The sequence below is a fragment of the Notamacropus eugenii genome, chromosome 2 (genome assembly GCF_028372415.1).
Source record: "Notamacropus eugenii isolate mMacEug1 chromosome 2, mMacEug1.pri_v2, whole genome shotgun sequence".
In the NCBI taxonomy this organism is placed as follows: domain Eukaryota; kingdom Metazoa; phylum Chordata; class Mammalia; order Diprotodontia; family Macropodidae; genus Notamacropus; species Notamacropus eugenii.
This window is the reverse complement of record NC_092873.1, coordinates 249,531,718-249,675,896: the sequence shown is the minus strand read 5'-3', so window position 1 is coordinate 249,675,896 and position 144,179 is coordinate 249,531,718.

The following is a 144,179-nucleotide window of genomic DNA, read 5'->3' as shown; positions in this document are numbered from 1 at the left end:
GGAAATAGAACAGACGCAGATGAGTGATCACATTGTATAGTGGAAAATACATTGAATCTAGAGCGAGAAAGATCTAGGCTTCTATATAGACTTGGCTTTTACAGCTGGTGTGACCTTTGGCTAAGTCATTAAAACTCACTCTTGTCCTCTGTAAAATGAGGGTTTTGAACTAGATAAGAGTTTGGCAAACTATGCCCTGCAGGCCAAATCTAGGCTGTCGTTTTGTTGAAGTCTAGGAACAATATAGGTTTGGGATGCTTGTGACCCCAAAATACCAACTCGCTGGGTCCTGCTGAATGAATTTGACTCGACTTCTTTCAGCCAAAGTAAAACAGAATTTATTAAAGGTTCTCCATATTGAGTTGACTCTTAAGGAGCCTCAGCATTTTGTGACACTTCTGTTGACAAGTGGGCCAGATAGAATCTCACAGAATCTCAGCTAGACCGAGTCTGAGCCAGATTCAATCTGAGTGACTTCATGGAGGCGAGATGGAACTTAAATACACAAAGTCCAGGGGAAAGATCTGGAGGTGGTCTAGTAGTCTGGGAGGAGGGTCTAAGGAGGATCTTGATGAAACTGGGGTAACTAGTAATGTAATCAAGAGTGGGAAACAGCTGGAGGAAATTGGGAGTATCCCACAATGCAGGGCTTGGGTGGGAAACAAGTAGGGCAATCAAGAGGTAACAGACAATGGAGGGCCAGGCTAGGTTAAGGGTAACAGATTTAAGTATGAAAGGCCAGATTAAGTGGGAAGATTTAAGGGGAGTTCAGGGAGGTTCCCAGAGTCTGAACCCCCTTCTGATCTAGATGATCACTAAGGTATCTTCATGGTTAAATGACAGTGCTTTAATGTTCCCACATCAACTTGAAATATATTTTTCATTTGAGCTTTACCACAGCCATTTGAGGTAGATAATGTGCAAGTCAGTGTCAGAGACCAGATTCAAACTCAGATCTTTCTGACTTCAAGTCCAACCCTCTACTCACAATGTCAAGCAGCCTCTGAGTTCTGGAAATCTAAAAGAAAAGGCTGGATTAGGACTAACATAGAATGAGAGAGTTGGACAGAACCTCTGAAATTAAGTAATCTAGGGATCTTATTTTACAAATCAAGAAATCAAGGTCCAAAGAACATATTATTTCACATGTGCTTATTGACTGACTGACTAACTCACTGGCTGAAAAAGGCATGAACAAAGTAATATGTTCAAGAGTCTAGAGTAATTTAATGGCTAAACTGGGACTAGAACCCATGTTTTTTGATTCCTGGTCCAATAATACTCTTTCAACTAGCCACACTACTTGGAGCAGTTTAATGGCTCAGTGGATGGAGCACTGGGTCTGGAGAAAGGAAGACCTGAGTTAAAATCTGGCCTCAGACACTTCCTAGCTGTGTGACCCTGGGCAAGTCACCTAACCTTTTTTTACCTTAATCCACTAGAGAAGGAAATGGCAAATCACTCCAGTATCTTTGTCTAGAAAATGTGGCTCACAGGATCCTGAAGAGTTGGACATGATTGAACAGCTAGAACCTATGTCTTCTGACTACTGTTCCAATAGCAGTCCTTTAACTACCCCACATTACTTCTCAGTAGAGGCTTTAAAATTCAAAGGCAAAATAAAGGAAGAATTGTTTTAAAATTCAAAAACATTAATTCCTTTAAAAAAACCAAACCCTTTAGTAGAATTTCCCCATTGCCATAGTGTTTCCTTAATTTCTTCCATTTCCCTGCATGTCAAACTGAATTTTGACTTTGAAATACTTTCAATTTTTTAAATGAATTTCTGAAGATTTCACATTATACTCGTATGATGTTTGGGGAAAAAATTTTATTTTATTTTTTTTGGTGAATAGTTTTTAATTTTTTCCAATTACACATAAAGATCATTTTCAAGTCATTTTTTATAAGATTTTGAGTTCTAATTTTTTCTTCCTCTTTCTCTCTCACCCCCCTCCCAAATATGGCAAGCAATCTGATATAGGTTATAAACATGCAGTCATGTAAACATATTTCCACATTAGTCATGTTGTAAAAGAAGAAACAGAACAAAAGAGAAAAGCCACAAAAATAAAAAGAGTGAAAATCATATGCTTTGATCTGCATTCGTAATTCTTCCTCTGGATATGGATAGCATTTTCCATCATGAGTCTTTGGAAATTATCTTGGATCATTGTATTGCTGAGAAGAACTAAGTCAGTCATAGTTGGTCATTGCACAGTGTTGCTGTCACTATGTCCATTGTTTTTCTGGTTCTCATTTCACTCAGCAATAGTTCTTGTCAGTCATTCCAGGTTTTTCTGAAGTCTGCCTGCTCATCATTTCTTATAGTACAATAATATTCCATTACATTTATATACCACAACTTGTTCAACCATTCTCTAATTGAAGGGCTATTCCACATTCCTATTCCAAAAAATAGTTTATTTTTCCCTAAGTTTTTACACTACTTAGTGAAAGTCATGAGAGACAACTTTCACTTTAAACCACATGAGGCTTCTTTGAAAATGAATTTAGGTCTAGGACTGAGGCCACCACCTTCTGGTGGTATCCTCTTGATATAGAAACTCTCCATAAACAGAAGAAAATAGGATGAAGAGAAACACACAGAAATCACAACTGTGAATATGAATGGGAAAAAAATTCCACCCATAAAACTGAAGTAGATAGCAGAATAGATTAGAAACCAGAATCTAACATTATATTGTTGACAAGAAACACCTGTGAAACAGAATGGTGCACGTGTGCATGCGTGTGCACACACACACAGTTAAAATAAAGGACTGGAGCAGAACCTATTATGCTTCAACTGAAATTAAAAAAGGTAGAGGTAGCACTCTTGATATCAGAAAAAGCAAAAAATAAAAATAAAATGAAAAGAGAGAGTCAGGAAAATGACATTTTGCTAAAAGGTACTATAAAGAATTAAGTAAAAATTTTACAGTAAGTTTCTCTGATAAAGGCCTCATTTCTCAAAAGTATAGGCAACTGACTCAAATTTAAAAAAAAATATGAACCATTCCCCAACTGATAAATGGTCCAACATACAGTTTATAGATGAAGAAATCAAAGCTGTCTATAGTCATATAAACAAATGTTTTAAATCACTGTTGAGCTGAGAAATGAAAATTAAAACAACTCTAAGATACCACTTCATACCTGTCAGATTGGCTAATATGACAGAAAAAGACAATGACAAATGCTGGAGGCGATGTAGTAAACTAGGGACACTAATGCACCATTGGTGGAGTTGTGAATTGGTCAAATCATTCTAAGAAACAATTTGGAACTCTGCCCAAAGGGCTATAAAACTGTGTATACCTTTTGATCCAGCTATACCACTACTAGGTCTATATCCTGTAGAGATCAAAGAAAAAGGAAAAGGACCTATATGTACAAAAACCTTTAAAGCAACTCTTTTTGTGGTGGAAATGAATTAGAAATTGAAGTGATGTCTGTTAAGTGGGAAATAGCTAAACAAGCTGTGGTTTATGATTATGATGGAATATCATAAGAAATGATGAAGTAGGGTGGTTTCAGAAAAACCTGGGGAGGTCTATGTGAATTGATACAGAGTAAAGTGAGCAGATCAGGAGATCACTGTATACAGTAACAGCAATATTGTAATGAAGATTAACTCTGATAGATTTAGCTACTCTGTTCAATACAAAGATCCAAGAAAATTCTGAAGGTCTCATGATGAAAATTGCTATCTACCTCCAGAGAGAGAACTGGTGAACTCTGAGTGCAAATTGAAATATCATATTTTCACTTAAAAAAGAAAAGAAACTCCCTATATTGCCATTGAGTTCTGATATATATGGTCCAAAGATCTGTAGTCTCTTAAAGTCATGAGATTGCCTCCAAGACTGAATCAGGATCTCTATTTGATCACCTCTGATCAAAGAAACAAATAGCAGAAGAGGCAGACAGAGGTTCAGGCTCAAATTTACATAGTTGAGGCCTCCTGCTCTGGTCCATGTAAAGAGCAAAGGGCGCAAAAAGGAGAGTAATATGAGACAATCTCATAAAGTTAGTCTGGAGCCAGATTATGAAGGACTAAAAGTCTAATAGAGGAGTTTGTATTTTATCTTTGAGGTAGGAGGGGAACACTGAAATTTCTTGATCAGATTAGTGACATGGTCAGATCGGTGGCTTAGAAATGTCAGGTTAGTAGAAGTGTGGAGGATCAGTCAGAGTAAGGGAGACACAAGGCAGGGAAATCATTTAGGAGGCTGTTACAATAATCCAGATAAGAAAATCTTGAAATAGGGTAGTGGTCATATGAGTGAAGCAGTGGATGAAGCCTTTGATGAGACCCCTCCCTCCCAGAGAAGTTAACATTGTCCCTCCCCCATTACCGTGTAGTTAGCTTTTATGTATTTGTTTTGCATATTCTTTTACAGGTACAAGTTGTCTCTCCAGATAGAATGTAAACTCCTTGAGGTTAGGGACTACTTAAGTTTTGTCTTTGTATCCTTTGTACCTAGCACAGTGCCTAGGACATGCTGCTATTGATATTCAGTCATTTCAATTGTGTCTGACTCTTTGTGACCTCATACAGGGTTTTCTTGGCAAAGATACTGGAGTGGTTTGCTATTTCCTTCTCCAGCTCATTTTACTGGTGAGGAAACTGAGGCAAACAGGGTTCAGTGACTTGCCCAGGGTCACACAACTAATAAGTGTCTCACGCCATATTTGAACTCAGGTAGATAAATCTTCCTGACTCCAGGCCTGGCATTTAATCGACTGAACCACTTCAAAGCTAAATGTTTGTCGATTGATGGAAATATTATGGAAGTTGAAGCCATAAAACTTCACTACTGATTGGATGTGAGGGATGAGGAATTTGGGAGGAGTGCACTAGATGAACTCAAGGTTCCTTCTACTTCTAAATCTGGGCCAGAAAGAGGAACAAGACTGAACAGAGGCCTGCTAACCCTGGAAATGCTATGTAGCAAGTTGGCCATGGCAACTGGCATAGCACAATTGTGGAGAAATGGTCTGACTATTTGCCAGGCCATTTCATGTCTTCCCAAGCTCCCTCCAATCCTATGTTACTTTTTTCTACCCAGGTATCCATTTTTAATGTCAGAAAATTAGATTAAATGTATATAACTTCAGTGTAGGCAATAAAGCTGAAAACTCAACCATCTCTTTAGGGTTCATATTGCTCTGCAAGGATTTCACCAGAAGGCTGGGAAAAACATTTGCTGAGTAGAAGTCTGCAGTCTGTTATGCCTCATCCAGGCTGAGCCTTATTATCATGGGCAGTAAGTCTAACACAGCTCCTCTGTGCACTGAAACCAAACAGCAGGCACTTCCCACTGCTCTCCCCATGCGTTTTCAGCACAGAGGGACCAATTCCCTGCTTGTTTTAGTCTTAAGCAAAGGGACACAAGGTGGCAAGCAATTGGAGTCACTGGATATTGTGAGCCCAGGATGGAGCAATGAATTGGGTTCCGGGGGTTTTACTGAGGCTTTCTGTTTTAACAAAAGACATTTTCTGGGAATGTGGATGCATTTTTTTTTTTTGAGGGAAGGCAAGGCTGCCATTCAGTAGGATGTGACATTTTTATAAAAATCAATGGTTTAGAAACCAACCAGAAATGCAGTGTACCACTTCCCTTTCCATTTCTTCAAAAGCCTGCTGAGCTGGTTTCGAAAATTTTCCCACATGGCTGGTACGTCTGCAGAGAGAAAGATGACCTTGGGGCTGTCCCTGGAATAGCCAACGTCCTCCATCATTTAACATGCAGCAGAAATTCCAGACCTGTAATTTCTCAGTTGAATTTGTGTGACTCCTGAGAAATTGGGTTTTCCCCTTCTGTTACCGATGTTTGTTTTTGCCTTTCAAATGGGCAGATTTCAAAGCCTTTAATAAGCATGAATTCACTAATCCCGCAGACTTGTCAGTGAGGCAGAGGCAGAAGAACGGGCTGTACAGGGCCTTATTTATGGACTGAGTTGAAACTTGTTCTTAGTCTGGTGGGGGCTGGGAAGCTTTTATCTCTGAGAGCAGCAGCAGGAAAATGATGTTTTTACTTAACAGTGGAAAACATTTAAAAGAACCAGCCACTAAATATTGATGCCCAATCTAGGGAGAATGAGGTACATTCAACATTGAAGTCTAGCCAAAAAGAATAATAATAAATACCCCGGCATTTTCTCCTCCTTATTCTTTAAAGTCCTTAAAATATGAAAGGATTAGCTTCTAAAGTTACAGATAGAGGGGGAGAGGAAAAAAGAGAAGAATATAAAAAGAATTTAATGAAAGCTACTGCACTGGGCTGGCACTTAATTCTCTCTCACAATAACAAGAGGAAACCATAATGGAGATTGAACAGAGGAATCATTTACATAATAACTTTATAGCAACAGCTGTAATGAACAAATACAGGCGGATGAGTTAATTCTGTGAAACACTATCCTACAGAAGGGCTTGAAGGAAGAGGGAGAGAGAATAGGAAATGAGGAAAAGTCTGAGAATCTGAATTTTTTGTTTGTGTCCCAGATAGATTCTAAAATAGTTCAGTTTGTTATCACTGTGGTTTAACATATATGGAGCCATAAAGTAGGGTCATAGATTTAGTGCTGGGAAGGGCCTTGTAGGCCAGGAAGTAGTTTTACAGTTGAGGAACAGAGATCCAGAGTGAGGAAGTGATTTGCCCAAGGTCACTCGGGTAGCCAACCTGGGATTTGAACTGAGGTCCCCAATTCCATATCTGACTTACTTTCCGAAGTAGCACCCTACTACTTTAGGAGGAATCTGGTGAGATGAATACATTTAAAATCTTTTCAGACTTTTGATCCAATTGCCTTTGTGTGGAGTGAGCAGGATGTCGTAAAGTCAGGCACTATTTATCACTCAGGACATTCTTGGAGAATTGCTTGACCTATCAATACGCCAATATGGAATGGAGGCCTGAGAGTAATAACTGGCATTTACGTGGTACTTTAAGCTCCACAAAGCACAGTATGTGTGTTGTGTTAGTGGATCTTTCCAATAACCCTGTGAGGTAAGTGCTATTAGTGTCCTCATTTTACAGATGGGGAAACTGAGGCAGGGAGCGGTTAAGTGACTTGACTAGGGTGATATAGCTACTAAGTGTCTGAGTGGGATTTGAAGTCAGATATTCCTGATGCCAAGTCTGGCACTCTTATTCATTGTACCATCTAGCTAGCAGGAAATGCCCTGGCTAGGTGCAGATTTAGGAAGCAAGCCCAAGCAGATAAGGAGTAGCCTTAGGTTTCCATCACCATTTTGTCAGGAGGTAAGATGCTCTTGTATTTAATGGTTCTTACCAGTTTATCAGAAGCTGTATCAGACTCCTTTCAGCTAATTCCTACCCCCTCTGACAACCTGGACAAATCCTAGGCAAAGTTTTGATATAGTTAAAACCACGTTTTGATGCCTTCCCATTCTCTTTCCTAAAGACTGCTTGTTTGCTCTTAGGAGCAGCTCACAATCCAGATTTTTACCTTCATCCATATCCTAACTTACCTGTTCTGTGTCCCTGTAGTATGAAAACCCCTGAGGACTGAGACTGTCTTTTTTCTTTGTATCCCTAGCACCCAACACAATATTTGGCATGTAGCAGAAGCTTAATAAATGTTTGTTGCTTTCATAAATAGATGTATTCTGTTCCCTCAAGGACTTCTAGCTAATATTTCTCCTGCCTTTGGTGTCTTGGGATGAATTACTTTCCTTCTCCATGCCTCTGTTTCCCCATCTGTAAAATTAGTAGCAAGACTAGATGACCCCTGAGGTTCATGGAGCTCTAAATCTTGGGATACTATGAGAAAATCAGCTGTGTTAAGGTATTAATAAGAGGGCAGCATGCTAGATTTTATAGACTCTTTTCAATAGAGGGATTCACCTTAGAGTAAGGAAGACTCAGACACTTACCATGCACATAAGAATGGGCAAATCATTTACCCTCTCAGTGCCCCTGGTAATTCTACAGGACTCTAACTTTCAGACAGATAGTTGACCTATATAACTGAAGAAAATTATCATCACAGTAGTTTTCTACACTGAGGAAATAGATTCAATTTTTTTAAAGGGTGTTAATCATGTCATAATACTTTAATCACTGGTTCAGGTGAAAATGTAAAAGAAGATGGTAATAACCTTCAGATGCTTTACCCATCTCAGACAACGTATTTGCATTTTATGAGAGCCTTTAATGCTTTAATCCTAATGACTAATGTGCAAATTTCAGGCAGATATTTTTGGGTGGTGGTGAGGATGGTATGTTCTGGTGGAGAGAAAGGAAGAGATTTTTGGTCTTTCAAGTTATTCCCATTAGACCTTTGTTAGTTACTTTGTGTAGCTCTAGAGATTGAGGCTGACTGGGAAAATCTTGCCTCCCTATTGACTGCTAGTCAGAGCTAGAACAGGTGTCTTTAGGAGTTCTTTTAACATAAAAATGGGGCAGTTGGCTGAGGAACTGGGAACAAGAATCTGTTCATGTTTGGAAACTACGCCTTCTATGGGAACTGCCTCCAAATACAGTGATGGTAAGTGTCCCCATTTTGCAGAATTATCTTGCTGGTTTAGTAGAGTTTCCCCAGGGTCCCAAGAAATACTGCTAGATCAATTGTATGTTGCCTTTCCCCATTTTATTTGTAACGGTTCACTCTACCTGTGTGCGTTGTGAAATCATAATACTCTCTCATACATGCATACATGCATATGTAATATTCATCCATTATATATTAAAGACATAATATTTACTGAGTGCCTCAAGGTTTGCAAAGTACTTTGTATACATTATTTTATCTGATGTGCGACTATAGGTAAAGTAAAAAAACAGAAACACAAACACAAACAAACTACCACGCCATCGGTAAAAGGAGAACTTTGGACTAGATTGCCTCTGAGGGACCTTCCATCTCTATATCTAGGATTCTATTATCATTAAAACAACCCTGTAATGTAGGTGCTCTTATTGTCCTCATTTTACATGTAATGAAATTAAGATATCTTGAGAGTCTAAGTAACTTGTCTAGGTTCACACAGCAAATGAAGTGTCTGGTCCAGGATTTGAACCCATTTCTTCCATGACTCCAAGTCCAGAATTCTATTCACTAGGTCACTTACTAGTAACTCAGATATCAACAATTTCTCCAGGTTTTTCTTTAAGAAATCAGAGATGACCCTCTCGACTCATGGTTACACTGGTTCTTTACTACCTTTCTTAGTTCTCTCCTTTAGAGAAATGGATTGAGTGAAGCATCTTCCATGGTTGATTGTAAAGGGCTCCATGGCATGGCGTTGTTCTCTCTCTCATGGCTTATTCAGGCTTAATGGGGCGTGTCTGGAGAGGAACTTGATTGATACTGCTCCAAAGAGTTCACCATGGAACCAGTTCACCAGAGCTGGGTAAACCTCTTCCCTGGCCCTCCTGGTCAGGCAGATTGTTAGTGAACTGGATCCAATTGAACTCGGCAGGCCTGATGAAGCTCAGCAGGGGCTTTCTCGAGCTCACCCCTGAGAATATTGAAAAAGACCGAGCAAAGCTCAGCTCACTGTTGAGCTCGGGAGATGAATTCTCAGCTAATGACAAGCATCAGGGTAGCACACAGAGAAAACTGGGACAACTGGAGGGAGTGCAACCCTGCAGTAAGAAGAGAGTAGTTAATTTGTGATGCAGGAGACAACCTCCAGGAAAGCTTTTTGCACTTACAGATATCTTCAGGCAGGTGAATAGGCTTTAACTGTGGTTATACACTGAAGAGTAGGTGATGCTCATGTCATCTGGGGCAGAAGGATAAATTCTGTTATGGATTGCAAGGCTTTGGCAGGATTAAAAAAAAATCCTGGCTCCTTCTCCCTTTGTCACTTTCCTTCTGTGGCCACTAATAAGGGGCATCAGAGAGAGTGTGAGAAAATTCTCTGACAAATGTCTTACATTTTTCTTCCCTGGATTCAAAAGAATATTCCTGGGATCATAGATGTGGAATCAGAAGGGACCTTACAGGTCATCTGGTATAACTTCTTAATTTTATAGATGAGAAAACTGAGATCCAGATAGGTTAAGTAAAGGAAAGTGAGGCACAGAGAGGTTAAGTAATATACCCAAAGTCACACAAGCATTACATGACAGTGCTAGGTGCCTCAACTCCAAATACAACTCTCTGCCTACTTAGTAACACCCATTTTCACTTAAGAACTGTTCATTTTCCTTTAATGGAAGCCTTTTTGACAATAACTAATATCAAGAGACTATCACAAAGTACAGCCAAGATGGTGTAGAAAAGGCATAGACTGGCCTGAGCTCTCCCAAATTACCCTCCAACCAACTTTAAATATCACCTCAATGAATTCTGGAATGGCAGAACCCACAAAAGAATGAGCCCCAAGACACTTAAAAAGATTGCAATATAGGTCTCTCTCAGTTGAGTAAAAGAGAAGTGCAGCCCAGTGCAGGCTGTGTCTGGACAAGCCTGAAGGAGGCCCCTAGCACCAGCACAGGTCAGCAACTAAGGTTCCTGTGCAGCAGGCTAGCAGCATAGTGGGTCAGATCTGAGACCTCCAGTTCATTGCATAGCAGGTGGGCAGACAGGCCTGGAAGGCCTGGTGGCCCTGGCACAGCAGGTCAGTGGTCAAGCCCTTGGCCCCCAGCACAAGAAGCTTGGGAGAGTGCCTCCTGTACCCCAGGAACAGAGCTCAACTTTAAAAGTCATGAAATGGACAAGAAAACAAGAAAACAAACAAAAACCCTGACCATAGAAAGCTACTATGGCAAGAGGGAAGATCAAAATACAAACTCAGAAGTGGATCACAATGTTAAAACACCTATATGCAAAGCCTTAAAGAAAAAATATGAATTGGTCTTAGGCCCAAAAAGAACTCTTGGAACAGCTCAAAAGGGATTTTTCAAAATCAAATAAGAAAGATCAAAGGAAAAAAATGGAAAAAAAATGGGTTATGCAAGAGAATCATGAAGAAAGAGTCAACAGCTTGGTAAAGGATACACAAAAAACGGCAAAAGATATCCAAAAATTTGCTGAAGGAAACAACTCCTCAAAAAGTAGAATTGGCAAAATCTAAAAAGAAGTACAAAAGCTAACTGAAGGAAATAATTCCTTAAAAATTAGAATTAGGCAAATGGAAACTAATGACTCCATGACACATCAAGAATCAATCAAACAAACTCAGAAGAATGAAAAATAGAAGTGAATGTGAAATATCTCCTTGGATAAACAACTGACCTGGAAAATAGGTCCAGAAGACATCACTTAAGAATTACTGAAGTACCTGAAAGTCATGATCAAAAAAATTCTGGACATTCTCTTTCAAGAAATTATCAAGGAAAACTGCCCTAATATTCTAGAACCAAAGGGTAAAATGGTAATTGAAGGAATCTGCCAATCGCTTCATGAAAGAAATCCCCAAAGAAAAATTTCCAGGAGCCAAGTTCCAGAAGTCTCAGGTTAAGCAGAAAATACTTCAAGCAGCCAGAAAGAAACCATTCAAATATCATCAGTCAAGATTACATAGGATTTAGCAGCTTTCACATTGAAGACTTGGAGGGTGAGGAACATCATATTCCAGAAGCTTGGATTACAACCAAGACTCACCTACACAGCAAAATTGAGCTTAATCCTAGAGGCAAAAAATTGATATTTAATGAAATAGAGGGCTTTCAAGCATTCACTATGAAAAGACCTGAGCTAAACATAAAATTTGACTTTCAAATACAAGATTCAAGAGAAACAGAAACATAAGGGATTCAATAAGGTTACACTGTTTACATTCCAATATGGGAAGACAATACTTGTAACTCTTAAGAACTGTATCACTATTAGGGCAGTTAGGAGTATCCATAGAGAGGGGATGCAGATATGTTATCTTCAATGGGATGATATAAAAAATTAAGGGGTGAGAGAGTATTGCACTGGAAAAAAGGACAATGGAGACTGAATGGGGTAAATTATCTGACAATGAATAATACTATGTATTACTAGATTAATAATTGTGGTATTCATTCAGTTAAGTAGAACAGTGTTGGTTCTTTGAGTCAGGAAGACCTGAGTTCAAATCCTGCCTCAAACACTTACTTGTCTGTGACATTGGACAAATTATTTAACCTCTCTCTCATCTATTGTTTTTTTATTCTTAAAATGAGGATAATAATAGCACCTACTTCACAAAGAAATTACAAGGAAAAAATGAGATAATATTTGTAAATCATTTTGCTAACCTTGGTTTTTTTTGGTCATTTTAGTCACATTCGACTCTACATGACCCATTTGGGGTTTTTTTGGCAAATATGTTAGAGTGATTTGCCATTTCCTTCTCCAGCTCATTTTACATATGAGGAAACTCAGGTGAACAGGGTTATGTGACTTGCCCAAGGTTATACAACTAATAGATGTCTGAAACTAGATTTCTCCTCAGTCAATGAGTCTTTCTGATTCCAGGCCCAGTGCTGTGTTTCCTGGGCCACCTAGCTGCCCCCTTGTAAACCTGAAAGTCCTATATAAATGTGAGATATTGTTATTATTATATATTTTTAGAAACCTCAAGTAGATTCAGATACTAGTTTGGGTGATATGACTAGGAACCCATACGTTGCTCTCCTTAGCATTTCTCCATTTCTTTCATTGGTCCTCTCCAATGGAATCTTTTCTGTCTTTGAATAAGGATAGGACACTTGAGGTTGGGTGCCAATCTTGGTCTGGTTCTCTAGGAAAGATTTTAAGATATTGAGTCATACCACTAGAAACATTTGCTGAGTTGGGTTTCAGATCCAATCTTATAATTTTGCTGACTTGCTGAGAACTGTGGTTTTGAATAAGAATTTTGGTGACTGAGCTGTGAAACCTCATAAGTATTTAATGTGACCTGCTAGTTGTCTTTTATATTTGGATTTTGCAGTGGATAGAGTTGGGCAGCTACATGGTGCAATGGATAGAGTGCTGAGCCTGCAGTCAAGAAGACCAGAATTCAAATCTGGCTTGGGCATATCACTTAAACATGTTTACCTCAGTTTTCTCATTTGTAAAATGAGCTAGAGAAGGAAATGTCAAACCACTCCAGTATCTTTACCAAGAAAATCCCAAAAAGGGTCATGAAGTGGCCATGACTGAAAACAACTAAACAACAGTGGATAGAACACTAGACTTGGAGTCATGAAGACCTGAGTTCAAACGCAATCTCAGACACTTCCAGAATTATTTTGAAGATCAAATTAGATAATTGTAAAACACTTAACACAGTACCTGGAACATAGTACATACTATATAAATGTTAGTTATTATTTTTTTTTGCTAATTGTTGTCATATGACTTTCATATAGCTCTGCTTCTGTGAATACATCTAGTTTTTATTACCAACTCTCTTGTTAACTCACTATGTGACTGGTCAAGTTGAATTACATCCCTGGGCCTTAGTTCCTTCTTCTATAAAATTAGGAGATTAGAAGAGTTTTATTCAATTCGACAAATAGATCATAGATCACAGATCTTAGGTAGTAGAACACGAGTGCTAGAAAGGACCTTATGATCATCATGAAATACAACCCTTTCATTTGACAGAGGAGGAAAGTGAAGCAGAGAGAGAAAGTGGATTTATTTTCTTGAGTTCCTTCCATTTTCTGAAATAGTGTGAACACAAGTGACCAAATTCTTCCCAATATATAACCTAAGGTCCTCTTTTAACACTTTGTCTGTTACCCCAGAGAGCTGAAAACAGTTGTCCAGGCATTGTTCAGGCCCATCATCATCATCACTGTCATCATCACCATCATCATCATCCTCACTAACATTTATATTATGCTTTAAGATTTGCAAAATGCTTCACATATGTTATCTTGTTTTATCTCCACATTAACTCTGGGAGGTAGGTTCTATTAGTATAATTATTTTACAGATCAGGAAACTGAGGCCAAGAGAAGCTAAAAGATTTACCCAGAGTCATCACATAAGTAAGTGTCTGAGGCAGGTTTTGAACTCTCATCTTCCTAACTTCAAGTTCAACACTCTATCTACTGAGCCACTTAGCTTTGTCTACTATTTCTTCCCTATCCTACCTAAACCTGGTGCTAAGTATAAAGAACAAAAATGTTAAGTGATAGATTAAAAATATGATTTTAAAAATAAAGTAATTGCAAGTCAATCATAAAATTTCCAATTCCTTCTTTCCCTCCCTTCTTACCACTAGAAAGCAACCTCTCTTCTACCACTGCACATGTACAGGCATAATATTGAGCCCATGTGGTTGAATCTTCTGTTAATATAACCTTCTGTTTCCTGGTGTCATATAAATTTGGGCTTACTTTTGGATTTATTCCAGTTTTGGAGAGAAACTAACATAGATCATCACAGTCATTAGCAGCGAACAGTGAGGAAACCCACTTCTTCTCTTCCACGTTAACTGAAAATTTAGCCAGTTGTTTAAAGGTATGCTTTTGCTACAAGCGAAGGTTTCAGTTAATGTGAGTGTGAACAAATGTGTGGGTATGCAGGCATTTAACCAGAATTCTTACCACTGTCATCACTAAGCAAAGTCTATCTCCTTCCAGCAGCTGGAACGTCTGGTTAATATTTGAATCATTACCAAGGGCTTCACAGATGGCTTCTTCATTGCAGAAATCCTTGAAAAAAAAAGACTTCAGTATTCTGTTTTTAATGGGCCAAATTGCCTTAGTTAGACTATTGTATGCTGAGATATTTTAGACCTTTGTTCAAGGATAATGAGCCTGATTCTTCCAACCCAGTGGTGAGCATGGGTTTATAGAAACACTTGGGTTCCCCAATGCCTATTTACACAGTAGGGAGAGAATCACTTCCCACTCTGTACATATATAGCCTGGCATGTGCAGACACAAAAAGCAGAATGACTCAGAATATGTCAGTAGATGGAGCTAATATCCCTCCCTCCCCCCTCCCATAATTCTCTACTTCTCCTAGGTTGATTAAATTGGTCTCCTAGGTTGAAGGATAGAGTACACTACTAAAGTGATTTTCCTAAAGTATAAGCCTGACCATGTCACCCCCTACTCAATAAGCCCCAGTGGCTCCCTATTACCTCCAGGATCAAATAAAAATGTTCTTGTTGATATTTAAAGCCCTTTCCAATTTTCCCTCTTTCTATATTTCCAGTCTCCTTAAGAGTTGACTTGTTTTTCTGTACTGTATGATCCAGCAACACTGGCCCTCTTGCTGTTCCTCATTTATGACTCCATCTCCAAACTCCAAGAATTTTCACCAGTTGTTTCCCCTCTCCCTCATGCGTAGAATATTCTCCCTTTTTACATCCACTTCATTCCCTGCCCCCACCCTCATCCACTGGCATCCTTCAAAACTCATCTCAAACCCTGCCTTGTACAGGAGGCCTCTCTGATGCTAGAGACTTCCCTCTGAGATTATCTCTAATTAATCTTGTATATGTCTTGTTTATACTTCATTGTTTGTATATTGTCTCTCCATTACACAGTGAACTTCTCAAGTGCATGGTTTTTTGCTTTTCTTTGTATTACCAACATTTAACATAGTGCCTGGCACATGTTGTTCAGCAGTTTTTCATTTGGGTCCAATTCTTTGTGAACCCATTTTTGGAATTTCTTGACAAAGATACTGATTTGTCATTATTCTCCAGATAAAGAACTGAGGCAAATAAGGTTAAGTGACTATCCCAAGGTCTGTGTAAGTATAGTAGTAAGTAGTAGCATCTGTACTAAGTAGTAGTAGAGTAGTAGTCAGTCTCTGAAGGAAACTGAGGCTTTCTGACTCCAACCCCAGCACTCTATCCACTAAGGAATAGCTGGAGAAAAAAGTAAGGGGTAAGGAGATAAGTGTTATGTCTGAGGAACATTAAGAAGGCAAATAATAAAGGAAACAAGATTAGTTTGTCATAATTTGATCTCAATGAACCCATACTTGCTCCTAGTGATCACCATTTCCTTTCCTAATTGCTTTTGTTGTAATATAGTTGCCTGCTGTTGTGGAAAGGACTACAATCAGGGTCAGGGTCAAAACCAGACAGTTATAAGGTACATGCGTGTGTGTGTGTGTGTGTGTGTGTGTGTGTGTGTGTGTGTTTGATGTGTGGTAGGGAATGTACTATTTTAAGTCCAGGTCTGAGTTTCAGATTACGAGGATTCAACACTAGAAAGGAGATAAGGAATTGAGGTAGATAAGAGAGTAGGTTAGTTTGTTATACAGTCAAGGGTGAAAAGGTGCAATGCTAAGTTTAATCCCAATCATGTGCATGTCAGCTTCAGCACCTAGACTTTTCTCAAACTTCTGTCAGCTAGAGATTTCCCTGTGCCAATATTAGTTCATTTACTTTCATGGAATCTATGGGACAGAAGACAATTTACTGCTTTCATTCAGGCACTTGGCTCCTGGAAAACTGCCAAAGGGATGGAATTTGAGTGTTCCTCAGAGATTCAGAGGTATTATGGAGTTTTGTGCTTTTCAGTGTATGTGGGAGGGAGTGGGATGAGGTCAGTAAAAGGAGTACAGGATGACAGGAAATTAAGTTTCTGTTCAAGGAATGATTCTGCTAGTATCATGTGTTTGGCAGCTGGTGGATCACTGACCATGGTACTGAACCAGCTGAGCTCTCTGGGCTTTGATGCAAATAAACTGCAATGTGCTTTTTCTCTCCATGAGTTCCCCATTTCCCCCTTGAATTATCTACAAAGCCCAGATAAGGTTTCTAACTCCTTTCTGGTTATCATTAATGTTAGCTCTATCTCACTGTGCTTAGGAAGTTTCTTCATAATGGCAGTGTCATAACCTACCAAAGCAGAGGGCCAACATCCTGATGATCAGGTCAAGAACTATTGTGAGAGATAGGCAATCCTTGCCTAGGGGAGAGGGTAAGGGTCTGAATCAGTATCCCAAGCAAATTCCTCAAAGCCTGGTTGACACAAAGGTTTCATCAGATTGTCATAATCCAAGTAGTAGAGAAGAAAGCATTGCAGGATTAGGATAAGGCCAGGAGGTCAATCCCAGATCAGGAGATGAGGTATAGCTATTAGAGGCTGCTCAGCTATGTAACTTCTCAGCTCTTGCACCTTTTCTAGTGGTTGTATATTCCCTGAGCTCACCCTGAACTAATGTGTGGGCATGATCATAGGCTAAGTATGCCTTACCCTCTATTTATTTAGTTATGCCATTAAAGCTATGACCTGACAAGAATTTCTTCTTGATCCCTTCTTGGAAGGCTAAAGTCTAGGTTTTATAGCGTTGGAAAAGGCATCTATCAATTCCAGAGCAAGCACTTTATATGCTATCAGCCATGTTCTTCCCTAGCCTATGGCCCTGGCAGTGTATTTGCTGTTCATCCTTCGTTTTCGAAGAAGACCAAAGACATCATGGGGTGATGTTTTGACTTGCGCCTGAATTGCCCCCAAATGCATACTATATGCATTGTTCTTTGATGACCTTAAAGTGTAAAGTAAATATTAGCTATTATGCCAGCTTCATCAACATTATTATATGATATTACAAAGCTGTTCTTGGTCCTTCATTTTTAAAAAGGATCAATTATATCACAAATAGTAATGTCTTGATTTGCTGGTGAATTGGATTTCAATGAGGCAGAGATGACAAAGTCATCATCCTCACTCTCTCTTCCAGAGTCATCAAAGTCCAGTGATAAGACAAATATCAGGATGACTGGTGATTGTCCAGGAAGCAGTGGATGGCCTTGGCATCATCAATGTCAAACCAAGTTCTAAGTATTCCACAGAGCCTGCTTTAACTGCCTTTGTGGATGTTGAAACAAATTGTTCTCATTCACCCATTCCACTGGGAGAAGTCTTTCACCCACTTGGGAGAGACATCCTCCTAACTCAATGACAGGTTTGAAGCCTATTGCTTACCCTCAACTTGGTTTAACAATCTGCTGAGATGGTTTTTGATTAGAGTAAGGCTGTTGTTGTGCATGCTACAACTTCTTGGAGTCACAGTTGAGAGTTCGGTGACAGGTGGACACGAAAGGTGAATGAACAGCCTTGAAAAGGGCTTGGTGAGCTCTCACATCAGAGGTACTAGTTCTCCTAAAACACTCCATACACCTTGTAAGTCCACCAGGAACTGGAGGCAGTTCCATTGTGTTCATAAATTAAGAAGGTCCTAAAAATGTATTCTTTTAAAAAAGTTATTGATGAATTTTGTTATCTCTTTCATTGGTACCTACATCCATTATAATAGAGGTACAAGAAACAAAGAAAGCACAAGTAAAATTGTGAGGAAGTACAACGCAAGCTATAAAAAAAACCAACCAAACCCCAAGCTCCAAACCACCAAATACAGTTACAATATGTGTCTATTCATTATGTTTTGGACTGAACCTGTGATTTCATTGATATGGGGAATTTGCAATGAGGGAATTTCCTGTTATATCAGAGACTGACATCTATTATGCAACTTATAGTTTTAGTATGTTGCCTAGCGTGGTGATTTCCAAACTTTCTTCATTGTGCATTAATATTATTCTTATTATTCCCATTTTACAGATGAGAAAATTGAGATTGACAATAAAGAGAGGAAAAGAGACTGAGTGACTTATACAGGGTCACTGCTATGAAGCATCAGAAGACTTGAACCCAGGCATTCCTCAAGTCAACAAACATTTATTAAATGCCTATTCTGTGCTAGGCACTGTCTTATGTGCCAAGGATATCCCTCCAAAATAAAATAATAAAAAACAGTCCCTGTTCTAAAGAATTCAAAACCAGGACTATCCCTGAGACTACATTGCCTCTATAAAGGAGTCCTTGTGCAAGGGGTGTTCAGGGAAGCCCAGAACCTCTGGTGAGAGGGTTTGCCAAGCCCTTTTCAGGGCTGCTCATCCACCCTTGGTGTCTACTGGTCAACCAACTCTCAACTGTGACTCCAAGAAGCTGCAACATGGGCAGCAGCCAAACCCTGATAAAACCTTCACCTAGGCTAAACCAGGACTAAACCAGGAGGACAGTAACTGACAGGCCTTAAACCTGTTTAAATGGATGTCAACCCCAAGCATGTGAATACTTCCTGTATTGGAATGGGTGGATGAGAACAATTTGTTCCAGTGTCCATGGAGGCAGCTGAAGTAGGCTCCGTGGAGTGCTTAGAGCTTTGTTAGACATTGATGATGCCAAGATCATCCACTACATCCTAGCCATCACCAGTAATCCTGACTCTTGTTTTATCACTGGACTTTGATGACTCTGGAAGAGAGAGTGAGGCCACTGACTTTGCAACTCAACCTCACTTAAATCCAATTCAACTTCAAGTCAAGACATTACTACATATGATGCCATTGATCACCTTTGAAAACAAAGGACCACCACCATCAACTTTACAATATTATATAATAATGTCGATGAAGCTGACATAATAGGTAACATTTATATTACACTATAATGTTATCAACGAACTATACATATATCCATTTGATCCTCACAACAGTCCTGTGATGTGGGTATTATTATCCCCATTTTAGAGGTGAGGAAACTGAGGCTCAGAAATGTTAAATGATTTATACATGATTACAGGGTCATGGTCATACATCTTGTGTCAGAGGTGAGACTCAAACTCAAACCCTTCTGACCCTAAGTCCAAGACTTTTTCTTCTGTACCATGCTGCCTCTTGCCTCATAGATAAATATGCATTCCCTAACTCTACCTATTTGTATCTTGTATAAGATTTTACTCTGGTAGCTTGGGTTTTTTTAGTTCCTCCTGAGGCCCCAAAGCATCATAATTCTAGATTATTATTGATTTACAAAAGAAAAAGCCCTGGTACTGCCAGGACCCTGGATTGCTGCACTGTAATTATATTATGTTACATAATTGTTCTGTTGCAGGAATATTTATCCAATTCCATCACACTTGATTATTTCCTCCTATTGCCTTATAAATTGGATAAAGCTGTTATCAGTATTCACTCAGCCTTGGAAAATGGCCTGAGTTTTGCAGACCCTCACATTATATTTAAAAGAGAACTTAGGAGCATCTAAAAAGAGGAGCCTTCATGGCATTCATTGATTCCCTTTATAAAATTGTTCCTCTTGTGACCAAATTACCCCCAGGCACAAGTACCTAAGAATAATAATGAATGAAAATACATAAAACAGGAGCAACAGTGACTGACATATATTGGAATCAACAAAGCATCAACTGAAAGTGCCTGGGGGTCCAGCAGCCAAAGCCTCTGCTTATTCTTGGTAACCAACGAGTCCCACCAATCAGGGGCTTTGGTGGAAAGAGCTCAATTTTAGAATGAATTGAGCTACTGCTGCCTGCTAGAACTCCTTTATGGGAGTAGAGCACTTTAAAGATTACAGAGTATCTTACATACCTCATGTCTGATCTTCTAAGTCACCCATTCCTGGGCCTTCACCACAATGCCTCAACTGCCTTCTCCCATTGGTGAGCTCTTCCCAGAATCTCCATTTTGGGGAAGACCCAGACCAGCTATCCATCCCTCATTCTCTGGACTTTACCGCCACATCTGCAGCATACCTCCTCCCTACCCTTTTCAGATCCCTCTTTATAAGTTATTTATCCATTGGAATTTTAGCTCCTTGAAGGTATGGGTGGCTGTCTTTTTTTTTTTTCTATTTCTTGTATTTGTATCCCATAGTAAGTGTTTAATAAATGCATCTTGGTGGGATATACAATTGGGGGCAGTTGGATGGCACAATGGATAGAGTAATGGCCCTGGAGTCAGGCAGACCTGAGTTCAAATCCAGCCTCAGATACTAGTAAGTTGTAAGACTTAGCTAGTAAACTGTGTGACTCTGGGCAAGTCATTTAGGTCTGTTTGCCTCAGTTTCCTCAGCTATCCAATGACCTAGAGAAGAAAATGGCAAATCACTCCAGTATCTTTGCCAATAAAACCTCAAATCAAGTCACAAACAGTCAGATAAATCTGACTCAACAACAAATGCATGTTTCTTCCTTCCTTTCTATCTCTTTCCTTTTGTTCTTTTCTTCCTCCATCCTTCCCTCTCCCCCCTGCCCCATTGAGGATGCCAATATTCTTGTTGCCCTACGTGCCAAGGATACCCTCCCAAAACAAAACAATAAAAAACCGTCCCTGTCCTCAAAGAACTGAAAACCAAGACCATCCCTGAGACTACATTGCCTCTATAAAGGAATACTTGTGTAAGGGGTGTTCAGGTGCATGAAATATTAAAATTCCTATTTTACGCCTGAGGAAACGAATGGCTAGGGATGTTTAAGTGACTTAGTGATTTGCCAAGAAGACAACAGTTCGAAAATGGCCACTTTTCAATGGGGCAAGGTAGGGCCTAATATTTGGAATCAGAAGACCTGGATTCTAATCCTGGCTGTGTCACTACCTGTGTGCCCTTGAATGGAGTAGTTTCTCTCGATGTATCTCAGGTGTAAGATGAGGGTGTAAATGTCATCTCCAAGGTCCCTTACAAGCATTAATCTTGTGATGACATGAATCAAGCCTTAAGTTATCTGACACCAAGGCCATCATACATCTTTTTAGAGTCAGCATAGCACAGTGACCCAAGGTTTGGACTTGCTATGGGGGGACCTAGGTTCCAATACCTTCTCCATGGGTCTAGACAATTCATTTAACCTCTCTGAGCCTGTTTCCTAATCTCATAAATGGAAATGATGACAAAATAGCACTTATAGGGTTGTTATGAGGAGCAAAAGACATAATGTGTGTAAAATGGTCCATGAACCTTAGAGCGTTATATACGTGTGAGTAGTGGCCATGTGGTAGAAATAGAGTGGAACTCTCTTACTTGGTCTTGGTGATAAGCGATGTCTCTGATGGAGATCAAACGATTAGGGCTTTATGGACTATAGTGAATGTTTAGAACTGGACTTGGAAATGGAGAGCCAAACAGTGCAGTGAGGACTGGGGAAGGGTGGTGATCAACCACTTAATAAGTGCCCATCATGTGCCAGACTTGTTGCTAAATGCTTTACGGATATTATCTAATTTGATTCTTAAAGTAACCTAGAAGGAAGTAGCTATTATCAGCACATTTTATAGATGAAGAAACTGAGGCAAACAGAGTTGACATGACTTGCCTAGGATCCCATGGATTTGAACTCAGGTCTTCTGACTCCAGGTGATGGACTCTATCTACTGCACCACCTTGCTGCCTCTAAAAAGCAGCTTCCTAATGGAGCACAGCATATATCTGATGACTCTTTTGTAAAACTTGCCATGAAGGAAAACCCTACAAAGGGGACTATGCCCCTGTGCCAATGAATGGAGCTGTGACCTCACCCATGTGCATATGCCTTTCTTTGATGCAGATCACAGCCCATCCTTGCCTACCTGTCTTGGGTAACTCTGTCAGTATCTTCCCATGAACCCACCACCATGGCCTCCATCCAAGGAAATGGAGGCTTTCCTTGAGTTCTCTTGATGTTTTAAAGATGTTAGTGGAGTGTGTAGTTTATTCATTAGGACTCTTCCTTTTTGCTAACTGAAGAGCCCACCTTTTATTCCTTCTTCGCCTATTTCTCTGATGACATTCTTTGCATTCTCCTCCTGCTTATTCTTTATTTGTGCTTTGTTGTAACCTCCTCAAGCACTTTTTTGTTATCCTTTAGATTATCCTCAACCATGTCTACTTTCAGAGACCAACTCAGCCAAGTATGGAGAGGCTCATTATCAGTACACTGGCCTCTTGGTGAGCATTTCTTTGGCCATGTCCACCATGAAACTGATAGAAATTCAATGACTAGAAAACAAGAAAACATAACTTAAGTTTTAAGAGGCCTTACTGTCTACTTTAGTAAAAAGTTATTCTATTTCATAAATGAGCCAATGCACTTTTTTGGAGTGCCACTAACATTATATTAATAATATTAATAGTTTCTAAACTCACAATTAACTAATAATGAGCAGTTTCTAAACTAGTAACAATTCTTTAAGTTCCCCTTTGTTCAACTCATTACTTTCTCTTTATCCCATTTATCTTACTTTATAGTGAAATTTTATTCATTGCTTTTAAATGGGGATCATATTTATTTCCCTATCCTTGCCCTACTACCTCCTTCCCCTTAGCAACATTGTACTACATCTCCTTACCCCCACCCTCACCACCACCCATACATGCATACTTTGCTATCCATTCCAATTATAGGCCTTTGGATACCACAGCAGACATTCTCTGCACAGTCTGTTAAAGATACTAGTGCACTCTATCCTTCCCCTCTCCCAGCGTTTTTCAACATAAGCTTATTTGAAAGCAATTACTCAAGCAATACTACAAGGATTTTGACAAACATGTGAATACTTCAAGGCTACCAATCTTCTATGACAGGAAGAGACAGGTGGAGAACAAAAGACCTGGCAGTATTAGATTTCATTCTTCCTTCTTTTAAGTTTAATTTATCAAAGAGCTAACCTGACTAGGCCAGAGTCACTTCAGCCAAAGCAGGGTACACAAGACAGAGGAGTTCATCTTTTTTCTGTAGATGATTGCCTTTAGAAGGACTTGTGTTGTGATCAGCCCTGACTAATATGAATTTTCTTAAAAATGGGAATCCTGCTATGTATTTTGGCCTGTAATGATTGCTACCAGGGAGCCTGTGTCTGATGAGTTCTGTGTTTGGGAATTCTGAGCTGCAGTGCCTCTAAAGCAGATTGGGTATCTGTACTGTCTGGCACCAGTGTGGTGAATTGCTGGGGGCCACCATGCTGCCTAAAGAGGGACAAACCAAGCCAGGTGAGAAATGACTAGCAGTGGAATTGGGCCTCTAATGTGGGCTGGCAGAGATAGGGAGAAGAGAGAAGGAAGGAGGGGAGAGAAAGAGAGATAGGGAGAGACAGAGAGAGAGAGAAGAGAGATAGACAGAAAGACAGAGAGACAGAGAGAGAGAGAGACACAGAGACACAGAGACAGAGAGAGATGCAGAAAGACAAAGGGAGAGATAGAGAGAGACAGAGAGACAGGGAGACAGAGACAGAGATGAAGAGACAGAGGCAAAGGGATATAGAAAGCTGAGGCAGAGACAAAAAGATAACAACAGAGAGAGAATGGAGGAATCTGCTGGGTATCTTTAGCATCTCTGTTAATGCCTAGGTAGATCTTTGGTTAGTGGGTCTTCCCTTTTGTACACAGTTGGCCTTAGGCACATGAAGCAGAAATAATACATAGGGAATGATAAGTCTGTGCCTTGATGCAAGTTCAGGACATGCTCCATTGTGTATCCTTTATTTTTCTGCATGCTGATTTTTGTTGATGAATTCATGCTATTTCTCTGAGTTTAAATTTTTCTAAAGGAAAGATTAATTCCTCAAGTTCTCTTACCATTTAAAATTTCTGCAAAAATTCCTGGCAGCAAATGCTACTCCCAGTGAGTGATTTTGTGGTAAATTGACATCCATACTAAGAAATGGAAAAGGAGAGATACCACATGCAAAATTTATGTACCCAAATGAGATTTGTTGAAGGATTTTACTTATAGCCAATGGAGGCCTTGGAAATGCTGCAGACAGGAGATGAAGCAAATCTCCAGATTCGCTTCAGACCATCAGGAGTGTATGTTTGTCGGGGAGTGGTTGGTGGGAAAGGAAGGGTATAGTGATTCCAAAGAAGGCTTCCCAGGTTTCCCTCTTTGTATAATTAAGGTCCCATCTCTGACATGTGTTATTTGTAATTGCTGGGAAAACAAAGTGCTACGTATTGCCTCTCTTTCTAGGTAAATACTTTAGAGTGATTATCAATAATAACTGTTGGCTGTTTCCCTTCCAGTCTGAAGTCTTTCTTTTTCTTGGGCTCATTAAAGGGGCCATGCCCTGGCTACTTCTTAAACAGGCCTGTTCAATGAATGGGCGTTGCCTCACCCTAAGTGAGTGCCTGCAAAGACCTTGGCTTAAAGGGCCCAAGGTCTCCCAGTGCATCCTGGGTCATCTCCAGTCATCCTGATAAATATCTGGTCACCGGATTCAGATGACTCTGGAGGAAAAGTAAGTCTGGTGACCTACACAGCCCTCCCTCACTCAAAACAAAGTCAAGTGCAAATCATGTCATCACTTCTCTGATGGCATGGTCTTCTTCACCAACGAAAGAGGAACACAAATACTTTGAGATCTTTAAATATTATATTTGACCATTGGGGTGAAAAGGGAGAAAGAAAAAGTGGGGAGAGTCTGATAGATTCTGTAGCTGACTTTGGATCTCCTCTCATAGAGACAAGGAGTTGTTCTTATAGCCTTGTCTGCATTCTGAGAAACTATCCCAGGGTGCCAGAACTGATTTTTCATGTAGGCAGAACACCATTAACTCATAATAATCTTCATGATAAAAAGAGAATTTCATTGTTTGTTGATGGCCTGAATTTCTGATTCAAATCTAAATTCTCTGGAGTTTATTGACTCTAAGGCATGCTACATGTGTAGCAAGCAAGCTAATATTCATTCAGGAATCTTTGCTCAGTCCTGGACAAAAGGTGGCTGGCTGTCTTACACATAGGAGATGGACCAGCATCTTGGTTCAATGTCCCAGGCTAGAACAGGTCCTAACACAATTGGGTCTTCTTGGGGGAGGTGATTAAACAAGAATTCTCTTATTCAGTCCCAAATTCTCTCTTCTTGTCTCTCTTCTATTCCAACACTTCCAATTTGTGCTGTTTATCTACATGGAGCTATAGAGGGTATTCAAAACAAACCAATAAACACAGACCACTGCAAGCCGTCTGGGAATTGGATAAGAATTAACTTATGGATAGCTGTTCAGGATACTTGCCTGGAAATTGCCTCCCAACAGGACAAAACAGGTGTCTTAAACAGAAGGCGAAATAAAGTCAAACAGTCAAAAAGTATTTATTAAACCCTTACTCCCTGCCAGGAATTGTGCCAAGAATACAAATATAAAAGAAAGGAAATTCCTTCTTTCAAGGAGCTCATTGGAGAAAATAACACATAACAGAACACTGAAAGGCTGGTGGTGGTGGTGATGGGGGTAGTTTCTGGGGGAGGGCTACAGGACTCTTGCAGAAAGACCTTGCAGAAGGTAGGCCTTGAGATGGGACTTGGAGGAAGCCAGAAATCCTTTGGAGACAAAGAAGAAGAAAGTTCTAGGCACAGGGGACAGTCAATGAAAATGCCTGTAGTCAAGAGATAGAGCATATTGTTTGGGGTACTGGAGGAAGGAGGCTAGTAAGTTCATGAAGGGGAATAAGGTATAAGAAACTGAACAAATAGGAAGGGGTCAAGATATGAAGGGCTTTAAAAGCCAAGCAGAAAATTTTATATTTGACCCTGGAAAAAAATTGGAAGCCATTGGAATTTATTGTATGGGAACTGACATGTAAAAACCTTCACTGTAGGAAAATAATTTTGTTAGCTGAATGGAGGATGAATTAGAGCAGGGCTTCTAAAACTTTTTCCACTTATGACCTTTGGCATTGCATGGCTTGAGGGCATGAGCAGAGCAAAGTGCTCATGCTTTGTGTTCAGAACCAAAGCTGAATAAAGCTGCATGCAACACGGGTCAAGTGTTGCCAGAAATACCTTGGATTCATTATGCATTTAATTTTGAATTAATTTTTGGTTGTTGTGTGTTTAGAAACCTTTTACTGTTGCCAAATTTTTTGCCACCGTATATGGGGTTGCAACCTACAGTATAAGAAGCACTGGACCTGAGTAGAGAGACCTGAGGCACAGGGACCAACCAGAAGGCTGTTGCAGTATTCTAGCTATGAAGGGATGAGCATCCGTACTAGCATGGTAGCAGTACCAGAGGAGATTCTACATACAATATATGTTCAGTGATCGATTCTTTGACAAAATATTTGATTGCTCTTATGTAGATCTAAGGGCAGAAGATCATCTGGAAGTTACCAGATTCACTAGTAATCTGATGTCTTTCTCTTAGTGCATCTTATAATGTATTTATCTTTCTGGAAAGTACCAAGGTGTACCATATACTATCTCTGCAATAGGAAGGGATGATTGAATGCTCAATGTTCGGGAAAATGGGTATTTAAGTGAATGACTTAGTAAGTTACTTCAGTAATGCTACAGTTTTAAATACCATTAGCAACTCAAATAGGCCCACTGAATATCTGTCTCTGCACAGCATGATGGTGTAGAAAAAGCAGTGGCTCAGAAATAAGGAGGCCTGGTTGATAACACCTTCAGCTCCTCAAAGAATGGTACAAGTGGTAGCTCAAACTGAGAAAGAAGTATTAGATGAATTTGTGTTAAGGAAGAATAGCCTAAGAAATGAAAAGTATAATGGAACCCCCTTATGACGCTAATGCTGACACACAGGCCCAACATACGTTATGTGATTGTTACACTTTTCCTGTGCTGAAATGATATTGTGGGAAACATTGTTTGAACTATACTGTAACCAAATCCATTTAATACTGGGCCATATTACCATTAAATTTCATAACATATAAAGTTTGTGCAATATCTAGATATTCTTAGAACACCTAGAGAATTCTAGAAAACTCTTCTTTCCTACCTTCTTATCTAGTTGTTCACTTCTTATATCTGCCTTACTTATTTTTCCCCCCTAGAAGCCTTGCCTTTGTCAGCCTTGATGGAAACACCACTTCTGTTCCTAATGTCTTCATAATAATCCCTTAGCTTTCTGGAGTCTTCCAAGTAGGTACTTCTACATGTAACTGACTAGGAGTGGGTAGTCATCGTTGAGTTTGCCTAATGTGGAGCAATGCTCGTGTCTTGTACATGTAATTTGGGAAGATAGAAAACCTCTTTATTCTCTTCATTAAGAATGAAAGAATACTCTTCACTTCTTTTGGTGGTTTTTTCTTTTGTTCTGTTTCTTCTTTTGCCAACATGACTAATACAGAAATGTTTTATATGATTGCACATACATAACCTAAGTCAAATTGCTTACTGTCTTAGGAAGGGAGAAAATTTGGAACTCAAAATTTCATATAAAGCGAATATTAAAAATTTTCTTTATGTGTAATTAGAAAAAACAAAATACTACTAAAAAGAATGAAAGAAAAACTACAAAAAACCAACTTGGCCCCAAAGAAGAGACATGAGAAAACACCTCTTTCCAGTACTTCTCACTCCCACTTCTTGGCAGAGGTAGGTGACCTTAGTGGCGGGGAGTAGAATATTTTATATATTAATATTTTATGTGTCCATTTACTTTGCTGATTTTCTTTCTTTTTTTTTAAACCACTTGTTATAAGGTATGGCTCTTAGGGAGAGGGAAAGGATATGGGGAAATTTAGGTCATATCAAAACAAAAGATCAATGCAAATGATTTTTTGAAAAAAGAATGAAGCATGGAGGAAACAGGTCCTGATGAAAACAGGTTTAGGAATAGCAGAGTTAGAAGGGACAAATGATAGAAGTTTATAATAAGAGTGGGGCACTTCCCAGGAAAAGTATAGTAACATTGAGGAGAGATGAAGTCTAGAGGGAGTGGAGTCTAGCCTTGTCTGAAGTTTGCTGAAGTGGAATGGGAATGAAAGTAATTTTAAGGACTTGTAGGTCAGGGGATGGGAAAAGTCATTGAGATGTATTTAGGGGTATGTTGGTAACTGTTTCACATCTAGCTCTCTGGGGGGAAAATGTACACATGAAACACTTTTAAATTTAATCTGCATCATTAACATTTCCTCATCAGTTTCTTAAGTCTAAAAAATCAACAAAACAATAACTTAAACCTTGATTTATAATGTTTACTGATTTCCAAGGTATAAATGCTCATGCTGAAAATTTAATAATCAGATGGTTGGAATTGGATCCAGCACATACGTGCTGTACAATGAAATTGCTAAGAAGGGAAGGGATGGAGTTGAAAGGATGATCATGAGCTTAATGCCAAAATTAAGGAAAGAGGATGGTTAAAGGGGAGGGTAGTTTGATTTCTTGGTATGTATTTCAAAATAGAAGAGGTTGTTGGGTAGAACACATTTTAATTTTTGCCAAAGTGTAAAGAAATTTTGCAAACAATTTTTAAAGGGCAAAAAGATTAATCTGCCTTTCTAACAAGTTTTAAGGAAGCAAGGCAGTATGGAATAATGAAAATCTACTAGATTTGGGATCAGAGTAACCTGTATTCAAATCCTAACTTTGCTATTTACCTATATGACACCTTGGGGATCACTTTACTTCTCCAGGTCTTGGTTGTTTTTTTTTTTTTTCATCTGTCAAATGTATGGGTTGGACTAGAATACTTCTAGAACCTTTCTAGTTTTATAGCTATTATCCTATGAAAAATGACATTCAGCTTTAAACTTCTTGTATTTGAAGGCAATGCCTCATCTCTCTATGTCGTACCCCTTTAACCCCTCTAATTCTTTTTATCCTGTGGGAATTCAATCAGTTGGTGTTGACTGATTAACTTCCTGGGTAAAATAGAGATTTTCTCCTTACAGAAGCATGGCCAAAACTCATCTCTGTTAGGTTACAGATTTAAATGCCTAGTCTGTTCTTAAAAAAAAGATCCTTTTGGAGGGGTTCACTTTGTTTCCTATACATAGTGATTATGTTAAGAAGGCATAATATTAACTCATTTACATTGTGTTTTTTGATTCGCATTGTGCATTATCTTGTAGTATCCTTATAATAAATCTGTGAAGGTAGATAGTAAGAGTATTATTATTCCTTCCCTATAGATACTAAGAGAGGGTCAGGAACCTGTTCAAAGTCTCACAGGATGTCATCCACTGGGATTTACACTCAGATCAACTGACTTTTCAAGCTAGAACTCTTTCTACTATCCCAGGTTTCCTTCCCCAGGAATAACCAGGAGGGTGTTCGGGTCTTTTGCTCACTACAAGTACACATTTATTTATTTTGAGATATTTGCTTTCCTTTCCTTTCTGAGTCCTCAATATTTTGGTAACAAGAAGTGTACATGTAGAACAGCTCTCCACAATCCATTGGGGGAGAGAAAGTAAAAGGTGTTGTTTAAAGGGATTTACAAGGTGATATATGAGAGCAGTGATAATGTCAAGTAGAAGAGGTAAGTGTTTGATATAAGGCTTTGATAGGGGAATGGAGTGCCTCTTGTGAAAATGAAATAATTAATGTAAATGAGAGGACAACAGAGAAAAGGCATTTCTCAATACTTCTTTTCCCTTTTACATAAATGCAATACTTATCAAGTGTAAAACTGACAACTTAGGAAGACCTGAAAAATATGCTTCATATAGGAAAGAAGTGGTGGCATTGTCCGCTTCCTTGCCATAGATCTTTCTTTGATCTTTAGGTATGAGATCTAGATGACTTTTGTTCCTATGTGGTGCCTGAACTCAAATGTATTGAAGCCAAATTTTCAAGGGTAAACAGTAGCCCTGAGTATCCTCACTTTCTCTTTTGCTCTTATTAATACCCTTGTTTATTCTCAACTAGTCTCTTTCTCCATGGTTAGTTCAATCCTAGCTCCTTAGCATTCATTTATGTACCATTTTTAATTTTTGGTACTGTATTTATTGAATGCCTTCTTCTATGTGCATCATATTCTGCTGGTATGTATAGCATTTTATTCCTTCACTTCTCTATCTATCAGCATGGATAATTGCTTCTCTTAGTACCTTCCATTCTTTCCAGAAGTAGAAAAGGCAGCAATTTTATTGCTGGCAAAAATGTAGAAAAAAGATAACCAGTCCCACGCAGATCTCTTCAGTCTTACTCAATGGAAAACTTGGGGGTGATTTCTATGAACTAGAAGGGGTATGTTTGAGGTTGAAAGAAGTTGAAATGAACTTTTTCTTCCTATGACAAAAAGTTGACTGGATCAAGGAGGGACAGCTGTGACAGAAGCAAAGGAGTTTAAAAAATACACATTTAATCTAAGCCTGAGGTTTTCTAGGAATTAGCACTTTACTGTACATGTCTATTGGTTTTTCCCTCCTCTCTGCTGCCCTTGGTGGTAATCAACTGAAGTGCCATGGTTTCTCCTTGGAGGAAGGTCATCAGCTATTTTAGTTATAGATTCAGGGTATTTCAGCTCTTTTGTGACCATACCAAGACAGCCAGTAAAAGGCATCAAAGCCCTTGTCTTAGGGGATGTGTCCTTTGACCTCTTTTGACTTCCTCAACTGCCACTCTTTGAGGGTTGATACATGCAAATCATTCTGGGAGCATTACTTAGTAAAACTAAAAGGGATTATGAGGGACCCACAGTCTTTTGTCTAGCAATCTTGCCAACAACAAGATCTTTGCTGTCCTTATATTGATTCCAGTTTTACTCTTGCGCTGATCTCATTGTATGGTTGATGGTACCATCTATGCAGATGAAAATCCACTCAAGCCTTTTCTTGCAGTTGTGATTCTTATCCATATGTTGTTGAAGATCATTGGGTCATAGAAAGTAATTGATTTATATCTGGAAGGGACCTGAGAAACCATCTGGTCACACCCTCATTTTACAGATGAGGAACCTTATGAGCACAAGAGTGGTTCAATGGCTTGTCAGGGATCATAGATCATAAGATTCAGAGGCAGAATTTGAATCAATGTATTCCTGACTCTAGGGGAAGCTAGGTGGTGCAGTGGATGGAGTGCTGGACTTGGAGTCAGTCATCTTTCTGAGTTCAAATCTGACCTCAGACATTTATTAGTTGTTTGACTCCTGGAAAGTCACTTAACCCTGTTTCCCTCAGTTTCCTCATCTGTAAAATGAGCTGGAGAAGGAAATGGGTACCACTCCAGTATCTTTGCCAAGAAAGATTTCAAATGAGGTCACAAAGTATCTGACACGACTGAAAAAATGATTGAATAACAACAAATTCCTGACTCAGTCTATTACACCATGACTATACCATATCCCCACTCAACTTGCTACCTGTGAAGGTGTTTAAAATGGGGGGAAATTTAACTGTAATGAAACATTTATTGTGCATGACAAAACAGCAAATGATAGCTCTCTAACTATATGAAAGGTGGTAATTGCTTCCCTGAAGTTCCCATGATTCAACTTTCCTCTGTCAACCCCAAATTTTAATTGTGAACCTCAAAACTAGAGTTCTAAGAGGCAAATGAAATTGGGGTATATGTGTCTGTGGTTTAATTTCTCTCAAGCTGACTTGACATGCATTGCATGAGAGTTCAGTCCCAAAATGGGTGCTCCTAAGGGGGTCAGTTCAGAAGTGCTCAATTTGGGACTTGGGGAGACAAGGCTATATGCCCTTTGAAGAGTAGGTGTTCCCAAGGAGTACAATCAACCCTGATTGTTCAGCACCTTAGGAGGTAGTCTATATTAAAATGAGGTCTTGAGTACCTGTCTTAGGTCACTTAACCTTGGTCAATAGGGACTCATATCATCCCGCCATCATTTTATCCAGTTCTATAAGAATCTATCTCTACCCAAGCCTGAGTAGGATAAAATCATTTCAGGCTTGGGTCAGGTTTGACCAGGATAAGAAGATTCAATGAAATCTCATTATCAGTAATGTCCTTCTGAAGAACTTTGGAGCAGAAGAGGGCTAGCTGGGGGAAGCTCTGAGAATCATTTTTCACACCTCCATGGTCTGGAAGAGGAAAGTAAGAAAGTGGGTAAAATTCACGTTTAAGATGGTTAGAAAAGGAGGAACAATAAGTCACTCAAGGCTGGAATAGCATGTAGCAGTTCCCAATTGAGGAAGTTAGGTGGTACAGTAGACTCCTGGGCTTGCCATGAGGATGATGGAAATTCAAATCTAACTTGGATACGCTAGCTATGGGACGCTGGATGAGTCACTTAGGCTGTCTGCCTCAGTTTTCTCAATGGCAATATAGGGATGATAATAGCACTGACCTCACAAGGTTATTGTGAGAATAAAAGAGATAGTATTAGCAAAGCACTCAGTACCATACCTGGTACATAGTAGGCACTTGATAGATGCTTGTTTTGCACACACAGCCCCGTTTGTCTGTCCTCGGGCCTAGGTAGGGAGTATGAGGATGTACCCTAACAACAGTATTAGAAATTTGGTTCTACAAACGACCTCATTCATGTGAGAAAAGTTTCCTGAAGTAGATATATTTATGAGAGATAAAAGTGAGTAAGAGGGATATATCTGTACACAGGAAAGAGTTGCAAAGAAAAGTGGTACTGTGAAAGAATATGTGAAAGTTTGAGGCTCCAGATCCAGAATCTGTTCAAAGAACTTTATGCTGGGATGAGTGCATGGGTGTCAAGTGTCTTTTCATGGAAAATTGGAAGGTTGTGGAGAAGAAAGTATTTTTTAATGTTTAAAATATTTGTTTTATTTTATTTAACATATATAACATATTATTTAATTATATATTACATAATATATAATATTTATTTTGAATATTTATTTTATTTTTAATTTTTTACCATTTGTTTCTAAAATATTGAGTTCTAAATTCTCTCCCTCCATCCCGCATCTACCCTTGATAAGACAAGCAATGTGCATGTGCAGTCTTGAAAAACATTTTCCTCCGTCACATTGTGAAAGAAAACACAGATCAAAGAAAAAAAATAAAGTAAAAACAAAGTGTACTTCAATCTGCATTCGGACTCCATTGGTTCTTTCTCTGAAGGAAGGATGTCATTTTTCATAGTACGTGCTTTAGAATTGCCATAGATCATTGTCTTGGTCAGAGCTGCTAAGTTGATCACCATACAATGTTGCTATTTCTAGGTACAATGTTCCCTTGATTCTGCTCACTTTGCATCAGTTCATATAAATCTTTGCAGATTTTTCCGAGAGCATCCTGCTCATTACTTCTTATAGTACAATAGCATACCAGCACAATCATTTACAACTCAGTAAGTCATTTCTCAACTGACGGCCATCCCCTCAATTTCCAGCAAATTGTAAGTCTTGACATTTATTCTGAATACATTTCATCTTACTACATTTTCCCCAATGTTTTATCAAGATCTTTTTAAAAATTCTCAGTCAATAAACATTGATTAAGTGCCCATTGTGTGCCAGGCACTGTGCTATGTACTGGGCATGGAAAGAGGTAAAAGATAATTCCAGCTCTCAAGGAGGAATTCACATGGAGGCATGTAAACAACTATGGGGGAAAAAACTATATACAAGGTAATTTGGAAAAAATTAAAAAAACTGACAGGCACTAGAATTAAGGGGAATAGGAAAAGGTTTCATGTAGAAGATGGGATTTTAAGTGGAAATTGAAAGAAGCCAACAAGACTAAGAGGTAGGGAAAGCAGGGAGAACATTCCAGGTACAGGGGACGGCCAGTGAAAATGACTGGAATCCAGAGATGTAGTGCCTTGTTCAAGGAACAGCCAAGAGGTCAGTGTGACTAAATCACAGAGTACATGGGGATGGAGATAGAGAATGAGATGCTAGAAATCAATAAAGGGATATGCGGGGGAACTACCTTTATTTGAGAATCGGGGTGGGGAGAAATAGAGATTTCAGTTGTTTCTCCACCATTAGTAGGGAGAAAAGTGCTATTTTATTTTCATTTTATAGGTGAGGAAACTGAGGCAGATAGTGGTTGAGTCATTTGCCCAGGGTCACACAGTTATTAAGTGTCTGAGGCAGGAGATGAATTCAGGTCTAATTGTCTCTAGACCCCGCAGTCCATTCCAGTGTACCACCTGGTATCTTCTAGTACTAAGACTACATACTCATATCTAGGGGATTTTCGTGATCATCTGTTTCAATGTGTTTATTTTTGTATCAAAGGAAATGAAGGCCAAGAAAGGCTAAATCATTTGTCTAGAATTATTGATCAAGTTAGTGTTAGAATCAGGGTTAAAACGTGGGTCTCTTAGTGAGGGCTTATTCAATTATGTCATTGCCTCTTGTATGTTAGAATTTGATATTAGTACTGTTTCATGACAGAGTAAAACATCCTTAATTTAGACACCATTAACTGAGAATTTGTGAAAATACAATTTAAGGTAAAGTTACATTTATGGTGTTTGTGAAGAAAAGGCTTTGTGGAGTTAATTCAATTCAATTTAAAATACATTTAGTGTTTCACTGTCTATGGATCAAGCACTGGGCTAGGTAACTTAGATCCCCCTACCAAAAAAAAAAGGCAGTACTTTCCCTTAAACATCTTACATTTGAGGAAGGGGAGAGAAAAGGAGATGTAACATGTTCATAGATAGGTTATAAGTGATATATACAAAATAAACACAAAGCAATTTGGGTCATCTAACCATTAACATTATTTGTCTTTTTTTTTTTTAAATGGAAAACCTTTAGTAGTTAACTTGTACATCCTGAAAAATGAGTGCTTAATATGTGTAACGCACCATTCTTAATGTTGTGTCCATCAATCAAGAGGCATTTTATAAAGTTCCTACTACGTATCAGGCTCTGTGCTGGCTACTTTGAATACAAAGAAAAATACAAAACAGTCCTTGACCTCTTTCTCCTCTCCTTTCCTCTCCATCTTCCGCTCATCCTCCACTCCATCTGACAAGGTGTTATTATTAAAATCTGGTCTGACCATGTTACTCCCTTGTTTACTAAACTCTAGAGCTTTCTTTTTAACCCTATAATCAAATACAAACTCCTGGTCAACATTTAAACATGTAATTAGGTGGTATGGTGGGTACAGGGCTGGGTTTGGTGTCAGAAAGACTCATTTTCCTGAGTTCAGGTCTGGCTTCAGACACTTCGTAGCTGTGTGACCCTGGGCAAGTGTCTTCACCCTGTTTGCGTCAGTTTCCTCATCTATAAAATGAGCTGGAGAAGGAAATGGCAAACCACTCAAGTGTCTTTGCCAAGAAAACCCTAAATGGAATCACCAAGAGTCAGATCCAACTGAAAATGATTGAATGACAAAACTACCCTAGCTTTTGTAGATTTGTCATGTTTATGTATTAGTGCACTACTCTGCTTAGATTCTCTACTCAAGCCAAATTGACATTTGAGACATTGGGCAAATGATTGGATATTCCTTGGCTTTCTTTTCCTCATCTGTAAAATGTGGAGGTTGAAATAGATGGCCATAGATGCTTTCCATTTCTAGATCAATGATCCTATGATCCCACTATGAGCCAAGAATGAACTAAGTTTTGGGGACATGAAGAAAAAAAAACCTAAGTAGTGCTTACACTTGAGAGGTTTATTCTATGAGGGCAGATAATGTGTACACATGCTTTGCTGTCGCCATTTTTCAGTTGTTTTTAGTTGTGTCCAACTTTTTATGACTTCATTTAGGTTATCTTGGCAGAGATACTGGATTGGTTTGTCATTTCCTTCTCCAGCTCATTTTTCAGGTGAGGAAACTAAGGCAAACAAGGTGAAGTGACTTGCTCAGGGTCACATAGCCAGTAAGTGTCTAAGGCTGGATTTGAACTCAAAAAGATAAGTCTTCCTAACTCCAGGCCAGGCACTCTATCTACAATGCCATTTAATTGTCCTGCTACCATATACATGCTACACATGCTACTATATGTAAAATCTATACAAAGTAAATTCCGGGTGATTTTTGTGGGGATATTTAAAGTTGGGGCAGTTAGAAAAGTCCTCTTACAGGAAGTGGTTATTTAAGTTGAATTCTGAAGGAAGCTAGTGATTCTAAGAATTGTAGGTAAGGAAAGAGCATATTTCAAGTAAGGAGCTCAGTCTGGGCAAAGGCTGTTTCTCATTTCACCACCAACTCAATTAACTCACTCTCCAGCCTGCTGTACCTCCCCACCTCAGGATGACTCCACCTTGAGGTCTGTTTTCCTGGTTAGTGAGTCAATTACCCTGATCACCACTTCCTTAAAGAAACTCAGCCATGCTACTCACTTCAATCTCAGCTCAACTCAGTCTCTGTTGAGTGTCATTTGTGAGGAACAACAAATAGAGTACACAAAGGAGAATAATCCATAATGTAGCTGGGAAGGTAGGTTTGAGGCAGCTTGTGAAAGGTTCTAAATGCCAAACAGAAGAATCTGCATTTAATCCTAGTTGTAAAAGGGAGACATTGGGTTTATTGAGGAAGGGGAGACCTGAAAATTACTTTGGCAGCTATGTGGAGGATAGATTTAGAAAGCTATTGCATTAGTCCAGGTGACAGGTGATGAGGCCCTGCACAAGGTGATAGCTATGGGAGTGAAGAGGAGGGGACAATTGTGAGAGATCCGATGAAGGTAGAGTCTATAAGACCAGGAAACTGATCGGATATGTTGGGATATGAAGAATCAAGGACATCACTGACAATACCACAATATGTTCTAAGTATATTTAGAAGAACAAATTTTTTCCAAAACATTTTAGCATATTAATTGCTTCTATGCAAATGTACATTGCCAATTAAAGATGAGTCTTATCTGTTAAAACAGGTCCAGGGGCAGCCCCAGTGAAAACACTTCATTAGCAGTTCAAGTTCACTTGGGCATTTAAAATGTAAGCCAATTGAGTTTTTAAAGTTTTTCCTATAACTTAGACCAATGTAAGTCTGAATTACTGAGGCTTCATTGAATATTTTTTAGACCAAGTGGGTGAATAAATAAATATATGCTTAATCAATGTGGCAAGATGCCATAGAAGAAACATTGGATCTGAGTTTAAATCTGTCTCCTTATTTGATGTGACTTTGGGCAAATAAGTCTTTTTTTAGTTTGAGTTTCTTCACTTGTAAAATGGAAGAGTTGAACTAGAGTGATACTGTCAAACTCAAATGGAATGGGATCCCTGCCTCATATGTTGACTTAGGAGACTACACACTAGCATTATCTATGTTGTACAATATTTTTATTTATTTTGTTAAACATCTCCCAATTGCCTTTTTAAAATAATATATATTTGTTTTTTTCCCAATTACATGCTAAAGCAATTTTCTAAACTTTTAAAAAAAAGTTTTAAGTTCCAAATTCTATCCCCATCTCCCTCCTTCCTTTTTTCCTGAGATGTTCAGCAATCTGACATAGTTTCTATGTGTGCAATCATGTAAAATATTTCCATAGTAGTCATTTTGTACAAGACTGAATGGAAAGTGAAAAATAGCCTGCTTCAGCCTGTATTCAGACAGTATTAGTTCTTGCTTCATCATGAGTCCTTTGGATCATTATGTTGCCAGGAATAGCTAAATCATTCACAGTTCTTCATTGTACAATATTGTTTTTACTGTATACAGTGTTCTCCTAGTTCTGTTCATTTCACATTGCTTTAGTTCATGCAAATCTTTCCAGGTTTTTTCTAAAATCATCCTGCTTGTCATTTCTTATACCACAATAATATCCTATCATAATTATATATCACACTTTGTTAAGCCATTCCCCAATTGATGGGCATCCTCTTAATTTCCAATTCTCATCCACCACAAGAAGAGATGCTGTAAATATTTTTGTACAAATAAGTCCTTTTCCCTTTTTTTAAATGTCTTTGAGATATAGAACTAGCAGTGGTATGGTTTTATAACCTTTGGGGCATAATTCCAAATTGTTCCCTAGAATGGTTGGATTAGTTCACAACTCCACCAACAATGCATCTGTGTCTTAGTTTCTCCACATCCCCTCCAACATTTATCATTTTTTGTCATATTAGCCAATCTGATAAGTGTGAGGTACTACTTTAGAGCTGTTTTAGTTTGCATTTCTCTAATCATTAGTGATTTAGAGCATTTTTCTCATATGACTATAGATAGCTTTGGTTTCTTTGAAAATTGCCTGTTCATATCCTTTGACCATTTATCAATTGGGGAATGACTTGGATTTTTAAAAATTATACTCAGTTCTTTATGTACCTGAGAAATGAGACCTTTATCAAAGATGCAAGTTGCAAAAATATCCCCCTTCCCATTTTCTATTTTTTAAATTTTGATTGCATTGGTTTTGTTTGTACAAAGACTTTAAAATTTTGTATAATCAAAATTATCTATTCCCAATTTCATTTTAATTTTGTTCAAGTGTACTGGGCCTCAAGTTTTATACTTCTGAAATAAATGACCTTTGAGGTCTATAAATCTGCATTGCTTATTAAGGGACTACTATATGTCTAAGGGCAGCTAGAGGGTTCTGTGGATGGAATGCTGGGCCTGAAGTCAGAAAGATCTGAGTTTAAATCAGGTCTCAGATATTTACTAGCTGTTTGACCCTGGGTAAATCATTTAACCTCTCTTTTCCTCTCTCTAGAAAAGGAAAAGGCAAACAACTCTAGCATCTTTTCCAAGAAAACCCCATGGACATTACAGTTCACAGAGTCACGAAAAGACATGGTTGAACTATAACAACCAAATATGTTTAGCAGTGTAGTGGTGTGTGTGTAGAGAAAGTATTGTCCTGGTCTTTAAAGAACTTAAAATTTGTCCCCAGAAACAAAACTAATACATGTAAAAACACTGAAGAAATTTTTAGGTGCGTAGGATTTCCCCTAAGAAGTACAGTGGTTTAGAGAAAAGAGGAGAGATGAGTATGTTGGGCTGGTCTAAGAAAGTTTCATGAAGAGATTAAAATATTGTCTGGTTCCTTAAGGTGTAGCAGATAAGTGGCACTGAGGAAATGTTGTTAAGTCATTTTTCAGTTATGCCTGACTCCACATGACCCCTTTTGGGGCTTTCTTCGCAAAGATCTTGTAGTGGTTTGACATTTGCTTCTCTAGTTCACTTCACAGATGAGCCACTGAAGCAAACGGTGAGATGAGTTGCCAAAGATCACACAGTAAGTGTCTGAGGTCAGATTTGAACTCAGGTCTACCTGACTCCAGACCCAGTGCTTTAGCTACTGTGCCACACAACTGTCCCCAATGAAGAGACTTTCCTTATGTATTTCTACTGTCAATAAAAACATAAATTGGGCACCAGTTATGTGTCCAGCACTGTGCTAAGTTCAGGGGGTAGAAAGAAAATCAGAAGGTGGTGACTGTTCTCAGGGAGCTCACAGTTGAATGGGAGAGACAACATGCAAACAACTATGAACAAAGAAGCTACATGCAGGATAAATTAGATCTAAGCAACAAAGGGAAAGCACTACTCTGTTTCATCACTGCTGTCCCTATATTCATCAATCAAGCTAAGCCCCTATAAAAATGTCCCTTGACACTTGGTCTTTATCCTTGAAATGTTTCACTATAAATTGGATGACAATATACAATGTCATCATGTCCATGGTAGTGATCTTTGCTGCTCCTTCCAGTTTTAAGCACTATCTCTCTTTAAGTACACACACTAGGGGGGCAGAGCCAAGATGGCAGAGCAGAAAGACACACATATGCTAGCTCTCCCCTCACAGCCCATAAAATACCTGTAAAGAAAGACTCAACAATTTCTAGAGCAGCAGAAGTGGAGAACAACAGAGTGAAGGAGATTTCCAGCCCAGGGTGACCTGAAAGGCCTATGAGAAACATCTGTCACACCAGATGCGGAGTGGAGCCCAGTCTAGCTTTGGCCACGCATGCAGAGTGGCTCTGGGAGGAAGATATGATCAGGGCTCAGAGGCAGAATCTCCAGTCTCAGTAATAGCAGGCTTGCAGATCCCTCAACCCACAGGTGCCAAAGGTCAGTGAGAGGGTTTTCTCAGCTGGCTGAGAAGGGAGAAGGGCGAAGGGCCTTCCCATAGCTCTGGCCTCAAGCAATGGCCACAGAGGCCATATCAGGCAGGCAACAGCAGTTCCCACAGCGGCCCCTACAGCAGCCCGCATCCTTTGTTGGGTCATAAAACCCCTGGGGGCACTGAGCAGCTGACTCTTACCTTAGCCCTGTGTAGCAGCCCTGTGGCAGCAGATCTTTATCTCACACTGAATGGTGGTTCTCCCCCCACAGCTTATCTGAATCTTAGCTCTCAGTGCTGGCTTGGCAGAACTGGCTAGGTGGTTGTGAAGAGGAAACTCTACTAAGATTCTGAGCACAAAAATCTCTTCCTGCTCCCAGATCAGTGCACACGTTTGATTGTGCCACTTGGGAGGAACTGAGATCTTACAGATTCCCAGAGTATACCCTACTCTTGACAAAGGACCCAAAAGTCAAATAACTGGTTGGGAAAATGCCCAAAAAAGGGAAAAAATACAAGACTATAGATGGTTACTTTCTTGGTGAACAGATATCTTCTCCCATCCTTTTGGATGAGGAAGAACAATGCTTACCATCAGGGAAAGACGTAAAAGTCAAGGCTTCTGTACCCAAAACATCCAAAATAAATATTCAATGGTCTCAGGCCATGGAAGAGCTCAAAAAGGATTTTGAAAATCAAGTAAGAGAGGTGGAGGAAAAACTGGGAAGAGAAATGAGAGAGATGCAAGAAAAGCATGAAAAGCAGGTCAACACCTTGCTAAAGGAGACCCCAAAAAATGCTGAAGAAAATAACACCTTGAAAAATAGGCTAAGTCAATTGGCAAAAGAGGTTCAAAAAGCCAATGAGGAGAAGAATACTTTAAAAAGCAGATTAAGTCAAATGGAAAAGGAGATTCAAAAGCTCACTGAAGAAAATAGTTCTTTCAAAATTAGAATGGAACAGATGGAGGCTAATGACTTTATGAGAAACTAAGAAATCACAAAACAAAACCAAAAGAATGAAAAAATGGAAGATAATGTGAAATATCTCATTGGAAAAACAACTGACCTGGAAAATAGGTCTAGGAGAGACAATTTAAAAATTATGAGATTACTGGAAAGCCATGATCAAAAAAAGAGCCTAGACATCATCTTTCATGAAATTATCAAGGAAAACTGCCCTGATATTCTAGAACCAGGGGGCAAAATAAATATTGAAAGAATCCACTGATCACCTCCTCAAAGAGATCCAAAAAGAGAAACTCCTAGGAACATTGTGGCCAAATTCCAGAGTTCCCTGGTCAAGGAGAAAATATTGCAAGCAGCTAGAAAGAAACAATTCAAATATTGTGGAAATACAATCAGGATAACACAAGATCTAGCAGCTTCTACATTAAGGGATTGAAGGGTGTGGAATAGGATATTCCAGAAGTCAAAGGAACTAGGACTAAAACCAAGAATCAGCTACCCAGCAAAACTGAGTATAATACTTGAGGGGGAAAAATGGTCTTTCAATGAAAGAGAGGACTTTCAAGCATTCTTGATGAAAAGACCAGAGCTGAAAAGAAAATCTGACTTTTAGACACAAGAATCAGGAGAAGTATGAAAGGGTAAACAGGAAAGAGAAATCATAAGGGACTTACTAAAGTTGAACCGTTTACATTCCTACAAGGGAAGACAATATTTGTAACTCTTGAAACTTTTTTCAGTATCTGGGTAGTGGGTGGGATTACACACACTCACACACACACACAAACACACATACACACACAGAGACAGAGAGCACAGGGTGAGTCAAATAGGGTGGGAACATATCTTAAAAAATGAAAGTAAGGGGTGAGAGAGAAATATATTGGGAGGAGAAAGAGAGAAATGGAATGGGGCAAATTATCTCTCATAAAAGAGGCAAGGAAAAGACTTTTCAGTGGAGGGAAAAAGTGGGGAGGTGAGAGAAAAAGCATGAAGCTTACTCTCATCTCATTTGACTAAAGGAAGGAATAAAATACACACTCATTTTGGTATGAAAACCTATCTTACAATACAAGAAAGTAGGGGAGAAGGAGATAAGCAGGGTAGGGGGGGATGATGGAAGGGAGGGTCATAGGAGGAGGGAGCAATTAGAAGTCAGCATTCTTGGGGAGGGACAGAGTCAAAAGAGAGAGTAGAAGAAATGGGGGGCAGGATAGGATGGAGGGAAATATAGTTAGTCTTACACAACACGACTATTATGGAAGTCATTTGAAAAACTACACAGATATGGCCTGTATTGAATTGCTTGCCTTTCCAGTGGGGATGGGTGGGGAGGGAGGGAGGAAGAAAAGTTGGAACTCAAAGTTTTAGGAACACTGTTGAGTATTGTTCTCACATACAGCTAGGAAATGAGAAATATAGGTAATGGAATATAAAAATTTATCTTCCCCTACAGGACAAAGGAGAAGATAGGGATAAGGGAAGGGAGGGATGTTAGAAGGGAGGGCAGATTGGTGATAGGGGCAATCAGAATGTTTGGTGTTTTAGGGTGGGGGGAGGGGAGAAATAGGAAGAAAATTTGGAACTCAAAATTTTGTGAAAATGAATGTTGAAAATAAATAAAAAAAATTAGAATAAGTACACACACTAAAATCCTCTACTTTCCTTATTATTATTCAGAATTGGGCATTCCCAAAGATGACGCCTACCAATTCTTCTTGTCATAATAAACTCATTACAATATATAACAAAGTAGTGTGTATAACACCAACAATAATATTTATATAGCACTTTAAGGTTTCTATAGCATTGTATATAGATCTCATTTGATGTATTTTTTCATTACCTCATTTGATTATTTTTAACGGGTTCTCTACTTATGGAAAGATTTATTGTAATGATGTGTGAAGGACTAAGTACTTAATTTTCTCACCATTTTATGGAAAAGATGCTAATTTGAGCTCATCTGTGGTGATGCACCGCTCACAGTATGTGTTGTACATTATGACATGAATGGAGGTATCCTTTTAACTTGATTTAAAAGAAAATTCCCTTGCAGTTTTCAGTGTGTTTGCTGTTGGGTTCATGGGGCAATTAGAGTGCTTTCCCATAATTAATTTAGCACCTGCAAAATCTGTGTGTTTGGGTATTTCAAAGTGAGTGAATACAGGTTCTATTAGCATCATACTTCTACTTTTTTCAGCAATATAGTTTCATAATAGCATATTAACCAAAACATTAGAAAAAGTCACATCCAATCAAAATATTTGCCAGGGAAAAATGCTTTGGGGCCTGTATTTTTTTTTCATAAAGTTAAGCAAGGAACTGAGGCAAGTATTTGGGTAATCTGGATGGATCTTATTCTTGCTTAACATATCCAAATTATTGAGGTATAAGAGGGCTTTGTTTGGCTTGTTATATTCAAATAATGTCTACTTCATTTTGTGTTTTCAGATATCCTCATAAGAATCTCAGCTTTTTAGAAACGTGCTATTTAAAAAAATGGCCACGAGTATAAGATTTTAGACTGCTAGATGACTGACTTACAAACTGTAGCAAGAATGGGGCAAATAGGACTTTCCACAAAGGTGCCAACATCTGCCTTTCTCTTCTAGAATCAGCTTTTCTTTTTCAACCCACATGAATGTTTGTCTACATTGTTCAGCCTTCTTACCTCCACCTCAGAAGAGTCTCTTCTTTTGAGATGTGACTCAGACAATACACCCTTCTACATTAAACAATGCCCAATCACCCTAAATGTTAGGGACCTCCTTTCAAGACAATCAAGACAAATCAGAATTTAACTACTTTAGGGGTGTGTGTGTGTGTGTGTGTGTGTGTGTGTGTGTGTGTGTGTGTGTGTGTGTGTGTGTGTGTGTGTGTGTTTCCACAGACTATGCCTCCTGTGAGACTCCCTTGGTTGAAATGTATTTAATCCTGCCCTCCTGAGCAGTTCTTCAACCTGGTACTGATGGGATACAGACTCTGGGAACCTCCTTGAACTCCCCTTGAATCTTCCCACTTAATCTGGCCTTTCATACTTAAATCTGTTACTCTTAACCTTGCCTGGCCCTCCATTGTCTGTTACTTCTTGATTGCCCACTTGCTTCCCACCTTGCTGCTGCTTTCAGTTTTGAATACTATCTCTCTTTAAGTACACACACTAAAAGCCCTGCCTGGTCTGATACCTCCCAACTGCCTCTAGCTGTTTCCTACCCTTGATTAAGTCACCAGTTATCCCAGTCTCATCAAGAGCTTCCTTAGATCCTCCTCCCTGACTACTAGACCACTTCCAGACCTTTCCCATGGTCTTTCTGTATATAAGTTCCATCTCGCCTCCCTGAAGGCGCTCAGATTGAATCCAGCTCAAACTCTGTCTAGCTGAGATTCTATCTCGCCCACTTGTCAATACAAGCATCACAAATGGCAAGGCTCCTTAAGAGTCAACTCAATATGGTGAACCCTTAATAAACTTTGTTTTACTTTGGCTGGAAGAAGTCTTGAGTCAAACTCATTTTGCAGGACCCAGCATGATGGTATTTTGGGATCCCCAGCACCCCAAACCTCATATGAATGCCAGACCTCAACAGTACTGTGTGGTGGCCCCAAGTTGTGTTCCCTTGTCCTGGTTAAAAGACTAGTTTTTGTTGTTTTCTATTTTTGGTAGTTTTCTATTTTTCAGCTTGAATATATATGTATACATATACAGACATACATATATACATATACATACACATTATTGACCCCAAAACAGAGCTGTTCTAAGAGAGAGACAAATGATTTAGTTTATCTCCATGTTTTTATTTCACTGAAGCTGGCTTGACATGCATTGCATGGGATTACAGCCTAGAACTGGCTCTATTTGAAAGTTGCAGTGCCCAGTTTATATACCTTTGCAACAGGGTGCTGATATCACCTTGCCTTCAGCCTTCATTCTACCTCCTGACAGATCACCATCTACCAAATGAGACTACTCCCAGCTTGGGTTACCTAGGTAGAAGAATCTGTCTCTACCCAATTAGCTTCCAATGCGATCTCATTATTAGTAATATTCTTCTGAAGAATTTTGGAGCCTTCTCCAAAAGCGGCTGGTATGGCTGGAGGAGAGGAGGGAGAAACTCTGAATCTCCAAGATACTGATTACTAAGAAAACAAATCATTTTTCACAGATTGTGTGTGTATGTATTTATGCACTTTGTATTTTGGCTGTATATATTTATGTATGTGTTTATCTCTCCCATCAGAATATAAGATCCCTGTGGGTAAGGATCTTCTCATCCTTTGTTCTTGAGTCCCAAGCACCTAGCATAGTGCTTTGCACAAGTGCTTAATAAATACTTGACTGACTCATTCATTGATTGATTCTTTGGGGGACCAACAACCTCCTCTGGTTCTGCAGTTACACCTGCCCTTTTACACCTTGCCATTACCTCTCTCTCTCCTTCCTTCCTCTGTCTTCTGTGTTACTAGTTTTCCTCCCCATATGTTTTGAGAGGTGAGAGAAAGAATTTTTTAGTTAGATTTAAATAGAATGAAATAGGTTAAGGCTAGTCCATACTCTAAGCTCCATGAGGTCAGGGTCTTATCTACCTCCTGAATCTTCTTTGACCCGTAGGACAGTGCTTTGTACCTAGTAGGCATAAAAGGCATAAAATATATTTGTAGTTAGTCAGTAACTGTAAACCTTAAATCCTCTTTATCCTGATTTCAAATTTAACAGCTCTGTTAAAAAAATAAGCTAGCATATTTTTGTGTGATAAATATTTGACTGAATTCCAGTTTAGCATATATCCCACAACCCAATGTGGATCACAGGTGGTGTTAATGTACCATGATGCATTTTTTATCAGCCAAAGCACCAAAAGAGAGTGGCATTTTGAAATTCATTGCTAATGAGGCTTACAATTTACAGAAAGCTATTCTCATACTTTTCTGGGATTGTCCTCAAATTATGTCAACTTTGGTTACAAATGAGAGCAACAAAGCAGGTATTGTCTCTGGGGCAGATCACAATGAATACAATCAATGCTGTGTGAAAGGAGAGACCCCAAGAGTGTAGTTTGCATTTCATTCAGGTGCCTTTTATTGGCAATGACCTTTGAAAAGAGGAAGCTTCTCTCCTTGCTCAGACCTTGACTAGAGGCCAGACTCAGGAAATGTCTATAACCCCTTCCTTCTCCAACACTTCTTTCCTCAATTTTTGCTTTGTAGAGAAAAATATGCAAGCTCCATGGAATGAATACAATTCCACACACCAACCTACTCAGAAAATGTCCTGAGACTTTGAAATCAAATGGAATAAGACACATTGGGGGAAAAAGGGTAAGTATTTCTGGGGGAAAATAGTATTTAGTTTTAGAAACACTTAGTAAATAAATATTGGGGAAAAATTGGTGGTAGATAATCTGTTTATTTATTGTTACCTTTCGTTTTGACACAATAGACTGTCCCCAACAAACATCCAAACAATCTCTCAATAAAGTATATTACTCTAAAACAATTGAGCAAAACTGCCTAAAAGTGATTAGGATGCACAAGACATGTCCCTTTGTGCTTTGGGAGCCTACCAGTTCTTAACAGAAAGGCAGGATATGTGCTTTAACTTGAACAATTTGGTTCCAATATTGTCTTCCTGGTAAGTTATATTTAAAGACAGCTGAGTATAAAAGAGTTGTTTTGGGGAAAATACTAATGTTTTATTGGTACAACATTCTAGTTAAACATATTCTGTACCTTTTCTATTGTGGGTAGAAATGATTCAGACTCTTGTAAAGTTCATAGAAAAAGTGGTTAATGAAAATCATATCTTTTAATAAAATCTTAACTAAAATGGACCATTATTTTTTCTTATTATCCCCATTTCATGGACTATTTAAATCTGAGCTCTTTCTCTGATGTATTTAACTAAGCTCTGAGTGGGCTTCTGAATACAATGAAATAAAAGCACTGCAGCCTCTGCATGCATGTACTCACTGTAAGTATAAACAGGCATGCCCAGTCCATTTTGCTGGGTTCAGGATTTCTTCTTTTGATGTACTCTTAAGCAAGGATCACATACATGATCCTAGCCTAGAGCTGTAAGGGAGTATAGAGAGTTTATTTTACAGATGAGGAAACTGAGGCCTCAGGAGGCAAAATGATTTGCATAAGGTCACTCAGAGAGTAAGTATTAGAAGAAGGATTTGATCCCAGGACTTCCGACTTCAGAGTCAATAATCTTTCCATGATGATTATGCTTAGATATGGATAAATGAATCACAATTTCTAGTCATCAAGTGGGAAAGTTATATTGTGATGAATGGAAATGTTTCATTCTGTAATTTTATAACTGGTTTTGTACCTGTACAGAGGAAAATAAATACACCTTTCCTGTAGACATTTTGCATTCTCATTAAGCAATTATTGAATAATGGCCACGTGTCAGATACTATGCTATGTGCTGTGGGAGTTATGGAATAAACATAAGCTTTATATGTTCCTTGACTTCAACCCTGCAGGAAGAGTAACATAGGAGGCAGAGCCAGATGGTAGAGTGAGAGCAAGTACTCACCTAAGCTCTAAGACAAACTCTTTCAGATACCTCTAAAAAAGAGAATCTGAACAAATTTTAGAGTGGCAGAATACAATAGGAGACAGAGTGTGGCAGATTTCCAACCCAGAACAGACTGGAAGGTCTATAGGAATGATCTGTTGCATGGGGCTGGAGGAGAGCATAGCTGTACCTGCTCAGACTCTGCCATAGAAGAGCTGAGCAGGAAGCCCTGGGCAGTCTGAAGCAGAGGCAGCACAGCAGATTCTCAAACATATCAGCCCAAGAAGGGAGTCCAGTGGAAGTGAGCAAGAGAACCACAGAATCCCAGGTAACTGTAGCAGCTGCTCCTGAGATTATCAACCCACAGATTAAATGTCTGTAAGTCACCTACTTGAACTTCTGGGAGCCAAGATGGTGCAGTGATGGGTAAATGCTATCTTCCTCCCTTTGTTAGCCTTGAAAGCCCTGAGAATATTTCCCCAGGAAAAATCCTGGAACAGCTGAAGAGGTAAACAATCTCTTAGCCAGTGAGGTTCGGAAAATTGCAAAGGGGGGGTCACTCTTGCTGTGGCTGAAGGGAACCAGTGCAGGACCAGAGCTGTCCCAGACAGTCCCACCTCAGCAAACTGGAAGGAGATCTTGAGCCCCAGTGGGGTGGAACCAGTAATCATCAACACCAGGACTCTAGGAGTTCCTTAGCACAGTCAGGGCAATCAGGAAGACACCAGCACAGATGGGATTCACCAACCAATGAGCTTGCCTATGCTCTAGCTCAGGAGATTAGACCTCCTGGTGCCAGACCACCCCTCTCCCTCACTTAAAGCAGGTAGCTCCAGAGTAACTCCAGGGAAACTCAGAAAGATTTCACCTGGCCTCTGCTTTGGCAGATCAGCCAGCTCAGCAACAGGCAAGCTGCAGTATTTTAGCTTTCTAGTTGAAAGAACCAGAGGTCAAAATACACAAAGCCTCAAGTTCTAAGCACAAGAACCAGGAGACAGAGCCCCCTGTGCCTCAGAAGCAGAGATCCACTTAAAAAGTCAGGAAAAAGATGATCATCACCAGCAAGAAGCAAACCAGAAAAGAGCATAGAATCTTTCTATGGGGACAAGGACCAAAACACGAATACCATAGAGGTCAGTATTGAGACTGAACTCCCATCTGAAACTTGAGAAGGGAATACAAACTGGCCTCAAGCCCAAAGAGCATTCTTGGAAGAGCTCAAGAAAGATTTTAAAAGTCAAATTAGAGAAGTAGAGGAAGAACTGACCGATGATTTTAAAAATATGAAAAAAAATCACAGAGGAATTTAAAAGAAAAATTGGACAAATGGAAAAGGAAGATCAAAAACTAACTGGAGAAAATAACTCCTTAAAAGGAACAACTGGACAGATGGAAAAGGAGATACAAAAGTTAATTGAAGAAAATAATCTGTTAAAAATTAGAATTGGGCAAGTAGGAATTGATGACTCTGAGACATCAAGAATCAGTCAAACAGAATCTAAAGAATGAAAAAATAGAAGAAAATGTAAAAATATCATGGGAAAAACAACTGACCTGGAAAATAGATCCAGGAGAGAAAATCTAAGAATTATTGGTCTACCAGAAAGTCATGATGAAAAAAAAAGAGCCTGGACCATATCTTCCAAGAAATCATTAAGGAAAACTGCCCAGAAATCCTAGATCCAGAGGGAAAATCATCATTGAAAGAATCTACTGTTTATCTCCTGAAAGGGATCCCAGACTGAAAACAGCAAGGAATATCATTGCCAAATTCTGGAACTATCAAGTGAAGGAGAAAATACAGCAGGCCGTCAGAAAGAAACAATTCAAATATCGAGGAGCTACAGTCAGGATCACACAGGATCTTACAGCTTCTATATTAAAAGATTGGAAGGTTTGGAATATGATATTCTATAAGGCAAAGGAGCTGGGACTACAACCAAGGACCAATTACCCAGCAAAATTGAGCATAATATTTTAGACAAGGAGATGGACATTCAGTGAAATAAGGGATTTCCAGACCTTCCTGATGAAAAGGCCAGAGCTCAATGGAAAAATTTCAAACACAAGTCTCAAGAGAAGCATAAAAAGGTAAACAGTGAAAAAAACTTGTTATTCAATATGGGCAAACTGTTTACATCCCTATAAGGGAAGATGATACTTGTTAATCTTGAGAATTGTATATTTATTATGATATATAAAAGGGATATACAGATACAGTGAGTGAGTATAAATTAAGTGATGTGATGATAAAAATGTGACTTAAGGGTGTGAAGGGATTGTAATGGGAGATGCGAAAAGCAGGAGGTAGAAAAAGGTAAATTACATCCCAGGAAGAGGCACAAAATCATATTACAGTAGAGGAAGATGAGCATTGTTTGAGATTTACTCTCATCTGATTTTGTTCAAGAAGGGAACAACAAACTCAGTTAAGTATAAAAATCTAACTAGCTCTATAGGCAGTAGGAGGGGAAAGGGGAAAGAAAAAGGAGGGAAGGCTTAAAGGGAGGAAAAAAGTAATAAGGGAAAAGGGGAGTAAGGAGGGAAGACTGAGGGAGGCTGTGGTCAAAAATTAAAACTATTGAGGAGGGGAAGAGAGAAGGGAGAACTAAAAGCATAAATAGGGGGAAAGAGGATGGAGGGAAAGACACAGATAGCAGTCATAACTGTGAATGTGAATGGGATGAAGTCTCCCATAAAATGGAGACAGATAGCAGAATGGATTAAAAACCATAATCCAACAATATATTGTTTACAAGAAATGCACTTGATACAAGGGGATACACACAGTGTAAAGGTAAAAGGTTGGAGCAGAATATATTGTGCTTCAGCTTATGTAAAAAAAGCAGGGGTAGCAATTCTAATATGTGTATTTGTCCTTTGTTGCCGAAGAAGACCTTGCCATCAGAGAAATAATGACATGACTTGCACTTGACATTGTTTTGTGTGAGGGAGGGCTGTGCAGGTCACCAGCCTCACCTCTCCTCCAGAGTCATCTGAGTCCAGTGACCAGACATTTCATCAGGATGACTGGAGATGACCTAGGATGAGGCAATTAGGGTTAAGTGACTTGCCCAAGGTCACATAGCTAGTGAGTGTCAAGTGTCTGAGGTAAGATTTGAACTCAGGTTCTGACTCCTGCACTGGTGCTCTATCCACTGAACCACCTAGCTGCCACTTAGCAATTCTAATATCAGACAAAGCAAAAGCAGAAATAGATCTAATCAAAAGAGATAAGGAAGGAAACTATATTCTGCTTAAAGGCACCATAGACAATCAAGCTATATCATTACTAAACATATATGCTCCAATTGGCATAGCATCCAAATTCTTAGAAGAAAAGTTAAGGGAGTTACAGGAAAAAATAGACAGCAAAAGTGTACTGGGGGGACCTCAACTTCTGCCTCTTTGAACTTGATAAATCTGACCTCAAAATACATATGAAAAAAATTAGGGAGGTGAATAAAACTCTGGATAAGGTAGATATGATAAATGTCTGGAGAAAGCTGAATGGAGATATAAAAGAATATAACTTTTTCTCAACAGTTCATGGCACCTATCCAAAAACTGACCACATCCTAGGGTATAAAAACCTGACAATCCAGTGCAGAAAGGCAGAGATAGTCAATACATCTGTCTTAGATTAGAATGCAATAAAAATTGCATGTAATAAAAGACCATGGAAAGATAAACCAAAAATTAATTGGAAACTAAATAATCTAATCCTAAAGAATCCTAAACAACAAATCATAGAAACAACCAACAACTTTATTCAAGAGAATGACAGTAATGAGACAACGTACCAAAACTTATGGGATGCTGCAAAAGCAATTCTGAGGGGAAGTTTTATATCATTGAATACCTACATGAATAAAATAGAGAAAGAGGAGGTAAATGAATTAGGCATGCAACTGAAAAAGATCAAATTGAAAATCTCCAAATAAATACCAAATTAGAAATATTTAAAATCAAAGGAGAGATTAATAAAATTGAAATTAAGAAAACTATTGAACTAATAAATAAAACTAAGAGTTGGTTTTATGAAAAAAACCCCAATAAAATTGATAAACCTTTGGTCAATTTGATTAAAAAAAAGAAGAAAACCAAATTACCAATATCAAAAATGAAAAGGGTGAACTCACATCCAATGAGGAAGAAATTAAAACAATAATTAGAAATTGCTTTGACCATCTATTTGCCCATAAATTTGACAATCTAAATGAGATGGATGAAAATTTAAAAAATAAAAATTGCCCAGATTAATAGGAGAGGGAATTGAATACTTAAATAACACCATCTCAGAAAAAGAAACTGAACAAGTCATAGGAAAAAATACCAGGTGGATTTACAAGTGAAATCTACCAAACATTGAAAGAACAGTTAATTCCAATACTCTGTAGACTATATGGGAAAATTAGTGGAGTCCTACTAAATTCTTTTTTATGTTACAAATATGGTTCTGATACCTAAACCAGGAAGAACCAAAACAATGAAAGAAAATTATAGGGCAATTTCTCTAATGAATATAGATGCAAAAATTTTAAACAAGATATTAGCAAAAAGAATACAGCAACTTACTGTGAGAATAATACATTATGATCAGGTCGGATTTATACCAGAAATGTAGGGCTGGTTCAATATTTGGAAAACTCTCAACATTATTGATCATATCAACAACAAAAACTAAATGCATTTCCAAGAAGATTGGGGTGAAACAAGGATGTCCATCATCACCACTGTTATTCAGTATGGTACTAGAAATGTTAGCTTTAGCAACAAGAGAAGAAAAAGAAATTGAAGGAATTAGAATAGGCAAAAAAGAAACTAAGTTATCCTCTTTGCAGATGATATGATGATATACTCAGACAATCCCTGAGAATAAAGTTAAAAAACTACTTGAAATAATAACTTTGGCAAATTTGGAGGTTACAAAATAAACCCACATAAATCATCTGCATTTCTATATATTACTAACAAAGCCCAACAGCAAGAGATAGAAAGAGAAATTCCATTTAAAGCTATGGTAGACACCTTGAAATATCTGGGAGTCTATCTGCCAAAACAAACCAGGGACTATATGAATACAATTATAAAACACTTTTCAAAAGCACAAATGAAATCAGATCTAAGTAAGTGGAAAAACATCAGTTGCTCATGGGGTAGGCCAAGCTAATATAATAAAAATGACAATTCTATCTAAATTAATTTGCTTATTCAGTGCCATACCAATCAAACTATCAGATAATTATTTCCTTAATCTTGAAAAAGGAATATCAAAATTCATCTGGAAGCACAAAAGGTCCAGAATATCAAGGGAATTAATAAAAAGAAATGCTAGGGAAGGTAGCCTAGCCCTACCAGATCTCAAATTATATTATTAAACAATAATCATCAAAACGACTTGGTACTGTCTAAGAAATAGAGAGGCAGACCAGTGGTATAGGTTAGGTACTCGAGATACAGTAATCCATGAATATAGCAATCTACTATTTGATAAACCTAAGGACCCCAGCTTCTGGGAGAAGAACTCATTGTTTGACAAAAATTACTAGGAAAACCAGTTAACAGTGTGGCAGAAACTGGGCATAAACCAATGCCTGACACCATACCCAAGAATAAAATCCAAATGGATACATATTCTAGATATAAAGACTGATACTATACACAAATTAGGGGAGCAAGGAATAGTCTATTTGTCAGCTTTGTGGAGAATGGAGAAATTTTTGACCAAACAAGAGATAGAGAACATTATGAAATGCAAAATGGATAATTTTGATTGCATTAAATTGAAAAGTTTTTGCATAAACAAACCCAATGCAACCAAGATTAGGAGGGAAGCAGAAAACTGGGAAAGAATTTTTGCAACTAGAGTCTGTGATAAAGACCTCATTTCTAAAATATATAGAGAACTGAGTCAAATGTACAAGAATAAAAGTCATTCCCCAATTGATAAATGGTCAAAGGATACGAACAGGCAGTTTTCAGAGGAAGAAATTAAAGCTACACATGAAAAAAATGCTCTAAGTCACTATTGATTAGAGAGATGTAAATCAAAACAACTCTGAGGTACCACATCACACCTATCAGATTGGCTAAGAAGATGATAAATATTAGAGAAGATGTGGGAGAGTTGGAACACTAATTCATTGTTAGTGGAGCTGTGAGCTGATCCACCCATTCTGGAGAGCAATTTGGAGCTATGACCAAAGGGCTACAAAAATATGCATACCCTTTGACCCAGCAATATCGCTTCTAGGACTGTATCCCAAAGATATCTTAGAAATGGGAAAGGGTCCCACATGTACAAAAATATTTATAGCAGCTCTCTTTGTGGTGGTCAAGAACTGGAAATTGAGGGGATGCCCATCAATTGTGGAATGGCTGAATAAATTGTGATACATGAATGTAATGGAATACTATTGTGCTATAAGAAATGATGAACAGGAAGACTTTAGAGAGCTCTGAAAGGATTTATATGAACTGATGTTGAGTGAAAGAAGGAGAACTTTGTACACAGCAAAACCACAGCGTATGAGGAATTTTTCTGGTAGATTTAGCCCTTCACAGCAATGCAAGGACCTAAAAAATTCCCACTGAACTCTTGAGGCAAAATGCCTTTCACATCCAGAGAAAGAACTATGGAACTGGATTGCAGAATGAAACAGACCATTTTCTCTTGTGAAAAAAAAAGAGTAACATAAATGGACCAGAAGGGGAAAAAATGGTATATAAGCTGTTCGAAAAGTCCTAGTGCAGATAAGAACTTTGATCCTTAAATTGATACTAAAATTTTTGGAACATCCTGTATGTGGAGATATTTGGATAGCATTAATTGTTCAACTGTGGGCTATGGAATATACATCCAGTAGGAATTCAGAGAAGATCAGTAAGTGAGGGAAAACTTCTTGCTTTGGTTGGGCTTAGGCTGAGGCTGGAAGGATACTTAAGACTTGACTAGGTAGAGAAAACTTGAGAAGGAAATGGCAATCCGCTGCACTATCTTTGCCAAGAAAACTGCATGCAGAGTCATGAAGAGTTGGACATGACTGAACAACAATGACAACAGGTAGAGAAAAGGGTATTTGAGGGAAAGGGGGCAGCAAACATGAGTGAAAGAACTGAAATTACATATCCATGAAATGAATTAAAGAATGGAAAAGCATTTTTTAAGTACTATGTTCAAAACACTATGCTAAGTATTGGAGATAAAAATAGGAAAGTAACAGTCCCTGCTTGGAAGAAACTCACATTCTAATGGGGGAGACAACACATATGGAAAGTTTTAGCTGCCAAGTTAGATGGAAACATCCCATGGTCCTTAGGGTGTAGCAGCAAAGCAAAGGGTAAGGTCTCATTTTTAAATGAAGTTCTTTAATGATCTTTCAGATTCTATTTGCAATGGCTTAGCAAACTTATTTGCCATTTTTTTTTTTTTAAGGATCTAATGAGGTGTTTCATCTAGACCAGTGGACATCAATTCATCAAGCACAGAGACATGTTTTCTTATCTTTCCAGTTATTTTGTGTTTTAATTCTATTTCAATTGCCTTCATTGCCTTTGAAGTGCAATGATTATTCTCCTAAGCAAAAAAAAAAAAAAAAAAAAAAAAGCATGCTCATGCTGGGCAGATCTGCCACCTCTTCATTGTCACTGGTGGGAGAAATTGATGACTCTCCTGTGCTGGTTTTCCCTTACTATATTTCCCTAGTAATATTGATTCCCTGGGGAAATAGAACTTCCATCTAGATAGAAAGATCTTGGAGGTTCCTATTTTACCTAGTAAAGAAATGGAAATGAACTCAAGAGAATTTCCATGCTTGAGGACCAACGTATGCCTGGAGAGTTTAAAAGGGACATTTATTATCCCAATCTTTGAAATGCTTTCTCTCCAGTTACATGCAAGGCAGCTACTTCATCATGCTGTTCTTGTCTTTCTCTATTCTATCCTAAGAGCAACGTCTTGCTTCTAATTATTTTTTTCCAGGTCTTTAGGGGATTGAGCGTGTCAGCTGGCTTTTCACCTATTCTTTTATTCTCATTCTACTTAATTTACACAAATGTGTATTGAATGACAAAGAATAGAAGGATTTCCCTCCCTGTTTTAGAGCTTTCCCTTTTCTTTTTTCCCTTGGATTTAGCTTTTATCCTGAACCTGTGATATGGGGTGGGGTTGGGGGAAAGAGGAACATCTATAGAAAAATTGGGGGTAGATGCCCTAGTTGACCTTTATCACATGTGAAATTAACACATGTTCATGCAGTAAGATTCAAGATCTTTTGAATTCACTCTACCTCCGTCTCCCAGTATGATCAACATTTGTTCTTTATGACTTCAGTCCACCTCTACAGTATTTCTATGGTGCTTTTGAAATCCATTTCCATTGTTGCCACTCTAAATGAAGCCCCCATTACCTCTAATTTGGATGATTCCAATAGTCTCTTCTCTGAACTGCCCACTTCTAGTCTTTCCTTCCTTCAATTCATCCTGTGCATGACCATTAGGTTAATCTCTATCCTGTTCGAAATGGTTCTCCATTGCCTACCAATACAAGTCAGTTAGTTTTATTAAATGCCTATTATGTGTCCAGCATTGTGCTAGACTGGGGATAGAAAGGCAAATACCAATCATTCCCATGGAGAAATATACAAAGATATATGTATTAAAAAAAATGTAACAAATAAAATCCAAACTCCTTATCTTCTATTAAATGTAAATATAAGCCCTGAAAGAATTTGCCTTCTACTGAGATGGGAAAAAACATATATACAGATAGAGATAAAATATGTATCCCCTGCCCTAATCTAGCTCCTTAGTCTCCATGATATGACCCAAATTAAATTTCTATTTGCCACTACTTACCTTTACAAACTTAACCTTTTTGCTTAATGTGACTAATCATTGTCCTCTGAATATAGCCTTTACTTTTCTACCTTTGGCTTTTTACTTAATGTTATTCTTTCCATCAGAATACTTTCTTCTGATCTCTGTCTGGTCAATCCTCATTCTCCAAGGTCCATCTCAAATGCCATATCTTTCATGAATTAATTCCTGATGCTTCAGCTACAAGGGCTCTATCTTGTCACTTAACTCAGAGGATGATGGATGTCCATTATTTTTGGTCCCTCAAATATGGATATCTGTGTTCACTTTTAATTTCTTCTCTTAGACCATAATTTTTTTGGGGACAGGGTTATGTTTTATTCATCTTAGTATCATCCAGAGTGTCTAGTCCAGTATTTGCATAGAGTAAGTGCTCAAGGGGCAACTGTGTGGTACAGTAGATAAAGCACCAGCAAGATCTGAGTTTAAATTTGGCTTTAGATACTTGATAGATGTGTGACCCTGGGCAAGTCCCTTAACTTTTATTTGCCTTAGTTCATAATCTGTAAAATAAGTACACACTGAAGAAAGAAATGGCAAACCATTCTAATATCTTTGCCAAGAAAATGTGGAGAAATGTCTATGGAGTCATGTAGAGTCAGACATGACTGAAAAACAAGTGTTCAATAACCATTAGATGAATAAATTAACCAAATATTTTCACAAAGAAGAATTTTTTAAAGATCACATTCATCAAATGCTTATTTCTCCACCTTTCCAAGCCAGGAATGTTAATGGACATGCTCAGAAGACTGACCAGAAATTGGCCAAAATGGTTTAATTTTTAAATTGGATTCTAGTCTAATACCTTTCTCCATGAAAATAATCAGTCAAGTGGATCCACTTATAAGCCTACTTGAAACAAATGAATTCAATTTGATTCACTGGGGGGGTCAAGTTATAAATATGCAAATCAAATGGTAGATAGCCAGATCCTCTGTATTTATGGCTTGACTTGGAAAGATATAGCTGTACTTTTGATCATACCACATATGAATGAATAACCTGAAGGAGGTTAGCGGAAATCTAGCACTTTCATTAAAATGACAGTCATGAAGTCCTAATGCCCTCACTTTCCATTTCTGTTCCAACTCCTCTTTGAAAGCCTAAATTGACTCAACCCTTCCCCACAATCCCTCTTGTTCTCTCTAGTTTTCCCAGGATGAATACCATGTGTCTTTTCCTCAAGTAACATAGTATGTGTAATATATAGTACATGCAAAAGTACATGTGCATGTATGTATATAAGCAAACAACAACGATGCTAACAAATGATCAACAAACATTAATTAAGTGCTTATTATATTGAGGGTCTGCCCTAAGTGCTGGGGTTACAGAGACAAAAGTGAAATAGTCCCTGGCCTTATTTTCTAATAGAGGATACAAAAAATACATATATGGTGTATATGGAACATATGTAAAATGTGAATATAAGGTATCAATCAAGACTTGTGCAAGAATAACAGAATATTACTAGAAAAAAAGATGGATGAGTGGCAAAATAACAGCAGCAGCCACAGCCCTAAGGAAAGAGTGATAAATAACCAATGAGGAGCAGTGGTATCCACACAATGTTAAGAGAACAGAGATAGATCTGCTTCCCCAACATACTTCTTAGAAAGGAGGATTTATGGGAGGACAAGAACAGGTGTTAAACAGGATTAAATAGCATGTTGACTTGTATAACAGTAAGCACCCCAACATACACAGGGAGTCCTGCTATTACAGGTTCTTAGATCTGCATTCATAGAAGGAAAGGCAGCTTTTGGGGGGTTAATAATTACTTTAATCAAGCACATATATCATGCACCTAGTTCAAGGAATTCAGCACCCTGAACTTCAAAGAAAATACAGAGAAATCAAAAGATCAACAGACTTGGCTTCCTCTGCATGAATTCAACAGACAGTTCGACCCTAACTGTCTGACCATAGGGACCAGAGAGGGAAGCACTGCCATCTGGGTTTTCAAAGCTGGAGGGCTCCTTAAAGTGACTTCCCAGAGTCCTCGTCTGGCCAAACAAACACTTCCAGTAAGTAAACTCCAAAATCAAACTGTGCCTCAAAGTCTTTGTGCACTTTTTAGAACCAGAGTGCATCACATCCCTTTAGAACCAGTGCCTCATTAACAAAAGGTGTGGACTTTCCTAAAAATCTTCCCAGGCCTGACAGTTGGTGGGAAAGATCCTCCTTAATCACATTCAAATAGAAGCATTATACATCTTGATTATACTAAAACAAAAACAACCAAAGATCCTATTTTACTTGCCATTACATCTTATGATCTGCAATACTGGAGGCAGGGTATGTGGGAACCAGCTCCAACTGGCTAGCAAGAGCTGATTGTTAAACTTTCAGTATCAGTATTTACACCTTGGAAATTTGCAAACAAATAAGACTTGCTTAATAATTTTGTTGATTGCCTAGACTTAAGCAAGTGATGGAGAAAATATTAACAATGCAGATTAAATTTAAAAATGTGGGGTTCTTATAATCCTTCCCTCCCAGTTGTTAAACGTTTATTAGCATACTACTGGGTACAGACAGCACTCACTCTAACACAATCTCAGATCCAGCAAAGCATTTATATGCATATATATATATTATACACATATATAATATATGCATACATACATATATATGTATATGTGAATATATACACATATAACAAACATGTATATACACACATGTATTATATAACTGTCTATATATAAAACATATACATGTGTGGGCAAAGTATTTAAATAAACATATAACATACATGTACACACTAATACGAAGTATTTTTTATAGTAATACACATACATACACAGTATACTTTAATATTTTAAGAATACTGAGAGATAACTTGTCAAAGTGGATAGAAAACTGCACTTGGAGCCAGGAACATTTGGGTTGGAGTCCTGCCTTGGACATATATTGGATTTTTGAACCTGGACAGGTTACTTAACCTCTTAGTGCTCTGATTCTGGTAACGAAGAATAAATTGGAGGAATCAGCAATGGCTTCTTCATCAGGAGCTCCCCATACCTATGTAAGTACAAGTGCATTCCCTATCCCCTGTATTAAAGTATATTAAGGTTTCTGTAAGTGTAAGTATGTATCTGTGTGTATATAAAAAAAAATATATATATATAGGGGTGTGGACACACACACACACACACACACACACACACACACACACACACACAGCTCCAGCTACTTTCCTCCCCTAAATAAGTTAAATCATGAGATTTTTGGTAACATATGTGTGCCCTCATATTTCTTTTTAGCTACTAGGCAATTTTCCTGTGTTTGCTTTGTTTAGAATGGGATTCCTAAGGTTTTTATTCAACTGAAATAGTATAATCAAGAATAGTAAATCTAATTCCCATTGAATGAGAAATGGGTACACACTACAGTACAGATTAGGCTATAGCTGTGGGGTGCTTAGAAAGCATATTGTTGACTAGGAAATAAAAGTCATTCTATTTGTTCCCATTTTTCATGGCCTATTTCTGACAGTTACAAGGAAAAATACTCATAGACCAAGGTAATGGGGCAGATTCCTATATTCAGCTCTTTATGTCCAACAATATAATTCAATTGGTAAATATATTTTGCATGATTTTCCCATAGAGCATGCTGCATTTAATAGTGTCTGGCACATCTGAGTGCCACATTGCATGCCACATTGCGTATCATGAGATGTTTAAATCCTATTGAATACTTTGTTAAAGCAATTTCCATTCTGTTGTGTGCTTTTTTACAGATGGTGATGTGAAACAGTTAACACAGATAGCACTCCTCATTTTACTTATCCCTGACTTATCTTTGTTGCACATGAAAAAACAATGTTTATGGATCAGTGTTTCTATTCATTCTTCTTGAGGCTGAGTCCTTTTCAGACAACATCTCAGATATCCTCTTTGGATCTTGGGTGTCAGGTGGGAAATGTGCTCTGCATATGTATGAAGAGGTGTGTTTATATACTTTCTTGATTTGTATCTTCAATAGTAAAATACTATTATATGCTTTAAGTGATAATAGCTTTCACTTACAGAGACCAATGGATTCTTTTTTTTTTTTTAAAGTAATGAATCCAATATAAATACCATTGAAAAACTATGTCTGCTTTGTTCGATTTTAAAATCTGCCTGGGAAACCAAGACAGACATACCTATTTGCCTGCCTAAATCTATGCTATCTATTGTGTATGAACTGTGTATCACCTAGAAAGTGAGGAAATGGGTGACTTTTCCTATTAGGATATGGGGGTTTTATCTGCAGAAAAAGAAATGATTAGAAGAATACTGAAAGCCAAAGTAGTATAGACTGAATCTCTCCACGGTGATTCAGAACTCAATATGGAGGTGTAGATTTAAACCACTTGTCTTCTCTTCATAGCATCAATTGTCTTCTTATTCTGGGCTACAATGAAGATAGTTTTTTCAGTTTCCCATAATGCCTGAAGAAGGACTAGAATGAAAGATGACAAGCCATGAGTAAAAGCAATTGCTTCTTCTCTCAGACTTTGCATGTAGCAGGCTTGACTAGAAAAGATATAGGAGTTTCCACTTCTACTCTACCACTATATGTTTAGTCTTCCTTCCTACTTTTTGGGCCTCTCACTCTGTATTCTGACTTTCATTTAACTGTTTACTCTCTAGAGTCCAAGAATCCAAGCCCCTCTATGAACACTAACATCTTGATTCCATCTCCTTCCCAGAGATGGGTTGGAATATATACTATAAGCCCTTGGGTAGTACTTAATTTTCATCTCCTGTGGCTCTCAGATGTGCCAGACACTATTAAATTCAGTATGTTCTATGGGAATATCATGCAAAATGTATTTACCAATTGAATTATATTGCTGGACATAAAGAACTGAATATAGGCATCTGCCTCATTACCTTGGTCTATGAGTATTTTTCCTTGTAACTATCAGAAATAGGCCACGAAAAATGGGAACAAATAGTCTTTTCACTATGGTAAATAAGATTTGGATTAAATTCTGCCTTTAATGTATATGATCTCTGTGACTAAGAGAATCATTTAACTTCTTTGTGAACCAAGCATTTCCCTAGAATTTGTTAGTTGGATACAATTCATAATGGAGTCAGAACTGGGGTCTCTGGGCTTCAGTGTTCTGATTTATAAGTGAAGGGTCTAAGTTTCCTTACCAGCTCTAAACCTAGGATCCTACCTCTATTTTTTTCCTTTCATTATGAACCTTCTAGTAGTCTACATTTCTTGTCTCTGTCTTTATTACCCAATCTGGCTTCTGATCCTACTAACAAAGCTTTCTCCAAGCTCACTAATAATCCCTTTATTGTTGAATTCAACTGACTCCTGTACCTCTCTGTGGCATGTTACACCGTGGGCACTGTGGCACTACACTCTCCTCCTTCCTCTCTTGTCTTTCTGACCCCTGCTCTATCTCTCCAGAATTCTTCTACTCTTATATGTGGGTCTTCTCTAAGGTTGGTAGTTGACCCTCTTTCCTTTGTCCTCTACTCTTTTTCCCTTGGTGATTTCAACCTCTTTCATGTGTTTAATTATTACCCCTATACAGATGATTCACAAATCTTTATCACCAGCCCCAATATCTTCTCAGAACTCCAATTCTTGATTGTGAACTACCTGTAAGTTATCTTGACTTGACTGCCCCTCAGACTCCACTTGTCCCAAACTGGATTCATTCCTCCATGAAGTCTGCTTCTTTATTTCTGTTGATAGTATAAACATTCTCCCAGGCACTTGGGGTTGTCATGTTGGTGTCATCATGGACTTCTTTCCCCCACATCCTTTACATCTAAACAATTCCAAATCCTTTTAATTATCTGTTTCAAAATTATCTCCAAATTCTCATTGCAATCACCCAAGTTTAGGCTCCCATGTCTTCTTGCTTGGGATCATGAAAACTTTCCAGTTTTCCTACCTGCAGTCTTCTCTATCAAATAATCCATTTTTCACAGTGTTTCCCGTGTAATCTTCCTAATGCACTGAACTGGTGCTGGCTCTCTTCTACCATACCTTCAGTGACTCCCCATTGTTAGCCAAATAGCATAAAATCTTGAACTGAGTGTTCAATGACCTCTGCAGTGTGACTCCAACCTACCTTAATAGGTTTATTTCATACTACAATTCTTTACATAGTGACATTCTAATCAAACCAGCCAACTCTTCATTTTTTGATCTTGCTCTGCTCTCTTCTGTCTTTGTGCCTTTGCTAGTTTTGTACTCCATGTTCAGAATGGACTCTCATTTCTCACATCAAACTTCATCTGTTGATTTTTCTTTTCCTTTGATGATCAATTCATTGGCATGAACCAATTAACCTGGTAACTCAGTTGTTAAGGCTATAGTCTCTCTTAAACCCTGCCCCATCCTCAGCTGAAAGCACTTTCTCAAATTTCTCAGGGCATTTTTCTTGTAACTCTCCCTTGCATTTAGTTTACAGTAGAATGTAAACTTATAGTAGAAGTAAGGACTGTAAAATTTTTTGTTTTTTGGCCCTTGCCTTTCACATAGTAAGTATTTATAAACATCATAGCTAAGGCAGTTTCAGACAGAGACTCACCAGTCATTGAGTTGACCTCAAGATAGAGTCATCCCAGGTAGCCAGGTAGCTGATATGGAGATGCAGCAGTGGAGAATAAGCTGGAAGTAAAGAGTTAGCAGAATCATTGTTCTATGCAGGAACTTATCCATCAATGAGCAGGCTCCAGGGTGGAGTCTTGAGCTGACCTGAACCTTGAAGGAAAATTAAGACTGATAGGCAAAAATGAGGAAGGACAGTTTAAGTAAGTGTACAGAGGCCGGAGATGGAACACAAAGTTTGGAAGAACAGTGAACATTCTATTTAGTTTGGTTGGAATAAGTTGTGTGTAAAAGAGAATAAAATAAAAAGAGCCTGGATAGGTAAGTTGAATGTGGCATTCTCTCTGGCTTCATAGTTATTTGTGTTACGTCTTTCCCCATTAATAGTTTATAAATTTGTTAAATGCAAGGTTGGTGTTGTAATTATCTTTGTATTTCTGCCACTTAGAATAATGTTTTCTGTGGCAGTAGGGGCTTAATTAATATTTGCAGGATAGATGAATGAATGAGTGAATAAATGAAAGAACATAAATATAATGTATTGTTCTTATTTGGTATAAAGTGCTTTGAAAATCTTTAAGCACTATGTAAGTGCTAGCTATTATTATAAGTTCATAGATATTAACTTAATAGGGAAGCAGTGTAATTAGGTTCAGCATCAAAAGAGCATCCAGAGTCCTTAATCAGTAAAGCTGTGGGGGTTAATAATAACGAAGTAGTTTCTATGAGATTATCTGAATTGTTAGTCGATAACTCAACAACGAGGGAGGTCCCTCCCAAAAGGGAGCATGAGGTTCATCTATTCACTCTTGTTTTCTACGAGTAGATTTATTACAACATAGTCATCCATGATGGGTGTAGCTATGGGACAGAATAAATCCCAGCTGTGGTGCTTCTGGTTTGTGAGCTAATCGAAAGGATGTACAAGAGGATCCTGTTGAGTTGGGGCAAGCATACCTGGCCCTTTGAATACTCACAGAGAAAAGACTACAATGGAAACAAGCGAGGAGTAATGCTTCAATTACACTTTAATACACACAGAGAAAACAGGCACTCAGCATGGGGACAAGAGATGGGGTGGTGGTAGGAGGCAGGAAGCGTGCAAAAGAGAAGGGGGAGAGAGAGGGGCATAGAGAGTCTTACATAGCCAAAGTTCCAAATTGGGAGTGCTTGGGCATGGATCTGTAACTTAAGGGACAGGAGTTTGGGAGTCCCATTATTATAGGGTCTTGTGGGGGTGAGATAGACTAACTCTTACCCAGCCATCTTAGGATTAGTTCATTAACATATCAACATTATCCTAAAGTTATCAATGGTTAGGGTTAGTTTATTTTCTTAACACTTTGCTTCTTTTTACTACATAAGTCTAGAGCTTATCAGTAGATTACAGACCTGAGGGCAGTTAGCCACTCAGGATCTGTTACACTGGGACCTAGCTGGCTTCCCCTAATTTAGTGTCAGGATGTGGTCTCAGTTAATTTATGAGGCAGTTGTCAGTGACTCCTATGCTCCTCTAATTTATGAGACAGTTTGCAAGTAACTGTTAATGTTCCCTTAATTTATGAAACAGTATATAAGTGGCTTCCATATTCTCCTTTACATTCTTACTTTCTACTATTGTTACCTTATCCTAACTACTTATAGACTTACTATACTGAGAGGTGGGGGTGGGGAAGAAGAAGGACCAGAACAAGATTAAATTTCAACACATCCAAAGTCATTAGTCCAGTAAAACTTGGGGGTTCAGTAGATACAATAAAGATTAGTATAGGGAAAATTCAAGGCCAGCCTTTGGTGTCTGATTTTGAATATGGAACCCCACTCATACTTATACTGGCATGTGGGGTTGAGGTTAGTTTACTCATACAGGGTGTTCCAAAAATCTTATTGGAGTTTTAACTTTAAGAGATCAAAATTACACTAGGTCTTTCCAGACACCCTGAATGCCTGTTTCTTTGTAAAGTTCTATGGGCAAAGCAGAATTGTAGTAGCTCAAAAGAAACATGAAATGTGTAAATTTAGTCTCCATCCCAAATGTTCACAGGGACTATTTGTTCCTGACTTGTGGCAGAGCCTTCCAAGTTTGTAATGGTCTGATCAGCCACAGTTGGACACACTGTACAATGACCCAGATGTGGTGATGTTATTTTTTCATCCTCTTCAAGCATGAAGGACAAAAATGAATGGATGTTTGCTTCTAGATAACAAAATATAAGAGATATGTGTGCTCTCTCCTGAGAATTAATCCTTAATATGTGTAACAAGTAGGTAGAAATAGTGAAAGATAAGTTTAGAATTAATCCCCTTCTTCATTGGTTGATGTCTACTGGTAGTTTTTCTAAATGGTTCTTTAATAGGTCCTGAAAATATATTAATTATTCTTCCTTTTGGAAGTAGGTGCATTTATATTTATTGACTGGACTGGATACTTGGTGCCTTTAAATTAAAAAAAAAAAATTCTTCTGTGGTTCAGGAAATCTTTATTTTGACTTGGCTTCCATGATTAGACATTACTCAGATTTCGATATTAACACAATTGTTTCCTTTTTCTTCCCCTCTCCTGGTTCATTTCTAATATTTTTAATGCATCACCTTTCTTTGTGCATTGAATATGACGGAAACATAGAAGGGCCCTTAAATGAAGATAACACAAGAGGAATGCATAAGGAAGATGATGAGTGGCTCCTTTTCACATTCCTTTGGCAATCACATTAATTTTTATCTGGTTCTACATACACATGCACTCACACACACCCCCATACTGATTAAGGAAATTGGATAGCAATTTCTGCCCACAAACATTTGATTTTGTGTTATAAAAATGGAATACTGGTTAGTCAGTGAACTTTTCGTTTCCTCCTCTGATAGCTTCTAGAATATTACTGGACAATCATCTTCCTTGGCTCTGACTCTAACTCAGAGCTGACTGTAGTGTAACATCACTATAGTTAACTTACCCATTTATCTTTTAATGAGAATTAGATTTACTGCACTTACCTGTACAATTTTGATTGAATTAAAAACCTCAGGAATATTTGCAGCTATGATGACCTCTGTGCTTGTCTGGAGAAAAGAGGAAGTGAGTTTTTGTCAGGTGACTGACCTACATATCAGAAAAATACGGCCTATGCACAAATCAGAAGCCAATAAGATTAAATAGCTGTGAGAACTCTTGGAACCTACAATAAGCCACAAAAACCTGCTTTCTGGATTATTCTCAATGCTTCACAAGTGAGGGTAAAACAGCCTTTGGAAATATGTTTTTAATGACACAAAGAAAATCCATGAGATTCCAGGAGTATAATATCCAATAGAATGAAGCCCTGGCTACCAAATCAGAGCCCTTTGGCCAACCATGATAGAAAAGTGTTTATGGATGGCACTTTCCATAAGGCTGTACCAACAGTTGTTCCAATGGAAATGAGACTGCTTTTGATCTTAAGCTGTTGTGGATGTTTCCACCATGTCAGAATGTCACTGTTCTGTGACCACTTGGCAAGTGGAAACCAGTGGAAAAACAAATGTGCTAGTCTAGCGGGGAAAGTCAGAGCAGAGTTTTTGTCTTACTGGGCAGTAAAAAATATTAAGACGTAAACTTTGCTGTGGCATTAGAATTTAGCAACCTGGACACATGATTAGAAAAAACAAACCACATTTTCTTCAGTTGTGACTGCTGATTTTAAAGATGTGTATATTCAATCATGTTTAATATTCAAAAGAAGTTATTAATGGAAGTAAAAGAATAGTAACAAGAATGCTGAAAGAGTGAAAAATCACAAAATGCCTCTAACTTGACCAGAAATTCCACTTACAGAATGAATCATTGTTTCTTTGTAATATTGATATCAGCACAAAATCTTTTTGTTCTAGTTTTTGGAAACCTACAATTTCATCCCATATTTCCTTTATCTCTATAATCCAAATGTCCAAGAGTGGTAGCTTCATATTGTACCTTTGTCTCATCTTTTTAATCCATGTTTCCTCTTTTCATGCAAAGTTGAATCTATACTTAAAATTGGACTTTGACTTGTCTTCCTTAGCTTCTTTCTCTTCTTTCTTACCATCTTTCTATCCTTCTGCCTTTCCAAATCTCATCCATCTACCAATCAACAAACATTTATTAAGTACCTACTATATTCCAGGAATTGTGCTAAGCACTGGAAATACAAAGAAAAGCAAAAGTTCTACTCTCAAGGACTCATAGGCTAATGGTCCTAGATTATATGCCATCTCTTGTAGGAAGCTTTCCTTGCTCACTTTTTCCCCTCAAAATTTAAAGGATTTATGACCTGTATCAAAATAATAAGTACTTAATTATTCACTGCTTTGTTTGGTCCACTACTGTTTCAGAGATATTAGTTTGGTCTTCCCTTCAAAGACAAGAACCGTATCTGTTAGTACTTCTTTATCATCCGTATACTTCAGGGCCCAGCAACAGTAGGTGCTTGTGAATTACGCTATTGACATAAATATAAGAAAAAAAATCCTTAGGGCAGAGGGTGATATCATTGAGTATCATGCTTGGGTGTCCATAGTCAAAGAGAAATAGAGGACAATTTAAGGTAAACTAGTTCTGGTTTAGTTTAAAGGAAATAGCAAATATAAATTCTGTCCTAGATATTATACCCCTGCTTCCTTCATTTTGCTTGGGGAAACCTGATTGCATTAGAATTTCCTGGTCTAGTTTGCTAGATACTAGTTCTGTCTCTAGCTCCTAATCCCTCTGGGACTGAGAACTAGATCCTAGACCTAAAAGCTGCTTTATAATCACTGTTGTCTCTGGACCTACAGTCAGTCATTAGCTCTCATTTACAGAGCTCTCCAAGGTTCCTAGCCCTTTACATACACCATTTCATTTCATCCTCATAACTACTCTGTAAGGTAGGTACTATTAGTATTCCCATGAGGGGCCTGTTCCCAGTCTGAGGGGGAGTCCCAAGATTCCTTAAACTCTGGACAGAGGAAAGAGAGAAAGGGTGGATTTACTTTCTTTAAAGACCCATAGTCAAATCCTCTTTGAATGCCCACACAGTCACCTCAGTGACACAGGAAGTTAAAACTCAGAGACATTAATGACTTACCCAGGTTACTCAGTATTGAGGGTGGAATTTGAGCCCAGGTCCTCCTGATACCAAATCTTTGCAGATCTTTCTACTATGCTATGCTACCTCTAATTGAGGGGTGTGTGTGTGTGTGTGTGTGTGTGTGTGTGTGTGTGTGTAGGGACTGGGAGTGATTTATACACACACATATTGGGTATGTATAGATAGCACCTTCTTCGTGCCGGGTACTGTACCAAATACTTTATAATTATCTCATTTGATTCTTACAACAACCCTGGGAAGCAGGTGCTATCATTATTATTATCTCCATTTTATATTTGAGGAGACTGAGACAACAGAGGTTAAATGTCTTGCCCGGGATCATACGGCTAGTGAGTATCAGAGGCCAGATCTGAACAGGGGTTTTCCTGTTTCCAGGCCCAGTATTCCATCCACTGTACCACTCAGCTGCCTCTAAATAAAATAACAATAAACACACGCCTGCAGGGTGCTTTAGACTGTACTGCTGGGCAAATAAATGTATAATCATAGCAATCTACATATACATCTATATATCTGTACTTATAGGTCATACATATATGTGCATTTGTATATACATATATATGTGTCTCATTTTGTACCTGAGTGTGTGTGTATGCATGTGTTTTAAATGATCCTGTGGGGGGAACATTGTGAAATGCCATGGGAAACATTATACCCAACCTCAATAAAAGGCTCCCTGTTACAAACCCATGACTGGTATAACAATCCCACTCTAATTAAAGCACCAAAGCCCATCCCACCAATAGCAGGAAAGGACACACCAATATCCCAAGCACCTCTTTCTCCCCAAAGAGATGTTACTTTGTGCTGTAGACTCTTCAGAAAGGAAAAAAAAATCCACAGTGAAACAAACCCAGCGTTTGGGACCTTCCATTATGGCAGAATAGCAGGGGGTGGGGGGAATGGTAGTAAGTGAAGGACATGAGGGAAGAGTGGAGATAATGTTTTTTCCCCCACCTTCAAATAAAAAAAAAATAATATGGCCTGATTCTTTGTAGTAAGTCCTATACCTGTGAGGTTTTATTTACCTGCACTGATATAGTCTATCGTCCTTCCTCAGATTAGCCTTGCAGTACTTGGTATAAGCTAAATAGCTTCTCAGAGCACTTAATAATTCCAGAAAGAGGCATGTAGGGGAGCCCTTATAAATATATAATAACCACCTTTGTATAACACTCAAGCATTTTTACTCCCAAAGACTGATGCTCTTGTGAGGGCCTCCACTCAGACCATCAGAAAATGGACCAAGTGTCCACGCTGATGATGTGGAAATGGCAAGGGCAGGAGCCTGGGTCCATTTCTCTTTCATCAACTATTGATTTGATTGCTAGAGCCTTCAGTTAGTGCAGGAATTCCATGGGTAATAATTAAATTTTCAAGAGATGGGTTGGTAGGAGTGAGGAGGGAACAGGCAGCGGGTGCAGTGGGTTCCAAGGACGTTAATGACTGTGTTAGAGTTACATAAAATTAACAGAAATTAGATCTATGGTTACTGAAGAGCCCCCTTTATTTCAAGAGAAGCCATTTAAGGATAACGGTTGGGGATTGTGGTTCAGTGGAGCCTTTTTAACTGTTCATTTGCCTGCTGCACTGATTACTTTGTGGGATGCTTTAGCAAATTTGCTATATTTAAAAAATTAAGACATTTCCCCTTTTATTTGTGTTTCTCATCTCTGCTGTGCTTTCTGGAGATTGTCACAGTGGGGATCATGTTGGAATTCACCCTTTACCATGGTGAGTCTTGCTTAAACTAACAGTTCTTGCAAAGTGTATAGTAATTAGCCGTTTTTCCCAATTTGTCTTGATTTCTGCCTAAAAGGCTCATTTCCTCCCCCCTCCCTCTTTTATGTAGTCTAATTTGACTGTACTTTCAGCATTTCCTTCCTACACAGGCCCCACGCTCACTATAAAAGGTTACAACGATCTCAACATGCATTATCTCAAAGTAGAGGAACCAGCTCTGATGGGGAACAGCAGTATTTAAAGGCAGGATGGCAGTGCCTGCAATTGACAGGTCTCTCCTTCCCTCCCCCAAACATTTTGTATGCTAATGCGCTTTTGATGGGTGGGCTTGATTTCTTGCTTTTTAACTGCTGCTTGTTTTAGCTTGAATTTTAGAGGAGGGGGAATCCCTTCTTAAGTAAAGGTTTGAAAGTGAAGTCAATTCCAGTCAACTTCATATGATGCTGCTGTCTTGGTGAGAAAGAGTTAAGATTCAGTCCATTGTCTGAGACATGTGTAGTGTTAGGAAACTGGGACATATAGACTCATACACTGGGGGACAACTGATTTCACTCCCTGCTGTCTGGCACAGGAATGCAATTGTAGCCGTGTTTGTAGCAGAAGGTTGGATTATGTATTCCTTTGCAGGAATTAAACCCGGCAGAACAATTTCTGCACAGTGTGGCTTGGTGGAAAAAATGCTGGGAAGTGGAAGACTTTGAGTTCTGGTGCTGTCACTCAAAAGCTGTGTGACTTTAGGCAAGCCTCTTCACCCCACTGAACCCCAATTTCTTTGTATTAAAGGTAGATAATGAGTGATACTTGTACCTCCTACCTTGAAGGGTTGTTTATAAGGGAAAGCATTTTGTAAATGAAAATGGCAGCTGTTAGTACATGCAAATACAGTAGAACTTGGTTCATCCACTGTTGCTGCTTGTCCTTGAGGAGGACCATGAAGTCAGGGAGGTGATGCTATGACTTGCAAGTGAATTGGATTTAATGAATTGCAGAAAGGTTTCAGGTGCTAGAAGGGCCTTAATGCTCTTAATCCAGGTCCCTTCGTGATTTGCATTTCTTGAATAGCAATAGAATAACTTAATAATCCTTTCCTAGGTGCCTACCACATCCTTGTGATGGGCACTGGGAATACAAGTGGAGGATGACAGTGAATATTTCTGGTAGTCAAAATACTAGGGTTTTGGGGGCAAAACCAAATTTTTTTTTTTTTTTGTAACAGACACCCATAATAAAAGAAGGAATATGAATGAGAAGGGCAAAGGAGTTTGCCTTCTTTCTTCAGCTATTGTACTTCTTTAGATACATTTGCATGACAATCTGGAGATCTTAAGAGCAATATAAACTTTGACAACTCATGAGGATTAGGAGCAGAGGGTCCTTGTAACAGATAGAACTGGGCCAGCCAGAAAATTCTAACCCTAAGTCAGATGGTTGTCTGGGACAATGGACTTCAATTCAGCACCATAGTTAGAAGAATATACTTAATTTTAATCTGGGGGCACTCTGCCTTACTTTTACTAGGCTGCCCTTAGCAGAGTGTGATGGCTCAAAGTCTCAGCTATTAGTAAAGAACTGGAGAAGCTTTCCCGTAGCTTTACTTGAACAAATAAGATAATAAAACCACCAGTAGGTGGTCCTGAAGAGGATTCCAGAAGATGGTAGCAAAAAGAAGACTGTTGACCACAAGAAAAGTGGAAACACCCAGAAGGGACAATGTAGTATACAGTGTAGAGCAGACATCACATTTATCAGGGACTATAGAATAAAGAGAAAGAAGACATATGAAACTCAACAGAAAAGAGTGTAATGCCATCACTTCCCTCAATTACATCAGTACACCAGAGAACATTGGCAGCTTGGCAGTGTTTGACATGTGAATTATTCTGGTCACTGGTGTTCGTTACATGTGTGCCTGGAATGCACAGGTTTTTGATGTGTTCTTCATGAATCTTCCTTGGCAGTATGAGTTTCCTGTCTTATGATAACCCATGATACAATATGCTCCATGTGTGCATGGGGGATATTTCCTATTGTTAATTTATTTGCTATTTGATTGAGTGCCTTTTGTTTAAACTAATATGTTCTTTGGTCACCTGATAAAAGGAAACCCTTCAACAGGGTTTGCTAGCCAAATTTCTGAGTGGATGTTGTGTCACAGAGTGGCTCAAATTTGGGGTAGCTTATCTAGGGAACCACCTGTGAAAAGTGTTGTCCAAGGTGCTACACAAAGAATTTTCTTTAAAGTACAGTCCCTGCCTTCAGAGAGCCTATATTTTATTGGGATTGAGTTAGGGTATTAAGTGGAAAGGAAACTGTTCATATAGTCAGATAAATATAATTCAAGATAAGATATGATCAGGGCATTAAAGAGATGCAGAAAATAGTGCTCTAAGTCAATTTAATGAGGAGAGAATATTTTTACCTCATTTTCCATTACTTGCATGAGTTCTGAGGAGGTCCAAAGGGTGCAGGTTGACTCTCTGTCATCTGCAGTTTGTTTGTTTTTCTTTGGTGGGACCAGCTACAATCTGAGGTTAGTACTACATGTCTAGATGACTATACAGATCTCCAGGGAAAAGAATTTAACTCCCCAGTAATTCTAAGAACTTTTCTCTTTTGGGGTGGAAGGGGGACTATAGTAAATCAGGATAATATTGTAAGTCTAGGGATAACTATTCAGGTTCTGGAAAGAAGAGATCAAATGGAGACAAAAAAGAAGAGAGTGGTTTAGACCATTTATGGGTTCTGGTATAAATTCTTTCTCTTTTGCATATTTTCTGTTGATCAAAAAACAAAAAAAAAGCTATTTAACATAGATTGTTCTCCCAATTCTGCTTATTTCATTTTTCATCAGTTTATCAAAAGTCCTTAAAACTGTTCATTATTATAATATTTGTATGAGAGTATAAATTGTCCTTCAGGTTCTGCCCACTTTGCTGCCTTAGTTCTTATAAGTCTTTCTGTTTCTTTTTGGGAAAAAAAATTATTTTCTAATTTCTCACAATAAAATACTACTATATCACCTTTAGATACCATATCTTTTCAGTCATTTCTCAATTGTTGCCCATCCTCTTAGTTTTCAGGATTTTTGCCACCCCAAAAAGAGTTGATATAAATATTTTTATATATAAAGGATCTTTTCCTCTTTCTTTGATACCTTTTAGGTATAGGCCTAACAGTGGAACAGCCGGGTCAAAGGGCATGTACTGTTTAGGTATTTCTTGTGCATAATTTCAAATTACTTTACAAAATGGTTAGACCCATTCTTAGGTACACCAATAGTGTTATCAGTGAGACTGTTTTCCCTTAACCCCTTTCACAGCTGTCATTTTCCCTTTAGTTATCTTTGCTTCTCTGATGGGTAGAAGTTAGAATTTCAGAAATGTTTTAATTTGCATTTTCTAATAAGAAGTGATTTGGAACATTTTTTTCATGTGGCTATATATAGATAGCCTGAGTTTCTTTCATAGACAACTGTTTATGTTCTTAAGTCTTTCGGGGAATGGCTCCTTTTCTTAGAAATCAGTTTCTCATACATCTTGAAAATAAGACTTTTATCAGAGAAACTTGTTGTAAAGATTTTCCCCATTTAATTGTTTCCCTTTTACTCTTAGTTTTGTTAGAATTTATTAGAAATATAAGACAATTCATACATTGACAACACTGGAGTAACAAACAACTTTCAAATCTATAAGAACTTTGCTCAATACCATGCCCATTTATGATTCCAGAGAATTGATAATGAAATATGCGATTTGTTACAGAGAGTTGATGGATTAAAGGCATAGAATAATATACATTTGTGTATGCACATGCGTCTTATATTTTATTATATTATACACAAATATATGTATAAATATATACACATACATGTGTTTGCATATATATTTATCTGTATTTATTTGTATACAGCCACTGGGGGAATTTACTTTTGCTTGATTATGCCTAGTTATTACAAATTATTTTTTTCTTCTTTTCTTTTTTTCCAATGTGGTGGAGGGCAGAAGAAAGAGAAAACAGATGTTCGTTTATTTAGAAAAAACAGAGGTGGGTGGGTGATGCAGATGTGAAATGTTATATGAGCTTTCAGATGATGTTATTGTTTTACTCATTTTATTCAAGTGCTACCTTATTAAAAGAAGTTTCTCATGAAGTTGGAGTCATCTGTAAATGTATGTAATGTACAAGGAAAATTGAAAGGAAAAGGAAAAAAAAAACTGTGTTGTGTTTGATTTAGTGTTAGCCTGAGTACTTGTATGGGATCTGAGGGTCATTTTACCTTTCTTTAGAGACCAAGTCACAACCTAAATTCTAATGCTTGTGTTTGTAGAGGAATACTTGGGATGGAGGTGGGAAACATAAGTTAAAGTGAAAGTATTTGTGAACAATCCATCAATATGGAACCTAGTCTGTGTAAACCTAGAGCCTTTGTTCAGAATCATGTATTACATGTATGATAGGGGGAGTGTTCAGATTACAAATGCTTCATCTGGTCAGGCTGGTGGAATTTTGGGAACTAAAACTTACTTTTCTCTCTTCCTCCTTTTCTAGTATAGCTCCACACTTTCTATATCTCATCCAGGAGTCAGCAGAACAAAAAATGATTATTTGTTTTATACTTCAAAGCTTAGTCTAGAGGACTCTTTCCTTACAATGCCCCAATAGACTGGAAACTGAAAATGTTAATAAAATGTTAATATCCTTACTTTATAGAGGAGGAAACTGAAACTCAGAGAAGTAGAACCAGAAAGGTTGGTCTCTTCTACCTTGTTCTTAGTTACACTGTACAAACAAGTCTTTCCAGTTACTGATACTACTCTTAAATAAATGCAGAAGGGAAAAAATGGTTGAAAGAAGAGTGTTTGCTGAAATATTAGAAAGGTAGAAAGCCTGAACCAAATATCTCCTGACTGATCAGAAGCCTTCTTTCCCTTTCCTGGTCCAGGGCTTCCACATTCTGATATCTGAGTCACCCTCAAACCCTTCTCTGAAGCACTAGCCGCCAACTATTGCTCCCATCATCACAGTCTTACCTTCTAGGACAGAGGGAGTTTTGTGCTGCCACAAATCTCTCCCTGTCTCCCATGCATTCCAGTTTCCCCCTTCCCCTCCACATTGAAAGGTCTAGGGTTGGGCTATCACCTCCTTGGCTCAACTAATTAGTTAGAATCACTTAGAACTGCTAAGGTTTGAACTGCTAACTATTACTTAGAACTGCTAAGGTTTGAACTCTATGGCCTGGCTTTTAGTTCTACAGACTAGCTGCACTAGGCATCTAAGGTTTTCAAATATTGTTGATTAACTTCTTCATGACCAAGGCAGTGGCCTCTTGGAATCAGTTCTATATGTCTCAAATCCTCTCTTTCCTCATTGGAGTTTTGTGTCCTGAGTGGGGTCTCTTCTTGGGATTATTGCCCAGGTGCTCAAATTGTTATTAATTGCTCTGTTCCTGATATTGCTTTTTCAACACAGACTGGCTAATTTTGTCTTATATCAACATGGGTCTACCTCAACTGATGGGGAAATGAGGGCTTTCAACCATATGCTTTGAGAATTTGTTTAACCAAGAAATTTTTCTTTTCATAGTTTGCTACAGACTGTCTCTTTAATGTGTTCATTGGCAAAACCAAAGAATTTTAGAGCTGGAAAAGACATGAAAGGTATCTGGCTCATAGATTTAGAGTTGGAAGAGACCTTAAGTACCATCTAGTCCAAATAGTCATTTTATGGATGAGACAATTGAGGTCCAGGGAAGGTATGTAACTTGTCCAGTGTCACTCAGGTAGCAAATGCCAGAGGGAGGACTGGGTCCTCTGACTACAAATCTAATCTTCTTGTCATTGGACTAAGTTTATCTAGTCCATTTTATAGATAAGGAAACTGATTCCAGAGAGAGGAATGATTTGCTTAATATTATATGATTAATTAGTGACAAAGCTAAGTTTTAGACTGACTGCTATAAGAGGTGTTGTATGGTGGAAAGAGCATAGGATTTGGAATCAGGAGTCCCGACTTTAAATTTGACCTCTGACCCTTATTAACTGTGTGATCATGGGTAAATTAATGAACCTCTCTGAGCCTGTTTCTTCATCTTTAAAATAATACTGAATTCTACCTTAGAGTAATGCTGAAGACTACTTAGAGGGTTATTGTGAGGAAAAAATGCTGCATAAACCTTAAAGTGCTACGTATATGTGAATTCTGGTTATCTCTTGGTGTTGGTGGTGAATTTTTCTCATATTATGCCAATTGTTAAATTTTCAGTGTGAGTAATTATGCTTTGGAAATCAACAAACACTATCAATCAGGGCTTGATTTATTGTTTTGTTGATTGCCTAGACTTAAGAAAATGATGGGAAAATATTTGGAATGTACATTCAACTTAAAAAGTATGTCACAGTACATTTTTTTCCCTACAGTCAGATGTTAAACATTTACCAGCTCACGCCTATGCCCAGACCAGTGGCCTTACACATCTGTTTATACCCTATAGGACTTAACTCTGTGCCTTAAGAAAAGTCTGAACTAAGTCAATTTGATCTATCATGATATCTGAATAATCTTTGAGGACTTAGTGAGTTTCTCCTTCCCCTTTCTTCCTCTTCCTCCTAAAAGAAATGATTAAGGTAGAGTGAAGAGGTAAAATGGAATTCTTCCTTCAAAGACATAGTTATAAATGAATAATAATTATTATAATTATAGCTAGCATTTATATGGCACTTTCAGATTTGCAAAGCACTTTACAAATAGTATCTAATTTTATCCTCACAACAGCCTTCGCAGGTAAACGTTACTATTACACCTATTTTACAGATGAGAAACTGAGATAGAGGTCAAGGGTCATACAGCTAGTATGTTTCTGAGACCGTATTAGAAGTGAGGTCTTCCTGACTCCAGGCCCTGCAGTAACCAGTGTATCACCTGACTGCCTCTATCAAGGCTTCCTGAAAAAATGGTTGATTTTTTTTTTTAATTTTAAAAGAAGATTCATTTGTATAGTTTGCACTTCTCCCTCTGGGCAAATAATGAATTTGTAAGAAAAGGGAAACATTTGGAAAAGACTTCTTTAAACAATCAAAAGATCTACTTTTAGCATTTTGAGCTGCCAGGATCTCCCTGAATTTATCAAATACTAGCATCTCCAGGCCAGTTTTCAGGAACAAAGTCAGTGACAACAGCGTCTAGTCGATTTCAAATCCTCCAAAAATGACTTTAGCCTAGGTGGTTTGGTTGGGAAGAAACACAGGATACAGAGAAGGTCAGTTTCAGTAGGGCTCAGGCTGGTGTGTGCAGGCTTATGGACATACACACAGGCACTCTGGGCCAAAGTGCTCCACAAATTAGTTAATTAAGGAAAGCAATCAGTGCAAGAGTTGAAGGGCAGGTCTTTACTTGCAGAAGGGTCAGTAAGCATGAGAATAAAAGCAGTGAAGCCCTTTTGATTTTCTCAGACTGGCTTCATTTATTTTTTGAGGGGTGGTAGTAGTAAAGGAGGAATCTACAGATTTCTTTGAGGTCTTAAATGTAGGTGAGGACTTGACCTCTTTCATTTACAACTTTTTAAAGCCATGTTTTGGTTCAGATAGATTTTTTTAAACCCTATACAAATTATTTTTGGAATATTTTACTTAGTTAATTGGTTAGCAGAACAAAAATAACAAGTTGTCAAACTTTGTAGGAAGGTGGCAAAAAGAATGTTGTGGTTTTTCTTTTTAGAGCATGAAATAGAAAAATATAGTATTATTTTGCTAGAGGGATGTGGCTTATGTAAACCCCTACATTTCGGAGATTTTTTTCCCCCTGAATTTCTCTAAGTCTAGTAGGATTCCTTCTAAGCTCTAATTACAGTAGTTTAACATGTTTTTAGCTTCTCAAATCCAACTTTTAAGATGTATCTCTATGTTTAAAATTAATTTGTTTCAATTATAAAACTTATTTTTTTTTCTTCTCCTTTCTACTTCTCTGTCCTGGTAAAAAAAAAAAAAAAGGACAAAAATCTCTTAACAAATATGTATAGTTAAGCAAAACAAATCCTATGCTCAGAAATGTACAACACCTTCTATGTATTTACTCCAGTACTTTTGTAAGGAAGTAGGTTGCATGTGTCATCGCTGGTCTTTTTGGGGTCGTGACTGATCTCTGCTTTGATTGGAATTCTTTCAAAATTGTTGCCAATATCTTCTAGTGATATCATCATATCACTTTGTCCTGCTTCCTGTTGATTTTGAGTTCTTTTCTACACATATCTTCATCGTATGGTGCTGTTAGACACCTAGTCTAAACAACAACCATAATAATAGCTGATTTTTCTATAGCACTTACTATGTGCCATGTACACAATTATGATTTCACTTGATCCTCACAACAGCTCTGGGAGGTAGGTACTACTATCTTCATTTTACAGATGAGGAAACCGAGGCAGTCAGAAATGAAATGACTTACCCCAGGACACACAGCTAATAAATGTCTGAGGCAGGATTGAACTCAGGTTCTCCTGACTCCAGGCCTGTGCTCTATCTGCTGTGATACCTAGCTGTCCTATCTAGTCAAACTTGTGGTTCAGTTGAAATCCTTGGTTCTCTTTTCAACAAAGACTAGATTCTGCCATACTAACAGCTAGTAAAAGTTGTTAGGCTTTCCCTTCCAAATCTTTGGGAAAATGTAGAAAATCTTTGTCTTGAGAGGAACAAAAATCTCTCTTCTCTTGTGCTTTCTGGCTCTTTGCTACTGAGGGCCCTTGTCTTCCCAGAAAAATCTGCTCAGCATAGAACTCATTTCTTTCGCCCCAAACCCTCTTTTTTCCACCAGCCTAATTATTATCAAGGCACTACATACTCTCAGTCACCAAAGCTTGCAATCTCCATGTATCCTCAACTCCTCATTCTCTTTCACCCTATATCTCCAATTTGTTGACAAATCATGGTGTTTCTACCTTCACAAAGTCTTATATATGTTCTTTACACTTACCAGCCACAACCCTAGTTCCAACACTCACCACCTCTTCCCATTTCACCTTTTGACTAGTCTTCCTGCCTCAACTCTCTCTCCTCACTCCAATCCATCCTCAACTCACCCACCGAGATAATTTTTCTAGAGTGTTGGTCAGTTATGTAACCATCCTCTCCTTTCTGCTCAGAGATCTCCAGTGGACTTCCTCCGTGATAAAATATGCCATTTGTAACTCTTCAAAGCCTGGCCACTTTCTACCTTTCCAGGCTTCTTGTACTTTACTCCCTTCTGTGCACTCTATGATCTAGCAAATACTGGCAACTTTTAGGTAATCCCATCTCTATATACTGGCTGTCAACAGTACCTGAAGTGTTCTGTTCCTAACCCTCCCCTCCCTTCCTCTTTCCTAAGTTTCCTTCAATATTTTGCTCAAATATTACCTTCTGCAAAAGACCTTTCCTATTCTCCCTTACCCTTAACTAATAATGCCTTCCTCTCTAAGACTCTTTTCCTTTTCCTTTGCATAGAATCTTTATATACCTAACAGGAACTTTTTTTGCCCCTTTTTTTGTACTCTCTAATACTTAGTACAGTCAGTGTCTAGATCATAGTAAGTACTTAGTAAATGCTTATTGACCCACTAACATATATCAGCTTCTTTAAAAACAAAGAACAAGGTCCTATAACCTGGCTAATGCCTTTAGGATCAGTCTTTTATTTGGACTCCTCTTCCTGGTCCAAAGACTTGGATATTTTTCTTAGAAAACTACTTCAGTTTTGGTGAGCATTTTATAAACACCCCAATTTTTAAAATCGATAAACTATAAGCTAGGTAATAGCTATTTGCATAATAACTACCAACAACTCTAGGGCTCTCGATACCCTAGTTTTTAAACATCGTCTTTTCCATTATCCCATGTAGATGAAGGATAGAGAAAAGGTCTTGTGTAGAGAGATTATCTACCTGCCTGCCCAAATTCCTAGTTCTTTGATATGTAGATGTGTTAATTCAAAGTCTGAAAGGGAATCTGCAACCTTCTTTAATTATTAAAATAGGCATATGAGCAATATCATCAAGCATTAGGTTTAATAAAGATACAGTATAGAGCAAACTTGAAAAGAAAATTAATGGAAGAATTTATAACCTTTCTCACTAATCCATAACTGTTATCAATAACAGCTTATTGTAATTAATTCTTGTAAATTAATTGATTAGTTTTGTTGTCTAATTCATTATGCCAGCCTCCATTTTATGGGTGAATTCATCCCATTTGCATTTATTCTTACAGGTTAGCTTCAAAGTAATTTGACTTTAAAGGGGAAAAAAGTCTTTTAATAATGAAAGTATTTCAAAATTTCGAGTATTACTTTATCACTATCGGTACTCTTTCCACACATGCAAATTGCATTTTTTAGAAAAATGCTTGGCATACTATTCTCATTAATTACTTTGGACAAAATTTTTTTTTCGCCAGGTAGCCAATCTTCTTTCGATGAGTATCTTTTCAATGAACTATACTCTTCCAGGGCCAGACACATGCACATACAGGTCACTGGATCCATATTTGAAGTTTTTCTGGCTTGGAGTAAGACCTATCAGAGCTTTGGAAAGTCTTCAAAAATATGAGGTCACCTTCTTACTATAGTGTAGAACCAGAGCAGGACTTCATTTGACCCTATTTGAGGTTTTCTTGGCAAAAATATTAGAGTGGTATGCCATTTTCTTTCCAGATACTTTTACAGATGCAGAAAGTGAGGCATACAGTGCTAAGTGACTTACCTAGGATCATACAGCTAGGAAGTGTCGGAGACTAAATTTGAACTCAGGAAAGATGAATCTTTCTGACTTCAGGTCTAGCACTTCATGCACTATGGCACCACCTAGCTGCCACTGGGAATACAAAAGGAGGTTAAAAACTGTCTCTTCCCTCAAGGATCTCCCAGTGTGAGTCAGGCATTTTGCAAGTTGCCTGGTCAATTTCCCATTGAACCCTCTGATGGTTTGCCAATGCCACCACCCTTTGGAGCCAATTAGGGAGGCAACTTCAGTGACTTCAAAATCTAAAGAAATTTGGATGAATAACAACAGCTACACTTAATGTACTAATGTATTACTAGTTAACTACAATATATAGTTGTAGTATCCTAGAGTTAGGTACCAGTCAACCTGAACAGCAGCCCAGCACAAAAGGCACTCAGTATCAGTTCAATGAGAGTCCTATCTTGTGTAATGAGCAAAGACCTACAGTTAAACTTGTAAAAACAATGAAAAATAAAAATAAAAATAACAATAACAAAAATAGAGAGATGAAGGAAATAAGCCAAAGAAACTCCCAATGTGATGAAGAGATATAGGAAAAAAGAATGCTGGAATAAAACCCCTAAAGAAAGTGATAATTCTGTTAGAACTACATCTAGAATGCTGGAAAAGGTTATTTGATCACCCCAATGTTTCTGTGAGAGCTTAGAAGGGCTAATACAAGATTTGAAAGAGAAGACATGGAAAAAATAGCTTAGGACAGAAGTTGGGAAACCTGGACAGTAGTGGATATGCTAAAAATAGAAATAGAAAAATAAAACTCAAACTGAAAAACCACATGAAATATCTATTATCAGAAAGCAATTGATATAGAAGCAAAATATGGAGAGATTAAGAAAAATTGTCTTGCAGAAATTTATGTGAAACAATAACTTTCAAGAATCCATAAAATATTTCCAGGAAGTATTGACACCAGAGATCAAAATAGAGTTGATAGAAGTTTGTATGGTCACCACAGAGAAACCTCAGATTGTGTCACCAAAAGCCAGAAAAGCCAAGGAGAAAGGAAAAGCATATTGCCTCCAGCTTTGGCATGCTTGGTGAACAGGTTGGGTGTATCAGCCTATCCTTGAGGAATAATCCCATATTCCTTTCCCTTTTTCTTCAGGATCATTTCCTTGAATAGACAAGTAACAGAGTAGAACTCTGTGATCTTCTGGTTTAAAAAAAAATGCAGCTTTTTTTCATATTATGGCTAATGTAAAAATATGTTTTGCATGACTTCATGCCTTATCAATGGCTAGGGGAAGGAGTGGATGGAGGGAGAGAGTTTGGAACTGAAAATTAAAATAATTTGTAAAAATTTTTTTAAAATAACATTCATTTTTAAAAAAAAATAGAAATTGAAGCACATTTCTTAGTATGATCAAAAGTATATATTCAAGCACAAGAACTAGTATTATATTTAATGGAGAAATTGGAACTTTTCCTAATAAGTTCCAGGCTAAAGAAAGGATAAATATTTTCTCCAATACTATTTTATATAATACCAGAAGTGGTAACAATAACAATAAGACAAGAAAAAAATTTTAGGAAATGACTATTGGCAAAGAGAAAACAAATTTTTGCCTATCCTCAAAAAGATACTTCAAAAATCTCAGGAAAAAAGTAACACAATTAAGATGATTAATAGCTTTAATAATCACCAAGTGTCAGGATATAAAATAAATTGGAAAACATCATCACTTATTACAAACAAAAAATAGGAAGAAATAACAGGAAATAAATCTACTCTGTTGTTTAGTCATTTCAGTCATGTCCAAATTTATGTGATTCCATTTGGAGTTTTCTTGGCAGAGGTACTAGATTGATTTGCCATTTCTTTCTCCAACTGATTTTACAGATGAAGAAAATGAGGCAAAGAAGGTGAAAGTGACTTGGCCAGGGTCATGAAGCTAGCAAATATCTGAGATTTGAACTCAGGAGTCTTCCTAATTCCTAGCCCAGTGTTCTATCCACTGTACCACCTAGCTGCTTCTCTACTTTACTATGAAACATAAAATAGAGATTCAACCTGCCAAGATATTCTCAGCACTTGTATAAATATAAGTTCAATATACCTTTTATAGAAATTTTAAGAAGCTAAACATTTTGAGAGACATTCATTGGAGATCATTCATCTATTCCAATATAATAATAACACTTAAATTAATGTATGTATTTCATGTTATAGTTCTATAAATTAACAGAATTTATTTGGAAGAAAAAAGTGTTAGTCTATTAAGATAAGTAATGGAAAAAAGTACAAGTTAAGAGACCTGCCATTATCAGATCTCAAACTAAAATTTAAGGCAGGAAGTAGTATTAGTTAAAAACTTAATACAAACTACATAGTACTGGTTAAAAATAGATAAATAGATCATTGCAACAGATTAGTCAATCAAGAACCAGAAAGAAATGAACACAAGCCAGATTGCCCTGACAGAACTTAGAGGTGCCAGCTTGTCATGGAGTTTCAAAAGTCATCCTCAAGGGATCTGTCTTTGGCCTTGTGTTGTTTAACATTTGTATCAGTGACTTGGATAAAAATCCTACATGGCATGCTTATAAAATTTGTAGGCAATATGAAACTTAGGAGGATAGCTAACACACTAGATGACAGGGCAAGGATTAAAAAAGTTCTTGAGAGGCCACAACATTGAATTGAATGTAATAATGTAAGATTTCATAGGGATAAATGTAAAGCCATGCACTTGGGTTCCAAAAATATATTTCATAAGTGTAAGAAAGAAGAGATATGGCTACACAGAAATTCATCTTTAAAAGATCCAGTAGTTTTAGTGGACTTCAGGTTGAAAATAAGACAATATGATATGGAGGCCAAAAGAGTAAAGAAATTGTGGCTTTTGATAAGAGGCACATTAGCTAGGTTGTGGTAGAGCATAGGCTAATGACCTTTGCCCTGTCAAGTTACATCTGAAGTACTGTATTTAGTTCAGGGTGCCATATTTTAGGAAGGATGTTAATAAAGTGGATAGCATCCATAAAAAGTCATGATGGTGAAGGGCTTTGATTTAATATCATGTGAGGATCAGTTTTAAAGGAGTTGGGATGTGTGTTTAGCCAAAGAGTTGAAGACCCAAGAAAAGATGATGATGGCTGTCATCAAGTATTTGAAGGGATATTAGTTCCAAGAAGGACTAGACTATTTTTGCTCTTGCAAAGAGCCAGATTGAGACTTGAGGAAGGGGAAAACTTCTCAGAACTGTTCCAAAGTAGACTTTGCTGCTTTGGGAAGTAATTGGTCCACATTCATGGAAAGATCTTCACGTAAAAGCTAGATGACCACTTTTCTGGCATCACGTGGAGAGGATTCTTTTCTAGGTATGAGTTACACTAAATGATCCCTGAAAGCCTTTCCAACTCTGAGATTCTGTTTTTATGAAACTGGAAGGAGGAACAATTATGGGACGGAACAAATCTGAATCATGTAATATCACACAAAAAAACTTCTGGGAAAACCTGTTAGTTGTCTGGCAAAAAAAAATATATGCCTATTTCCATACTCCACAGAAAAATACTACAATGAATTCTAACCAAATCATCGATCTAAAATTTTTAAAAATAAAAAATATTTTAAAAACTGGGAGAAAAAGAAACAGTGTAGTAGTCTCATTTATGGAGAGGAGACAACATTAATCAAATATAATAAATCACTTAGCACTCAAGAGATGGACTTGATTTTTTGAAGACAAAAATATTTTAATTTTTTAAATAGTATTTTACTTTTTTCTAATTACATGTAAAGACAATTTTAAATATTTATTTAAAAATATAAGTTCCTCTCTCCACCTCTTTAAAAAGGTAAAAAATTTAAATAGGTTATCCACATACACACACACATATGCAACCATATAGAATATATTTCCATATTAGTCCTATTTTGAAAAGAAGAAACATGCCAAAAGGAAAAAAAACACAAAAAAGATGAAGTGAAAATAATATGCTTCCATCTGTATTCAAACTCTATTAGTTCTTTCTCTGGAGGTGGATAGCATCTTCTCATCATAAGTCCTTTGGAATTGCCTTGGATCATTGTATTGCTGAGAAGAGCTAAGCTATTTATAGTTGATCGTTGCACAAAGTTGCTATTACTGTGTACAGTGTTCTCCTGATTCTGCTCATTTCACTCAGCATCAGTTCATGTAAGTCTTTCCAGATTTTTCTGAAGTCTTCCTGCTCTTCATTTCTTACAGCACAACAGTGTTCCATTGCATTTATATGCCACAATTTGTTCAGCCATTACCCAATTGATGGACAATTACTCAATTTCCAGTTCTTTACCACCCCAAAAAGAGCTGCTATAAATATTTTTGTACATGGAGGTCTTTTTCATTTTTTTATGATCTCTTTGGAATACAAACTTAATAGTGGTATTGCTGGATCAAGGTATGCAGAGTCTGTTTGCCATTTGGGTATAGCTCCGAATTGTTCTCCAAAATGGTTGAATCAGTTCACAGTTCCACCAACAGTGCATTAGCATACCAATTTTCCCAAATTCTAACATTTGTTATTTTCCTTTTCTGTCATATTAGTCAATCTGATAGGTTAGACGTGATACCTTAGAGTTGTTTTAATTTGCATTTCTCTATTCAGTAGTGATATAGAGCATTTTTATTTGAGTATAGGTAGGTTTAAGTTTGTGATGTTTACGAAATTTGAAAGATAGTTTGAGTAATCATTTTATTAATAATGCTTGCTTTTTATTAATAAAAGAGTCAGTGACACTCTCAAATGCCAAAGATACCTCATGGAACCTGCTCAGTGCTTATATGCCCTGGGAAGGATGGTTGTTCCTGAGCATGACAATTGACTCTGATTGGTTAATAGGTATTGAGAGAGAATGAATGAGAGGTGGGCTATTTTCTGATGATGGTCTTAGGGTTGGTTGGTTGATTGCTGTCCTTCACTCTCAAACAGGATCAAAATGACATCACCATGATAAAGTGAAATTTCAACGTGTACATCTGTGTCTGATCAGACTAATACAAGTTTGGAATGCTCACCACAGATTGGGCACAGATAGTCCATGTGAACATTTGGGGTAGTTACTCCAAATTGGTGCATCCTATGTTTCTTTTGTACTGTTTCAGTTCTGCTTTGCTCATAGAGCACAATACCTTTTCTGATGTGGGCACACCATGCTGAACAGTCCTGTGCCAGTGTCTCTCATGTCACACAATCAGATCCAAAGCTCTTGAGAGAAACCTTGAGAGTGTCCTTGTATCGCTTCTTCTGACCACCATGTGATTGCCTGCCCCATGCGAGTTCTCCATAAAATAGTCTTTTTGGCAAGTGTACATTTTGCATTTGAAAAATGTGGCCAACTCTCTGAAGCATAGTTTGAATGCTTGGCAGTTTAGTTTGAGCAAGAACCTTAGTGTCTGGTACCTTATTCTGCCGGATGATCTTCAGAATCTTCCTAAGATAGTTCAGATGGAAGCAATTCAGTTTCCTTGCATGGCACTGGTAGATTGTCCATGTTTTGCAGGCATACAACAATGAAGTCAGCACAATGGCTCTGTAGACCTTCAGTTTCGTAGTCAGTCTAATATCTCTTCTCTCCCAAACTTTTCTTTGGAGTTTCCCAAACATGGAGCTAGTTCTGGCAATGCGTGTCTCAACCTCATTGTCAATGTATATACCCCTGGAAAGTACACTACCAAGGTAAGTGAACTTATCCACAGCATTCAAAACTTCTCCATTTGTTGTAAATGATGGTTCCATGTATGGATGTTGTGGTGATGGCTGATGGAGCACCTGTGTTTTCTTGGTGTTAATTATTAGGCCAAAATTAGCACAGGCTACAGAGAATTCATCCATACTTTGTTGCATCTCAGCTTCAGAAACTGCACTGAGTACACAATCATAACACTGAACACCCAAATCTTGGTCAGAGACTTATCAATTTCTGTATCACCCAGCTGATGAGAGGGAGAATCCACATTTCCCCAGACCTGTCTGAGTAAACACAATGAGAAGGAATCTACACATTTGCCTAAACTTTGATTAGATCTTAGTCTGGGCAAGTCTTTACCCAAGATTTCTCACATTGGTTGAATTTTGGATGAGGAAGCAGAAAAAAGGAAAAAAAAAACTTTGTTCTTAATTCAATAATTATTAATACAAGACAAATAATCACTTTTCTCAATTTCTTATTCTGAAAACTGCTTTTTCATATCCTTTGATCATTTATCATTTGAGGAATAACATATTATAACTTTGACTCAATTCTCTATATATTTGAGAAATGAGAAGAGCTAAGCTTTTCTGAGACATTTGCTATAAAAATTGTTTCCCAGTTTTGTTTTGCTTCTAATCATGGTTGCATTGGTTTTGTTTGTGCAAACCCTTTTTAACTTGATATAAGCAAAATTATCCATTTTGCATTTCATAATGCTATCTCTCGTTTGTCAAAAATTTTTCCCTTCTCCATAGATCTGACAGATAAACTCTTCCTTGCTCTCCTATTTTGTTTATGGTATTACCCTTTCTGTCTAAATTATGTGCCAATTTTGACATCTTGGTATATGATGTAAGATGTCAGTCTATACCTAGCTTCTGCCATACTGTTTTTCAGGATAAAAGTATTTTATACAACAAAAAGCAATATGTTTAGAATTAAAAGAAAAGAAACTGATTGGGAAAATCATTACTTGATATTTCAGATGAAAGTCTGCCATTCCAACTCAATAAAGAACGGATACATTTCTATAAGACTAATAATTCATCTTCAGTGGAACAGTGGTCAAAGACAACACAGATAATTTTAGAAGTAGGAAATACAAATTGTTGATAATGACACAAAAGCATGCTTTTGTTGATGAAAAATAAGAGAAATGCAAATCAAGATAATAAAAAGACACAACCTTATGCCAAGATTTTTTAAAAAATGGATAAATCTGATGTTGGTATTGCTGTGGAGAAACAGGGACATATTGTTAACATATTGTTAAGGGAAGTACAGAATAATGCAAAGTTTGTAGAGTAATGAGCAATAAAACCCACCAAATTGATCATATCTTGTGATCCAGAAATTCCATTCTTTAACTATCTTGACATCATAAAAAAGAGGGGAAAAGGAGCTATCTGTAAAAAAAAAATTTATAGATGCTATTTATAATAGCAAGAAAACCTGTAGACACAATCCATTTGCCCAATAGCAGGACAATAGTTGAATAAAGCACATTGTCTTAGTGAAATGGAACATTATAGTACTATAAAAACAATAAATATGAAACATAAAAGGAACTACGGGAAGACCTATAGGAGGTGATGCAGAATGAAATAAGTAAAACTGGAAATGTACACATATGGACTACGACTATTTTTTTTTTAAAGGATGCTGGAAAGAAAACAGAGTCAAAGGAATGGAAAGCATCCTTTATATCCACTATTCATTTGGCTCTGCTTTGTTAAAGGCTAAGTAAGGATTGGGGGAATATTTTATCCCTTGTTTTCAACGAGATTATTTTCATTAACAGCTGTTAAATTATGATAATTCAAAACAGTTGAACAAATCTGCATGAGTTGCTGTTGTGATCTATTCTCATCGTGGATATCAGTGGAACCACTACCTTTGGCCCTTAACATGTTAGGATCCAATGTTAAATGAGGAAGTGAAAATGAGGTGAAAGGAGCCTAAGTTAAGAAGAAAAGGGCTGACCTACTCAAATGCGTATGAAGACAACTTAAAGGCACTTTGGGATCTCCTTTCAAGATAGCTCAAAGAAGGGGAAATTCTAAAAGAATAGAAAAGATCACAGGTATTATTACACAAAATGGTGGGTAAGAAGACATCAGTAACAGCTAACCTTTAAGCATACTTTATGATCTTCATAAACCTGTAACAGTAGTCTATTCATGTGCTGAAGATATCCCTGACGAAAACATAAGAAAGGAACTGTTCCCAAAAGATTTGGAAACTGGAAGTATACATAACACTTTTCTACAAGAAGTCATACCTTTTACAGTCATATGATTGACTGAAAGGTGTCAGGAACAAAAGATTCCTCTATGTTTATTGCTTACAAAAAACACATTCTACTTGATTGAGTAAAATGTAACTTTGGTGGAGACTCGTCCCAGAAAGTAAGTGGTATGGTACAGTGGAAAGATGATCTAGTGTGAACCATATCTCTAATATTTACTGGTCATGTAACTTGGAACAATTTTTTGGGCCCCAGTTTCCCCAACTATAAAGTGAGGACATTGGACTATGTAACTTCCATGGTTCTGTGATATTTTAGAAAATATCACAGAACCATGGAAGTTACATATATATAGATACATACATACATACACACATATATATGTTAAAGTCAAATGTGTCCTCAATGAATACAATCATGTGTTAACTTTGTCCAATGAGCTTCTATCCATAACAATTGAGACATAGAACAAGGAAATGTACATGGATCACACAGCTGTCCACCACTGTCATGAAGCATGTCCTTCTTAGATGCCTTTAATCAATAAGGATTTGCAAAGTGTTTACCCTGTGCTAAGACTTGTGGATACAAAAATGACAAAAACAATCCATGCCCTCAAGAAACTTGGGGAGGAGGGATCCTCTGGTGATTGTGAGGTTTCCTTATATATTTCTCCTTGTGAATGACATTGTACAAATTTCATGACGTATGAGAATACCAGAGTCACCTTCTCACTACTCAAAAGAGACTGACCTAGTAATACATTCAAGAAAATGTAGGTAAAGAATACACAATGCCCAGATCATGACATGCAGTTGGATAGGAAATTCATTGATGCATTCCATCAGTACATGAATCTTAGCTAGACTCTTGATTAACAATGATGATGAGATTCGAAAAGTATAAGAGGCTTGAACCACATTTGGGATATTTTGAAATATTTTGATACTTTGAAATGCATATACTTAAATGGATTTTTATGGCTTAGGTCTCCATTTACCTGTGATATTATTACTCCTTAACCTTTCCTTGTCTTTGAATTCCTATGTTTAATTTTGAAATCTGACTCATTGCTTTTGGGAACCTGTAGAAAGAAATTAAAATATTAAATGTTTGTTTAGGTTATGTGACTGATCTATTTGCGTACGAAAGTAATATTTATTTATTACATTTTTTCCCTTTCCCAGAAGCAAGTAGAGATACTTTAATACAAGATAGGAGAAATTTAACTATTAGTTAGTTTATTAACTTGGGAAACCTCACTTACCTTCAGGTCTCAGTTTTCCTATATGTAAAGTTGGAAGGTATATAGATAAACTGTGTTTGGAAAATATTTTCCTTTTTTTTTTAGTCTAATAAATAAGGTAGACACTTAGATGTTATGAAAATGTGAATTTTCTATATTCTACATATATATTCTAAAGTATCTATATTGATTTTATAAGCGTTTGAAATGGAGTCACGTAGTAAAACTAAGATGCTCATTGTTAGAAAATTGCCAAGGTTTTGGAATCTGTTATAAATCAACATTGTACTATAGAAAGAACACTGGCTCTGGAGACAGAGGACCCAGTTTCACCTTTCCCTTCTGATGCTTCCTACTTGTGTGTCTTCGGGCAAGTCACTTAATCTCCCTGGAAGGCACCTACTCTTAAAAGTTTCTGGTAGATAGCCTTGGAGGGAGCAAGAATATTGCTCTTCTAAGAGGTATGAGCAAAAGCTGTTACCTTTGGCTCTCACATCTCACTCACCCTAATATATAACACCTCTAATCTGTGTTGCATTTCTTCTTCGTATCTTAATGATACAAAAAAGCAATATCCTCTGGATAGGACATTTCATATCCACTGATGACCAACGGGGTCAGACCATCAAATTTTCGAGCTAGTCATTAATTTCCAGGAAGGAATGATAGTTTAATAATATTAAACATGGAATAAGGAAATTGTGATATATAAATCATAAAAACATAGACATATATTGCCTGGGTCCTAAAACTAAATGGACATTTTGTGTTTTATACTTTGCTGAATTCACAGTTTTGTATTTATGTGAAACTATTCACTAGGATGGGACTATCCAGAGGTTTCAAAGAGTTTGTTTTTGTCTTTGTATCTCTATCCCTTTGCATAGTGTTTAACACATTGGAGACGTTAAAAGTTGTTGACTGATTGTATTTATTTCAAGATTAGAGGATAACGTAAAGATGGTCATTGGAAATGACTTCAGGTTGTACTCGAGGTAAAATTTTAAAATGCTTCTGAGATTTTTGCTTTTGTGTGAAAATTTCAATCATTAGGAAAGAAGTGGAACATTTGGGGGTGAACATTTAAAGGAAATGAGATAAAATATTTAAGGGCTTGCTCTACGATTTTCATATAGTTTCATTATTATTAATTATATGTAGTCTTTGGCAAAAGAAGATAGGAGCTATGCCTATGTGGTTAATCTGTGAACAATTTTGGCTCATCTTTTGTTTGTGAAATGGAATTGAGAATAATATTTTTTTCATTCTTACCTCTTTTTTGTTCCATTGTTCTTTCCTTGCTACAACTGCAGAAAAGTGATTCAACTATTTTTTGGTAGCAAAACATATTTATCAAAGAGATTCTTTCATTCCTAATGTTCTGTTGTGTGACTATTGAATTTCCCCAAGATTGGGGTTTATAGAAAAATACGTAGTTTAAACTTAACTAAAGGTCACGGTTATATTCATTGTGTAGTAATGAGGAATTATAGACTGCAGATTGAAATAGATATCCTCCAAGGTCACTTCCAGCTCTGGATCTATGGATCTATGAGCCTAGAAGGTAATTAAATAGAAATCTTCCCCTCAAGATTTCTATGTAAGTCATTTGAAAAATAACATTTCAATTTCAACTTCCCTCCATTTCTTGGGCCATGTGAGCTATTGGAAAGGTGCTGGTGAGCAACAATGCAGCCATGAAACAGAGGGAAAGGAAATAAAGGATGCTGTCTATTTGGGCATAATTGTCTCTTAGTAAATCAGAGGTAGATTGTAGTCAGTTCGGCATAGAACGCTGAAGGAAAAATATAAATCTAAGAACTGGGAAAATCAGTGAGCTAGGAATTCTATTACCCAAGTATATCCTGGACTGCTCTATCTCTGGGCCTTTGTTCATATGGTTCCTGGTCCCCCCGTAAGGTCTTCTATCTTATATTAGGCAATGCAGCTCAAAAACTACCTTTTACAAAAGGCCTTCTCATATTCCTACCCCTAGGAACCAAAGCTCTCTCTCCCTCTTTTAGATTTTCATAACAGTGTGTCCCTTCACTATACTCTACTTTATATTATATTTATTGATGTACGTGTCTTATCCTCTTCCGTTTGCCAATGTATTAGAGGATAGAGGCCATGGCTTAACTTTGGCAGTCATAGCATATGGTAGATTATTAAGCTTTGATCGAAATGAAACAAAATTTAGGAGTTATGATGTTTGATTACAGTGGATTTGCCCCCCCTTTATATTTTTCCAATCTTCTTACACACCTCTCCATACCCTGTGATTTAGTGACACTGGTCTTGAAGTTCCTTGAATGACTCCAGATATTCTCATTGACCCAGTGGGTGGAATTCTCTCCCTTCGGACTCTCTGCCTCCTGGCTTCCTTCAGGTCCCAGCTAAAATTGCCATTTCCTTAAGAAGCCTTTCTGGACCCCCCCTTAATTCTAATGCCCTTCCTCCGTTGATTATCTCCATATAATCCTGTATATAGTTGTTTGCATGTTGCCTCCCCCATAAGACTGTGTACTCCTTAAGGGCAGCGATTATCTTTTCACTTTCTTTGTATTCACGGTGCTTGGCACAGTGCCTGGGATTTAGTAGGTGCTTAATCTCTATTGACTGACTGCCTACTGTGGTGAATATTTGAACCATCTGACCATTCCTAATCCTTCCTCGCACCTTGATTTCTTTCTGAGGTAATACAGTCTAATATAAGGGAGCCAGTATACATGAACTCAGATGACCTGGTTTTAAGTTCTGACCCTGATAATTTTACTTTGGCAAGTTACTTAACATAGGGGTAAGAATAAGAGAAGACTCTTTGGAAAAGATGTTGTTTGAGCTGGACTGTTCAAGAGTAGGAAGAAGGCCATACAGGACATCAGGAACCATATGAGCAAAGACCCAGAGGTAGAGCAGCCCAACACGTACTTGGGTAATAGAATTTCTAGGTCACTAATTGTGCCAGTTTTTAGATTTATTTTTTCCTTCAGAGTTCTATTTTAAACTCTACTAGACTCTACCTTGATTTATTCAAAGACAATTAAGAAAATGAAAAAAGACGAAAAAAGAAATATCTGCTTCTTTTACCATAAAAAGAATATGATAGGGTAGCATGGTGGATAGAGGACTGGCATTGGTGTCCAAAAGACAGATCCTGTTTTGGAAACATACTGTGTGTGTGTGTGTGTGTGTGTGTGTGTGTGTGTGTGTGTGTGTGTATGTGTGTATGCATTAGTTACAGGTCTATAGGCAAACCATATAAGCTTTCAGTGCCTCTTTAACTAGACATTACAGATGAGTTGTGGATCAGCATCAGTAGAAGAAACTCCGTCTTAAGGATCATAGGTCCAGACGACCATCCCCCTTCAAACGGATTGGAGGGAAACATATACTAATTTGTTGTTGTTTAGTCATTTCAGTCATGTCTGAGTCTTTATGAGATCATTTGAGGTTTTCTTGGCAAAGATACTGGAGTGGTTTGCCATTTCCCTCTCCAGCTCATTTTACAGATGAGGAAGTGAGGCAAACAGGGTTAAGTAACTTGCCCAGGGTCACACAGTAAGTGTCTGATGCCATATTTGAACTCAGGAAAATGAATCTTCCTGACTACAGGTCTAGTGCTCTATGCATTGTGTCACCTAGTTGTATGCTAACGTTTGGCTGATTACTTTAGAACGTTTTCGTGTGCATCAAATGAGATAGCTGATATTTTCTAATGTTTCATAGTGTTATTATGCTGGAGAAATGATTGAGCAAATCAATTAATTTACCCTCCCCCATCTAAGATAAATGACAGCTTATTGGCATTCATAACTTAAAGATGTTAGGATTTTTTTTTTGAATCAAATAAATCACAACTCTTCTAGCCAAGTGTGAAAAGGCCTTGGCCAATTTAGATGTCTCTGATGAGTCATTTGATGAACTGGAAGATATATTGCATAGGAAGGATGTGTGGACTGGCTAAGGAAACTTGGTCATATCCTAGTGGTCACTGAGTCAGAGGTAGACATCTGTCTATAGAGAAGACAGAGCTTCCTCTGAGAAAGAATTATTTGGTGGGAGTGTGTGGGAAGGACAGCACCTTGGGCTTTAACTTTAGCCTGCTTTTTTGTCCCCTGTCTTAGTCAAAGAGGACCCTGCAAAGTTTGTAGGCTCAGTAGATTATCAGTATCCTAGTGATATTGAAAGAGCTGGCATAAATATTTGTATCAGGAGAGAGACTTTTTTTTATTTTGAAGTAATATGAATAATTAAAAAAATTTAAAAATCATATAAATAATTTTTAAAATAAGATAAAACCAGTTATTACCTTAGTAAATACCCTCTTTCTAAAAGCTACTCAAATCCAACTGCCTGCATGATTTTCAATCAATAATTATAGTAGGAAGCATACCATTGGGTACTCATTAGCATAGTAACTCCACTTCTAGCCCCTCAAGTCTACCCCTAGACCCCCAAGGCGATGTATTACTATGCTCTGACAATCCCACTTGTCAATGTGAGTGAGTTTTAGGATAGTAGCTCTGGAGCCTAAGAGACAAAAAGTATTTATTCCTTTTCTCACAGTCTAAGTGAGAATCAAGTTGTAAAGTGAATACAGGGCATTTGAAAAATATAAAAATACTAAATATTTATCATCTCAAGAACACGCTTTGCAAAACACTTTGTATGCCGCCAAATGTCACTGAGAGACTCAGTTAGCTGTAGTTTAGGAACCAGAAATACATTCTTTCAGCCAAGGCTTTTTAATCTGTTCTAAGTTTTCCGGGCACTCTTCTCCCACAGACTAACCTAGCCGATAAAATCATTTAACAGTGTAGGAGCAATCAAACCAGCACTGTACCAGGTAATAACCCTGTTTAAGCCTGCAGGGGATATACCTTGTTGATTACAACCTCCTGGAACCTACACTCAAATATTGGTAGGCATATAAACCAACTAACTGTTGGAAAAGGCAGTCAAACATTAAAAGTAGAATCACAGGTATAAAAAGGCATTCTATGTTCTAAGACTACAAGGTGTCCCTATTTTACTGTCCTCACAAGACAACAAACCTACACCAAACTCCTTTTTTTTTTTGACATTTAAAAAAATTTTTGAGTTCCAAATTCTCTCTCTCCTTTCCTTCCCTTGCTTCTTCCAGAGAAAGCAAGCAATTTATATAGGTTATACATGAACAGTCATGCAAAACATATTTCCATATTGGTCATGTTGTGAAAGAAAACAGACCAAAAAATAAAGAAAAATTAAGTTTTAAAAAGTATGTTTTCTTCTGTATTCAGACTCCATCAGTTCTTTCTCTGGATATGGGTAGTATTTTTCATCATGAGTCCTTTGGAATGGTCTTGGGTCATCTTATTACTGAGAATAGTTAAGTTGTTTATAGTTGATCATTGTACAATATTGCTGTTACTGAATACAGTGTTTTCCTGGTTCTGCTTACTTCACTTTCTATTAGTTCATGAGAGTCTTTTCAGGTTTTTCTGACAGAACTCTACTTCTCATGCCTTATAGTACAATAGTATTTCATCGCAATTATATTTTCCAACTTATTCAGGCATTTCTCAATCGATGGTCATCAAATTTAGGATTTTAAACCAACTTTAGTATACTTTGCACAATAATAAGTGTAGTGAATTTCTGGGAGCTGGCCTTGTCTCTTACTGAGGTTCGGAAAGTCCAGGGCTAAAATCCTGTTGGTTTCAGGTGCTTTTTATAGGAAATTAGGTTTGTTTCAATCCCCTCTTTCCTCCCTACCACAAACACATTAATCTGCTCTGAACTTTCACTGTCCTGAGTAGGATAGACTCTTTTACTGGCATTTCCCTTTAGTTCTATTGACATTTCTTCATTGAGTGCCCTTTGAAATCTTTCTGAGGTATTTGTCTGGTCAACCATGTTCTAGAGAGAACTTTTACATCATTTCATTGATCCTCACCTAAAATAGTCTGGTTTCTGTGGAAGTAGATGATAGTAATGGTGACAGTTCAAAAAACAGTAGAACTAGAAAGGATTTCAGACATAATTTAGTCCAACCTATACCTCGCTAAGAATCTCCACTTAAAATGTATTTGGCAAATAGTGCCCAAACTTTGCTTGAAGACCTCCAGGGAGAGGAAATCCCCTCTGTCTGGGGTCAATTTATTCCATTTCTGGAGAGCCCCAACTGTTAGGTAGTTATTGTTTTACATTAAGCCTAAATTTAATTCTTGCAAATTTCACCCAGTGTTCTAGTTTCAAGTAGGGCAAGTCTGAATTCAAATATAGCCTTACACACTTATTAGCTGTGTGACTTTGGGCAAGTCTCTTAATCCCATTTGCCTCAGTTTCCTCATATGTAAAATGAGTTGGAGAAGGAAATGGCAAACTATTTCATGAGTTTTGCCAAGAAAATCCACAAAGAGGTTGGACATGACTGAAACAACTGAACAACAAATCCCTTTTCTAAAATCCCAGTCTTTCAAACACTCAGTTATCATTCAAAAAACATTTATTCAAGCCCTACTATGATCATGGGACTGTGCTAGGCACTGAGGGTACAAAGACAAATTTTCTTTTCTCTAAGTTAAACATCTTTAGTTTCTTAAAATGAAAGTCTCATAATGCAAACCTGAGGCCCTTTGCTTTCCTGACTGCCCTCCTCTAGACCCTCTCCAGTTTATCAATGTTTTTTTCTAAAATGTGGCTCTCAGAACATGATACTGCAGATGTGGTATGACTAGGGAAGAGTGAGGACTATTACTTCTGTAGTCCTGGGTGGCAGCTAGCAACCAGGTCACAGCCCTGTTCATTATCTTTGCTCTCTGGCCAAGTCCCCAACTTCCTGCCAGGATTCTAAACTCCGTATTTAACTAGTACATATTGACTCTTCCATGCTAATCAATTCCAGGTGCAAACACTGAAACCATCATCATTCCAGCCGATCCCGTCCCCACAAACCCTTTCCCTCTAATGTACACCCAGAGCACAGTCTCATTGTAATCACTGACTCCTTTCCCACTCTATCATACTCTCTACTCTCAAGTTAGTCTAACTACCAATTAACCCATACCAGCCCAGGGGCTACTTCCTGCCATTACTAAATGCCTGCATGAAGTTCTGAACACCTGCTTTTCCCTTTGGAGCATCATGGGAACACCTGTTTCTCACAAATCCTTTCCTGCCTCTCTATGTTTTATCCTTTCATTCAGAATTTTAAAATCGACAATATTGAGTGTAAACTTATCTTGGATCTCCTGAGATGTTCCTTTGTGCCCTCAATCACATGCTGTTAGGCACCCATTTCCTTAAGATGTTAAATAAACATATTTAATGTGTCTGCTGCAATGCTTGCACCCAGGAGACAAGGAGTTAAGAGAACAATTTTTCTTCTTCATCCCAACTGAAGTCTTGGTGAAAGGGAGAAATTAGAAGACAGACAACAGAAAGGTTTTATGTCTCATATCTGGAGAATAAGTTTTTACTCAGCATGGAGGAGGAATGTGAACCGAATAAGTATCATCCTCTCAAAACTCGGTTTTCCTCCTTTCCTTCCTTCCTTCCTTCCTTCCTTCCTTCCTTCCTTCCTTCCTTCCTTCCTTCCTTCCTTCCTTCCTTCCTTCCTTCCTTCCTTCTCTCTCTCCCTCTTCTTCTTCTTTCTCTCTCTCTCTTTTTCTTTTTTAATTTCTTCTCAGAAGAATGTTTGTGTATGGATATCTGAGAAATGTAAAATAAAGTAAAGGGACAATGTGGAAATCAGAATGAAAGTGTTTTCAGGGACCATGAGCAGGTGCTTGTTTGGATCTCAGGAGAATCATCTGAAATTATAAGTTCCATGTAGAACTATGATGGTCTCTCCTGAAAGCTTCCGTTGTTGTCTCTGCAGTCATTAGGAAATGAAATGTTCTAGCCTTGAAATTAGATGTATGAGACCTGGATTAAAATTCTACCTGTCACAAGTTTTGTGACCCTGGAGAAGTCACTTAACCTTTGTGTGTCTCAAGTATTGCTCTAGAAGTTGACTGCTAAATTATGAATAGTTTACGAGAGGTGGTAAGTGAAGGGAATTTCCACACTGGATATATTCCCTATGCTGATGAAGTTCCAGATTCTCTGGGTGCAGGGGAGATGAACCTTCACCTTTCTATCTTCCATAACTCATGGCTGGTAGAATAGATGTGGGACCAATCTAAATTTCTCCCTTCATCTATTTCATTCCTAGGGCTTATGTTTAACAGCTAAATATGGTGGTATAGGGCACTACACTAGGTGGTAGAACAAAGAGACAAATTGTTCAAGTGGATAAGATTCAAAATGAGTCATTTATTAAACACTTACTATTGCTGGGCACCACATCGAGCACAACTATAGAGATGAACAAGATGAACGAGAAAAAAAAATCATGCAAGGAGGCTACATTTTTTTTGTTCAAATTTATTAATTTATTTGTTTTCAGTTTTCAACAATCACTTCCATAAATTTTAAATTTTCTCCTCATCTCTCCCCTTTCTTCCCCCAGACAGCATGAAATCTTGTATGGTCTCTACAATACATTCCTAATAAATACATTTACACACCAGTCATGTTGCATAGAAGAATTATAATGAATGGGAAAAACCATGAGAAAAACCAAACAAAACACAATGAAACATGACAAAAAAGAAAGTAGTCTGCTTCATTCTGTGTTCTGACTCCTTAGTTCTTTCTCTGGATGTAATGTGGATGACATTTTGCATCATGAGTCCTTTGTAAATGTTTTGGGTCCTTGCATTGCTGAGAAAGGCTAAGTCTATCAAAATCAGTCCTTGTAGACTGTGCTGTTACTGTGTATGATGTTCTCCTTATTCTGCTCACTTCACTCAGCATCAGTTCATGTAAGTCTAGGTTTTCCCAGTCTACCTGTTCATCATTTCTTACAGCACAATAGTATTCTATTATATTCATATACTACAGCTTGCTCAGTCATTCCTCAGTTGATGGGCATCCCTTCGCTTTTCAGTTCTTGGCCACCACAAAAAAACCAAACTGCTATAAGTATTTTTGTACATGTGAGTCCTTTCCCCATCTTTACAATCTCTTTGGGATACAGCCCTGGAAGAGATATGGCCAAGTCAAAGGGTATGCACATTTTTATAGCCCTTTGGACATTGTTCCAAACTGAGGAGCTTACATTCTTTTGGAGGGAATCAACATGTGAACATTTACTTTAATACAAAAAATATGCAAAGGAAAAACAAGCTAATTTTGTGAGGTGGGACTAGCAACCGGGAGAGGGGGAGGATGAGGACATAAATGTAAATATTTCCAATGATAGGTGATCCATGAGTGATACATACAAGAGCTCTAAGAATTCAGAATAGAGAGAACATACTTCTAGCTAGGGGTGACCAGGGAAGATGGTGCAGAGCTTGTGAGAATTAAGTTTAGCCTTTAATTCAACAAATATTTATTAGGCACTTACTATATACAAAGTCTTGAAGGATGATTTGGATTTTGGAACCATAGAGATCATGAGAATTTTCTGTTCTTAGACCTTGAGATTGAGATCTCCCTTTGCCCTTTTCCTTACTCTGTTGTAAGCTATCTGAATTATAATACCTCCAGCTATTCATTTCAAGTGCAAACTCTCTTTTCCTGCAGTGTGTAGAATTTTTATGCACAGATATCCAAATAGCTAATGTCATCACAATGAAGATTACAACAGATGCTTTCTAAAAAATTACTATTAGTGATGATCGTAAACAAGCCCTCAGATTTAAGACAAAAAGAAACAATCAAAATGTTGGTGTAAAAGCTTTGGTCTTAAGATGAATACTTTAATTCTACCACTGTGAGAGTGAAATAAGGGTATTCAAAAACTCTGATTTAGTGAAGCTAAAGAAATCGTTTGGGAGTTCCCCAGATGCTTTTCCTTTTGTAACCTACATGATATAGGAAAGACTCTCCTCTGGAAAAGTCTCCAAGAAGTGTGTTCATAGTGTTTTCCTTAGTTAAGTCTGACATCTCTGAAAACTGCCAGTCCAGTAGTTTAGAGTTTGAAGGATGGTGAGCACCTGAAGGGAACTGCCTTTGATGAATCTCTGCCACGAGATAAGCTCCATCCTTGACAGCACCTTCTGAGTCATTCATTTTTCCTACTGACGTTCTTGTGTGAGAGGCTGTGGATACTTGATAGACCCAACATCTAAATCCAAGTTGTTTTACTTTCAGGCTATCAGTTTGGGATAGGTCATGCAGAGCTGCCCCACAAGGGGTCAAAAGACAGTAGGTCAGCAAGCCTGAAGTTAAAGAATTTTTAGTTACCATAGGTCATGAATAGGTTGGATATTAGGAATTCAGGTGGTAAAGCATGGTTTGGAGAAGCAAACAGATTCTAGTGGTAGGAAATTTATAGGAGGTCAGGAATCCAGGTAGGTAAAACTAGAGGAAGAGAAAAGTATCAGTAGTCAGAAACAAGCAAGAGGTCAGAAAGCCTGGCAGACGGGTCAGTTAAGTCTTCGCCTCGTAGATTAATAGAAATGCAGAGTTGTAAGAGGTCTCAGAGATCATGCAGTTCAACTTCCCGACCAAAGCATGAATTCTGACTAGAATTTCTCTCCTGAGTCGGTTATTCAACCTCTGCTCAAAGACTTTCAGTGATGAGGAGTTCACTAGCTCCTAGTTAGCCTATTCTAATATTAAGCTGTAATTATTAGGGAGTGCTTCTGTTGCATTTGTGTGTATATTATAGCAGATAGAATTTGTGCTTTGGTGTGTATATATGTATGTACATACAAAACAGATAGATAATATATGTATGTACATATAAAATGAATCAACTGGGTTGTTATTCCTTTGACCCTGAGTTTTCTGGAAAGAGACAAAGAGACAGACCTACCGATGTACCAACCAATCAGGGTCAGCCTTGCAAGTTTAGAAACTAGGCACAGTTTAATCTATTGGTAGCTTTTACTGTTTTCTAGACCCATATCTTGATATTTGGAGGGTATGGGTAATTCCGGTTTAAAGGTTGATATACATAACCATTTTCACCTTTATACTTGTATCTTGGAATACATACCTTTGAAATGTCTTTGTGTTACAATTTTCCTCCTTAAGGCAACTAGGATGCCTCCTAAATGTGTGTGTGTGTGTGTGTGTGTGTGTGTGTGTGTAGTACTCCAATTTTTTTCTTCATTCCCCCCTGTTCCAAATATTAGAGATTATCAAGAACTTTAAATTTAAAAAAAAATTGGTAGTAAATGAAGTTTGATAAGATTTGAGTAGGTCAAGAATGCAGGAGCACATGTTCTGGAATGAAAATATTTTTAGTATTTTATTTCTAGTATTGACTTGTTAGACTCACAGAATTTTAAGGCTTGATAGAACTTTAGCTGTATCTAGTCCAATCACCGCAGTTTATGTGTAAGTACATGGAGGTACTCATGTGCCATGAGTGAGGTCAATGTGGCAAGACAGAAAAAGTTTTCCAGAATCCTTGTCTAGTGGTTTTCTGTTATAATATCCAATTTCTTTGTCTCATCATTTATCTCCCATATCCTCATTTCCTTTCTAAATTAAGATAGTATAATGCCACTAGTCCTCTCTATTTTTTACAGGATTTTATGAAACTTAATTAACCAATATACAGAAGATGCCCAGAAAATCTTGAATAAACTGTACCCCAAAGTGCTATCAATGATATTATGTGATTGGTCATAGAGAATGTCCAAGAATGAGTATATCAATGAATAAGGATTTGTTAAGCATTAGTATGTGTTAAACACTGTACTGTTTGCAAGTGTAGGGCCACAACATAGACACACAAAACATCTGCTTAAAAAAAGGAAGGATAGCATACGGAATCTATGTCACAGTGGACTGGACTTTGAAACACAATGATAAAGTAATTTTAAAATGTACCAACATTTCTGAGAGATATGAAGAGAGTGTATTGAATTTGAGTCAAAAAGAATTATTCTGGCATTATATAAAAGACTGGCAAAGCCTCATTTAGAATATCATTTTCAATTCTTATCACTTTATTGTAAAAAGGATATTGTACAGAAGGAGAAAGTGTAGCAGAGGGCAGTCAAAATGATTCAGGGACTCAGGGAACTTAGTTATACTGAAAGCCAGAGGACCGGGGCCTATGTTCTTTGAAAAATAGACTAAGAGGATATGCCATTGAGGGATGCACAATCCTAAAGAGAAAAAGAAGAATAGATACTACGAGGCTACTGTATTTGAGCGTATGTTAGAAGAAAGAAGCAGGGGGCAGAAACTAAAGCTGTGTGCTTCATAGAAGCAGATCCCTAAAGGAATCAGGCAGAATTTCTTTACAGAGAGAGTAGATAATATATGGAGCTGACCATTAAAAAATTACCCTTGCCTTCTAGGAAGGTATCCATGGGGATACTTGGTGCTACTGCATAGGCACTGTATTTTTCAGCTCTGTGTATCTGTTCAGGGAGGGTACTTTGAAATATATCACCACAGTACAAAAGAAATACTGGCAAAACCCCATAATTTGGACCATAATTATGGGGGAAAGGGGGGAGGTGTTTCTAGATAACAGTGTATCACTTGGGATTATTATTTTTTTTAATTCTGAAAATGAGAAATTGAACAAGGACAACTGTTTTAAGAAATTGAGTGGTAAAAGTTGTCCAAAGTAACATATGGAATTCAGAATACGGAAACAAAGAACAGCAAATTTAAGAGAGCTAAGTAAGCAAGGGTGTGTTTGTATGTGTGTGACTTAATCTGACCTTTTTCCTGTATTCATTATCTAAACAGTATACTATCTTCCCCACACAGTCATTTTTCAGGATATTTATCCTCTAAGGGTTGAGGGTATTTTCTTGATACCAAGGATGGAAATGCCCAGGATATACTAAAAGGAATGCTCAAATTGTCCCTTAATGGAGAAAGAATAAAACAAGGACGAGTACATAAAGATTTTGGTATCTGCTTTAGAGGTTATAGATTTCCCTTCCCCTTCTCTATCACAGCTTTGATACAATTGGAGAACGGCATAAAAAATTAAATGGGTATTTTGGAGAGAGTTTTGGGGAAACTAAAGATGACACAGAAAAGTTTAAGTACTCAGAAATGCATAAAATTATGTATAGTATTGGATAATATCAACCCAAATTTTACAATAAGGTTGGTTGTTGTCCTTCATCTTCAAAGAGGACCAAAATGACGTCACCATTGTAAAGTGAAATTTCAGTGTGTCTGACTGTGGCTGATCAGACCAACACGAGCTTGGAATGCTCTACCACAGGTTGGGCACAGATAGTCCGTATGAATACCTGGGGTGGATATCCCAAATTTGTATATTCTGCCTTTACTTTGTGCTGTCTCAATTCCGCTTTGCTCAAAGAGCACAACACCTTTTCTTATGTGGACACACCATGCTGAGTGGTCCTGTGCCAGTGTCTTCCATGCTGCACAGTCAAATCTAAAGTTCTTGAGAGAGACCTTGAGAGTGTCTTTGTATGGCTTCCTCTGGCCACCATGTGATCACCTGCCCCATGCAAGTTCTCCATAAAATAGTCTTTTTGGCAAGTGTACATTTTGCCTTCGAACAACGTGACCAGTCCATTGGAGTTGTGCTCTCTGAAGCGTAGTTTGAAAACTTGAGAGTTCAGCTTGAGCAAGGACTTCAGTGTCTGATACCTTATCCTGCCAGGTGATCCTCAGAATCTTCCTAAGACAGTTCAAATGGAAGCGATTCAGTTTCCTGGCATGGCGCTGGTAGACTGTCCATGTTTCACAGCATATAACAATGAGGTCAGCACAACAGCTCTGTAGACCTTCATTTTGGTAGTCAGTCTAATACCTCTTCTCTCCCAAACCTTTCTTCGGAGCCTTCCAAACACTGAACTAGCTCTGGCAATATGTGCATCAACCTCATAATAATTAACAATAAGGCAAACACTCCATAAAAGAAAAAGAAAAATTTCAGACTTTTTTTCTGGTATCGAGGGCCAAAAATTTTTTCACAGATTTTCCAGGTCATTGGGCACTATACCTCTAACCCCCATGAAGTAGAAGGGGTACTTGTACTGCTCTGGTCAGGGGTTGAAGGTGGGAGTAAAATTCCCATAGCTTCTTCCATAGATCTACTAGAACTAGGAAGACCTCCTGCTTTTGCTGCTCATATTTTTCCCTTAACCTTAGCAAGAAAAGTTGGAATTCCATTACTTTCCCCTAAAATATTACTCTATATTTTCTCTGAGAATTAACACTTAGTTTTTACCATTCCTAAAGAGGATCAAAAGGATTAATCAGTTATATGTTTCAAAAAGGCAGGGTGGGATTGCCTGAGAAATGGGACTAGGATGGTGAAGGGACTTAAAACCAAGTTATTTAGGGATGGATTGAAAGGACTGGGGGTATTTAGCCCAAAGGAGAGAAAACTGGGCTGTGTGAGGGGGCAGAGCTGATAATTATATGGAAATATTTGAAAGGTTATGATGTACAAGATGGATTATATTTGCTTTACTTAGCCCCAGAAGGCAGAACTAGGATCAATGGACAGAAGTTATATACGGAAACAGATTTCAACTCAATATCAGTACCCCTCCCCCGAATCCTATATCATTATATTTTTAATCTACATATGATAGATTATATGTACATATATATATATGTGTGTGTGTGTGCATGCATATGTATAATCAGAGCTATTCAGTGATGGAATGGGCTGCCCTAGAAGTTAGTGGTATTTTTTCTCATTTTTCTCATCCTATATTCTCATCTCATTCTTCTCTTTTTCAACAGAGTTCAGATAGAAAAAAAAAATTCCAGGACAAGTCACTACCCTGCTATTATTCCTTTATATTTAATTTCCATAGGCTCTTTCTCATGTAGGTATAATAACTTGTTTTTTGTATATAAGCATTAGTGTGTGAATTTATCTTCTGTAGGCTTGCTGAAAGTATCCTTAATACAATTTCAGGAGCAGAGAGAGAAACAGATTAAAAACAGGAAACTTTTGAATTTGACTTGATTCTGAGGAAAAACCTTTTTCAGAGTCCATCAGTTGGGAGTGAATATAGAGCTCAAATTATAACTGAGTATGTTCTTCATCCCGTTCTCATGGAATTCTGATCTCTTCTTCCAGGTCTTTATATTTTGAAAACATTTTATTTCGTGTTTCTTGGGCATTGTTAATGAATAAAAAACCATATATCAAGCAGTTACTCTATCCCAAACGAACAAATGGGAACGCAAATGGAAAAATGATATAGTCCCATTTCTCAGAGAGATTACAATCAAATTGAAAAGGCAATGAATAATTGATAATAATGATGATGATACTTACCTAACACTTGAGTTTTCGCAAAGAGCTTCTATATTTATTATATCCTTTGTTCCTCACGACATTCCTGGGAGGTAGGTGCTATTATTATCCTCATTTTACAGATGAGGAACTGAGGTTGAGAGAGGCTAAGCAAACTGCCCAAGATTTGAACTCAGGTCTTCCTTTTTCCATGGCCAGCACTCCACCCATTGCACCATCTAGCCAGCAGGGCAGATAGAAAGGTGAGGTCTTCCATAAGGTTCAGCAGCAGCAGCAGCAGCAGCAAGGCTCAAGAGTTCTTAGAATGCAACAGTAAGTCAGATATTGTCCAGGATTCTAGAGGACATAGAGACAAGAGAGATAGTAAGGCCTTAGAAGGGGAAGTATTAGGGTAGATGGTAAAGTTAGTCATCCTTTTTTACAGAAGGGATTGCAGGTGATGACTCCTTGCTCATCAAAGCATAAGGGCCCATGCTCCTGATCCACAACTGCTAGGGAGGGAGAAATGGTCTGAGGCCTGGAGTTAGAGTGAGGTCACTGGGTAATCTGCCTGATGGGTGGAGGTGATTTGATTGGCACTTGGTGCCACCTGGGTAATATGAGCTGAGAAGGGGAAAAATTCCCTTTGGCTTGTTCCTGCTGGTCCTTGGGCCACCCACTGGGCTCTGGACAGTCAGGGAAAGGGAAAGATCTTGGCTTCCCACAGATCCTCTTCCTCACACTTCAGGTAAAGGATTTTTTTTTTTTTTTACCTTCCAGTGCCTAGCACAGTGCCTGGCACACAGTAAGTACTTAATAAGTATGTCAATTGATTGGCTTCTGCTATTCTTTTAAAATTTGAGATCTGGTGATTGCATTTTGCCCAGACTTCTCTTCAGATATTAGGAGCAGAGCTTCAGCTGGGATTTATCTTTTTAAATGGGGAGCTAATATTGGGGTAAAATAGGGAATTTTAGAATTGTACTTGATAAGGAAAAACCTTTTTTCAGAGTCCATCCGTTGGTGGTGAATACAGAGCTCAAACTGTAATTGAGCATACATTTACCCATTTGAACGGATGGCAAGAAAAGGTATCTTCCTATCCTTTGTACTAAAACCCTGTGATTTTGTGGCTCTTCAGAAAATTTCAAAGTCTCATTTGACCCATTCATTCTGTACTGCTTATTCTTGCTTCTCTGTATGCTCTCTGTGTTCTGGTCCCAAAGTCAGACTTGCACTGTAATAGCATATGGATTCCATCTTTACCATTTGAACAACACACAAAAGTATAGGTCAGATCTTTAATGCTAATAGTTAGAAACCTTTCACAAAAAGAACAGGGTTGTCCAAATGAGTTTCCCTCTGTCCCTGCCTCCATCTTTCTCTTTTCCAGTTGGTTCTGTGACATTAGTAGTCTGAACTATCTAAGTGACCTGTCAATGACACCTTCCTGCATATCTCATCTCCAATCTCACACACAAAGCGCTGACAGTACCTTTAAAAATCTCAACCTGAGAAGGGGTGCCAGGATTGCAAATGAGTCTTTCATAGCATGTAGAGAGCTGAATGCACTTAGAGAAGCAGGAGCCTAAAGCCAAAATAACTCTTGGGTGCCTGAAGCCTAGCTTTCCTAGTGTTTTGTTGACAGTGAACACACACCCCACTGAGCAGCACTTGCTGACACCAGGAGATTTAAATGTGCAGAGAGAGGCAGACCCAAAGGCAGCTGATTTGAGAGCTTAGAGCAGAGTAGATGATATTGCCGTAAGTATAGTGAATTATTTTTACGTAGATAATTAATACCAGAGAAACAATATAGTGACAGAGAGCATCCCAGGAGAGAAAATTGTCAGTCTATTCATTTATTCTTTTCCAACCAAATTGATGGGATAGTCTGCTGCCTTTCCGGATTCCACACGGATGATGAAACTGCAAACAAGTTTCATTTAAATAATGGGCAAATCTTCCAATTAGTCAAAGCCTAATCTTCATGCCTTAAAAATGACAAACTGCACTCAATGCTGCCTCCATCAGTAAAAGGGGAAAAAAATAAGCCCTGAGGAAAACCCCCAAATGAAAATATTGATCAAAGAAATTTAGATACACAGATTCTACTGCACATTAATCTAGGGAGACCTTTACAAATCCAATGACTGTCATAAAGATTCATTAGTCAGCATTTAACTTGCTATTTAAAAAATATATGTTTATTGTTTTGTTTCTAGTGAGTCCAAACTTCGAGAAAATTGGAATATTATAGTCTCTTCATTTAATCAACAGGAGCCCCTGTCCAAGGAACAGGTATAGATGATAGAAATAAGTTGTCCTTTAAAACTAAGTGCTTTACAAATAAATTTTTCTTCTTGCTTTCAAGAATTTCTGCCACTGAATTTCATCCTTCTGAATTAGGAATTTCCTTTTTAAAAAAATCACGTATGTAAAAAGGTCATCAATCTTAATTTACTTCTATTACTAGACATATAATCTTATTTCAGCAACATGGTGATAAATTGATCAACAAGCCTTTATTAATATACCTACTATGTGTGAGGTAGCATACTAAGTGATGAAAATATAATTATGAAGGGGGGGCCTTATCCTTAAGAAACTCATGTTTTTCTAATAGGATATAATATGTTCACAGATAAACATAGCAATTGTGTGGAGCACAAAATCTGGGTGATGTTTCTTCCTGTTTTGTATGCACTTGTAACTTGTTTTCTGTACATTTAAGAGGAAATAGGCCCAGCAACAGAATTATAGATCTGGAATTAAGAGAACTACATTTTGTTCTGATTTTCACTACAATATTGACCGACAATTTGTGATACTGACCAAGTCATGCTACTTGTGTCCATTTCTCAGATGGTGAAATGTCACACTTACAAATTGACTACTGTTCTCTAAAATGGTCCTTGGATTTAACCTTTCTGTTCTAAGAACTACCATCTTATAACAGGCACTGCCAAGTGTTGGACAATTTTGATAAGATTTTAACTAGTCTTCCTATCACTAGACTCTTCTTGCTCCTGCCCATTACATACATGTGGCCAGACGAATCTTTTTTAAATGCTATATTCATTGCAACACTTTTCTGCTTGGGAATAAACAGTGACACCTGCCTTATTCTATCAAATGTAACCTCTTCAACCCTCCATATTTTTTCTTTCTTCCTTTACCTTTTCAGCTTCAACTCTTGACATTCCCTAACAAAGCCCCTCCACATTAGGTCATCTACTTCAATGTCTAAAATAGAACATGCTAGATCCTGTCTTTGCATTGAGAGGTAATGCGGGGTAGTAGAAAATCATTCAGTTATTCCATGAACAAACATTTAGTAAGTGCCTACTATATGCCAGGCACTGTGCTACACCCTGGGGGATACAAGAAAGGCAAAAGACAGTCCCTCCTCTCATGAAGCTTACAGTTTAATGGGGGAAACAATATATAAGCTACCACGTACAAACAAGACATGTACAGGATAAATTAAAAATAATGAGAGGAAAAGAAAGAGAAGATATGGATTTCTAGAGGTGGAGCTAAGATGATGGAGTAGAGAAAACACTCACTTGAGTTCTCCCAACATTTCCCTCTAAACAACTTTAAAGTAACTCCACAAGTTGAATTCTAGAGTGGCAGAGTCAAAAAATGTCAGAGCAACACATTTTTCTAGTTCAAGACAAAATAGGCAGTCAGAAAGAGAGATTTGTGACATAAGGGAGAAGGCTGGCCCAGAGCCCATGTGGATTAAACACCAGTGGTAGGACTAGGTGTTGGTGACAAAAGCAGTAGCTTCAGGCTACTTCAGATCACACCATCTTGACTTCCAACACTTCCAAATCCCCATAACTGACTCTGAAAACAGAAGTACAAAAAAAAAAAGGTTTAAAGTTGAGACAGAGCCCTGTCCCCTTTACTCCCCTCCCCCCAATGGGAACAGGGTCCAACCTTAAAATAAAGTTCCAAATCAAGAATGGGGTGGGAAAATGAGCAAGCAACAATAACCAAGAACCTGACCATGAAAATCTACTATGGTGACATGAAAGATCAAGATACAAGCTCACAAGAAGACAATTTTGTTCAAAACAGCTACAAGCAAAACCTCAAAGAAAAGATATTACCTGGACATAAACCCAACAAGCATTCCTGGGAGAGCTAAAAAATTGTTTTCAAAATCAAACATGAATGGTAAGGGAATAATTAGGTAAAGAAATGAAAGCAAAGGAAGAAAACTATGAAAAGACAACAGATTGGCTAAAAGGCCCAAAAAACACTGAAGAAAATACACCTTAAAAAACAGAATTTGCCAAAGGGAAAAGCAAGGACAAAAACTGACTGGTAAAAAGAATTCCTTAAAAAGAGCTGACCAAATGGAAAAATGTACAAAAGTTCAATGAAGAAAATAATTTTTTAAAAATTAGAATTGGGCAAGTGGAAACTAATGACTCCATGAGACACTAAGAAACAATAAAACAAAGTCAAAAGAATGAAAAAATTTAAGAAAATGTGAAATATCTCATCAGAAAAACAATTGACATGGAAAACTGATTGAGGAGAGATAATTTAAGAATTATTGGGTAATTCGAAAGTCATGATCAAATAAAGAGGTTAGACATCATATTTCAAGAAATTGTAAAGGAAAACTACTGTAGCATTCTAGAATCAAAGGGTAAAACAGAAATCAAAAGAATCCATTGATCACTGCTTGAAAGAGATCCCAAAATGAGAACTCCCCAAGCTATCACAGCCAAATTCCAGATCTCCCAGGTCAAAAAGAAAATATTTTAAGCAGCAAGAAAGAAACCATTCAAGGCCACAGTCAGGATCACATAAGATTTAGCAGTTACCACATTAAAAGAGCAGAAATCTCTTTGACTCTATGACATCCCAGAGGAGAAAGAGCTGGGATTACAATCAAGAATAACCTATCTAGAAAAATTGAATATAATCCTTTCGGGGAAAAATGAATATTTAAGGAAATAGAGGACTTTCAAACATTCCTGACAAAAAGACAGAGCTGAATAGAAATTTGACTTTCAAATACAAGACTCAAGAGAAACATGGAAAGATAAATATGAAAGAGAAATTATAAGCTATTGAATAAAGTTAAACTGTTTATATGACTAGATGGGAAGGTACTTTTTGCAGCTTCTAAGAACTTTACTATTACTAGGGCAGTTAAAAGGATGCTACATAGAAAGAGAGTGTGGGAGTAAGTTGATTATGTTGGGATGATATAAAAATATAAAAAAAATGGATGAATGAGAAAGAGGGAGGCGCTGAGAAAAGAGGGAAGGGGGAAGAAAAATGGGTAAAATTATCATACATAAAAGAGGCATGAAAGAAAGAGCTATTGCAGTGGAGGGGGAAATGGAGTGGTCAGGCAATGCTTGAACCTTACACATCTAAATTGGTTCAGAGGGAAATACACACACACACACACACACACACACACACACACACTTAGTTGGTAATAGGAATCTACCTTACCCAATAGGTAAGTAGGAAGGGAATTGGATAAGAGAAAGAAGAGGATGATAAAAGGGATGGTAGATAAGAGAAAGTAGTGGTGAGAAGCAAAACAGACTTTAGAGGAGGGATGAGAGAGACAGAGACAGAGAGAGACAGGGACAGAAAGACAGAGATAGAAACAGAGACAGAGAGAGACATAGAGAAGGATAAATGGAAGAAAATAGGAGAGAAATACACAGTTAGTAATCATAACTACAATGTGAGTGGGATGAGCTTACCATAACATGGAAATGAATAGCAAAATGGATTAGAAGTCAGAATTTAACAATATTCTTTAGGTGAGACACACTTGGAACAGAGAGACACACAGATTTAAAATAAGGAATTGGTGATGAGTCTATTATGCTTCAAGTGAAATAAAAAAGGCAGGGGTAGCAATCGTGATCTCGACAAAGCAAAAGCCAAAATAGACCTAATTAAAAGGAAAAAGGGGGAAATGACATCTTGTTGAAAGGAACCATAGACAATGAAGCAATATCAATACTAAACTTATTATGTACCACAAAGCATAACATCCAGATTCTTAAAGAAAAAGTTAAATAAATTATAGGCAGAACTATTAAAATTACACTAGTGAGGGACCTTAACTTCCTTCTCTCAGAGATAGATAAATCCAGTCATAAAATAAATAAGAAAGGAGTCAAGGAAATGAATAAAATTTTAGAAAATTTAGGTATGATAGACCTCTGGAGAAAATTGAAAGGGAATAGAAAGGAGTATATCTTTTGTTCAGGTGTATGTGGCACTTTCACAAAAATTGACCATGTATTAGGGAATAAAAACATCACAAATACAGAAAAACAAAATTGTTAAATGCACAATAAAGGATTGTAGAAGCATGATTGTAATTGGAAAATAAATGCTCTACTCCTAAAGAATGATGTCAAAGAAGAAATCATTGAAACAATAAAAAATTTCATTAAAGAGAATGAAAACAATGAGATAAAAGTCCAGATGCAGCCAAAAGAGTATTTAAGGGGGAAATTTATATCTCTAAATGCAAATATTAATAAAAGAGAGAAAGAGCAGATCAATGAAATGCAACTAATTAGAAAAAGAGAAAATAAAAAAATGAAAATCAAAGGAGAGATGAATAAAATTGAAAGAAAAACCCTATTGAACAGTTGAATAATACTAAGAAACAATTTTATGAAAAAAATCAATAAAATAGATAAACTGTTGGTGAATTTGATTAAAAAAAGAAAATTCAAATTAGCAGTATCAAAAATGAAAAGTGAATGCACTACCCATGAAGATTAAATCAAAGCAATTATTAGGAGTTATTTTTCCAATTATGTGTCAATAAAACTACAATCTACTTAAAATTAATGAATATTTGTAAAACTATAAACTGCCCAGATTAACGAAGGGGAAATAGAATACTCAAATAACCATATCTTAGGGGAAAAAATGAAGAAACAAAAAACAAGTTGCTTGAGAAAACATCCCCAGAACCAGATGAATTCTACCAATCCAGGCACAACTGATCCTACTATTCTGTACTTGTAAACTATTTGGGAAAAAAAAGGGTAACAAAGGAGTCCTACCCAATTCCTGACACAAATATGGTTTTCATACTTAAACCAGGGAAAACAAAAATAGAGAAAGAAAATTGTAAACCAATTTCCTTAATGAATATCAAAGCAAAAATTTTAAATAAAATACTAGCAAGAAGATTATAGCAATATATCACAAAGATCACACACTATGACCAGATGGTATTTGTATTAGAATGCAGGGCTTTCTTTTTAAATATTTTTCAATATTAATGTTTTGATATTTTGTTTAATATTATGAAAACTATAAGCAAAATTGACCATATCAGTAACAGTAACAACAAAAATCATATGATCATATCAATAGATACAGAAAAAGCCTTTGACCATATACAACATCCATTCCTATTAAAAACACTAGAAAACCTTTCTTAAAATGATAAATACTATCTGTCTAAAATCAAGGACAGGCATTTCTGTAATGGGAATAAACATGAAGCCTTCCTAATAAGGCCAGAAGTGAAGCAAGAAAGTCTATTGTTAACACTATTATTCAATACTAGAAATGTTATCTATGACAATAGAATAAGAAAAAAAACCTGAAGGAATAAAAATAAACAATGAGGAAACAAAACTATCATTCTTTGCAGATGACATAATGATATACTTAGAGAACCCTAGAGAAAAAACTACAAAACCAGGTGAAACAATAAACAACCTCAGCAAAGTTGCAGAATATAAAATAAATTCACATAAATCATCAGCATTTGTATATACTACCAACAAAGCCCAGCAGAAAGAGATAGAAAGAGAAATTCCTTAAAAAAAAAAAAACCTGCAGATAATATAAAATACTCGATAGTCTACCTAACAAGACAAATCTAAGGATTCTGTGAACAAAATTGCAAAATATATTTCACACAAATAAAGATAGATTTGAACAACTGGAAAAATATTAATTTCTCATGGATGGGCTGAACCAACATAATAGAAATGATAGTTCTACCTATTAATTATCTGTTCAGTGCTATGGCAATCAAAATACCAAAAAAAATTATTTTACAGAGCTAAAAACAAAAATCAGAGTAAAATTAATCTAAAAGAACAAAAGGTCAAAAATATCCAAGGAATCAATGAAAAAAATGTCAAGGAAGGGGACCTAGCAATTCCGGATATCAAGCTATATTACGAAAATGGCAATCAAAACAATATGGTACTGGCTAAGAAACAAAGTGGTTGATCAATGAAATAAGTTAGGTACACAGTACTAAATGACTATGGTAATCTAGTGTTTGATAAACCCAAAGATCAAACTTTGGGGGTAAGAATTTAACATATGGCAAAAATTGCTGAGAAAAGTAGAAAACTATTTGGCAAAAATTACGTATAGACCAATGCCTCACTCTGTGTACTAAGATAAGGTCAAAATGGAACGATGATTTAGACACAATGGGTGACATCATATATCATTTTGGGGAGCATGGAAAAATGTACCTGTCATATATGAGGAAGGAAAGCGTTATTGACTAAATAAGAGAAAGAGGGGATTATGAAAAGTAACAGAAAATTTTGATTGCATGAAATTAAAAAAAGCTTTTGCAGAAACAAAACAAATGCAGCCAAAATTAGAAAGAAAACAGGAAACTGAGGAAAAAATTTTGCAGCAATTTCTCTGATAAATGCCTCATTTCTCAAATATAAGTGAAATGGAGCCAAATTTATAAAAATAGGAGGCATTCCTCAGTTGATAAATGGTCAAAGGATATGAACAGACACTTTTTAGAAGAGAAAATCAAAGCTATTAATAGTCACTTGAAAAAATTCTCTAAATGACTACTAACTAAATAAAAAAAACCTCTGAGATATCATAACACCAGTTCAGATTAGCTAACATAACAGAAAACGAAAATGAAATTCTGGAAGAGATATGGAAAAAATCAGGACACTAATGCAATATTGGGCGAGTTGTGAACTAATTCAGCCATTCTGGATATTGGAACTATGCCCAAAAGTCTATAAAACTTTGACCTAGAAATACCATTCCTAGGTCTGTATCCCAAAGAGATAAAAAAAAAAAAAGACCAAAAAAACTGGAAATTGAAGGGATGCCCTTCAACTGGGAAATGGCTGAACAAGTTGTGGTATGTAATTCTAATGGAATACCATTGTGCTATATGGAATGATGAACAGATACAAATCCTTTCCCTTTTTCCTTCCTTTCCCTACTCTTTCCCTCCTAACCTGTACCATATGGCCATTCTTTCTCAATATTCTTTCCAAAGGACCATTCTGATTACTTTTCTCCTCACTTCTTGTACTTGAATGTTTAAAAAAAAAATCAACAACCATCAAGCATGCATGTCTAGTTCTCCAAATCAAATTAAAGATAGGTTAGCTTCAACAGAATGCAAAGTCTAATATGATGTAAATACAAGAAGCTAGAAAGGGCTTTCTCTGAAGGGTCTGGAAGACCTAAAAATATAATACAGAAAGAGGATGAATAGCTGAGTTGTACCCATGACAAGACCGGGGCAATTAACTAATAAATAGAATATAAACATTTTGAGGGCAAGACTTGTTTTTCATTGTGTTTGTATTCCCATGGCCTATGACAGTACCTGTAGTAGGAGCTTATTGGAAGCAAATATACTAACCTCAGTGGTCTTTCTACTAATTCTAAGACCAGGATACTTCTAAAAGAATCTCCTAGATTTGAATTCAAATCAAGAGGAGTTAAAAGGCAGCTGAGAAACTTTGTTTCTACTGACAGTAGCTAAAAGGAGACCACATCAGGATGCCCGCATCCTCCATTATCCTAGTTTCTAAGAAGCCATACCAACTTTGTTGGCATCCTATCCTACTGCGATCAGCTATACAGCCCCTGTAAAGCAATGCCTGAGAAGAAGAGAGTGGACTCTTGTGTGATCAGGATAAGACTTAAAATCATCATGGACTTTTCTTCAAGGTGTATGTACATACGTACAGGTGCTGCACTGGGAAAATAGCACAGCAGCAAATGATAAGATGCTCGGGGAAAAAGAAAAAAGTGAAATTTGCAAATAGTTTTGTTGTATATTTAAAAGAAATAACAAGTTATGCATAGTAAGTTTGCAATTTCATGTTCAATCATCTTATTGTCCACCCCTTCTTTCCACCCCTTCTGTCTACTAGTAGACAGCTAGGGGTAGCTGTCTACTCCCACATTCCCTTGTGCTTCAAACCTCCCTCCTCAATATTGCCTTCCTCTTCAGCCCAACCCTTTCACCTTGTCTTCTAGGATGCATGCTCCCTAATTACCAAATTTCTTCTCTTCTTGACTTTCTCTTTTATTCTTTGACATTGCATTCCTCTTTCCAGTTCTGGCTGCACTCTCATTCATAATCCCTGTCTCACTGACAATGATGGGGGAGTCTGAATCTTTCTTTTTTCCCCATTGATACTTCCAGATTTGCTCCCTACCATCACTCATCAACTCCCCCTTTGTTTCGTGCAATCCAGATTTAATATCCACTCCAAACATTGGTAGATTGAATAATTATTTATTGACTCCCCAGAGCATTTAACTTTACTTCTCAATAAATACAAGTCTTAGCTCAGTCTTCCTCTGTACTTATTCTCGGGGATTTCAGCATAAATGCTGATGTTCCTTCACAAACTCTAATTTTGTATTTTCCAATCTATTTGACTCCTAGGACCTACTCCCTCAATGAAGCTCTGCTATACACGGGGGTGGGTGGGGGTGGGTGTTAGATTCTTGATCTTGCCATCACCCACAAGTGTTCTATTTCCATATTAAAGAATTTCCAAATGTCTTTGATCTTCATTTTTCTCCTACCACTTCTTCCTCCCCAAACCTTACTTCTCCTAAGCCTACTTTTCACCCTAACTATGATGTTGAATCTCTTTATCCCTTGATACTATTCTAGACCATCACCCTTGTTCTGGCTATACTCTGCTCCCTGATCAATCTTGACCCCTTGGTGAACCAGTTCAGTTCTACCCAAAGACCTTGCCTCTTTGTCCTGAAGCTTGCCAGTCAGCAACCTTGGATTACTCTCACCATCCACTTCCTTATGTACTGCCGAAAGAAACTGTGCTGAGTACACTATAGATTTATGCTATTTAATCTCAACCAGACCCTTACTATAATAAGGAAGCCTTATTACCTCTCCCCAATCAGTTCTCCATCTCACAACATGGTATCTGTTTTTAACTTTTCTCACTACAAGTTTTGCATGCCACCTGATACTCTCACCCTTTAAGGAGATCTTACCTCATGCTACTCTGAAAAAGTGAGGTCATGCCAGGAGCTTTTCCTTCTTTCCTCCTTGTCTCATTGTAGTAACAGAATACTTCAGTATCTCCTCTTTCACTCCAGTTTCTAATGATGAAATGGCCCCTTTCCTTACCAATGCCAAAACTAACTACATATACCCTTTATCCCCTCCAATCCCATCTTTTCTTGTGGATTAACCATACCATCCACTCTAGTCTCTTCCTATCTACTCACTCTATTTACTGGTTAATTCCTTGATGCTTTTGTAGGCTGAGTCTGACCAGGCCTGTCAAATATCTCAGGTCTGGAAGTGAAACAAGACACTCATAGCTCATCTGAGAGCTATCAAAAAAAAAAGTTTACTCAGTCATATTAAAGGAAGGACATGAATAACAGAAAAGATCTAGCATACAGCAGTGATTTGGTTAAGCACAAATTTCCTCTGTTGATATTGGTCATGCCACTAGACTAGCATCAGAAACTTGAGTGAGCACCTTCAGCTCTTTATTTTCTGACTGTTTTTGTATTCAATTCAACTTAAATTACTCTTTCCAAAGTTAGCAACGATTAATTGCCGACTCTAATGACCTTTTCTTCATCTGTGTAATTTCTTAATCTTGCTTCAGTATTTCATAGGCCTAACCACCTTTTCCTCTTATATACTCTTAGTCGTGACAATTATTTCTTGGTTCTCCTCCTCCCTGACCACTCTGCCATTTTCTTTGCTGAATCTCCATCCATGTAGTACCTATTAACTGTGGTTGTGTGCTCCAAGCCTCTGACTTAGGCCTTCTCTTTTCTCTTGATACTTGTCAATTGGTGATCTTGTCATAGATTCAATCATCTTCTTCATGGAATAATTCTTGGATCTTTATTTCCAATCCTATTTTCTCTCCTCAATCTTCAGTCCTGTATCACCAACTGTCTATTACACTTTCCTAACTGGATGCTCTGTAGGCATCAAATTCAACATGTCCAAGACAGAACTCATTATCTTTCCCATCAAACCACCCCTCTTATGAACTTCTCTGTTCCTGTCAAGGGAAACACCATCATTCCAATCACTCAGGTTCTCATGTCATCCTTGATTCCCCTCTCTCACTCATCTCACAGACCTAATCAGTTGTCAAATCTGGTCATTTCTTTCTCAACCTCAGCATCTCTCTTATATGTCCATTTTTTCACCTCCCATGCAGTCATTGCCCTAGTTCAGACCCTCATCACCTCTTGCCTGAACTATTACAATAGCCATCTAATTGGTCTCCCTCATTCAAGTCTCTTTCCCTCCAGTCTACCTTCCACACAATGGCTTCAAGTGTTTTTCTTAAAGTGTAAATCTGACCATGTCATCTTCCCACTTGATAAATTCCACTACTGATTATTAACTTTAAGAACAAATACAAATTCCTCTCTTTGGCATGTAAAGCTCTTTCCAACTTCTTCCTTTCCTATTTCTCCAGTCTTTGAAGACATTACTCCCCTAGGTACACTCTAGCCATAATGGCTACTGGCTGATCCTTACATATGACGCTCCATTTCCATGCCTTTTGCATTGGATGTCTTTCCAGCCTGGGATGTTCTGCCTCCTCGACTTAACCCTCTTTTGAATTCCTGGATTCCTGGAGTCTCATCTCAAGAAACAGAACATCTTTCCTGGTCTCTGTACCTGTTGGAGCCTTTTTCTCTAAAATTTCCATACATCTACTCTTTATTTATCTTATATGAACAACTTAAGTATATACTTTCTCTCTCAATGGAATTTAAGTTTCTTGAGGGCAGGAATAGTTTATTTACTTTTCTTTGTACCCCTATCATTTAGCACAGTATATCCCTATTTCTTTCACTTGATTCTCGTATGACATGATCTCAACCCCTTTACCTCCTGTGTGGAAGAAGAATTGGATCTGTGAGGTATGACATGAGAGAGGAGAATTAGGATATCTATACAAAGGTCAAATATATGGAAGAACTATAAGGAAGAACATTCCTAACAATTAGCACTGTTACCAAAAATCAATAGGCCATTTATTTCAAGTTTGTAATTTCATCACCACTAGTGATGTTTAAGTAGAGTCTGGATGAAAAAGTCCACATTGAAAAGAGGACTCTTGGTTTAGAGAGGAGTTGGACTAGTAGACTTTGAAGGCTCTGTCTAATCTAGGTCTCTGTCCAATTTTAGGGCACCATACTTAGTCATTCATATGTTAGCACGAATAAGTTTACAACAATAGTACTTGTCTGTAGTGCCCTAGATAACAGGGTATAGGATTGTTAGATTTCCCTGATAATTAGTCCAGGACTTTTTCTATGACACTCCAGTTCTCTCAGAGATCAGAGATAAGAAAAGCCCAGAGCAGAGAAAGTTGCTCAGGCTTTAAGAAAATGTCACAACTGAGACCACTGGAGGCCTACCCCAGGGGAGAAGTCCCTGAATAGGAGAAAGAATTAATGGAAAGCTGTCTCAAACAAATTTCACTTACTTCATTCTCACCTTGGAGTGACCTTAACTCCACCCTTACTGACTACCTTCTTTAGGATCTTTTTGCCTGTGCCTGTCTCTGGCATAAATGTCTTAGTGTGGGTTAGGTTAGAGAATAAAATAATTTGGCTTCTCCACAAATCTCTCTTAATTCCCTTCAGGTAAGGCTTTCTAGGAGGTTTGGTGTGAATAGAGGTGGGTGGGAGTAAATCAGGTGTTTCATGCATCATAACTAGGGTGGGGAAAATGAGACTTTGTCCCAGGGTGGTCAAATTTAATGGGTATTGATAGTGCTTCTAGTAGCCTGGGAAATGACCGAATCTAAAACCTAGTTAGCAAAAATAATTAACTGATATAGAAAACTATCAACTGTCATGCATACTTCTCTGATTTCTTACCCCAGGCAGCTTTGTTCTAGGTAAGCTCTTCAGCCTTCCAATCAGCCATTTATGTCAGTCTCCCCAGAAGCATACAAAAATGTGTTTAATGTTGTTTATTCGTGGCTTGCTATATGCTGTTTACTTGGAATGAAAGAGACTGGTTAAGCTTTGGGGTTGGTAGGATGTTATTTTTGCCAATGAGTATAAACCCTTGGTCAGAGAGGGCAAAAAAACCTCTTCTTGATACCACGGTAAAACTACATCTAATCTTTTTAAATACATTCTTGTGAATTCAGCCTCAACTGTAACTTTTATACATGAGAAAACTGAGACAATAGGAAATAAAGCCCAATGGTATAGGTTACCTAATCTTAGAAATTTAATAAAACCATTTGACTTCTGAGATTTAATCACAAAGACTTCAAAAGCTGTGTGGACATGTCAAAGCAATCATTGGTTTCATTTCTTTCAGTGGAGCCAACTGGTCAGTCAGTATAGAAAAAAAATTCAAAAGAAGTATATTGAATTGACCAATTATTTGAACAAATGGCCAACTCAGGTAGCATGATTGAACCAGTTGCCTTATGTAGGAAGCTAAATCATATGACTTCTTTATGTTATAAAGACACATTGCATTCTACATTAACTAGAAGCTAGAATTTTACACAAAAGGATATGATAAAATGTTATAATTGTTCCATTAATACTTCAGAGATCAATTGTTTTGTCAGTATGGATATTATCTCCATTGGTATAGATTTCAATCTCTGTCAATTTGGTTAGTGCTATGTTGGCATATTCCACGAACTCATTACTTTATGGATAGAAAGCTAGGTCTAGAACCCAGAGGGTTTGTGTTTCAATATAATCTCAGGTACTTACTGGCTGTATGACCATAGGCAAATCACTTAACTTCTGTCAGCCTCAGTTTCCTCAACTATAAAATGAGGGATAATAATAGTACCTACCTCACAGGGTTGTTGTGAAGTTCAAATGAAATTATCCATGCAAAGTGATTAGCTCAGTGCCTGGTACATGTTGTTGCTGTTGGTCAGTTATTTTCAATCGTGTAAGACTCTTTGTAATCCCATGTGGGGTTTTCTTGGCCAAGATAATGAAATGGTTTGTCATTTCCTTTTCCAGCCCATTTTACAGATTAGGAAACTGAGGCAAGCAGGGTAGTGATTTACTCAGGGTCACACAGCTAGTAAGTGTCTGTGGCTAGATGAGTTTTCCTGAGTCCAGGTCTACCACTCTCTCCTCTCTATCAGCTAGCTATGCCTACTGGACACATAGTACGTGCTTATAAATATTTGTCCCTCCACTCAGCCCATGACCATTCTGGTGATAGACCTCTCCAAATTTAGCTAGACCATTCCTTTCATGTTAGTCCAGTGCTGACATTTGAATTGTGCAGTGATCAATTTAATAAGCAACATTTGCAAAAGGGAATAAAAAAATCAAAAAGAATTAAAAGGGAAAACTGAACAGAAACTCTTAGAGGGGAAATTTCAAACTTAAGGACAATCATGATAAAATGTCTTTTTGCAAGACAATCATGAAGTCATTGATGGCCAGTGTTGGGTGAAATGCAACTCAAGTTCAGCTAATGTTGAGATGTCCACATGTCATCCTCCTTACTGCTGAATGCTCTCTTTAGTAGATGGATCTTTAACAACATTCTTTTTGAATTGGTGTTCCAATCAGTTGTGACAGAGAGTAAGGCCAAGTGTCACATTTGGAGCTGCAAAAGGGTTATTTAGAATCCAGATGAGTCAAAGCCATAACAACTGATCTTTCAAATGTTAATTGAAATTCCCAGAAAAAGAGAAAAATTTCTTTGCTCTTCCCAGAGATTCCACCTACTTTATTTTCTAGCAGAACAATAAGGTGACAGTGTGTCTGCCTAGTGAAAACTCATGGCTTTTTGTAATGAAGGATTGAGATGTCATCATAGCATCCTTCTGCTACTGACCTCCCTTAATAAACCTATCTGAAATAGTATAAGTCCTAAATATAATGAACATTTTAGAAGACTTCTTATGGATGCCTTTTATTTTTAACTCACCTACATTTCCTAATGGGTCCCTTCCTACTCCCTTTAACAGAGGGCTCTCTTTAGAAACAAACAAAAAAAAATCATTTATATAACACTTTGAAGTTTGCTAAGCACTTTCTAAAAGATGGTTAAAAACAGCTCTGCCAAACATGTTAAAAAAAATCTGAACTCATATGCAGTGTTCCACTGGGATAGCTAGGTGGCACAGGCCAGGTCAGGAGTTAGGAAGAACTTGAGTTCAAATTTGACTTCAGACACTTACTAACTATGTGACCCTGAACAAGTCACTTCACCCTTTTTGCCTCAGTTTTCCCATCTGTAAAATGAGTTGGAGAAGGAAATGGCAATCCATTCCAGTATCTTTGCCAAGAAAACCCCAATATGTCTGAACAAAAATAACAGTACCACTGTCTTTTCAAAGATGGAATGGAAATGACATCTCGTATATTTTCTTTGGGTCCTAATTTTGGCTATTCTGATTTCATGGTATTTAGTCCTAATGTTTTTTTGTTGTTCTTTTCATTTATGTGGTTGTAGTCATTGTGCATGTTGTTTTTCCTGGTTCTGTGAGCTTTATTCTGCCTTAGTTTGTGTAAGTCCTTCTAGGATTCTCTGAATCTATTGCTTAGTAGTCTTCCATTACATTCAGGTACCATAACTTGTTTAATTATTCCCCAACAATTGGCACCCACTTTGTTTCCAGTCCTTTCCTACTACAGAAAGTGTTGTTATAAGTATTTTGGTATGTAGGGGACCTTTCTGCTACCATTGAATGCCTGTGCCTGGTAGTGGAATCTTTGATTCAAAGGTCCCCTTTCTTCTCATAATTCCAAGTTGCTTTCCAAAGTGATTGAACTAGTTTATAGCTCCACCAACAGTCATTAATGCGTTCATATATCTACAGCCCTACCACCATTGACTCTTCTACCATTTCTCATTTTTGCCAATTTGGTGACTGGGGAAATCAGAGTCATTTTAATGTACATTTTTCTGATTAAGAGTATTCTTCCACATAGTTGTCAATAGTTTGCAATTCTTGTTTTGAACTGTACTCACATCCTTTTACCACTTACCATTTGGGGCATGAAAGTTGGTAGGTAAGTAGGTAGTTATGGCATGTATGGGATCTTCAGGAACAATCAGTACCTCTGGTGACAGGGCTTGCCAGGTCCTTTCAGCTTGCTCTCACAACATTGGTGTCCACCTATCACCTAACTCTCACTTGTGGTTCTAAGAAACTGTAGCATATGCAGTAGCCACACCTCAGTAAAATGTCTCAGAAGAGCTAAACCAGGTGGACGATAGCTGATGGTAACCCAATCGGTGAGTTGGGGGGGATGCGTATGAAGCATGTGAAGACTTCTTCTGGTAGAATGAGCAGATGAGAACAATTTTGTTTCAGTGGCCATGAAGGCAGCTAATGCAGGTACCATAGAGTGCTCAGAGTTTAGTCAGACATAGAAGATGTGAAGGTCATTCACTGCAACCCACCATTGTCTTGACTTCTATCTTGCCACTGGACACCGATGACTCTGGAAGAAATAGTGAGGTTAATGACTCTGTGCAACTCTACCTAATTTATATCAAATTCACACACAAGTTAGGACACCAGTCATCACTCATCCATCTTGAAGTCCTGTGGCAACAGGTGAGTGATGACATAGCAGTTGTGGATACACTGAGTTGAGAGCTGTAGTCACAACACTGTATGCAGGTGCCCAGAACACTGGGTTATCTTCTCACTGGGCTGAAGCAGAAATGCAATCTGGCAGCCTCCTGAGAGTTTAAGCAGCCCATTTAAAGACCACACTCTTCACTGCCTGGTGAGAGGAAAGGGCTAGAAAAGGTGCCCTAAAAATTATCTGCTTCACCCAACCCTGGCATGTTTACTGTGCCAGGTGAGGATCCCCATCTGTGGTAGTGCCTTCTGAACTTGTATTGGACTGATCAGCCATAGTCAAATGCACTGTACCCTAATTCCAACATTGGGATGTCTTTGGTCTTCTTTGAAAAGGAAGGATGAACAACATTGATACTGGGGCATAGCTTTGGATCTTATAGAGGGTGTCCCAAGTCTTAGTGCAGTTTTAAGTTGCATCAAGACTTTTGGCATACCCAGTAGATTTCTGTAATTTGTGTTTACATCTTGAATATAAGATCATTATCAGAGATATTTATTGCAAACGTTTTTCCCATTTGAACAGTTTTCTTCTTAGTTTAGATGCACTGACTTTATTAATGCTAAAGTTTTTCAATTTCATATAACAGAAATTATCTCTTATTTTTATAATTGTCTCCATCCCTTGTGTGACCAAGAATTTATCCCCTAGCCATAGCTATGAAAGGTAACTGATCTGTCTCTTTTTATTATTTTTACAGTTTAATCAGTAATATTCAACTCCTATATCCATTTTGAGTTTGTTGTTTATAAAATATAAATGTGTAAACCTAATTTCTGCCACACTGCTTGCCAGCTTTCTAAGCAATTCTTGTCAAATATGGAATTCTTTCTTGGTTAATTTATATTTGGAGGTTTATTTACCACTAGATTGAGTTAAATTATTTCTGATTTTTCCTTGTCTACTCTGTTTCACTGATCTTTTTTTACATCACTGCAATTCTTGCTTTTCAGGAATTCATCTGATGCATGATAGTATTTTGTTCCGACCTCTCGTGTTGCTTCTGCGTGTCTGGTTTTTAGATGTATTTCTCATAAACAACATATTATAGGGTGTTGTTTTCTTATCCATTCTGTTTCCTTCTTCCATTTTATTAAATTGTAAATTCTGTTCACATTTAAAATTATGATAGTTAGCCTTGTATTTCTCTTAACTTGTTTCTGCAGTTTTTAAAAATCACATTCCCTAAGTCATGGCTTTTCCCCAGCAATTAGTTTTGCTTAACCTACTTTGATGCAATTCTATACCCATAGGCTTTCTTTCCCCCTCACATATCTCCACCACAACTGCCTCTGCTCTCATTTGTCTGCCATTTTTTTTGGAGACTTTATTTAAATAATTCATTTATCTTTATTTATTTCTTTCTCTTTTTTCTTCCTTCTCTTTCTACTTTAGTTAACTGGTTAACTCAAAATGTGATTTCCTTTCCTTCCCTCCAACTTCATATGTTTGTTCTTTCTTTTTGTTTACTCTGCTTTTTTTCTAAGAAATATTTTTTTAAAATTCTCTTATTATAATTCTCTTCCCTTTCAGTATATTCTGAAATTTTATTCTTTACTTTACAGGTTATATCTTCATTTCTTCTTTAATATGTGTCCCTCATGGGGTTAAAGCTTTTGAGGTTTGAGTTCCCTCCTCTAATCAATTTCTATACTATTGCATTTAGTGAATCTACCATACTGTCTTTTTTATTTTTAATTATGTCTCATTTTTAGGCATATCAATTCATGAGGAAGAAATGTTGGAAAGAACTAGCACCCCCTAGTAAAAATTACTCTACATACCAAATGATGCAGTACATTTCTATGTCCAGCCCTTTCCATAACTGCTCTCTTTCCCAATGACCACATCATCTTATCTCTGTGTACAAGTTCCTTTCCTGCCTTCTGGGTGCCAGCCGGCCCCAGGAGCTGGCATATGTCCTGGGCCAGGATGTTGTCCTTGGACACAACACATTTTCTGAGATGGCCTCCCAGTGCACCAACTTTGCCTCCTCCTCCCCCAAATTAAACCCCTCATGAGGTCCCTTATTGGAGGTACATAATTCTTTCTCTGAGGAAGTGGTAGGGAAGGAGTAGGAATTTATTAAGCGCCTACAGTGTGCTAGGCACCATGCTAAGCTGTTTACAAATGTTATTTCATTAGATCCTCACAATGACCCTGTGAGGCAGGTGCTATAATTATTCCCATTTTACTGTCCAGGAAGTTGAGGGAGACAGAGGTTAAATGGCCTGCCCAAGGTCACACAGCTAGTAAGTGTCTGAGGCGGAATTTGAACTCAGATCTTCCTTTCTCCAGGCTTAGTACTTTATCCATGGTACCACATAGTTAGTTGATGCTAGTGGCACCCTCCCACGCTGAGACCCTTTCCCATGCCCCAGGAAGACCTTTTGATTCAACCTTCCCATCTATCACCTTTCCCATTCTCCTGAATCACATCCTTCTTGCCAAGAGACTAACAGAATCACTGTCCTGTCTCTGTTCACTCATGAACTTGGTAGGGTATATCACCCATTCCCTTACACCCTCTGTCTCTTCCATTTTGACCCCGCCCTCTGCAATTCCGTTTTGAAAAATGTATTATCTTCTACAACTTCTTCATTTTACACATAAGAAAACTGTCTCAGAGAAGTTATATTTTTCTCAAGTTCTCAAAGTTCTCAAAACTATTCAGCAGGTTCATGTATATTGTGTGTGTATGTGTGTGTGTATGTGTGTGTGTGTGTGTGTGTGAGAGAGAGAGAGAGAGAGAGAGAGAGAGAGAGAGAGAGAGAGAGAGAGAGAGAGAGAGAGAGAGAGAGAGAGAAAGAGAGAGAGAGAGAGAAGGAATTTCAGTCATGTCCAAATTTTTGTGACTCCTTTTGAGGTTTTCTTGGCAAAGATACTGGAATTGTTTGTCCTTTCCTTTTCCAGATCATTTTATAGATGAGGAAATTGAGGCAAACAGGGATAAGTGACTTTCTGAGGGTCATACTGCAGGTAAGTGTCTGAAGCCAGATTTGAACTCAGATCTTTCTGACTCCACTCAGTCCAATGCACCACTTAGCTACTCTTAGTTGTAGCTAGATTTAAACTTTTTGGGTACAGGGATCACCTCATAGAGTGGAGTCACAGATATACACATTTAACTTAGGTGGATTCACTGGAGAGAAAGAGCAGCAGAACTTTGAAAATAGTGTATCAGTATCAGCTGATCATTCCAATGAGGAAATACTTGAAATGAAATAGGAGATTGGAGATGTAGACTTTCTGTTTCATCCCTGAATCTCAGTTCCTCCATGCCTCTCAAGGTCAATAGTGATTTTAATATGATTCTAGAATTTTTTTTATCATAAATAAATCACACATGATTTATTCATTCTCTTTAGGATGGTATTCATTGAATGGGTATATAGCACTCAAAGTGAGAATGTGAAGACCTTAGCCTTAAAGGGCCAGGGTCTCCCATTGCATCCTGGGCCATCTCCAGTCATCCTGTTGAAAATCAGGCCCCTGGACCCAGATGACTCAGGAGAAGAAAGTGAGACTGGTGATCTTGCACAGCCCTCCCTCACTCAAAACATAGTCAACTGCAAGTCATGTTATCATCTTGGTGTCATGGTCCTCTTGGAGAATGAAGGACAAACACAACAACCAGTATGATAGATAGGGACCACTTTAGCTGTCCTTGGTAGTGTTCTTGGTCAGCAAGATGCCCCTTAGGACTTCTTTGGGTTGTCTCCTGCCTCACAGTGAGGTAGGAAGAAAATATTAAGTAGTGGTATGATCACTCGTGTGTAATCACACTCTGTGTAAAGCTATTTCAAGAGTATTTTTATCTTAATCCTAAATTTTCCTATTAAGTCTTTATCAGTTTTTTTCTTGTATTTGTACAGAATTCCTGGTTTTCTTCCCCATGCCACCTTGAATTAATAGTGTAGGTGTGTGCTGCAAAAAATAAAATAGACATTCAATTGTTTACTTTCTGATACAAATTACCTTCTTCTAAAGCTTATTTTCTACTACAACTGTTTAAAAATACCACACTGTGTTTTATGAGCAATGTGGAGGATTTTCAAGGGTAATTTTGATGGTCTACAGTTTTCCTCTCTTGCACTGACTTTAGAACATCTTCTTTTCCTCTCTCCTCTGTCCTGTGATATAATTCTACCACATTTCTTGTCCCTTCCTCATAGTATCTAGCATAGTGCTGAGCACATAGTAGGTACTCATCAATACTTGCCAATTGATGTGTTTTGTGTACTTTGCCACAAACAGAGACTTTCATTCTTTGAGTTGGGAGAAGTAACAGTTGGAAGACAATGGCACACGTAACAAGGTGTTGGTGAAGCTAGGAGGTGTCAGCTAACCTTTTAAGACATTGGAGGTAAAAAAGCTTTTAAGTGATGAGATCGTTTCAAACAGTTTGAGAGGATGAGCTTGCTATGTATTGCCTAATGCTGCCACAAGTAATGTGTGTGTCATTGAACAAAGAAGCTTAAAAAGCAGTAGTCTCTCCTCTGAGTCAGGAAACTAGGTAACCAGGAAACTATTGTAAATATTTGGAGGATCATTTTCCCTCACTTCTAAAAGGGGGAGGGTAGAGGGAAAGTTTTCTGTGTTCCACTTTTATCATTGCTGTATGTAAGAGAAACCTTTTAGAGTTTTAAAACATACTGAACCAAATTAAAAAAAAAAACCCACAACCCCTGATAGATTGCCCAGTAGAAAATTATTTATATGAAAACTCCTACCTAAGCATAATTTTTCTCAAGATGACACGTGCTTTGAAAATACAGTGTGATTTCATCTTGAATGTAAAAGAAACTCTTTTTTTTTTTTTTTTTTGCTGACACCAAGAGATACAAAACATGCTGCTGTTCCATGGACGGTAGTTGGCTCAATCAATCCTAAGGAGTCTATAAATCCATGTGATATACAGTCCGGAGGAAAATATCATTGATTTATGTAATTGGAAATTTGAGCAATACAATTTTTGCGTAATGATGTTTGGTTTTCCCCTTCAAGAACCTGCATCCCTGATGAATCTGGGAGCAGCAGGGACTTGCCAGGCCCCTGTTTATTCCACATGAGTACATCTTTGGAGCATAACTTATGATGTATTAGCATTGTCTCTGAGGTCTAGTGAGTCTGTGGAAATGCAATGCACTGGAGAGTGAAGATGGAATAAAGTTCAAGGATTCATGAATAAAACCTAAGTGTGAATGAGATGCCAAAAGGGAGGAGAAAACCAAACACACAAAAACCAAACCTAAACAAACATTAACAGAGAACTGACTCAAAGGTCTTTACTTTTGCTCTATTGTAGCACTTTCATCATACTACAAAATTTCTGGGGTCTGGTCTTACCTATGCTTATAAATGGGTTACTTAATTAGTATACAGCATTTGAGTTTTTTTAATATTTCATTCCAGCTCCCCAGACCAGGAAAAAAATATAAACTTCAAAAGGATGCATCAGACTAGATAAATAGTGGTCTGTTTTTAAGTAGGTGATGAGTTTGTTACTTTTGAGAACCAGTGGGTGGAAGGTACCTAGGGGTAAGATTTTGGCTCGGTAGAAGGAAGAACTTCCTAAGAGTTTATAGTGTCTTTAAATAGAATGAGCTGCCTTCCAAAGTGATGAGTCACTGTCAGTGGTGGTGTTCAAATATTGCATTCAAATCTTGTTGTTGTTGTCGTAGAAAAGAGAGCAAAACCGCTGGACAAGCCAACAGACTCAGTGGACACTAAAGGTCTTTTCCCATAAGAGATATCTGATTCTAAAAAAGAAAAAAAATATCATGAACATTGTCTTTACCATACTCACTTGTCCTGCAAAGCTCATGATTTGTAATAACGTGACTTTATGTATGAGTTTTTCAAGCTCAACTTGGTTAATGTCTGCCTTACATTTCTAATCGTTGAACATACTCCAAAAGTACAGCAAGTTCCCTTAATTCTTCATTTGCAAGGTGGTTACTATGATAGAGGAAGCCCAGAGTTTCCATTCAGGTGATGCTCTTTCTGTTCTCCATTTCCCTCTATTCTGTGTCTTCATTCTGAGTAGTTATTTGTAAAGATAATCAATCAATCAACAAACCTTTATTAAATACCTACTATGTGCCAAGCACTGTGCTAAGCAGGGGGATAATAACATGCTTATTGACTGATCTGAAGCCAAACAATTCAGTCTACCAGATAATAATCCTTAATTCTTCTCTCCCACCTTTTATAGCTTCTTCTTAAAGAGTCCGGAAGCTTCATGGTGTGCTGCGCACACAACAGGAAAGAATGGAAGGATTTCAAAGTCTCCCTAAGCAGAAATTAGGAAATTCTTCTGACTACTGATGCATAGCTTCCCTCCCAACAAGGAATGTGATGCTCTTGGTGGAAATGGGTATGACTATGCTTGAACACTTTGGGCATCCACGATTTCATCAGCTATGGTTCCTTCCTTTGCTAAAGATAGAAGTAACGATGCACAGATGTTTGACCTGAGGTCTGTGAACTTACTTTTTTTAATAGTTTGATAACTAAATTTCAATTCAATTGGTTTTCTCTGTGATTTTGTATATTTTTATGCTTTTGTAAACATTCTGAAGGGATCCATAGACATTACCACAAAGTTTTCCTTTCTGCATCACAGGGGTTAGGAGCTCAATTCTTTCTCCCCTCCCCCCACCAAGTATCCCCACCCCTGTGATCTGGAAAATCCATGAAAAAGTTTTTCGCCCTCTGTTAGTACTAGAGAAGTCTGAATTTTTTCTTTTTCTTTTATGGGGTGTTTACAGTGCCTTAATTGTAAAATTTGGATTAATATTATACAGTACTATACATATATTTTGTGCATTTCTGAGTTTCTAAACTTTTTCTGTGTTGTCTGCTGACTTTCATGTGTCATCTGTGGCTTCTGCAAAACTTCCCCCAAATTCCTATTTAAGTTTTTATGCTGAACCATGATATATTGAAACTGTGATGGGGAAAGTCACTGTGTGGAAGGGAACACTGTACTTCCAAACTATGGTGGAATATGTTGGCAGTAGGTGGTACAGTTGATAGAGGACAGTGCTGGGAGTCAGGAAGATCTGAGTTCAGATTCTCCTTCAGACCCTTACTAGCTGTATGACCCTGGGCAAGACACTTAAACTCTGTTTACCTCAGTTTCCTCATTTGTAAAATTGGGATAATAATAGTAACTACCCACCAGGGTTGTTGTTAGGATTAAATGAAATAATAATTGTCAAGTGCTTAGTACAGTGCCTGGCAAGTGTTTTCAAGGGTAATTTTGATGGTCTACAGTTTTCCCCTCTGGCACTGACTTTAGAACAGAACATCCTCTTCTCCCCTCCCCTCTGTCCTGCTCTTCCCACATTATAAATATTTTAACTATGATTATTAGTACTATTATTCCGAAGATTAAGAACCCTTGTTTTAATGGAAAGTCTGCAGGAGTTTACTGTGGCAGTAGGATTTCATCAGCCAGTGACTGGCTTCTCCAAACTTAGCTGGGTTAGTCTTCAGCTGTCAGACAGGGTTTATCTCTGGACTGTCCCTGGAACCTTTCCAGCTTGATAAGACTTGCCAGACTTTACACTCTGCCAATCTTGCCTTCAAGGACCCAGGGTCACCTCCCTGCTAGGATGACACATGGTCAGAAAGCATGAGTATAGGAGGTAGCACTGTATTCCTGTTCAGTAATAACAGTAACAGCAATCATAGTACGATTTTATTTGATCAAGATAAACAAATACTAATGCTAATATTGTTAGATAAAAATGAGTCTTTACTTCTGTCCATACCTGTTATACTTTAAGAGTGTATGGCTGACCTTAGGACTCTGATCCATGATCAAAGCTGATGACCTCAACTTACTGATCTCAGTGGAGGAGATGAAGGATGGTGGCAAGTTTGTATAGTATCACCTGCAACATTCTGTTATTATTATGTGATTTTTATGGCATTCCTGTTTTGACTGATTCTTATCACCCAGACTGCCAAAAGATCCCTATTGTGATACTCTGTCAATAGACAATCTATTTCAGTACATTCTATGAAAATAATTAAATACTAAAGTGCATATTATGCCTTTGGATAAAACAGTATCCTTTGAATCATATAAAAGTTTGAAAAAACTCACATATTGGTCCCCTTACTCGCCATCCTAAGCTACTGCCATTGTTTCTTCTTTTCCTTCTCCTCCTTTTCCTTCTCTTCCTCTTCCTCCTTTTCCTTCTCCTTTTTCTCCTCCTTTTCCTTTCTTCCTTTTCCTTCTTTTCCTCCTCCTCCTTTTCCTCTCCTCCTTCTCCTTTTTTCCTCCTCCTTTTCTTTCTTCTTTCCTTTCTTCCTCTGTCTATTTACATGATTTTTTTTATACTAGAAGGACTTAGAATTGCTGAAATATGAGGGGAAAAAACTTTGTTCTGACAGCATCTAATAAATTTAGTGGAGGAAAGGAAAGCATTACAAGATTTCTGGGCCAATTCACCAACTAGAATTCAATAAGCACTCGTTGATCAGTCATCACATACAAAGTGAAGGGGAAGAAAACAGGTAAGATCTGCTGATGTGAGGCTGTTTAGTTTAATGAGAAGACTGGGCTTGGATAGCTGGGGTCATCGTCTGAGTTCTGCTACCACTGCTAACTTATTGTGCCATCTTGGACAAATTGCTTAACATCTTTGGACCTTCGTGTTGTCATATGTAAAATGGGGTTAAGAGTGCAAGCATTACTTACCTCACAAGGTTGTTGTGAGTAAATGCTTTGTGAAATATAATACTGCACTAGATCGATCGCTTTATAACTCGTATGTTCTTTTTATTCTAGGACTTTCTCATGTCTTAGGGTTTCAAGTTGTGCCTCATTTAACCTCTTCAAGTCTGTTTCCTCATTTGCAAAATCAGGACATTAAGACCTGCAGCCCCTTCTTCACAGGGTTTGTGGTCAGGTTCAGATGAGATCATTTATGTAAAGCATTTTGCAAACTTTAACAAGCTCTATGAATTTTTTTTATAACTATTACTCCATAAATCTTCCATGGAAGTTTTACATGGAAGGCCTTTATAAAAATATTTTAAACATTTTGTAGATACCAGTACTTGGGCTTCCTATTGGTGCCTCTTTTTTCAGTCTTACATTTCCTGGGTGATATCTCCTAGCCTGCTTCCTATATGTACTGGCAATATGATCTGGCCTATTTATGCCCACAAGGTAGTTCCCAAGTGCTGTATGGGCCAACCATGATATTGACAAGGATGTTGCATCATTCACAGCTCTATGGGCATCAGTGGGAAAATACATCAACAATTCCCTGATTTCATCAATGTAGATGCTCCCTCCAACAGGTAAACTTATAATCCATCCGCCTCATAGTGTTGTGTGTAATTCTGCTAGTAGCAAAACGCTGGATGTTAGTGTCATGGAAAAGCTGCTTGTATTAGTGGAGTTGTTGAAAGAACTCTGCGGTCCCCCAAAGGCATCCAGCCTTTTATTCTATCTTGGGTCCATCTTATTTGCCAAATGCATGTATGTCAGGCAGCTTGGTGATGCAGTGGATAGAGTACTGGACCTGGAGTCAAGAAGACCTGAGTTAAAATCCAGATTTAAACATTTACTAGCTGTGTGACTCTGGGCAAGTAATTTTCTGCCTTGGTTTTCTCAACTGCAAAACTGGGATAATATTATCACCTTCCCCCCATGGTTGTTGTGAGGATGAAATAAAATATTTGTACACTGCTTAGAACAATGTGTGACACATAGCAGATGTTTAATAAATGCTTGTTTTCTTCCCATCCAAATGTCTCAATGGATTATGTCAATGAACTGAACATCTAACTACATAGTTTAAGTTGGATAAAAGCCATTCTTCTTCCATTTGGTTTTTACTCTGAAGGTTTCTTGAGTTCATCTCTTTTGTGGCTATGGATATTGTATAAGCTATGTAGTCCCAGGCACTTTGAAACAATCAGCTTCTTATCAGCAAACAGAAGCATTGGGAGAGTTTTACCATTAATAGAGTGTATTCCAGTGAGACTCTGTCTGGGATATTCTACATGGTAGTAGTAAACACCTTTGGCAAATAAATACATCTCTATTTTATGCTTCTATTAATATGACCCATCACAACTTACCAATCACCAATCACCTTGAAGAAATTGAGTTCTATGGCCACATCTATTGAGGTCTCTCATATGATTTTAACATATAAATAGGAGAAATCTTGCTGGGAGATGATATTTGAGATCACGTTTTGCTCTGAAGTCCAAATACATATTTTATATTACATTGTAATCTTGTAAGAAACTGAGATTTTACTCCTACTCATACTGACAAGTCATGTTTCCAGAGGAGAGGCTTGCTACTGCTCTCCTTCAAGGTTCTAGGGGTACCCCTGATGGGCAGTGGGGTTTTCTCTAGTATCATTGGCTCCTACAACCATTCCAGTGTATTCTCCCCTATGTTAACTACCAGTGATTAGCACCACAGCATCATTTGAACAATTAACATCAGATAGCTTTTTACAAAGACATTTACGGAGAAAGATATAGCAAGAGCAAATGTATAACATGTTCCTTCCAAAACCTGGCGGTCCCTTAAATCAACTCACTCCATAGGAAAAGCAGGTTCAAACTTTTCACTCCAACAAGTTCACTTTGAAATACAGCAATCACTTCAGGGTGGGGGTGGGGTGGGGGGTAATTCAGAAAGCTCAGTCTCAGACAGGTCTATCTTACGGCTAGGCTGGGCCCCCTTAGGCTTGCTCCTCAGGGCTGTGCTGGCTGCAAACTTCTGGCCCTATTTCAGGTTTCCAAACTTCAAAATTATGCCCTCCCCTCCTCCATTAAGATGTTGTATATTCTAATCTTACTCTATTCAGGTATGAAAACCCAGTGCCTCTATCAACTAGTATCCTCCAAATCTCCACCCCATCACCCAACCCTCTGAGATTCTTTCTTTTAAATTTCCTGACCTTCTGCCCACAATTGGTAACACTTATATTGTTTCAGGCTATTTACTGAAAGGTCAAATATTAAAGCTGAAACTTAAACATTTTGACCATATAATGAGAAGATAGGACTCACTGGAAAGGACCCTGATGTTGGGAAAGATTGAAGGCAAAAAAGGAAACGGGGAAGGCAGAGGATGAGATGGATAGAGAATATCATGGAAACAATGAATGTGAACTTGGACAAACTTTAAGAGACAGTCGAGGGCAGAAGGACCTGTTGTGCTATGATCTATAGTAGGAATGAGGAACCTGAAGCCTAGAGGCCACATGTGACCTTCTAGGTCCTTGGGTATGGCCTTTTTTTACCTAACAAATCCTTTTCTTAAGGGGATTTGTTCTGTGAAGTTTGGATTCAATCAAAGGGCCACACTTGAGGATGTAGAGGGCCACATGTGACCTCGAGGCCACAGGTTTCCATCCCTGGTTCATGGGGTCACAAAGAATCAGACATGACTAAATGACTGAATAATGACACATTGCTCCAGAATTCCTAGCCATGAACTTGGAGAGGTATGTAATGAGAGGCAATTCCCTTTTAATTTTCCGAATATCTAGATGAGATGGTCTGGTGAGCCAAAGCACAAAAAAATCTCTCCCTCCTTTTGAGTCATCAGATCATTTGTTTCCCTCCCATTCTCTTGTGCCATAAGTATAACAGGCCTCCTATTCTCTGAATCTGCAATCATCTTTCCATCTGCAAGGCCTAAGCTTTGCTTTCAGGTTCCCCCTTCAGCTTTCTATTTAGTGCTTCCCTTAGCTTTTTGGGAGAAGTAAACAAGACACTTTCAGGGAGAAGACCCCATGGGGTTCCCTTTCCCCTGGTAACCTTTATACCAACCTATTGTTGCTTTGAAAAGTTTGATTATGAAACACAATAAGGAAGAGGGTGGGAATGATGCAGTAACAGATGAAAAAGCAAACAACTTCAGTTTCTGGCTAAATCTGGGCCTTCCAAACCAGCTATAAAGCATTTGATTATTTTCCCTGGCTCTTCTGTCAAGTCTTCTTCTACCCAGTTCTGCCACCTTAGCCCCTGTTTCAACTTGGTCCTGTTTTCACTGGCATGGATTTGCCTGGACAGTGCTGCTTTTCCTTGGCCTTCAGAATTACTTCTTGAGCTCTAGTACTAAAAGTGAGTTCTATAGGTGTGTTATCCTTATTTTATGTGTTACAAAACCAAAGCTCAGAAAGCTTAAGTGATTTAGCTATGGTCATATAATTAGTAAAATGTCAGAGGTAGGATTTGAATACAGGTCTTTTTGACTCCACATCTAGCACTACTACTATGCTATGTGGCCTCTCCTTTGTTTTCTATCCCTCTTCTTATATCTCAGAGTGCTAAGTCATGACTCAAACTACCTTCTTCCTCTCTCTCCCTCACCCTGGTATGGGGCTAGAAGGAATGCCTGGGTAATTTTGCCCAACATTCTCATTTTACAGATAAGAAAGCTTAGGCCAATAGAAGTTAAAAGATTTTTCTTAGATCACACTAGTAGCAAGTAGTAAAACTTGGTTTCAGATCTGAGTTCTACTACTTACCTGTGATCCTGGATTGTGGTATGGGCCTGGACTTGGCTTTTCACAGAGATGGCAGAGGAGAGAGACAGAGGAGTAAGGTGTCTGCCTGATAGGTGCTGCGTGGGGTTAGAGGTCTCCTTCATGGTATGGCTTTCCTGGCTTTCATTAGTACAAGTTTCCACTGCATGATCTAATCTAGTAAGTACAAGAATTTCTAATGGAGCTAAGAATAAAAAGCCAAAATGAATAACGATCCCTGTGCTCAAGAAGTTTACATTTTACTGAGAGAGAGGAGGGGAGGTAGGGTGGGAGACAACATGTGAATAGATGAATAATCTATTGATAGTTTGAGATGATAATTTAAAGGGATCTGAAAAAACTTTCTGTAGGAAATGGCATCTGAAGTGAGACTTGAGAGAGGCGAAGGTAATGCAGGAGTGGAGAGGAATAGCATGTAACTAAACACTTCAAATCAATTATGTACGTAATACATATGTATGCACACACACTTTATATATATATAAAACTATACAAAAGGTGAGTTCTATAGGAGGTGTGTTATCCCTGTTTTATATGGGAGCATAGTTAAATCACTTAAGCTGTACTAGAAAAGGAATGATGAGTTCTGGGAACAAGTAGACCAGTTTATCTAGAATATAGAGGTGAAAGAGGGCAATTCAACATCAGTCTATAAAATAACATAACCTTCTCAGCTACCACTGATATCAACCCAATCATGCCTGACTTTCGTAACTATACAATTTTGTTCAGTCATGTTTCAGTCTTGTCCAACTCTTTGGGACCCCATTTGGGGTTTTCTTGACAAAGATACTGGAGTGATTTGCTATTTCCTTCTCCAGCTCATTTTATAGATGAGGAAACTGAGGCAAAGAGGTTAATTGACCTGCCCAGGGTCACACACACCAAGTGTCTGAGCTCAGATTTGCATTCAGGTCTTTCTGACTCTAGATCCAGCCATATTCTGGGAACCCAAATTGACAACATGACTTGGTGCTGAAAGAGGGTTTTACATGGTGAATTAGTTATAGGAGTACGAATAGAATTCCCCAACTCCATGCTTCTCAAGATTAGCAGTATCCTTTACTATATCAGCCTTCCATCCATTGTCACCTTCTACCCTCTTGCATGCAGGACCATTCTCTTACAAAGATAGTGATGGTAAGAGAACTGAGTGTTACATTGAGTGACACTGCTGTGTGCTTTTCCTTATTACCCAGCTAATCTCTTCAGCAGCCTTGATAACGCTGCTATTGCTGTCACCATCAAACAATCCAACAATTCTTTGTGTTTCACCCTTGAATCCTTTGCCACCTTCTCCTTTTGCCTTTCATGCTGCAATGACCCTCAACCCCGAGTTATTCTCACCTGATCCTCATGGTTAGAGATTATTTCTAGCCAGCACCTAACACAGTTCCTTTGTGCTTATCAAAACCTTGATTAGTGTTTGTTGAACTGAATTGAAATAGCTGGATTATAAACACCTGGTTTCACAATAGCCAAAGACAAATCTGAGACATCTACATATTTCCTGCTATCCCATTCCCCAGCCCCTGCCCTCTCTGACAATCAGGCAAGAACATGTTGCCCTAATATGAGGGCATGGGTGGAACTTCCTGCCCCATAGTCGGTTGAAAAAACAGGAAGTTCTGACATTTCTCCAGGGTACACTTTCTGCCATTTTTATGTGCACACACATCCTAGTGTTACCACTTTATGGTTCTGAGTCATCATCATCATCATCGTCCTCGTCATCATCATCATCAGAGCTGACATTTATTTATATGGTGCTTTATAGTTCACAAAGTGCTTTATATATGATATAATATCTCATTTAATGTTCATATCCAGTGAGACTAATCAAGTTTTACCTGTTTTACAGATGAAAAAACTGAGATTCAGAGTTTAAAGGACTTGTCCAAGGTCCAACTTGAATGCTATTGTTCTGAATTAAAATACAATTCTTTGCTCAGTAGAATAACTATTGTTTTGAACACTTGGCTTCCTTGACATTCAGCTCTCATTTTGTCCTCCCTCATCTGATTCTGGGAGCAAAAGCTTCTCTCAACTGGACTGGAGAACCAGTCTCTAACCTACGGATGTGAGCCTACTGATGTGAGCCTACTGATGACAGCCATCAAGGAGTTTTCTGTTATTCTATCATAGAATCTCAGAGTTGGAAAGAACATGAGAGGCTACCTTCTACAACCCATATCTGAATAAAAATCCCTCTCATACAACATATAACATAAAATTAGTCACTGAGATTTTGCTTAGAGACTTCCTATAAGGTAACCCATTCCAGTTTTGGATGAACGCTAATGATTAGTAATTTCTTACTTATATATTGCACATTTCTGATTCTTGGAAACTTCCAATCACTGTCTTCACTTTGGGGTCAAGCAGAACCAGTCTCATCCCTCTGACAATCCTTCAGATTCCTGAAAACACCTGTTATAAGTTGCTTCTTCCCTTCATCTCCCCTTGTCTTCATTTCTTTAGGGAGAACATTCCTCATTTGTTTTCACTAATACTCATATGGATTAAACTTAAGACCTTTATCTTCCTGGTTGTTGTCTACCTCTTGGGTAGAAAATAATCTATGATTTGTGACTTTGAAGGGGAGAATTAGACTTTATAGTTGAACTACAGGAAAGCAGTTTTTTAGCTCAATTTTAGGGAAAAATTAAAAAAACAACACCTTTCCTAATAAGGAGCATGGCCAAAATTTGAAGTGTTGCAATAGGATGGATTGAGATAGTAAGTTCCTATCTTTCGATATGTCTAAGGGGGAAAGAGTCAGGGATGTGATAAAGAAGATTCATATTTTAGGTAAGGTGTTAGGAGTGGGCTTCAATGTTGGGATGAACTGAGGCACTTACATATGGAAGTTTATTTTACCCTAACACAGCAAGGATAAGCAATAAGAATACAGTGATACTTAGCTTCTTTGAATGTGGTCCCCCAATCCTATCACTCCATAGAAATGCATCTGGTCCTTTGGCAGGGGATGATATCGCAAGGGGTTTTCAGATATCCACCAAGGTGGAAGGGCAAACTTCATCCATGTGGGTGGATTTCTTATGTCTTTAGGTGAGCAGGAAGCTTTACAAGGGAGGCAGAAGTCAATCAGATCTCAGAGACAGTTACCATTTAAGGAAAAGTAATCCTTATTTGGGACAAATAGGGAGCCTTGGTCCTATCACATGGGGGTTGGGCTAAATGACATCTAAGGTTCTTTCCAACTCTAGGGCTTTATTGGAGTATCATTATTAATCATCAGTTCTTCAGCACTCATGAGTCTAGGTGCCAGCTCTTTAAGTATACAACTATTGAGTTCTTTTTGAAATCTCTACTCCAAGTCAAGCATCTCCATTTCTTTCATTTGATTTTCACATGGTATGATCTCAAGGACTCTTGACATCCTTGTAGCTTTGTTCTGGATATTCCTGAACTTATTATTGTCATTCCTACTGTGTTGCTCAGAATTCAGCCCAATGCTCCACAAGTATTTTTACCAGGACAGCATCTAATCAGACCATCATCTCACTAGTTCAGGACAATATACCTCTCTTAATGCAGCTTAAGGTTGCCTTCGCTTTCTTGTCTGCCATACTGACATATTTAACATTCACTTTACTAACTCCATTCCTCCCCGCAAAGAACAAGTCTGTTAATTCTTAAATGACAATGCAAATCTTATTATCTGTTTAGGTCTTTCTTTAATAGTGTCTGACATTTTCTTTAAAGCTTCTGTCTACACAAAGGCAAAGGAAGAAAAATTAGATGATTTTTTTCAGACTTTAAGATTCCCTGAGTTTACTGGTACAAGCCTATAATCTCCACTACTGGGGAAGGCACAGTCTGGTGGATTACTAAGAGTTGGGAAATTCTTAGGTGTAGTAGGATAAAGTTGATTGGGTATTAGGCACCTATAGGGTGGACCCCTGGGAGTAGGGAGAGGGCATCAGGCCACCTACAAAGGGCCAACTGGTCAAGGTTGGAAATGGAGCAAGTCAAAGCATCCGTGCTTATCAGTAATTAGTGGGATTGGGTTTGTGAGTAACCATTGCACTTTCAGCCTAGGAATAATAGGGGGATTTAATCTCAAAAAATTAATTCAACCAACCAACCAAATATTCTGGGATTCTATGATTCTAAGCAATGTCATTTGTTTGATTCAAAACAATAAGTGACTGTACTGAAAAAAATCTTGCAGAATGGGTATTGAATTTTCAACCAATGTTATCTATTGTATCAGAACAGTTATTATATGACTTAGGAAACTTTGAGTTACAAATTCACAACTTTAGTCAAAACAGTCCTTTTAAAAATGTATCTTGTTCACATGGAAACATATAAATTGTTCTTTAATACTCACTATGTAACGCTAGAAGAAAGTCTTGAGACCTACCAATAAACCCTTCTGAGCTTATCTCTGGCTCTTAGAGCAGTAGGTTTTCCCTCAACCCTTGACTCCACCCCTTTATAAGTAAGGTTTAATTCTTCAGACTAGGGGTTATTTCTTTATCTTCCAATCAAATCTCATTTGGACCATTCCCTTCCAGGGGAAGTCTGAGTCACCTCTATCAATTGCTAATAGTTTAGGATCACAGGAAGGGACTTTACAGGTCAGTTTTTTCAAGTCTCTCATTTTACAGATGAGAAAACCAAAATCCTAATAGGTTAAGTAATTTGCTTCAGGACACACAGATAGTAAAAGGCAGAGATGAGATTAAGACCTAGGTCTTATAACTTTCAATCCAGAGTTCTTTCCAGTGTGCCATATAGTCAAGGTGGTAAAATAAATTTAGCATATTAATCAATCCCAGTCCACTGTATGCACTTGAAGGTCCAAATCCTTCCAGTCCCTTCATTAACCTCTCTCCCCTCCTCTCATCCTCATCACCTCAGCATTAGGCACTTCAAAGGCCTGGAATATCCCTTGTCTTTCATTCCTATCTAGAAGCAGGAAGGACTTTCACTCAGGACACAGCATAGCCATCAGTAACAATTCTTTGTTGTTACAATACATAAAATTGGAGCACTCCCAGAAGCCTTCCCTAAAGATGACATGAATTGAGCAAGCTGTGTGTAATGCCAGGCATTGGTTTTTTCTCTTAGGATGCCATATTTCAACTTTCTGATTTCTAAGTACTGTCTTGCTGCTCAGCACATACATTTTATTTTTTTCTTTTTCATATTGGACAAATTTAAGGGTGGGGTGCTACTGGAGGTGAAGTGATATGTTATATAGATATTTCACAGTCCCATGAAGGCAAAAGTGTGTATGTAGGGAGGGTAAATGGGCTGTTGAAAGCTCAAGGACCAATCCTTCAGTTTCTCTCTTTATTGTCAAACTCAGTGCTCTTTAAAAATACCTTAACCAGGCTTTCTCCATCACTTCCAAGGTCTTAGATTTCTCTTGGTATGGGAGGCATGAGTGCTATAAATCTTTGATGTCCTAAACAGTAAGAGAGTATACCTGAAGCAGACAAACACAAGCATAAGAAAGAGGGGAGAAAAAAAGGAAGAAAGGATGGAATGAAGGAAGGAAAAAAGGAAAGGAGGAAGGAAAGAAATGAAACATATGTATTAAGCTCCTTGTGCCAGGCACTATTCTAAATGCTTTACAAATGTTATCTCATTTGATACTCACAACAACCGTATGAGGTAAGTGCTATTAGGATTCTCACTTACAGTTTAGGAAACTGAGGCAGGCAGAGGTTAAATGATTTAGAATCAGACAGCTAGTTAGTATCTCAGGCCATATTTAAATTCAGGTCTTCTTGACTCCAGGTCCAGCACTCCATCTATTGTACCACTTAGTCCTTTCATGAAAGGTATCACTGAGACTAAATAGATAGAATTTGGCAATTGAATGGGAGAGAAAGTAATTTTGTTGTTGTTCAGTTGTTTTTGAGTATTGTTTGACTTCATGTGACCCCATTTGGGGTTTTCTTGGAAGAAATTCTTGCTATTTCTTTCTCTAGCTCATTTGTAAAATTTTTATTTTAAATTATTTTGTTTTCAGTTTTTTATAATCACTTCCATATATTTTAGATTTTTTCCTGTCCTTCCCCTTTTATCCCCACTCCCTCCCAAGACTGCATGCAATTTGATATAGGTTCTAACACATACATTCCTACAAATCCATTTTCACCTTAGTCATGTTACATAGAAGAATTATAATGAATGGGAGAAACCTCAAAACAAAATAAAACAAAACATAACATAATACAAGAGAAAATGATCTGCTTCATTCTGTAGTCCATTTCCATAGTTCTTTCTCTGGCTGTGGAAGACATTTTGCCTCAAGAGTCCATTGGGAATTTTTAAGGTCCTTGCATTGCTGTGAAGGACTAAGTCTACCAGAAAAATTCCTCACACACTGTGGTTGTTGCTGTGTACAAAGTTCTACTGGTTCTGCTCCTTTCACTTGGCATCAGTTCGTATAAATCCTTTTAGGCCTCTCTGAAGTCTTCTTGTCTCTAGCTCATTTTACAGATGAGGAAACTGAGGAAAGAGGGGTAAGTGATTTGCCCAGGGTTATATAACTAGTCAGATGAGTCTTCCTGTCTCTAGTCAGGATACTGTATCCACTGTGCCACCTAGTTAATAAGGGAGAGGAAACTATAAAAGGTAACACTAATTTCTAACATGGAAGACTGTATGAATAGTAATACACTGTCAAAAATAATGAAGTAAGAAAGAGCAGATTCTGGAGAAACGACTATAAGTTCAGTTTTGGACATGTTGAGATGGCAATGGGACAATCCAAGCTGAGACGTTTCCTTGTAAACTGTTGGAGATTTTGGTCTGGAAATCTGAAGAGCGGTCAGAAAGGAGGATTTAAATGTTATTTGAATAGAGGAGGTAGTTGAAATCATAAGAATGAGCGATAATGCTGAGAGAAAACAGAAAAAAAGGGAACCTATGATACAATAATGGCAACACCACTGTGGGGTCCTGATTGTTAAAAACCATAACAAGGCCACAGTGACCACTATAAGACCTTGTGAGTCTGGACATCTACCCAACAGAATTGGCCCTGATGCTCGAGTTTCTGGGAATCAAGCCCAGTCAGTATTAAGCAGTGAATCAAAACGTTAGCTAAACTGTGATGACATATGTAATGATGTGCCATCATTCCTCTTCCCTTTGATTCCTATAATTACCAGGGGACTTTTTGGGGGTCCTTGCAGGGATCCACTGAAATGTCTGGCTGCCTCCCCAGACTGAAGATTATTAAACTCTTGGCAGGGATCCATCATTGTACCCCTATTACAAGTAACCTAATTGATTAAACTACTACTTATAACCAATCCGGACTTCCCAGCCTCTTTCTTTGGGTATCTAACTTGCCCTGCTGTTTTAAGGAGACCATAAATATCCCTGTGCAGGGAAATTCCAAACCTTACCCCCACTTTACGGAAGTCAGTAAGTTTAGTCATGATTTGAAGGACATAGGAAAGTGTGTTTGATCAAATTTATCTTCCTTGAAAGTCTGGCCAAGTGCCTGAAATTAATTCTCCATTTTTATTGGGTTGAGGTATTCTATTACCTGGGAGACATGACAAGTAAACAGATCCTTGGTATTTTGTTAACTAGTTCATTTGATTAATGCATTGTCTTAAAAGCAAGTAGGATCTTGAGGGAATACTCACATACATATGCTGGTATACCTTACCTAGAATCCATTCATTTTGATTGGGGAAGCAAGTGGCAGAGATACTCTGAGTGAATGAGTGCTGGCCTGCCCAGAACCATTATGGACAGAAGGGCACTTGGTGCTTAATCAATAATCAATCATTAAACACTGCTTAAGCTCCCACTATGTATCAGCCACTGTCCTAAGCACTTCAGATATAAAAAGAGGCAGAAGATGGTCCCTACCTTCAAATAAGCTCCAATCCCATGGGGAAGACAATGTACAAACATATATATATATATAGCAAGCTATACACACAATAAATTTCTCTGATTAGCAGAGAAAAGGCATTGGAATTAAGAGGAATTGGGGAAGACTTCTTGTTGAAGGTAGGATTTTAATTGGGACTTAAAGGAAATCAGGGAGGTCAGTAGTCAGAGCTAAGGAGGGACAGTGTTCCAGGCATAGGGAGAGCCAGAAAAAATGCCCAGAGCAGAGAAATCAAATGTCTTGTTGGTCAAAAAGCCAAGAGGACAGTATCATTGGATCAAAGGGTATTGTCATGTAGGAAAGTAAGGAGTAAGAAGATTGGAAGACAGGAAAGGGCTAGGTAGTAAAGAGGGCAGCTAGGTGGTACAGTGGATAGAGTGCCCATCTTGGAGTCAGGAAGACCCGAGTTCAGATTTGACTCATACTTACTAGTTGTGTGATCCTAGGCAAGTCACTTAACCCTGTTTACCTCAGTTTCCTTATCTGTAAAATGAGCTGGAGAAGGAAAT